The sequence below is a fragment of the Solea senegalensis genome, linkage group LG21, assembly GCF_019176455.1.
Source record: "Solea senegalensis isolate Sse05_10M linkage group LG21, IFAPA_SoseM_1, whole genome shotgun sequence".
NCBI lineage: Eukaryota > Metazoa > Chordata > Actinopteri > Pleuronectiformes > Soleidae > Solea > Solea senegalensis.
In genome coordinates, this window is record NC_058040.1 from 15,540,131 (window position 1) to 15,682,875 (window position 142,745).

Sequence of the window (142,745 nt, forward strand, 5' to 3'; positions counted from 1 at the left end):
CAAAAAAAAACAAAAAAAACAACAACTTATACATCGCACTTATGACTAGCACTTCATAGTTTGGCTTACTTGAAGCTCTTACTTACTTCTAGCTCTTATTTGTACCCAAATGTTTAAATGCACTTATTGTAAGTCGCTTTGGATAAAAGCGTCTGCTAAATGACATGTAATGTAATGTAATGTTTGCAGGAAAATGTACACGCCGCTTTCAAACTATTCACTGCTCACTTTAAATCTATGGAGATCAATCAAAATATCTCAGAAACTGAATGAATTAGTCTGACCCTTATACTGCCCCCTGGTGCTTTCTCACATGTATGGCAACAGCTGGAATGGACATAAAAGTCCCCTCATGACAAGGAATTTCCAGTTTCTATATCAAATACTTTTTCTGCATCAAGTGAACCCACTGCTGCTTTAAGTATATTAATTGTGCAGTAGTCTATTATATTTACTAATCTGCATGTATTATTAGTTTAACGTCTGTCCTTAATTACATTACATTACAACGACTTACAATAAGTGCATTTAAACATTTGGGTACAAACAAGAGCTCGAAGTAAATAAGAGCTTCAGGTAAGCCAAACTATAAAGTGCTAGTCATAAGTGCAATGTATAAGCAAGTGTTTTAAGCAATTTCTTTTTCTTTTTTTTTGGCCTTAGTCGAGGTAGAGTCAGAAGAAATGTGTTTTTAGTCGGCGGCGGAAGATGTGGAGGCTTTCTGCCGTTCGAATGTCGATGGGCAGCTCGTTCCACCATTTGGGAGCTAGGACAGTGAACAGTCTCGAGTTCTGTGAATGCCTCTGCGATCCTCTCAGTGAGGGGGCAGCAAGCGGGTTTGCCGATGCAGAGCGGAGTGGGCGGGCTGGGGTGTAGGTTTTGATCATGTTCTGGATGTAGGCTGGTCCAGATGCGTTTGTAGCATGTAACGCATGCACTAGAGTCTCGCGGATGCGAGTAGCTACAGGAAGCCAGTGAAGGGAGCGGTGTAGTGTGGGAGAAGTTTGGTACGTTGAAGACCAGTCGAGCTGCTGCATTCTGGATGAATCCTGTCTGGTCTGGGTGGATTATGAAGAGGGTGATTGTTTCCAATCTCCTTGCTGGGGCTTTGCAGATGAGTGAGATTGGACAGGGGTGGACACAGAAAGAAAGAAAGAATTTCTGTTACCATTTCATAGACTGTTGGTGTAGACCATATTTTTTGGTCCTAGGCTTTTCCTGTTTGGTATATGAAGTAGGGCTTCATTCACTTTAGCTATTGTGATATGGAACTTGACCTGTTCATGATTAGGTTTTGGTAGATCTATGGAGTTTAAAAATGTGTTTATGTCTGTACTAGATTAGCTATTGTTTGATGAATATACGTTGTTATAGAAATCTCTCTTTATTTCATCTGGTGCATGGGTTAAATTACCGTCTGAGTCTTTTATGGAGTAATAGTTGTTTTTTCTTTATTCAATGTAAACTGGTTAAACATTTGGATGTATTAAATCTCCAGTTTCTGGTTGGTGGTGTGATGGCCTTATTAGTTATCTTTAGTGAGACTGGTGCATGGTTACTAATGGTGATAGGGTGAATCTGAGTGTCTGTGATGTCTGATAGAATTGAGCTGATGGTGAGAAAGAAGTCAATTCTGGAATAGGAGTTGTGTACAGGTGAGAAAGAGGCTGGATGACAGGAGCGCCAAGCATCACAAAGACCATCATCACTCATGTATTGTTTAAGTGTTTCTATCGATTGCCAGTCCCGTGTTGTTCCTGCCTTACTGAGCCTATCAAGTTGTGGGTGTTGTGAGTGCCATGTTGAAGTCCCCTCCCCCTTTGAGTGTGGGATTACCTCTCGGGTGTAATTCAATTCAATTCAATTCAATTCAATTCAATTTTATTTGTATAGCGCCAAATCATAACATACATTATCTCAAGTCTGTACATAGACAACATCAAGGAGAGCAGAGAAACACAACAGTTCACACAATGAGCAAACACTAGGCATCAGTGGAGAGAAAAAACTCCCTCTTAACAGAAGAAATCTCTGACAGAACCAGACTCAGAGATGTGCGGTCATCTGCCTCGACCGGTTGGGGTGAAAGGAAAATGGTGGACAGCAGAGAGGTGGGGGACAGAAAGGGGGGAGAGAAAGGACAAGAGGGAGATGAGGTAGAGACAGAAGAGAGAGAGAGACCAGGAGCAGATGCACAACAACTGTATCAGGTTACAAGTTTATACAGTTAATGATATCGACTTTTAATTATAGCACAATAATAATGGTGATGATATGTATGATATGGATAGCCTCGAAAACTGGATCTGGATCCTGCAACCTGCAAGATAAGAATACAGAGAGAGAGAGAGGGAAGGAAGGAAAGACACAAACTAGGGAGAGAAAGAGACAAGGTTAATGACATATAAAAAGTCATATTCATACCCTGAGTGTGAGAGAGTGAATGTGTGTGTACCACAGGAAAATCCCCCAGCAGTCTAAGTCTATAGCAGCATAACTAAGAGCTGGTCCAGGTTTCCCTGAACCAACTCTAACTATAAGCTTTATCAAAAAGTTTTAAGTTTAACTTTAAATACAGAGAGAGGCTCCGCCTCCCGAACTGTCAGTAGGAGCTGGTTCCACAGGAGAGGAGGAGCCTGGCAACTGAAGGCTCTGCCTCCCATTCTGCTCTTACAGACTCTGGGAACCACAAGTAAACCTGTATTTTGTGACCTAAGTGGTCTATTAGGGTGATAGGGTAAGACTAGGTCTTTCAGGTATGAAGGGGCCTGACCATTAAGTGCTTTGTATGTGAGGAGGAGGATTTTAAATTGAATTCTAAACTGTGGGTGGAGCCATTGTAGAGAAGCTAACACTGGAGTTATATGGTCTCTCTTTCTAGTTCCTGTCAGAACTCGTGCTGCAGCATTTTGAATGAACTGAAGGGTTCTAACAGACTTGTTGGAACATCCTGCTAATAAGGAGTTACAGTAATCTAATCTAGATGTAACAAGGTGGAAGAAGGCTGATGACATGATGAAATTAACATGATCATCATGAATTATCAAGTCTCATTTTTTTAAGTCCATGTGATCAGATTGTGTAATAAAACTTATTTATCCACAGTGGACAAAGTGTTTGTTCATAAAAGAATGTTTTGTTTTGTGTCATTTAGTAAAAATGTGGTGGAAAAAAAACATCACAAACAGAACAGCTTGTGCCGTTTATTCTAGAAAAGACAACATAGCATTGTTGATAATGTATTTTTATTATTATTATAATTTTTATTATTCTAATAGCTAAACTTAGTGGACAGCTGTCCTGCAGGGTCAGCCTCACGACATGAACGCTCGCACGCTGCCTCTGATGATGGCTCTGCAGATGGGGCAGTGACGCAGGCTGGCAGCACAGTCGCCACACACCACCAGATGACCACAGGGGATGAAGACGATGGACACCAGCTGATCCATGCACACCTTACAGGTCCTCTCCTCCTGCAGCTGCCGCAGCAGCTCCTCTGGGCCTGGCTCCTTCACTTTCACACACAAGGAAAAAATCGAATCAAAAAACAAGCAACACATACATACAACTCATTTCTGCGTGTGAGGTCTGAGTGCTGAATGACCCCTGACCTTTGCCTCTGACAGGAGTTTGCATCCTCACATTTCCAGAACTGGAGCTCTGCCTCTCCTCTGCCTCTGAAGTAAACATGTTAATCACATAATGAAACAAATAAACATGGTAACACAGAGTTACATCAATGTAAACATCTAGTATTCATTTAATTGAATTTTACCACAAAATGAACTTACCCAACTTTATATTTTAAAGTGAAATGATTTTAACATTTAACATTTTCAGGTTTTACAGTGCACAACAAATCAAGTATCCAGTGTAGGGGAAGCATCTATATGGAGGATCGAAACTGAGACTTTCATTTAAATATTAATACAATAATAACTTAACAATAATTCAATACATTGTATTCATTCATTAAATGAAAAAATATAGGAGGAAACGGCAAAAAAAAAAAAAAAAAGGTTGTGGGTTTGATTCCCAGCTCTGCTAGTCTACATGTCGACCCTGAAACCCGCTTTGCGCCTAACGACTTTGAATGTGTTCAGAGTCGTATTGCAAGAGCATGTGAATGTGTATGAAAAATGTGAGAGTGAATGTATGAATGTGTGGTGTAAAGCTGCTTTGACTGGTAATCTAGAAAAGCACGATAAAAAAACCATTTTACATAATATAATAATAATAATGATGAAAATCATCATTGCAGTAATTGTGAGAGTAAAATCCTAATCTTCAACCCTCTTTAAATGTAATCACTCACATATTCTTATAATCAGACCTGGTTGAATATAAACAGCCTAGATACCGAGGTGCCGGCTGTTTGACCTCATACTCTCTCTGATGGTGCCTCAGTGTTTACATGTCAGCTGTTGTCTCAGTTCTCCTCGGAGCTGAGCTGTCGTCAACTTCACGCATCACTGACTCCAGAGGTTCCATCATAGATCAACTCAACTGTGAGATCAACTGTGTGTGTGTGGGGGGGGTGCTGCTACCTGTGCTCTGTGGAGCCGTGTGTCTGTCCTCCTCCTCTGCCTGCAGTACATCAGACACCAGGTCAGACACTGAGGTGTAGTGCTGGCCTGACAGCAGATACTTGGTCTGGACCAGACTCTCCACCAGACTGGACTCAAAGCCCATTTGAAGCACAGTCTGCACCACAGGAGAGAGAATGGCTGAGGATCCTCCGTGACCTCCGACCCCATCTGTGACATGAGAGGAAGAGTGAAGTGGTGACTGCCTAACAAATGTAAATATTATTAACTATTTCCTACAGGTTAGCGCAGCTCAAAGTGAGTGACCGATGAAAAGGCCGATGAAAATTATACACAGATATGATCCAGGAAATGCTGTTATTTACATTTAATTTGATCTGTTCCTGACAAATGTATGCTAGCAGCTCAGGAGCACTTTTTCACTGTCTATAACTTTATGAATACATGAACTTTATATCTGCATTAATAAGTAAACCCCTGTGAGTGATTGAGATGGAGCCGCTCTCTTATCTAGAAGTTTAGTAAAGTTTATTAGAAGAGCAGGAGGCTCCATAGAGACTGTGTCTGTCCCCGACCTACTAAAGTAATAAATAAATCAATAACAAACAAAAGAGGAGTGAGACATTCTAATTTAATAAAAATCAATATCCACAATAAAATAGTCCAAGAATACCACTTGAACGTGGACTATTAAATATAAAATCTCTTTTAATTACTGACAATCGTGTTGATTTATTGTGTGTAACTGAAACTCAGTAAATATAATTAATGACTTTTTAAACATAGTCTACAACCCTCTCTTCTTTGAACTAACAATAGCGTGATAGCAATTGTTCTGTCTTTCTTTTTTCTCCTTTTTTACAGATATCACAAACTCACCTAAGCCCTTTTCAAGTATGTGGAACCGATTATATAAGAGATTCCACTTGTGCCTTCTTTCAGTGGCAGTTGATGAATGCTCAGTGCACGTTAGAAACGCTGCCAGTTAATGAGAGGTGCGTTCAAGGTGATCATTATTACATACAATCATTATTGTGTACGTATGTCAATATTCCCTCTTGTATGATTATAAAACATACTGTGGTTATTGACGATGTAAATGTGCAAGCTATAAGTGAGTCGTGGCATTTGTAAGTGCTGGAATGTTAATTTAATGGTGTAAACACAGTTTCTCAGTTAACTAGTTAGCCTCTGTGCTAACGTTACCTTGCTGTGTTGTTGTAGTGAGCTGCATGTGAGCCGCCTATCGAGCCTGTATGTGACCAGTAACATATTCTGTTCCTGTCCAGAATAAACAGTGTTATGAACTGCAACGCAAGCCTCCTGGCCATCATTTAACACAACGCAGAGTCGAGGGGTTGAACCAGCCAGCTACAACAAAGTGTAGTTGAGCTTGGTTACATAACAACACATTTGTACATTTTAAGCCAGGGGTCTCAAACTCAAATGACCTGTGGGCCACTGACGGTCTCGTCTGGTCAGTCGGGGGCCAGTCAAGTAACAAAAAACCTTTTTGGGAAAAGCAGCAGTTGCAGTGGGCGTTATGAGCTCCTTATCATCAATATATGCAGTATTTAGCCCCCTATTATTTATACTGCACACAAATGTGAGAGACTGGCCAACATCGTTGCCTCACTGGTTCATAACGGAGGATAAAGTGAGAGAGAAATGACTGAATGAAGTTAAGTCTGTCATTTTAATCCGACGACTTCCTCTCTCATAATTCAGTGACTCAAACCCTGAGGTGTGTTTCATATTTTCACGTCATCCGTGATCAATTATGCGTTTGTTTCACAGTTTAATTCAGTAATCTGACAGCTCTCTCTCCTTTTTAATCCCGCCGTGTTCTCGTCACTGTCACGTTCTCTGGACGTTTCATTTTTCCCTCTTCTCTCGTGGACGTGGCTCCATCACGACGCGTTTCTTCATAAAGAAGGGATTAGTTTTTATTAAAGGCTCCGCGGCTCAGACTCTGTGACGCGATTCGATTTCTGCTCCGACAAATGAAACGAGAGAAAAGAAAATGGTCTTTCCATCACAGAGAGAGAGAAAGAACAAAAATCCTGATGAATAATTAAAACGTTACAAGTTAATTTCTTCATTATATTCTTAGGTGTTGGATTAATGATAAAAGCTGCAGAATGTAAAATATAAAGACATCTATTTCATTGAAATCATTGTCAAACGTGTTTCTCAGTGGGTTTTTTTACTAATTAAATTCACTTTCTCTGATTTCTGGTTTCTTTTTTCCTTTTTTGGGTTGTGGACAAAAACAAGACGCTGAGCAACAATATTTTTATATTTTTTAGGACATTTTATGGACCAAACAACAATAAATAATCCAAATCAGGTGAAAATGAAACAATGATGTCATAGGCTGCTGGAATGGATTTCCATCTCTCTTAATTCAAGGATGGTATTTTTCCGTCATAATTATTATGAATAAAAAGACATAAATAGCTTCATTTATGATGAAAGGTAGGTACAGAGATAATCCCGTTATTCTTCTCAAACCTCAGCCTCAGAGACAGAGAGATATTATTATAATATACTGATCCTCCACTGTCTCCGCATACAGCTGCTTAAATACTTTTTAAAATGTAATATTTATGGTTTTTCATGTATTCAGATTCAGCCCAGACACTAAAACTACAGTGAAAAGTGTCAGGTCTGTGTTTTATTGCTGGTAAAATGTTAATATCAACAATAACACACACGTCACGCGTGTAAAACATAGGTGAGACCAGACCTGATGATAATAACAATAATAATAATAATAATAACAATAATAATAATAACAGTATGAATCAGCAGCAGGATGATACTGAGGAGAGAGAGAGAGGCTGCAGACGCACAAACACACTGTTGATTTGTCTGCAGACAGAATTCCCCGCGTCTCCCGTCTCTGTCCCCATTATCTCATTTCCATTTAAGCCGATTACACAAGTGTGTGTATTCTGTTTTTACGATTTTACGACTGTGTGTGTGTGTGTGTGTGTGTGTGTGTGTGGCGAGTGGAGGATCCACGTCTCTGAGGTGAAAACCGAGCTCGGCCCTGATCAATGTGACCAAGTATTAACATCTGAATCTGCCCACAGGCCTAAACATCCCTCACTCACCCACTCACCCGCCGTCTGCCTGCCTGATTATCTGCTGGATATGAATTTGAGACTTTCACAGGTTGTTTATTATTCATAGTACAAAAACAGTCACTGTCTCTACATGAGAGGACAAGGACGAGGACTTTTTAAACGACAACAATCTCAGAATCTGCGTAGATTGTTGTGTAAAAACTGACGGAACTCACACTGAAACTTCCACAGATTTCCTGGAATGTGCAGCAGAAGGAATTCAATGTCACTTCACGACCACTAGTGGGCCTACGTGATCACATGACCTCTGACTGGCATCCTCCCTGTCACACAGGTTAGCCGAGCGTGGTTGTGCAAATTGAGAGAAAACATCTTTGTCTTTGCGTCTATAAGCAATAATTAATATCACATTTTTAAAGGAGATTGATTTAACGAGCGTTATCGTTTTGTTTTTTTTTTGCCCATATCGCCCACCGTGTAAAATATTGACATTTTTCTGCGATCACAATTATTCCACACAAAAAAATAGATATTCAATTTTGTATTTTGGACTAATTGTTCACAACTTGAACTATATTTTTGTACGTGAGTGAAGTACCGATAAATAGTTCTACAATTTTGTACCAAACCCTATTTTAAAGGTAGAGCTTCTAGTACTGGTTTCAGTTTAAACTAGATCGTTTGATTCTGTACCGATATCAGTCCAACATAACTTATTCATGCTAATGTGCCGCTAACACATTAGCACAAATATGCTAACATGCTCCAATCGTGCGACAAATATTGCGCTTCCATAAAGAAGACATTCAAATTGTAATTTTTAACAGTCTGTGCTGAGTGAAGTATCAAAGCGATATTTAGCATTTTGGGAATCGTATCAGATTTCACCTTTTTTATTTTTTTACCCCCGATATCCGACCAGTAACTAACCGATATTGAGTACTGATATCATAATCAATACACAACCATATGCAGTAGAGTACTGTTGAGGAATTGGCGATATGATACACATCGCGATTAAAGGAGTGAGATTGCGATATTTGCAATGTATGAGGATAATATAAATATGGTGACATATTACAACATATTTATATATACAGTATATTACAAAAACAACTTGTATGAACTCTGTACAGTTTTGTCTAGTGAGCGAGTGGAAGGAGGAGAGATTCAAAAACATTACAGCTACAAAAAAGAACAACTTATTAAATAAAAACATTAAAATATAACGGCATAAAATATTGCGATGTTTCCCTACAACACATCTTCTGTACTGAACCGCAGACTCCAATAAAGACACGATAAAAACCATTCCTGCACATTTATAACATTCATACAATAACATCACTGCCTCACAGTGTGTGTGTGTGTGTAATAAAATAATATAAGCACACACCAGCTGGGACACACACACACACACACACACACACACACACACACACACACACACAATGACCAGAAAACAATGGCAGAATCCGCTGTGATCATTCATCTCTCCATAAGTTCAATCTGTTGTGAGCAGAAACGCGATCCTGACCCAAACGACCTCCACGCTCCGCCATTAGATTAACGGGGGAGGCTAGCGTTTCAGCTAACCAAATCACAGCGGGGCTAATGACACAAGAGAGGTGAGGGTCAGCGTGACCTTTCACCTCTGACCTTTATCTGTGCCGCTGTGGACCCCCCTCGCAACTGATGGACGAGGTGAGGCGAGGGGAGGGGAGGGGGAGTTTGTTCGTTTGCTGCCGATGAGGCGACTCTTCTTCATTCAGAACAACACAAAACAATAGAGAACCTTATCCGACGTTAAACCCAAATTATAATCCGAGTCTGGATTATGTTAGTTTATCTGTTACACAGAGATCAGCTTTATTTATGAGTTCCATCACAACCACAGCAACGTTAACACAACTTCCAATATTGGGAGGCGGGGCCTGTGTCCAGCAGTGACCTTTGACCAGAGGCAGATGAGACCCCGCCCCCCCCCCTCAGTTATTGAGCTCAGTCTTCCCTCTAGTGTAGAAACACGTTACTGACGCTCACTCTGTCATTTTCATGTGAGAAACTGGAAACAGATTATTTACCTGAATCACTGATCGATTAGAAAATATGTTATCACAGATTTTACATCTGATTAAGTCTTCAAACACACACATCATTTTTAAACTCATACTATCAAAATGAACACACTGCAATTCATTTCAAATATTTAACATTGTCAAGGGTTTACTGGCAGAAACTGAATAAACTTTTGATAAATCTGCTTTTATAAGTGTTTTATCGCTTTAAAGGAAAACTAATTTCGTTTTTCAAAAGCCGCCATCTTGTGTCCCCGTGTTTCTACAGAAGCCCGAGTGGACAAAACAAGCCAGAGCACGCGTTTCACGCTTTGAGGCAAAAACTAACAAAGAAGAGATGACATTCTTTTTGGTACGCGAAGGCCACCGCAGCTCCCGTAGTAGATAAAAAAGGGGGAGAAGTGGGCGGAGCAATGTGCAGTGTCACCACTAGATGTCACTAATTCTTACACACGAGACCTTTAAGGCAACTAACGCAGCTGCTTTTGGATTTACTAGGAGGAGGGAGCAAAAAGATGGAAAACATTGTCTGATCGACTCAGTTCGAAATAAAAAAAAAAAAACGTAGCGTAATGTTCGTTCATTTCTAAATTCTCCTTATTCTACATGAAGTCATTTTATGTTTAAATGCGGGATATCACGAGCTTTTGAAATAAAACATGCGATTAATCACAGCTAATTCTTTAATTTTTGGGGGGGGTTTTAATCAATTGACAGCTGTAATATTTATATTCATGGGCATCAGTAAATATTGCCAAACTTTTTTAACCACTGCAGAAGTTGGAGGTTGTGTTATCCTCCCGTCTGTCACACTTAAAGGTAAATGGACCAGAAAGGTGTTTTTCTCTGCGCGCGTGTGTGTGTGTGTGTGTGTGTGTGTGTGTGTTTCTACCTGTACTGCAGGTGAGGAGAATAACTTCTCACTTCATGAGCATGTGTGACACACTAAACACCAAACTGCTTTTAACACCATGCGGGTCAAAGTACACACACACACACACACACTTAACGTTTAGAGTCACTGGAGCAACACCCTTAAAGCCAGCAGCACATGAAAGATAAATGACTTCTGAATGTTTCTTAAAAACAAAAACCAGACCAGATAAAGGCTCATACTCTCCTGCACCAAACCCCATAGAGAAAACCATTGATTTTAGGTCACAGGGACACAGGAGCCGCTGGTCTACTGCTGCCTCTTACGTTTTTGTCACTCGGTTAAATCTGAAAAAAGGTTTTCAAACACCAAAGTCACACAATAATAACATTTGAACTCAGTAACGTAGGCGGCAGTGGATCAACACCTCCTGTGTGCTGCGATGCTAAAATCGCTGATTTTCTCTATGGAGAACACTTTGGTGTGGGAAACACCAACCTGTGTTTCCTACTGATAAAAACACCTCAACTATCCCTTTAACAGTAAATGTATAGAACGTACTCAAACCACAGTCTTTCTCTCTCCTACCTGCTGTGATGTCATCATCAGTGACGTCCATTTCCTCCTCAGGAGCCTTGGTTTCCACTGGTTGGGCATCAGGAGGGGGCGGAGCTTGAGGAGAGGACTCTGTGGTTGTCCCAGCTGTGGAGAAAGAGAGAGATTTGAGTTAATGTTATATATTATATATATGTGTGTGTGTGTGTGGTCACAGGAGACAGAGTGAGCAGGAGGCTAATGATTATAGCGCCTTATAATCAGGCTAACTGTCCTGGTTAAGCAGCTAATAAGGGTTTATTGGCGCCTGCTCGTTATCTAAGGGATTAATTGAAACACACACACTATATTTAGTGTTTTCATTTAGCCTTTATCTCCCCTTTGCCAATTAAGTGTGGCTTTTCATTAGCGGGCCTGCGCTAATGAATGAAGCGACGGAGGGAAACGGAGCTGATGCTGCGCTAATCTCCGAGAAAACAGCCTCATTAATGAAACGCACGCACGCACACACACACACACACACACACACACACACAGACACACACACACACAGACACACACGCACACACAGAAACACACAGACACACACACACAAGTTTCCATAACTTCAGAGGACATTGCGTTGACTTTCATTCATTTTCTGGAGACTTACTCTAACCTTAACCATAACCATAACTTGTACTGACCTTAACCCTGAACCCTGACCTCAGTCTAACTGTAAAACACGTCTTAACCTTAAAATGTAGTCATTTACGTTATGGGTGAGTTTTGATTTTTGTCCCCATAATGTGACAACATAAGGAATATCAGGTGTACACACACACACACGAGTTAATGACAAGCTATTATAACAGTTAGTTTAATTACATTGATTAATCCTCGTTACCACTGAGCTCCATGTTCCAATTAACCTGCTCTCTCTCTCTCTCTCTCTCACACACACACACACACACCTGATAGTATAATGACTTTATATTACACACACACACACACCTGATAGTATAATGACTTTATATTACACACACACACACACACACACACACACACACACACACACACACACACACACACACACACACACACACACACACACACACACACACACACACACACACACACACACACACACACACACACGAACAGCAGAGCATCCGTCTCGCATGTTTACGTGATAAAAACTTAATTGGACTTGAATGAGTGATGCTTCTGTGTGTGTGTGTGTGTGTGTGTGTGTGTGTGTGAGTCTCAGTTCAGCCGCAGTTCATGAACCACGGAACATCAGCCATCAGGGAGCCAATCAGCACGCAGCAAGCTCTAACAGAGGCTGTGATTGGCTGTCAAGAAGATGTAAACAAAAAAAACTGGAATATGCAGGAGACTAATGACGCTTTTCCACTATTCAGTTCCAGCACGGCACGGCTCGACTATACTCGGTCACGTTGTTTTTCCATGACTTCATAGCTCCTCCTCAGCGTGGGCGGAGTCGTCATAGCAACGGCAGTTTTAAACGCGACACAAACATACAAACGATTGACTTGTAAAACGGTTGTTTTGGATGTAACTGAATCATTAGAATCAGATGATTTAAAAAGAATCGTTCAGTACTTCCTGTGTGAACTGAAATACCGCTGAACGTTGAGACGTGATTCGGCTCACAATCGATCGCTTCTGTTCAATATTGACGTATTATACATTTCCTTTTACTAAATGTTGTAGATTAACGCATGTTTTTTAAAGTCTTTATAACTGATCGACAGATCGACATCGTTCGCTTTGATTCTCATGTCGGACGTCGCGCTCATGACTCTTCCAGTGACGACGCTCTCAGTCTGTCGACGTCACAGTTTATAGAAACTTTTCCACTTCTGAGCAAAAATGTTAGTGTGTCCATGAGGCGACATCGGGATTCTGCTGCATTGCATCGGAAGTCGGCAAGTTGAAAAGTCTGGGAAAAAAACATGGAAACTAACGTATCTCAGGCTAGACATTGTTAGCAACACCAGTCGATCACAACCAAGGTTGATGAGGTTGATCCCAGTTTCCGAGTTCCGACTACAAATGGAACACACCATTATGTACATGTAACTTTAAAAGTACCAGGTACGAAATCTAAATGAAATGAATCGGAATGTGTTATAGAGTTTTGGTTAAAACCGGACTCAATAAAACCGATATCAAACAAGAATCGGTCATCGGAAACGCTGTCGAAAACCAGATATTGATCCAGATATTGATCCAGATATTGATCCTCCAAGTGATTCTACAGAAAATCCTGCTTATAGCAGCTTTAAAAGACGAGACTGTGAGGAAGTTATTATGATGTTGTGCAGGTTTATATCACACACGCACGCACAGGCCTATAACTCAGCTGTCCTGGCCAAGGGGAGGAGAAGGAGAGAGAGGAGATACAGGAGATGGGGAAGAAAAAGAAGAGGGGGAGGATGACAGGGAGGCAGAGACGAGAGAGGAGGGAGGGGAGGAGACACTCTGCCCTGCTCCAAGGTCAAGCTTGTCATGTCAGCCATGACACATAGCTCCCAGCATGCCTTGTTAACCTCCAGGACCTCCTCCTCTCCTCAGTCTGTTGCTGGATCTCCTCTTCCCTCTTTAATTCCTCATTTCCACTGGTCAAAATGACACGGTCTTAATCCCGAGTCTGAACAGGTTTTTAATCAGCGTTCAGTCACATGACACAAGATTTTACCATTTTATTATTGTTTTGTTACATTTTTACTGATTTAATGTTTTAGACCTTTTATAACTCAGCCAATCAAAGTTTTATATTTACATTTAAGACGTGTACCCAGTATTTCAGGGGCAAAAAGGACAAGGTCTCATTTATGAATTTTCTCTCTTTACTCAATTTCTACGGCATAAATAAACAGTATCTTCATTTATGTAGTTTTTAACTTTAACTTTCATCCACACAGACAAGGGAAAACTAGAAGGAAGTCAGGAAGGAGGAAAGGATGAAAATGAAGGCAGGATAGAGCACAAGGGAAGGTGACGAGGGAAATAAGATCATTACACCTGAAATGATTTGCTTTAAAGAATCATTGAATGTAACTCTATATATATATATATATATATATATATATATATATAGTATATATATCAAAAGGAAGGCAGGGCAAAAAGGGAAGGAGAGAAAGAAGGAAAAAAGAGAAGAGAAGAGGAAAAGATGGTAAAGGAGAGGTGATGAGGGACTGATGCAACAATGACAAAGGTAACGAGGAGAAAAGAGGAGGAAAGGTCACATCTCCTACAACAGCAGCTTGACGTGGGGAAGGTAAGCGCAGGATTGGGCGATGGAGGGAAACAATAAAGTTTAAAAAAAAAAGGAGAAGAGGAAGTGATCACTGCCGCTGAGTGATCAAAGAAACAGCTGCTTCTCTCACACTGTTTGACCCTGAGAGCGTGTGTGTGTGTGTTCATGCGAGCGCACGCCGCACAATACTGGAGACTTTGTTTAATCGAGTGTGTGTGAACACGAGTGTGTTAAGTGTGTGTGTGTGTGTGTGTGTGTGTGTGTCCCTGGGTGGACTCTCCTCGTCGCTGCCTCGTCGTCTCCCTGCTGCTCAGAGATTAAAGCCTCTGGTTGTATCGTGCGTGTGCATGGGCGTGTGCGTGGCTGGTAGTTTTGTCACACCTGCTGTGAACTTCCTCAAGTGTTCAGCTTGTGTGAATCCAAAGTGTCACGTCACCCGTGTGTCGTTTAGTGAACCGCTCACTCGCCCGCACCAAAGCCCATAGAGAAAAATCAGCGTTTTTAAGCTCACGGGGGACACAGGGGCTGCTTGTCTGCTGCTGCCTCCTGTGGTCACTTTGTGTCACTGTGGCGAATCAACAACAAATTGTTGAAACACAGAAGTCGTAAAATAACACTTTTTCTCTATGGAGTTTGGTGCGGGAGAGTGAACGGTTTATAAACTCCAGCTTCCAGGTGGAAAAGTTTGTCACACACTGAGATAACAGGGCAGAATGTTGCAGACTTAAGTTGACATGGATTTTATAACCTTTGACCTTTTTTTAAATGAGATAAAATCAGTTTTTCCTTGAGTAAACAATGTTTAAATGTATCTGGTTTATTATGTGGCTACGATAATGACAGTTCTTCTGTGCAGGTTTCCCTCATTCCGGGGATAAGCGCCATCACCAGGTGTCATGAAGTAGTGACACTAGTGAGTCACACGAGCGGGAATCCTATTCAAATCACTGGATTGGTCTTCTTTTATTTAAAAATGGGATCATTTGTCCTGCAGGGTGACCTGCAGGGTTTATGTGACGTTAAGATGAGGCGTTCAGGAGAATTTGTGAACAAACACAACAAAAGGTCAACAGGATAAAAGTAGAGTTCGAAAGAAACATGTGGCTGAGGTTCAGGATCAAGAGGGAGACTTCCCTCGGGGACCCACACACATTCCCTGACTCTCCCCATGATGTTCCAGGATTTCCAGGACTAGCAGGAGTCATCTTACTGTCTGTTTCAGTCCTGCTGTGCAGCACGCAGATCAAATTCAATGACCCTTTAACCTCTCTCTCGCTCTCTCTCTCTGTGTTCCCTCCCCTCCCTCCCCCCAGCTCTCCATCCTTCCTCATCCCCCGAGGTCACCGCTCCATCACTCCCACCATCTCCCCTGCCTGCGGTACTGCTGTGGTAACACAACACGGACTGGTGCCCGTTTCTATGGTAACAGTTCCCCTGAGAAACCCCCTCAGCATCCTCAGCAACCATGACTCCTCCACACACACACACACACAGCATTTTAGAGGGCTGTTTCTAGTAAAAGAAGGTGGAGATTCACCTTTCTTCCCATCAGCAGGTCTAACTATAGAGAGAGAGACACAGAGGGAGAGAGAGAGGGACTAGGAAATACATAGAGCTACAGACAGATAGATGAACAGAATAAGAGACAGAACACACACACACAAACACACACACACACACACACACACATTTTTTCAAATTGGGTTTGTTCGATAGACATTCGGGGGAAAAAAAGACGATTTTAGCTGCTTAACAAAAGGCTGGCTTAATAAAATGTACACCAACAACACATTCACCATTTCATTTCACTATTACACAATCATTTCTGAGTGGAAAATCAAGTTAGTGTGACTTCCAAAGTTGTTCACACTCCCTGCACCAAAGTCCATTGAGAAAACGAGCGCTTTAAGGCTCACATGGACACAGGGACACGGGGAACCAACAATTTCCAAACACCAAGGTTACCCAGTGGCACATTTGAAGTGACTGATGGAGGCTGCAGTGGATCAACATCCACCCCGTGTGCTGTAATGAAAAATCATTCATTTTCTCTATGGGGTTTGGTGCAGGGCAGCAAGCGCTGCTTTACAAAGTGACCCGAACCTCATTAAGCTGGAGAGAAAAGGCTGTTTAACAGCAGCGAACACAGTCTGAAGACAGCGTGGAATTAAAAATGACTCACGTGAGCTGACCATGTCCACATACTGAGGCAGGTACAGAGCCCACGCGTCGATGGTGTCCTTGCGTCCTGATTGGCCGATTCGTCTCAACTCGGCCAACAGGAGAGCTTGTGCTGCCTCTCGTACCTGAGAGAGAGAGGGAGGGAGGGAGGGAGGGAGAGGGAGAGAGAGAGGAGAAGAGGTCTTTAGAAACATTTTTATCATTAATAAGACGTAAACAGCAGGTGAGGTTTGAGTGACAGGGTTGGAACCAGGTTTATGTTAGGGTTAGAGATTTAGTTGTGTACAAGAACATTCTTGTATTTGTTGCCTCTTTAGGACCTTTTTTCTGGCATAAACAGTGACCCTTTTATCCAAGACCCGTTGTCCTCTTGAGGGCCAATCTGGTTCTAATGAGGTACAACTTAAATTTCTGAAGCTTGGTTCAGATTAAGTTTAGCACTAGGGATTAACAGTGAGAGGTAGGTATTTGTTGCCTCTTTAGGACCTTTATCAGGACCAGTAGTCCTCATGGAGGGCAAAACGTGGTTCCAATGAGCAAGAACTTCATTTCTGAGGAACTGGATAAGTTTAAGACCAAGATTGTGGTTGGGTTAAGGTTAGGGTTAGGGTTAGTCATTCACTGGTTATGGTTAAAGTTAAGGGTAATGCTTACTTTAGGTTGTCCGAACGGATGAAAGTCAAAGCAGAAGCCTAAGAAGAATAGCTGTGCAGAGGAAGTGAGGACTCTGGTTGGTCCTCAGAGCTTTAATGAGACTTTTTCGGGCTTAAGACCTGGTTTTATGGTGAAGGTTGGACATTGAATTGTGATGGATGAGGTTAAGGGGCATGTCTATGTGTGAGAGAATGTTACCTCCAGACAGCGGTCCTGCCATCTCCTCGCCAACATCTCCAGCAGAGGAGGTCTGTACTTGTCCAGGCCGAGGAGGTCGGGGAGCATCACACAGTGCATGGCTGCCAGCTGGCTCCAACCTGAACACACACACACACACACAGACTCAGAGTTAGAGGAGACTGTAGTGAAGGTCATGCTCATACACAAACCTCACCGCTGTCACATTCAACTCTAAATTCAACCGATTTTTTGTACAAATGTGCAGAGAAACGTTGACAGACGACGAGCACCAGGGATTAGCCGTGTGTTCCAGTTGCCCCTGAATGAGTTCACAATCTGGAATTGCAACTTCAGGGGGCGCTCCGTTTAAAACTGTCTACTGAGAAAATGACGACCTGCAAACACAACTGGAAAGTTCTCCAAGTGATATGACAGCAACTTGTCAACAGACATTCCTATCAACCATCTTAGGAAGGTTGAGATGATGCTAAAAGCTAACTGACGACAGTTTGCATTGTTAAATGTTTCAATATAGTTAAATTCATTATGATTTCATGATTTGGGGGTGCAGTGGCTCATTGGTTAAGACCGGTACCCTGTGTGCGAAAGACATCATGGTCACAATGGTCACAAGTTCGACTCCACCCCTGGCTGATTGTGCTCAATTCCATTGTAAGTCGCTTTAGATAAAAGCGTCTGCTAAATAACATGTAATGTAACGTAATTTCCGTCCGTTTTGCTTAAATAAGCTGTTAAAAAAAAACATGTTTCTATATGACAGCAGTGGGTTTTTCGGTCACATTCACAGTAACTTCATACTTACACAATCCTCATGAACACACACACACTAACAACAGTTCAACAACATGATGGGAAAAGTACTGACATGGTTACTTCCAGTCTTGGTTAGAGTTCCGTTGTTATTTCTGCTAACCAGAGCTGAGGGGCAGATGTACCAACGTGTTGTAGACGGCATTCTGTCGCAACGAGGCCTGGTTTGAACGTAGAAGAAAACCACAGACAAATCTGGTTTTCCTTCTCGTAAAGACGCAATCCTGGGAGAATCGAGGGGAAAGTTTCACACAGAAATGTGGAGGGAATCTATAAAATGTGACCAGCCGAAAACTGTGGGTTAAGGTTGCAACTGTTTCACGATGAAAAGTCTGCCGGCTTCTGATTGGTCAGAGAATGTCGTCACTGAAAAAGTCATGAGCTCGATCAAAGCGAACAATGCCGAAATGTAGATCAGTTAAAAAGACTTAAAAATTCTTAAAAAACATGATGTTTATCACCAACATTTAGCAAAGGAAATGTCTAAAATCTCAATAATATATAGTATTTGGTGTATTTAGCAACAGCACTGCTGAAAGCCGGCGATCAAATACCACGTTCAGTGGTATTTCAGTTCAGTGACTGTGTCAGAACTCGTGTCAGGAAGTACTGAACGATTCTGTGAATAAAACTTTTTAAATCAACAGATTCTAATGATTCAGTTACAACCAAAACAACTGCTTTACAAGTCACTGGTTTGTGTGTTTGTCATGACAGCAGTTTCACTCAGTCTTCCTATAATAACCCCGCCCATGTTGAGGAGGAACCATGAACCCAAATTGAGTAGAGTTGAGCCGAGTAGAGCTAGAACTGTATAATGGAAAAGCGCCACCATTTAAGATGGCTTCTCGTTTTCAAAAACTGGTAGCCCGATGAAGGTCTAGAAATGAAACTTTGCCGCAGTAAAAGAACACTTTTACTAACCCTAACGCACAAGAGTCTTGTTGCTGATTAATGGTCAACTTTTCTGTCGTATGCACAAGTTTTTACCTGCTGTCAAGTACGAGCAAATGAAACCACGTTAGACAATCAAATCATGTTTGTCCATTTAAGATCAAACAGTACAGACTGGATTTGCCCTGGAATCCAGGTAACGTGTTTGATTTAAGATGGAAACATGTTGAGTGAACGGCTTGAAGGACTTTGACCGCCAAGGCTTGGAGCTCCACTCAAGTGCGATTTCTAGCATTAGCTCCGATTGCGCAATTAGCCGCAGGCTTGGTACGTCCCAGGTAAAACAAAGGCGGCACGACACAAGCATGGGTACATCTGCCCCTGGTGGTGCTTCACATCAAAATGAGAGCAGGACTGACAACAACCTTGTCTTGTCAGGATGAATTTAATATTTTTTTATTCCACGCAGCTTCACAACAACAACAGCAACAACAACAACAACAACAACACCACGGCACCGTCTGAAGGATTCGACCTCAAACACATGAGAAAACCTTGAGGGTTTTCAGGACTAAACAATAAACACCAGGTGATGCGACAAAGTACGAATCTCTTCCCTTGATTTCGTCTGATGGAGAAAAATAACATTTAATAATGTCTTTTACATCCAGTCGGAGCTGAAATCGCTGCTCATTTTTAAAGAGAAAAAAAAACCACACACACTAGCTTTTACACGGGGGACAAGAAAACTCATCGTCAACATAAATCAAGCACCTTAGTCACATATATTGGCTCAATATATGGTTCCCGGAGAGGATGCAGGAACGTGAAATGTACGTTTTGGTCACGGACGCTGACCAGCTTTTTTTTATGCGGGGAAAGAAATTTCAGAGCAAATTTCTTTACCAAACGCAGCGTGTGAGACTTACCTTTGCAGAACAGGCAAAAGTCAAACTGTTAGCTTTGTTACAGAGTGAAATTAGAAATATATACTGTACATATGTGTATGTAGAGGTTGACCGAGTTACTGTGAAGAAAAAAAGTCAACATTTCATATTCACACTGACAGACAATAATCAGTCAACCTCTATTTGTAAAAGCTGCATCACTGTCTTGCAGAAACCTCGAGTGGTAAAAAGGTTAATCAACCAATTTATTATTATAAAGTCATAATTGCTCCTAGTAAAGCTAGTTAGCAAAATGGTAGGTGTTGAACCAGATGCTGCTTTAGATGTTTGACGGCTGAGATAAGGCTGATTTTACGCAGATGAAAGATACCTGGAGAAGTTTTGGAAATGTTGCTGGATCCATTTTTTTGTTTGCAGGGCCCAAATTCGCAAAACACAAAATGTGCGATATCAGCTTTTTATCCACGCGAAACATGCTTTTGGGAGCCTTAAAACACATTTTGAAAAGCTGCCCATGCTCTTTTGTGTATTTACCCAATTCGCAACTCACAAGCCACGTCTTCTTCTACATTTTTGGTGTATTTCTGTTGCAGTGTTACAGCACCCCATACAGGCCTGGCATATATGTGCCCAGCCATGGAAAAACCAGGAACAAGTCTCCCGAGGGACATTTTGAGTTCTTTACAGATTCTGAAAGTGTGATGTCTAAGCTTTCCAACCATGTCTAACACATGGAAATATCTGAAGATGATGTGGCACTCCTGCTTTAGGGAAAATCTTAGCCTCAAAGATTTACACCTTCTGGGAGCCAAGAGACAGAATAATCACATTTACATAGTCCAGCCCCCTCCTAGCTGTCAGTGACATCTGATATATGTTAGCCCGCAGGACAGAAACTATTGTAGTTGTTTGTTTAGACAACAGTTATCAATAGCAAGTGTAGGGAACCCAAGGGTCCTATGAAGAGGTCCCAGTGGGTTCCCTGTGAAAAATAAAAGGATGTATGAATATAAATTTCATAAAAATGAAAAACATAAAAGGTAATATACTTGAGAGTTAGAAGGATTAAAGATAAATACGTATTTCTTCAAGAACTTTGAAGTTCTTGAAACTATGCGGTGTTGCTTTATGGAGAACAAAAAAGAACAAGATTGTACAGAGAAAGTTCCGTTTTCCGTGTGGATAAGGCCTTACAAATTACGCCAATATTTCAATTTGCATCCCGATTCGTTCTCATCAGTTGCGACTCGGCCATCATTTGTTAAAACTTCCTTTCAGTTTCACTTTCACCTCGTTGTAAGTCTTGTTTCTTATGAAACAAATGCATTCTCACACTTTAGGTACAGGAAAAGGGAAACGTAGTGGACACCGTTTGGTTGTATTATTAGCACTGGATGCATTTCTTTCCAACCATTATTTGCTAACAGGAACAATTTTTGAGTGTAATAGTTTTAATAACACTAACAGTGATAGTGTGGTTTCTGCAGGGCAGTGTTTTAAAATCATAAACGTTGCAGTTTTACTACAATATGACTACAGGTACTAATAAGGAATGAACATCTGAGTGCATGCTTGCAGTTTTCTGTCATAAAACTTCACTAAAATGGTAAGAATCTGTTTACTAAATCAAAGTTATTCACACTTTGAAAAGGCACTTGTATTTCCCTACAAACCACAGACATTCATCGTACAAGAAAATGAGGCAGGACGCTTCCAACACCCTGTGAGAAAAATGATAATTAGTTTCTCATTTGATCTCATGAGGACGAAAATGTACTTTAATTTAAGTTACTAAGAGAATTTAACGTTCTGTCATTCAGTCATTTTCTAAATTTATTTAATGTCTATTTATTCTATTTATTGCTGGGCACCAACTTTATGTTTTGATTATTTAATCGATGTTTTGTTTGACTTTGTGGCGACACCCTCCCTCCTCCCCGTTACATCAGGTGGAAAAACAGCAAGCATGCAAACAGTGAGCACACAGAGACACCGGAACATCAGGACACACAGACAGACAGGGCATAAAAGGACATGTTGACCAGGACAAAAAGGACTGTTATCAGTTCATGCTCAGATGCATCAGGTCTACTTCTTTGCAGACGACACAACCCTGTTTGTGTCTTTGTACAGAAGATTGAACGGAGACATTTTTGATCATTTGTTAAATTTAAATGTAACATTAGATAGAAAAGTGAATTAAAAAACAGCTGATAATCCGATAAAGTGTAGATTTAAAACCCTCGGCTGCTTCTCGGGCTGATTATTCTCCACTGGCGACTTGAACCGAGCGGATCTGAGAGTGAACTGAACTCGACAAGGACAGGACAGACAGATAAACAGATACACAACGCCGCAGACCAAAAAACGAGGACAAGACTGGAGCGAGACACCTGAGATGAAAACCTAACATTTGCTGCAGGGGGAGGAAAAGAGAAAAAAACAAGACTGATGCAAGACAAGAGAGATGAGGTGACGAGACCCGAGGAGAGAAACGGTGGGAAGATGAATAACTGATGGAGAGAAGAGAGGGAAGGTGAAGAATCGTGATGACATGAAGAGGAGAGTGAAGTGGAGAGAACAATGAAAAATAGAGAAAGAAGTGGACGGTGGGAGTATAAAATATATATATAGATAGATATATATATATCTATCTATATATGTGTGTGGAAAGGAGAAAAGAAAGGATGCTACAGGAAAGAAGATTTTCAAAGAAAAAGAGTATGGCTACGAGATGTTTCCCTAACAGGTACCCGTCACTTCATTCTGTACCTTCGTTTACTGAGGGGATGTTATGTGAAGCAGGGCCGGGGCTGGGAAAACCAGGAGCCCCCTGGGGAAGGCCCCCGGGGGGCCCCCGAGCCCCAGCCACAGTGGCAGCACCAGCGTTGGCTGCGGTGGCTACAGCAGCTTGTAAAGAGGAAGAGAAGGAGAGAGAAATAGTCAAGAAGGAAAGGAAACAGGTTAGGAAAAATATATATGTAAACATACAGAGAAAGGACACGCGGAGTCAGAAGAAGAAGAAAACAAAGCACTGACAAAGAACATGAACGGAAAAACTAAAACATAAAGTTAATCATGTTGCGTTTTCAAAGCATCTGATATTTTCGACTTGAAAATAAGTAGTAAAAACATTAAAACATTAAACATTATTATGCCAAAGTTTTCTTTTAGCATCTTCACATGACAGCGAGTATTATTTAATTAAAATAATTAAAAATACTTAGCTGCAAAACTTGAACATTACCAACAGCCCAAACCCAGAGATTAAAGCTAACAGATACATGCTAACTCATGTCATACATTATCATTAGCAATTTGATATGTCATATGTCACTTATGCTAGCAACTTACAGATTTCACAGAAAATTTCATTGTGGCCATGAATAAAAAAAATATTTTTCAAAATACTTCGCATGCAGAACTTGGCTAAACAGATGTAATAACACATCTGTTACATAGCAATTAGCTATGTAATTTTTCACTTGTGCTAGCATGTTACCGATGGTAATCTTCCAGATTTACACGTTAAAAATGAAATGTCTGGATTAAAACCACGTGCTACAGCCCGAGCCCTTTTCCTGATTTGAGAAAGATGTAGCAGTTAGCAGTCTCCAACAACATTACCAACAATGCTAACGTGATTGATTTTAGGGACTGAGGATTTATCGCAATGTAGATCAATTTAGTGAGTAAAACTGAGATGAAAATCTAAACAAATACAAAATAAAAAACTGAAAAATAGAGATTTCTAATGCAGAAAAAACACAAAATTAAAGTTACTACTAAAGGTTCACACAAGGCAAATTTCCCTGCACAGCTGTTAGTGAGTACACAAAAATACTGAAAATACTGGAAAGATTCAATTATCGTCTGACGACTTGTCTGGGCCAAGAATTCTGTTTGATTCTGATTCACAGTCTGACCAGAAACATGAGACTCAAGAATGGGATAGAGACTATATTAACGCCCAGTTTCTCTCCAAAATTAGTAAAAAAATTTGGCTCATCTAGTTTTGTCTAACAGTATATGACGGTATTATAAATGAAAAAGACAATAATTGATCCATTTCAGTCCATTCTTGAGCAACTGAATGTCAAACAACAACAAACAGAAATTAGAAGCCTGAAGATCATTCCCCCTCAAGTGCAAACGCTGCATATTCATATAGAATCAGTTAGTAGAGATTTCCTGGTTCATGAGACAAAGGTTTCAGACTGTGGCGGGACCACAAAGACCAAATGCATTCATAAATAGCTTCATTTAATTTCTATTAAAATAACAAAACTACACAGATATCATTGAATTTCATGGTTTTTTGTTAGCGCCGTAAACCTGAAACCTTCGTACAGTGGAGATCAAACTTTTAATCATAGGTATTTTATCAGTAAAAAGACAGAAAGCACAACTTTTCATACACATGAAGAACATCATGTTGTGTTTCTTCTGCAACAGGCGTCATTTAAAACATAAGAACCAGAGAAAAGACACAGACAGGAAAACAGTTACGTATAACATCATAAACAGGTGGAGGTGAATTCGGAGAGAAAGAAAGTGTAGTGAATGACAGATGTGAACATTTACACAGAGAGAGAGGGAGAGAGAGAGAGAGAGAGAGAAAGAGAGCGGTGTTTGTGGCAGCGAGCTGAAGCCATGCAGAGAACGACCGAGTGAACGACAGAGAACACAACGAAGAGAAAGAACAAAGAAAAAGAACGAGGAGAAGGAACAAAGAAAAAGAACGAGGAGAGAGAACCAAGAGAAAGGCTGACGGAGGAGATAAAAGTGGTCCACGGCAGTTTTCCAACATCCACGTGGGAAAAAAGTTCATTTCAAATTAGACTTTACTGAATAAACTTCATCTTATATTATAAATTATCCTTCTTTTTAATCTAGAGATGGAACCTTTTGCAAAAAAAGCTTTAGGCGTTAATATAACATTACACTCTATGCAGATGACAGTTTGATGTTTATGTCTAACCACAGAATTCAGTGCTAAAATGACATTTGTTTAATAGTAGTTTAACGAAGTCTTTGACCTCAATTTAATGATGAATTTAAATTGATGAAGTTCTCCTTAATCCAAAAACGTCCAGTTTTTATTTTCAATACACCTGAGCATTAGTATATAAACTCTTTTATAATAAGAGAATATTGATATTTTTCAACACGATCTGGTTAAAAGAATCACACCTGTTATTAAAAGGACATAAAAGTGACATAATCATCATCACGCCCTCATCAAATCCATTCTAACAGTCATCAAAAACACAGAATCAGTGAGGTTTCACATCAATACGACACTCCAGTGTGCAGATGACACTCAGTTATTGTTAGATGAAATGTTTGCAGTCATTTTAAGGATAGAAAAAGATAACAAGAATCACCAGAATGATCCCTTTGAAGAAGGTGGGGAAGTACAAAATGAGACCTATACTTATTTTGACAGATATTTTGGTATGATACATAATAATTAGCAGCATTGTTGCATGTCAAATGTCATTTTCATTACAAAATATGTACTAAAATCATAAATGTCAATAAATATTTTGCACTTGTTTTTCCCTTTTCCTGATGGAACTGTATACAACGAGATGATAAAAAACGACTGGAAAAACAAGGATGTTTTCATTTAAATCTTCCTGCATTAACGTCCTGAAGTAACAAGTGCGAGATAATTGTAGGTGTTTTTAAATGAAGTGCAGGCAGACAGACAGACAGACAGACCCTGCTTGCGCTCTCTATCTCCCTCCGAGTGCTGCAGTATATTAGAGGGGCCTCCTCATTTATTTCCATGTGAAAGGAGACAGTGAGCCGGGGTCTCCTGCACGCACACACACAGACACACACAGACACACACAGACACACGCCGGGCTGAAGTAGCCGGCGAGGCAGAGGTCACGGCCAAGCGTTCCCTCTGAATGGGCGTGAATAGGCGTGTGGCATGAATAAGTCCATGCGCTTATCACGCTTGGCCTCCATTAGGGCATGACAATAGCAGGGAACCCCACGCCCCTCCCCCCACACCTGAGGGTGCCACCCATGGCACACGAGGGGGTGTGTTCTTGTATTTGTTACCTCTTTAGGACACTTTTTTTCTGTGGTAAAAAACAATGACCTTGTCGGGTCCAGTAGGTCCGCATGGAGACCCAAACCTGGTCCCTAATGAGACACGAAGCTCATTTCTGAGGGACTTCTAAGGTTTAAGTTTAAAGCTGAGCTTTGTTTAGGCTGTGCTAATGAACGGAAGTCAATGCAGTGTCCTCACAAGAAACGCTGTGTGTGTGTGTGTGTGTGTGTGTGTGTGCGGCGTGTGCGTGTGTGTGTGTGTGTGTGTGGTATGGGCAGATGGTGACGGCTGGTTAAAAATGTCGCCGACAGTGACCTGGAGCAAGTTTCTGTCTGCTGTCAAAGACTGAACTTCTTTTTCAGAACCTTTACTTTATTTCTCGGAGTATGTATCGCCCACTTCACTTGTCTTCATCCCTTCACTTGTCTTCATCCCTTCATCAGCACCACTTACGACTCGGTAAACCAGTTGAATAGAATGTGGCAAACTTTGGCCAAATAAATATTTTCTTCATTCTGTGGCTACTAAACGACTAACATTCCTAATTCTAATTAAATTTTTCATAACGCTCAGCGTTTCTCAAACCCGGAAACAATGATGTTCTCAAATGTCTTATTTTTTTGTCCACAAACTAAAACTGATTGCTTGAATGATTTCTATGTTAAATGGAGCAAAGAAACCAGAAAATACTTCATGTAAGAAGCTGAAAAACTACAGAGACTGCTTTTAATTCTTTAAAAAAGACAAAACAGTTGATCAATAATCGATGAATGGTTGCCGCTCCAGGTCGGACACGAGTCGTCGTGTAAAGAGCCGCTGACCGAGGAAACAGCAGCAGCGTCATGCTGTGAGGGGTTTTCTATAACTCTGTGGGTTTTATTGCCGGTGGGCTCCATTATCAAACCCCCACCCAACCACCACCACCACTAACCTTCCCACCCGCCCGCCTGCCTGCAGGCCCTGGGGAAGAGTGAAGTGAGCGCCCCTCCTTTTGTAGTTACCTTGTTTGATCTGGGCCTGTAGCGCCGGGCAGGAGGGCTGGGGCGGGACAGCCGGCGTCCTGCGAGGAGACTCCGGGGTTCCTCCTGGTCTGGGAGGCCTGGAGGAGGATCACAGAGAGAGGAGGCATGAAATATTAAAGGCGGGAGGGAGGAGAGATGGAGGGCCAGGACACACACTCACACACTCACACTCACACACACACACACACAAAATCCAAAGACACACACTCTTCAGTCTTCACCCAAACATTTTTTATTCCAGGAGATAGAATTTCTGTGTGTGTGTGTGTGTGTGTGTGTGTGTGTGTGTGCGTGTATGCGCGTGTGCGTGCATGCGCGTGTGTACATGTGTCTCTCAGGCTCCAGCGTATTGAATTTTGGGCTGAGGACACAAAGCAGAGACTGAAACAGACTGGAGGCGTCTCCGACTTCCAGAGACACACACAAACATTTCCAATACAACAATCGATGGCATGATCGATCACGGTTGCCGCGGAAACGCATCTCTTGCCAGGCCACGCTGCTGTACTACAGTAAGTACTCGTAAAACGGATAAAAAAATTCAAAAAAACGAGGTCAGGGAGTGAAGATGAAGAAGAACTTTCAAACTTTCACATTAAAAGACGTTTGATAAAAGGAATCATTTTGCAAAATAAGCTGGAAAAAAATGTGATAAAGTCCTGGAATGTAGAGGACATTTCACACACACACACACACACATACAATGTATTGGTGTAAAAGACACACACACAAACACCTTTTATGTGACACAGATGAGGCAGTGAGATCCATTCAGGAAAGAGAACACAAGAACATGTGCACCTGCATGTACCCTCCCTCCCCCCCCCCACCCCACACACACACACACACACACACACACACACACCTGCTCTCACAGCCTTTCACTGTAACACACACAAAGAAACACAGCGACAACCACACACACACACACTGAGTCTTTGTGGTTGAAAAACACAAAGAAACACACACAGTATCACAGAGAATGACATGAAAAAGCTTCACTTTTAACAACAAACACTTTGGATTTCCGACGATATCTCTCCTGTGTGTGTGTGTGTGTGTGTGTGTGTCCTCAGTGAGTCCACGGGAGACTGTTGATATGCCAGATGTGTGAGTGACAGACAGACAGACGCTTGTACTAATGTACAAAGTTTAAACTGTAAAATGTGATAGAAAATGTCTATTTCCGGAGTTCATATTTTGTGTTGGTGTCACAATCGTGTCATCGGACGATCTCTTGAGAAACTCCGTGTCGCACTGCGCCGTAGCTCTTTCAGTTGAGATCAAATTGTCGCAGTTTTTATGTCGGTACGATAAACGAGGCGTGCGAAGCGTAATGGCCAAGATGGACGCCAAATTCAAAATGGCCGACATCCTATTGAGTTGAGGCCGTCTGTAACACGTTCCCACCAAGTTTTGTGAAATTTGGGGTAACCTATTTTTGAGTTGCTCCATCCACGTTTCCCCTTAGGGGAGGCGCTATAGAGCCCTTGAGCAATACACAGGTTCGGGCATTATTCCAACATGGCTCTTTTCACCACTTTCAAGTGTTTTGATGCTCCTCAAAAATGACCGCAATCACACGAATAATAACAATAATCTGAAGGAAAACAACACGGGCATTCGTGCTCGGGACCCTGGTCAGATTAATGCAGGGCTCACTGTGCGTTGAGCAGTTAACAAGATGGTAAATGTCACCATTTTTGCAGAGAAGCTTCAAGATGCATTCAAGAAGCCTCCTAAAAAGGTCGTCACTTCTACAAAGTCTACAAACTGAAATGGCTGCTGCTGCTGCCATCTTGTGGTAATACATACACTGCAAATTAGGTCGTCGTTGGGGTGGAAAGAAGTGATTTCATAAATGCAATCATTGATAAAATATTTGGTTTTATATTTCGTCACAGTAACCGAGTGATTAATTGATTACAATATTTTCTGAATCCAATCTTAATCCTCAGAATCCAGAACACCATTATGTGAATTATATTAGATATAAGACTTTATCAGGCTAAATAAATCCAGTGTGTGTGATTGGTCGATGCAGCTCGTGATCGTATCTGACTGCTGCTGCTCTCTCTGTATCTACATGTGTAAAATGTGTTTTTTTATCTAAAATAAAATCTAAATCCATCCATTTCAGTCAAACTCAAACTTTTTCAGTAAAAAAAAGAGACTATTTATAAAGATAAATTAGTTGAATTAATATGTAATGTGTGTTTATTTAGGACGTGCGCAGATTATTATACGTGACCTTCAGGCTTCTTCTGTATTTAATCTGAAACTCACGGCTGAGTTTATTAATGTTGGTTGGTTTAGACTCAGATTACAGCAAAACTGAGCTAGAAAATGAATGAAATTGGTGTTTAAATGAGACAAATGTGTTCAAGTTATATCATTTTGTTGGGGATTAACCTCAAACTGCAAAACTGACACATAATGATCCAGATTAATCGATAAAAGCCAGGTTGTTTTATTTTGGAAAGTTCTACATGTTTTCAGGAGTGAGAATGAGTTCTCAGTCTGGAGTTTTGTTGTTGTTGCCGAGGGATGGAGATTTTTTTTTAACTTTTTCCAACACTGTCATAAATGTAAGAGTGGGTGCGTGAAAAAGAAAGAAAGAAAGAAAGAAAGAAAGAAAGAAAGCCCAAACACCTTCAAATATTCACAGTGGCTGGTTCTCAGAGCTGAGGTTTGGAGAGAAGATCAGTGTTTGGGTTTAATAAAAGCAGCTCAGACGTGAACACACAGAGGAGGAGAAAGTAAGAAAAGAGAGAACTTCCTCTGTTTGCTTACTTTCACGCTGCTGCCACGTCAGCTCGAGACTCTGCCGTGTTTTATTGTTTTCTTAACAAACACATTCACCCAAATCCTGAAAGTGAAGCTAACGTGGAAGTGTCTAAGCCTGTATTCTCCTGAATGGCCTTTAGGGGGCGACTCCACCGGTTTTAGTTATAACGTCAGTTAACATTTTCCTGAGCAGTTAATGGTCTCAATCGCAGGTTTCAGATCTTGCATGTCGTCCATTTTCTAAAATATGGTTCCATTGGTCCCACCAGTTGTACACACATTTCCTTTGGTGGTACTTAAGTTTGAGAACCACTGAAGTAGGCCATAGATAAGGAGACATGCACCAATAGATGGCCTTTTCTACCTGTAAAAATGCAGCTTTTGTGACTGTGTAACCCTCTCGCGCTCCCCTGCACCAAAGCCCATGGAGAAAATCATCATTTTTAGCTCACAGCGACACAGGAGCTTTATTTGGCAACTTTGTGTCACCGAGGTAAATTCAAACACTGACGTGACAAAGTAAGACATTTGTACTTGGTGCTGGAGGCAGCAGTGGATCAACAACTGCTGTGTGCCTGCAAACTAAAAACAATGGCGTTTGGTGTGGAAGTGGAGCAAGTTAGCACAAACGTCAGTTTCCTGCAGGAACCATGCAATGACAGTCCTTCTCTCTCTCTCTCTCTTTCTCTCACAGAGACTCTGTCTCTCTCTCTCTCACACACAGAGACTCCGTCTCTGTCTCTCTGCTGGGTGGTTGTGTGCATGGTTGACGAAATGTTGAAATGATGTGTTGGTGTTACAGGAGCAGGACCTCGACCTCCGTGTTAAATCTTTCACAATGAGAGCTCAGACAGACTAAACAATCAGTTCCACACACACACACACACACACACACACACACACAGTTGACATGTGTTGAACTGGAGCTGCTGCTGAAATCACTGTGTATATGAACATCGGCCATGTTTCTCTGCTCTGAATTCAGCCCCTGGTTTTTGTGTTTTCTGTAGCTTGTTAGTTTGTTTTTCTGGTGAATCACTGATGATGGATCAGTTTCTGTGGTTTCTCCGCTCGCGGAATCCAGATTTCACCGTTAAAGATTCAGCACGAAATCTAATCCTAGAGCTGGATTATCGTTTTTTTTCTTTGTTATCCATCATCTGGTCTTTGTTTGCAGACTTTATGACTTTGTCATCTCTTTTTTAGTTCTTATTCGGGCACGATTCTGAAAACACAAGTCCACTGATCTCGAGGTGGATGCCAAACCTTGTCACGCCAATCCTGGTAAATGCTAAATGTTGTTTAATTTAGGGCTGCAACTAACGATTACTTTCATAATCGATGAGTCTGTCAGTTATTTTCTCCATTAATTAGTCCATCAAAAGTCTTGTTTTTTCCACAAACCAAAAATGATTCAGTTTTAATCGCTTCTTCGTCTTACGGAGCAGAGAAACCAGTAAATATTCACATTTACGAAGCCCTAGTTTAATTACAGTTCATCCCATGTCCACGAGATGTCACAAAAAACAAAAAGTGCCACTCCTGAATAAAGTTTTTGGATTCAAAAGCCAATTTAAATTTGATAAAAGTACATTTCTAATATTCTTTCACACACAGCACCCTCTACTGTTCAAGTATGGACTAACTACAGAGAAAATACTTTTGTGTACAGTTTGTTTGTTTGTTTGTTTGTTTGTTTGTTTGTTTGTTACCTGGCCGGTGCTTTCTTCATGTGCTCCCCGACGAACGTGGCGTTGGTCATGCCCATCAGCGTGTTGGCCAGCGAGATGACGGACAGCAGGTGTTGCGTGGTGACGGCCCTGGACACGCCGTACGTCCCCTTCCCCACGATGTCCGACAGAGTCAGCTTACGGCCCGTCGCCAGGGACAACTGGTACAGCAAGGACTCCTGGGAAAAATAATGTGTGTGTTACTCTGTGTGGGTTTTCCTGACTTACAGAGACGGCCATTTTGTGTCGCCATGTTTCTACAGTAGCCTGTGTACGAGTGTTCATTTAGTACGCAAATAAAAGTGAAATACGTCCTTTTCTGGTCTGTGAGGGCCACCATAGTTCCCCGGGAAAGTGAGGGTGGAACAAATGAGAGGTCTGTTGGTCACAATTTTCAGTCTCGCCACTAGATGTCACTAATTCTTACATGCTGGACCTTGACATAGATTTTTATTGTCATTGTACAAGTAGAGTGGAATCTGGTGGCTGTCGGAGCAAAAACAATAAGAATAATAAATATATACCAGTAGATTTAAAGTGTGTAACCTTATAATCATTTCAAATTTAAAAAATTGCTTTGCTATAAGCAAGGGCCTTGCTTTACTGAGGCCGCCATCTTGTGCCGTCATGTTTCTACAGAAGCCCGCGCAGACAAACCAGAAGTTTCGCATTCAGAAATTAAACGTTTATGACGCAAATAAAAGTCAAAGACATCCTTTAGTGGTCTGTGAAGGCCACCGTATGTCCTCCACACAAATGCAAAATTGTGACTTTGTTTGACACAATTTGCGGTCTTACCACTAGATGTCACTCATTTTAACAAGCCAGGCCGTTACATCGATAAACCTTTAAATGGCATTGTACATGAACGACAAAAAAACGGTATAAATAGAGTCAATAACATAAAATTAAATACCATATAAAAAGAAACATTCACTCATTCTGAACATATTAATGGATTAAAGCTGCTTTTAAGCCCCTTGGTCTGTGTTTTCACAGCTCTCAAACGTTCTCATGACATTATGTTTTTCTTTATTGCGATTAAAACAAAAGTTCAGGTACCTTGAAGGTGGGCAGCATGAGGGACATGTGACCTCCTCTGGAGATCAGGCCAAAAGAGATGGGACAGTGTGGTCGGAGCATGCCCAGTCGCTCCAGGCAGATGCCGTCCAGCTGCTGGTTGAGGCCCCAGGCGTGCAGGCAGGACATGAAGAGCTTGGCCGTGTCCATGGTCAGGTTGTACTCCAGCAGACTCAGAGACTTGGACTTCTCCTCGCGCCGCCTCATCTCCTCCTCCTCCTCCTCGTCCTCGTCCAGCAGGTGCTCCTTTATGGTCTCCTTCATGGTCTCCTTCACCTGAACGATTTTAAAATATGGAAATTAGACGCAGACGTTCACCCATCTTTGTCAGCCATTTTGTCTTCATGGTTGTGACCTGTTTGAAGATCTTGTTGGCGAGGAACGAGCCGCCCTTGTCGGCCCCGGCCTGACTCTTCTGCAGCGACTCTGGAGACACCAGCATGGGGTTGGGTCTCTGGGCTTCCTCCGTCAGCAGCTGGATGATCACGGCTTCCACGTCGAAGAACAGCACGTGCATGTCCGGGTCCGTCAGGTTGGTCTTCATCGACTGCACCACCAGGGCATTGTGGGAGTATTTTGGCAGGTTGCCCTGGACGTGACGAGAGAGAGAGAGAAAGATATAAAATGATACAATATTATCACGATATTTAAGTCACATATGACACAATATCATTACGATATTTAAGTCAGATATGATACGATATCATTACGACATTTAAGTCATGATACGAAATTATCACGATATTTAAGTCACATATGACACAATATCATTATGATATTTAAGTCATGATATGATATTATCACGATATTTAAGTCACGATACGATATATTTAAGTCACATATGATACGATATCGTTACGATATTTAAGTCATGATACGATATTATCAGTCACGATATATTATGATATTTAAGTCACATATGATACATATCGTATTTACGATATTTAAGTCATGATACGATATTATCACGATATTTAAGTCACGATACGATATTATGATATTTACGTCACGATACGATATTATGATATTTAAGTCACATATAATACGATATAATTACGATATTTAAGTCATGATACGAAATGATCGCGATATTTAAGTCACATGCGATATTATCATGATATTGTGAAATCATATTGCGATATACTCACAGCACACAGCTCTAGTGAACACTTGGCGCCATCTAGTGTCCATCTATTGTTTTTTTTTTTCTACAGATATAATTTTTGCACATATTTTGCACATCTGCAAGCGACACTAGTATGAAGAATATGATGTTGATTTCACTACGGAAAACGTTACCGTCTCGACCTGGAAACACTTAACGATCATTGACATGTTGTTTTGTTGAGTTGCACTTTCATGATTCTGGAAACTGTTTTTAACGTTTCGGCCGGTAAAGATCAACAAGATAAACCCTGAGAGAGAGAGAGAGGGACAGAGAGATAGAGAGCGCGAGAGAGAGAGCTATGATCCATGGAGACTCCTGACTGACTAAGAGACACAATACACCTGCAGCTGGAGCAGAGAGAGAGGAACAGCATCCCAGCTTTGACAGGAAAGTCTTCCCTGGGGGGGGGCGCGTGCGTGTGTGTGGGTGTGTTCTACTTTTTGTCACACCTCTTTAGGACCTTTCCTGGCATACCATGCACACTGATTTTTATCCAAGACCAGTGGTCCTATTGAGGGGCCAAAACCTGGTCCTAATGAGGTAGAACCTCAGTTTCTGAGGCTTTGGTTCAGATTAAGAGTACAATTTGAATTGTGGTTAAAGATTAAGATTATCACTGGGCATGAACTGTCACAGATAGGGTTCTTATATTTGTTGCCTCTTTAGGACCTTTTTTTTTTCCAGTCATAAACACTGACCATGTCAGGACCAGCCCTCATAGAGACTAAAACCTGGTCCTGATGAATTGTGGTTATGGTTAAAGTTAACTGGTGATGGTTAAGGTTAGTGGTAAGGCTTTGTTTAGTCTGTTTAAATGAATGGAAGTCAACGCTGTGTCCTTAATAGAAAAGATGAAGCGGTTTTGCTGGATCAACACTGCCATCTAAAGGCACACAGCCATATTACACACATACACACACACACACTGACACACACTGACACACACAGACACACAGACACACAGACACACACACACACACACACACACACACACACACACACACACACACACACACACACACACACACTATTTGATCTATTAAATGTCATAAAATGATGTAAATGTGTTAAACAAACCAAATATATTCAGTTCACTGTCACAGAGGAGCAAAGAAATCACAACATGTTCACATATAAGAGGCTGAAATCACACAAACGCTATAGTTGACAATAAATCAAGTAACCGATCGATCAATTAATCAGCAAAGTGAAGCTGAAACTGATAATTGACTAATCTCTGAAAGCGTTTTGTTCAATTATTATATAAAAGAAACTAATGAAACGGTAAAATATTAGATTTATGGCCCAAATCATGTTTTATTTTCCATCAGGACACAAATATGTAGCATAACAAGCAGAGGACGGAGTCAAAGTCACAGAGAGACAAACAAACACGCACACCAGGTGTAAACACACAGGGATGGAGACCTGCAGCTGGCTGCGTGTAATGCTCGGGTTGATGGTCTGACATTTTATGGTCATTATCTGCCATTACACCCCGCAGGGGAGAATACACACACACACACACACACACACACACACGCACACACACACACACACACACACGCACACACACACGCACACACACACGCAGTCATCAGGGCTAGTGGGTGGTTTTGACCCATAATTTGAGCAGATATGAGAAACGACAGAGGAGAGGAGAACAGCGCTGATGTGTTTCTGAAAAGAGCGGTGATTACGGACACTGATGGCAGGAAGAGCCCGAGAGACGCCTACGATAAATCTGAAAACACAGAGGACGGACGGACGGAAGGGAAGACAACACACACACACACACAGGTTACGCGGTGGTGGAGGAGAACGACGAGCTAAATGGATCACTGTAAAACTGTAAAAGTCAAAGTGTAGCAGCTGAACTAAACGACGCTAAATTATTCATGGTATTTGTTTTCTGTGCTGGGACGCCCCCGGGTGGGCGGGGATTACTCAATACAGAGATGCTACTCTACAAATATAACCCAAAAAAAACCCCCACAATAATCTGGTTTCCAGAGTTCACTGCGAGACCGCACTTTTTCAAGAAATATCACAAACTGAACACAGTAATAGACACAGTTGCCCTAATCTGGACAAAAAAGGGGGCCAAGGGACAAGTGGGAGGGACTATAAGTCATCCAACTCATACAGCACAATTTAACCTATAGTGGGCCGGACCAGTAAAAATAGTAAAATAATATACCTATTAACCTATGAACAACAAGAACTCCTTTGTTTTACATTTAATGAAGGATATTTTTTACAAAACATGACATTTCTTGAGAAATATAAGTGCAATTTCAACAATATCACGCCTAAATGTACTATTTACACAGCACACTGGATCTATAAAAGGCACAAACATTAAGTAACAGGTATCTGGAAGTGAAAAATATTGCATTTGACATTACGTTTAGATTGTAATCGTAGTGTGAAATTTTAACAAATTCATTTTGTTAAAGATTCCCGGGCCGTATGTTTGACACCCCCCTGATCTAAGGAAAGAAGACAATGTGGAAGTGTCTGAAAAGTGTATTTTGAGTGTCCACCAGGGGGCACCTCCACTGGTTTGTAAGCAAGCTTCTACTTCTCACTTGATTTAAAACACTAAGGAAACATTTTCCCTGAGGAGTGAACGGCACGATCACTAGTTTCAGCTCTTCTTCAACAAAATATGACGTTTATTTTGTAAATGTTACGTTTCTATTTTAAGTCAAATGGACCAGAGCTTCTCAGAGAGGGGTCCCATGACACGCACACACACACACACACGCTTGCTGCCTTGCGCACACACACACGCACACACACACCTGCAGCACACACACACACACACACACACACACACACACACACGGCACTGTGAAAACTTTCCACACTTATACCTGAGCTGCTCTGGACAGTCGAGCTCAGAGGAGGAGGAGGAAAAAAACACACACTGCACCTTTTTGACATTTAAGATAGTTCATGCTTCCCTCTGAGACACCAGTGGACTCTGTCTCACTCACACACACACACAGTAGTGTTGACCTTTCGTTTGTCTCCAGCAGTATTTTAATTGGACTGTGACTTTGGCGGCAATCTGACCAACAGAACTCGTGTGTGTGTGTGTGTGTGTGTGTGTGTGTGCGTGTGTGTGGGAGAGACAGATAAACAAAACTAGGGAAGATCAGGAGACATCTGAACTTCACTAGTGATGGGAAGTTCGACTCTTCTTACTGACTCGGATCTTTTACTCTCGGACAGGAAATTGAACTAATCTTTTTTTGAGTCATTTCGTTCATTTCGTTCATTTTTACAGCGGTTGGCGCTGTATCCCTCTTTGCAGCTGACAAAGTATAATAAACAAAAGCAATTCAAACCATATGAAACCCTAGGAAAGCAAATACACACCTCAATAAAGTGACTTGTGTCCTGTATCCTCTCTGCCCTCTGACAGTGACTCGGTAGCTGTCACGTGACCTAAGGACGGACGCTCGCTCAGTTGAGTGAATCCTGAACTAATCATTTCCTGCTGAGCTTATGCAGCTGCCTGCCATCATGTGGCGAATGACGGTACTGCATGAAAATGAACGAATCACTCACTGAGATGACTCACTACTCCCGAGTCATATAAAAGATTAGTTCATTTTGAACGAAACGTTCACTAACGACACATCACTAAACTTCACAGACGTCAGGAAACGGGAATTTCGGGAAATCTACGCTCTGTGAAGCGCTCACTCTCCCCTGCACCAAACCCTATAGAGAAAATCAGTCATTTTAACGTCACGGCACACAGGAGTTGTTGATCCACTGTTGCCTCCATCTTTAAGTTCAAATGTGTTATTTTATGTGTTCTGTGCTTGAAACCCATGCACTTTGGCGAGGAAGGTGTTTACAAAGTTACAAAGTGACACAAACGTAAAGTAAACGTTGTGCGTACCTTGTCGGCGTTGTCGGCAGCGAGCAGGTTGGTGGCGAGCGTCTGCAGCTTGTGCTGGGCCATGTTCTTCAGCGCCGCCAGGCTGCGGCGAGTCATCGCCTGCTTCAGGTTCACAGCCGAGTGACTCAGAGCATCCACGGTGGCCGGCGCCAGCTCGTCACAGGCGTTCAGGATCTCCACCGCCGTTATACCCATCACGCAGCGGTCCAGCGCGCCTGCAAACGCAAAGAAAAGGTTTTTCTCATTGTCCATTTCTCTGCCGATTGTTTCTCTTCAATTAGTTCATTATTCAGAATCAGAAAATGGTGAAAATGTAAATCCAACTATTAAAATGTCACATTTATGTCTTAAGTATTAAGTATTATTGCGATACAATGGCCTGAAATCGAACGTAATCTTACATTTTGATCAATTTTGGTCATCTTTTATGACGTGAAAACAAGAATTTTAAATAAGATTAAAGGGCTACAACTCATACAGGATTAATGCGGGGATTATTTTCTACGTTTATTGATTAGGTGTGAAGATGCTTTTATAATTATCATATTTATAAATGTATTACACTCAAAGTTAAGTTACATGTTGTTCGTTTTATTATTGACTTAATATTTGATTTAATTTAACTTTTGTCTGTTTTGACGTGAACTGAGTGAACTATACATCATTCTACCAGAACAAAGACTTTTACTTTGAAATTCTGCAAAAATATCATCATAAATATCAATATTGTGATGGAATATTGTGTTTATTATTATCATTATTAATTTCAGTTTCATCACTACTTCTTTCTTCTAAACGACTCAATATCATACAAAAATGGCAAATTTAAGGGATGTGTTGGTTAAAATAACTCAGCAGTCAATAAGACTCTTAATTCTGTACGACTTTGCCGTTTTTGTGAAGAAAAGCAAACAATTTAAATAACATTATACAGATTTGAGTGTTTTAAACCTCTAATTTAAAACACAAACTACAGCTTTAAACGCTCTTTTTTGGAACAAAACTATAGATGCAACGATTATATTATTTGTTTAATAACTAACTATTTTGAGTGTTTTTCAGATTTTTCAGCTTCTTAAATGTGAATATTTGGTGGTTTCTTTGCTCCACATGCACAAAGAAATCATTAAAGCTAAAAGACGACATCATTATGAACACAGATCAACGTTCTCTGACATTTTATGGACCAAAGGAGAACTCACTGGACTTAATTGAGAAAATAATGGTTCGCTGCAGCGTGGGATGAAAAATGTGAAACGTTCCATCATAACTCAGAGCTTCTGCAGATTCTTAAACGTGACAAACACCAACGCCGTGATTATATTCCACAGTGTGAGCAGACACACACCAGCTTCAGCTCTCTGTGTGTGTGTCTATCAATCTTCTCTCATCATGTCCCTGCACTCTCCACTTTATATACATCTGGTAAACTCTCTCCCACTCTCTCTCCCTCTCTCCCACTCTCTCTCCCACTCTTTCCCTCTCCCTCCTCTGACACAATCCCCGGCTCACAGTGTCTGGACGCTGGGCTTCATCATCTATTATCTGTGGAATATGATTCAGGTCACAGACGGAGCGACGGCTCTCTGACTGCAGACGTTCTTCACAGAGAGAGAGAGAGAGAGAGAGAGAGCGAGAGAGAGGAGAGAGAGAGAGAGAGAGAGAGAGAGAGAGAGAGAGAGAGAGAAGCCGTGCGGCGGCATTTCTTACACAGACATCATTAGGAGCACATCAGTGCAGAGAGGAGAAGTGGCACCATTATACCTGTGTGTGTGTGTGTGTGTGTGTGTGTGAGTGAATAAGCTGTAGTGCTGTGAGATTGCAGGGTGGCTAAGTGTGAAATTAAGGAAGGTGTGTGTGAAGTCAGGCGTTTGACATGTAATAGACCACGGCTCTCTTTCTCCTCTGTCTCCACACACACACACACACACACACACACACGTTTGTGCTTCAGTCATAGTGAGGACCCTCATGTTTCCCCACTACACAGATCCAGTACAGCTTTTTTGACCTGGTTCCTGTTTTTTTGGCTCAAAGTGAACTGAGGCGATACTAAAGCGTGACGTGGACAGACGGTCTGTCTCCGATTGGTCAGAGAACGTCGTCACTGGCTTTAAAAACATGATGTTAAACTCCAACATTTAGCACAGGAAACATTCTAAAATGTCAATATTGGTGTATTCAGCGACAGCACTGCTGAAAGCCGGCGAATAATCGTTTTCTTATTTTAACTGTGTTGTTTGTGTGACTCTGTCCTGATTTTATGTTGGTGGACAATAAAGTTCTTTTCTACTCATTTACATCTGTGATTTTCCTGCTGTGACCTTTCAAACTAGAGTTCAGAGTTCGTAACGGCACCAACCAAAGAAAGAGAGGAGGCTTTTGTCTCACCTGTGTCCATCTGCCACACGTACACGGAGCCGTCAGAACATCCCACCACCAGGTAGTCGTCGGCCGGACGCCACTTGATGACCTGGATGGGGAAGAGGTGGCGCGACGCCAGCATGATGCACTTCCTCTCTCTGAGGCTCAGCAGCCCGACCGAGTGATCGCTGGCCACCGAGCAGACGCAGTGCTGCACGCGAGTCTGAGGAGGACACGGCGGGACGTTTACGAGACACTCTGACGTCAGCTGTGACACTGAAGACAAACCGGGTGAAACTCACGCTGCAGTTTTCCGGCGGGATGATGAGCTGAGTGATCTCCCCTCCGTGCACACAGAAGATGTGCTTCATCTCGCCGGTGAAGATGTCCCAGACGATGACGGAGAAGTCCACACCGCCGGACACCAGCGAGCGCTGGTCGTAGCGCGGGGAGATCTGGTACGGATACAAGACGCACGTCACCTTGTTCCTGTGACCGCGCAGCGTACGGTGAGGCGGCCAGCCTGCAGGGGACAGAGGGACACACCGCGCTCAGAGAGGACAGAGGGACACACCAGGCTCAGAGAGGACAGAGACGCACGACAAGAGGACAAGCTCAGGAGGACAGAGAGGCACGACAGGAGGACACACATCGCTCAGAGAGGACAGAGGGACACAATAGAGGGACACAAGACGCTCAGAGAGGCAGAGGACACAGGAGGACACTGGCAGCTCAGAGAGGACAGAGAGGCACGACAGGAGGACACACATGCTCAGAGAGGACAGAGAGAGGGCCTCAGAGAGGGGCAGAGGGAGGAGGGACACACGACACAGCTCAGGAGTGGGGGACACAAGGCCAGAGAGGGCAGAGGGACACGACAGGAGGACACCTGGCACAGAGAGGCACGACAGGAAGACACACAATGTTCGGAGAGGACAGAGGGACACGACAGGAGGACACACAACGCTCAGCACACCACCACACCATGGTCTTGTACAGAAGACAAGTCTTTGGCATTTTGTCCACAAAGCTGGACTTTAGTGGGACTCAAACCCACGACCTTTAAATCTCTTCATATTTACTCTGGAAGTGCACAACACCCCAGAGCCCCAGGAAAAATTATTTTTTGCTAAAATTCTGTTGCACTATACAGCAGTGGTTCTCAAAAACTGGGTCAGGGCCCACAAATGGGTCGTGGGAGACATTTTACCTGAGCTTCACGTATGTGTTTTAATTAACACAAATAAAACCAGACAACTCTTGGAAATTCTTCATTTAGCAATAAAAATACATCATGTGCTGCAGATGTGGCTACAACACTCACACAGTGTCACTACTGCTCACCATTGTTAAAAAGTAAAACACTATTATACAGTACAGTACAGTACAGCACCCCCTAGTGGCATAATCTACAATCACACGGCACCGTCACTATAAAAAGTAATAATTTGAGTTTCCTTGAGTTTAAGTGAGTGGACTGTGTGTGTGTGTGTGTGTGTGTGTACCAGGTAAAAAAGTGCCGAGTCATGGTGTAGGAGTGAGGTAACGTCTCTCACCTCTGCGGAGCATGTGCTCTCCCTGCAGCAGCTGAACGATGGCGGTCTGCGTGGCAGGAACCAGGATGATGCTGCCGTCTTCTCTGCCGCACACCAGACGACCTTGAGAGGGGATGTAGACGCTGGCCGTCACCTGTGGGGACACACACACGGACAGACACACACACACACACAGAGTGTTTGTTTATGTGGAACAGAGAGAGAGAGAGAAACGTGATAAATAAATGGTTAAATACGTAAAAATGACCTTGACTGGTTCTTCTTTGCCGGGCAGAACACTGAGCTGGTCGATGATTCCAGCAGACACTGGGGTGAGTTTATCAAACGCCTCCTGGAGGCTGACGGTGGTCGACGCCGGCAGCTCTGCACGCACACACACACACACACACACACACACACACACTCACAGTCAACACAACTGAAATCACAACTTTAATGATAGAAAACAATGAGGTTTTTGTGCATGAATTGCAGAATTAGAGTCAATATTTGGAGTTTTTTAAACAATCGATATTGGCTGACAATAAAATTAAGCATTTCTTTTTCTTAGAAACTTTATAATATGTTTTACATCTGTGGGCAAATGGAAATATTATATATAATAAGTTTAGAAAATGTGTATCAACATCATTTTTTACATTTTCTTTTAATCAAACAACTACTTGACTAATCAGAAATATAGTTTAACCGATGAATTAATCATGAAAATTACTTGATTGCAGTTTGGTTTTTGAAACACGTGAAACTTTGTGGTTGTCAAAAAGAAATTAAATTTGACTCTTTTAAATAGATTTGAAGCTAAAAACGTGATATTGTTATTTTTCACAACATTAAAATCATTAAGAAAAACTAAGATTTGTTTGTCATGACATATATTGGCCACTAGGTGTCACAATTTCATCAACAATGTCTTAATATCTCTTATTACCCACACATATTTTTCTTTGTATACATGTTTTTTAGATCGTTGTACAGGTTTGAATTTGTTTTAACTTCATTTTAAAGAATTTCCTCAAGAAAACGAGGTTATTATGTTCAGATTATGAGGGTGAAAAGAAATAATCCCATGACCACAGACAGCGGCGACCTCACCAGCAGCAGCAGGAGCAGCAGGGATGGACGGCGGCTGCAGAGGTGAAGATTCTGGGATGCTCCACAGCGACAGTCGACCTGACGAGTCTCCCTGAATCAGCAGTTTGTGAAACGGCTCCCGACGGCCGAAGAAGAACCGAGTCACTGGAGGACAGATTAAGAGCTGGAGGCACAAAAATAACAATAATAATTATGTCCACAACTGGGAGAAAGAAGACAGTTTTCTACTTTAGTTCATGGTTTGACAAACTTTACTAACAGAAAAGTTTATAAACCGCTCAGTCTCCTGCACCAAACCCCATAGAGATAATCAGTGGTTTTACATCACAGCCACACAGCAGTTGTTGATCCACTTCTGCCTCCATCAGTGAGTTCAAATGTGTTATTTTGTGACGTCTGTGTTTAAAGAAAAACATTCAGGTTTACCTCAGTGACACAAAATGGCCACACGAGGCAGCAGTGGACCAGCAGCTGCTGTGGCTCTGTGAGCTTAAAACGCTGATTTTCTCTATGGAATTATGTGTGGCAGAGACTTCAGTTTCTATTAAGAAAAATAACATATTGTTTTTTTAGGTGAACTTGTTTGTCAGGTGAGTCTGCTGTCATGTGATATCACGTGTTTCTGTCATGTGATATCACGTGTTTCACTTCTTCTGTTCCAGTCTCAGCTCAAAGCGCCACAGACGAGACTGACCTGTTTGTCTGAGCGGCTGGCGATGCTGTACACCAGAGGAGGGATCGAACCCTCTTTGGTTTTCCCAACATCGCTGCGGAAATGTTCACTAGCAGGAAGACAACTGGGGAATAAACACACACAGAGTAAATCACTCATGTCAGGACATGACGATTCACACATCACCAGTGAAACACAGAATATCGACCGATCGTGTAGCTCAGTGTTTACCTGGCGGGCAGCTTGTAGATGTAGCTGCAGCCGTCCTCGGTCCAGATGATGACTTTGTCTGCGGCGATGAACTCTCCGCCGGTCCAGACCTGGTCAGTGTCACTGGGCACCGAGCAGAGCAGCGAGTAGTCGCCCGCGTCAAACACCTGATTTAATGAATTAAAGAAAACAAACAGAGCAGATGAAACAGAGATGTGCATGTAGTCGTGAAGACGCGAGGTGAGATCTCCGGAGCTCTGCGTCGCTTACCCTCCAGTACTTGGAGCAGACGACCAGCAGGCTGCTCTGAGTGAAGGTGCAGAAGGAAATGCTCTGGCAGCCCTGACAGTAGATGGGTTTGGACTCTTCTTCAAACACGGGGTCCATGTCCTACACAGAGTAACATTACATCCACATTTATAATTCATTTAATTTAAAGTGTAATGAAACTCAGGTGTATATAGTTCACGTTCTTTGCTGATCCAGGTGCAAATCTTCAGTTTAGTGTAAAGTATTATTGAATCTACTGCCCCTTCTGGTCAAACATCAGCTACTGCAGTCACAATGAGTCCACTCCTCCGTCACCCTCTTGTCCAACCAGCGCGAGGCTCATTGTCTCAGACTCCTCCCCCCCTTTTTAAATGCCAGAGCTGTCGCTATCAGATTTCACTACCAGACCACGCCCCCCTGCACTGCGCTCTACCTCCGCTCTCAGCCCACTACCTGGCATTTCTTCCAAAATAAGACAATAGATCAGGTTTAATCACCTTTCAAATGTACTTTTAAGAAGAAGAATATGAGACAAGGAGTTCCTGACGTAGCACTGCACCATTAATTAATGATTTCACTTTTTAATTTGAGTCAATATGATTTGTTTTCAATAAAAATTGATTCATCACACACACACACACACACACACAATTAGTTGCAATTAGGTCAAGGTGGTTAAGTAAAGATGAGATCGTTCAAAATCAGAAATGAGAAAAAAGAAATGGGTTAACTGTGTGAGAAAGGCCGTCTTTCGTAAGCTTTTATTTTGACGTCCGACGTTGATTCTCAAACACACGGCGGTGTACCTGCATCTTGCTGACCTCAGCTGTGATGATCCACACCTTCAGAATCCCGGTCACTGACACCGCCACCACCGTGTCCTCTGCTCCGACACACACACACACAGCAAATTAACAGTCAGTTACCATGACAACACGTGAACAGCGTATCGGCCCCTGCGTCTCTCACCTTGCGTGCGGTGGGAGCGGATGATGCTCATGGAGCTGATCCAGTCGGGCAGGATCTTGGACACCAGCGAGTACAGGACCTCCAGGCTGGTCGCGTCCACCACTAGGATTTCTGGGTAATGGCCGTTACAGAGCAGTCGTCCCTCCCTTTGTGTGCCGATGGTGAACTGATAGAACTGAGGAACCACGGAGGACAAAGAGGACAAAGAGGACATGCTGAATCCCTGCTTTTATTATCTTATAAACGCTCACAGGACACTGGTGTGAGTCTCACCTGTATGCCAGTGTGAGCACAGGCCAGCTTTGTGAACTCAATGCAGCGTCCGTCGTTAACATCCCATAAACACATCTCCCTGAAACATGAGAAGACATGAGAAGACATGAGTTGGACATAAATGACAGACCTCAGAGTCAGCAGCGTGTGTGGACTCACCCGCTCTCTGACGCGCTGACCATGTACTGCTTATCACCGCACGCGCTGGCTTTAGAGAGACACGTGATGGACGCCGTGTGTCCAAACAACATGGCTCTGGGACAAATCTGAAAGAAAACCGAGATGAGACAAGACAATTCAAGACAAGACAAGTCATGATAATTAAAGACGTGACAATTCAAAAACAAGACAAGAAGACAATCCAAGACAAAGAGACAATTCAAGACAAGAAGACAATCCAAGAGAAGAAGACAGTTCAAGACAAGACAAGTCATGATAATTCAAACTAATTCTCAAGAGCAAAACAATTCTCAAAATTTATAGCATTTCAAAATACATAACTAAATAGTTTAAATAAATAGAATAAATATTAATGAATGAATGAATGAATGAATTAAACCACAAAACATAAAGAAGAAAAAAAAAATTAAGTTAAAGAAGAAATATAAGCAAAGGAAAATGGGAAAGCGATGGTTGGCGATATGCTGACTCAGCATTTACCAACTAGAGAGAAAGCCAGTAAGAGACCGAAGAAAACACCATGGTCTTCATCAGTACCTCCAGCTCTGGCGTCATGTCCCACAGACAGATCTGTCCATCGTGGCAGCCGGTGATGATGGTGCTGAAGTCGTCCATCACCAGCAGACTGCTGATGCAGTGGGTGGGAGCTGTGCGGCCCCACAGCACTATGGGTAAAACCAGGTTGTTCCCCGACATTATTGAGACGTGTCTGTAAAGAAAGAGAGAGAGGAAGAATTCCGATGACGTGGGAGTGATTGAGTGTGTTAGAAATGGTACGATATAAACATTTCCACCCAAGATTATTCTGCCTTTCACGATATTATTGTGACAATTCAAAACATTTAGAAATGTAATTTATTTCAAATGTCTAAAACGAATACATGATCTTGGGAAAACGGCGATTTCATAGCCTCACTTCTCTAATTTATGACCCTTACTCCTGCTCGACATCACAGACACAGCGTCCTGAAACAACCATTGCCATGCTTAAGGAAAACTGGTGTGAATAAAGAATAAAACATTGCTGGGACAGTTCTGTTTCTGTGTAGAAAAGGCCAATAAACTTTACTAAATTGTAGAAGGGATGAGCCAATACGATACAGATTAAGTGGTCAAAATCACATGTAAAAATACAATCCCATAACATCCTGAATATCACATGTTTCACTCTGCACAGACTGTTATAAAGGTAAATAAAAATTAACAACAACATTTTAGCTGAGTCATGTTGTTCTTCATTATGGCAGAATAATATTTGTAACACAGTTGGAGAATTGTGTATTTGAAAATAGCTTGAACAGCCACAACAGGTTTTTTCTTCATATTCCCCTTATATCACTTTGTGTACCCCTGGGAGTACAAGAACCCCAGTTTGGGAAACACTGGCTTAAATGGTCTAAACTGACTGTATCAGACTAATATCAGTAGATCGGTAGATAATCAAGTCTGTGATATCAGTGATCATGATGAGTGTCATCGCGCCATCCCTAAAATTGTATTGTATGCACTGGGACCTTTAATTCTGACTGGTCATAATTCCAGTTCAATCGTATAGTAGTTAGAAGTGAATGGTAGTTAAAAAAGGAAATTCAGACATTTATTATGACAAACCCCATTAACAACGACAGGAAAAAGTGACGTAATTTGGCCCAGAAATCGTGAATTTTAGACCATGAATGTCATTTGGATTAGAAAAATGTCAGTGTGGATATTTTTGTTATTTTTTGATGAATGAAAGCTGGATATGAATACATGAATACCATTAAATACACACACAGCATCAGTGAGTCGGCACAACAGAAAATAATCGCTCATGTGATGAAAACATCAACAGCTCGTCCGTCACCTTGACGTTTAATGTTAAAAACGTGACAAATGAACACGAGACACAGTTCATTTTGACACTGCGCTGCTACAGAAGTCACCTGAGCGAACAGATGTGGATAAAATGTGGGATTATGTGGATGTTACAGGACGTTATTATCGTGATCTGTGCGGCGCTAACGCTAAACGACATCTGCAATGTCGCGACTTCCGGTTGTTAGCAGCGCGGCTAACGGAACCCAAACAGAAACATGCAAATGTGTTGACACGTACCAGAAAATAAACGTGTCCTACTGAAACATTTCCTCCGGGACAAACGCGCGACGATGAAGGTTTCCCTCCGCGATAAAAACCCACACGGACTCTCTCTTGAGTCGGTTTATTTTAGCTGCTGCTCGGGAGACAAACCGATCACATCCGTGAGCTAATCACATGACAATCGGTGGTCGTATCCGGTCTCAGGTTTTCAAAATAAACTCGATAAGGACGCGGAGACGACACCATATTGGTCAGGTCAAGAGTCGGATGTCGGAAAGTCTCAAAAGCCATTTCTACCTTATTTATTTTCTCAGTAAATAATTCTTACAGAATATTTTACGGTACCATTTTATCAGTGGACGTGTTTCTACGCTGTATGATGTACAGCGTTGCTAGCCCAAGATACGTTAGCATTCGTTTATTTTTAAATGATTAAACTCAACCAAACTTACATCAATCATTTATTTACATAAATCATTATTTTGTCATAAACACAATAAAAAAAAGTAAAATAAATAAATGTTATGTGTACTGTATGTACTATTTTTCACTCCCAGTTCCGACTTCCATTAAATGGAATGCACCATGTATTCAGCAGTCACCATGAAAGTACCTGCCGTAAAAACGCCACCAACAAACCACAAAAAAAAACATTTTACACTGTTTGTTTTCTGTTCTTTTTTTATTACTCTATACCTTTTTCTGTCCATATTCTTACCACAGGTGACACTCCATGTCTTTCCTTTCCTTATCTACAGTCTTTGCCCATGACCTGCAGAGACTGTATTTTCTCTGGAAACAAGAATATTTTTAATGTGGACAAGACACTGACGGGTGCTTTTATTTTTATAGACCTTTTAGTGGTATGGGAACCTCACGGAGCAAGACAAAAATGTACTGTTCAACATATTCAAGGAAGCCAGCAAGATCACTGGAACGCACGCCGTAGCTGTGGGTTTTTCTGGCATGAAAGACAAGTTTCCCAGAAGGCACCACCCCCCACGCCATCTGTGCCACGCCCCCTAATCCTCCCAAAGATAAGCTAATATAAACACAGAAGGTTGCATTTTGGTCAATCCAGACAAAGGATTTTTAGCAAAGACAAATTCCCACTAAAATAAAAACATCTGATTCATATTCACATTGGGGTTTTTTTTTTGTCCACTGATGAGACTCAGATATGTGGTCAAGCAACCAGAGTGAGGACAGCATTATCGTTGTTGACACCTAAGAGTGTGCAAATACACCGACTTTCCCTGGGGACTTTGGTGCAGGAGAGTGTGTTTAGAAGAATCCACAAACATTGGCCTTTTGTCCTCCCAGAAACACCCCTTAACAGCCCTTAAACGCCATTTTTGCAAAAACTGGTCCCAGAAGGACAAAAACTCATAAAGAGACCCTAACCCTTTTACTTTGTAAACAACCGTCATACGACTTTGGTAAAAGCGATAACGTCGTAACCAGTTGTCGTCGTCTTCTTCTTCTTCTTGTGTTTGGAGTTTGTACGACAGACTGCAAGCTCCACATCTCCTCATCAATTTTGATGTATTTCTGTAGCTGTGTTACAGCGCCACATACAGGCCTGGCATATGAACTACAGTGTTTACAGTTGTTTGGGGTGGACTTCATGTGTATGAAGACATTTCTTGAAACAATGCCATGATCTCGTGGACTTAAGCCGAAGTAGTTCTGTTTGTTAAGTGGTTCAATCCTGTTTTTAAAGACGGCAAACTTCTATGTTTCAGGCTGGTTCTGGTTCTGGGTCGATAACTCATGCATCCACACATCAAAAACAAAACAAAACTGTACCTTTAAAAGGAAGAAAAGAAGAGACAGAAAAATAACTCAGGCTCACGGCTTCAAACAAAACAGTGTCCACAAGAGGGCAGACTAGGACAGCAGATTAACAGTCTATAACCGAGTGGACACAAGAGATAAAAGAATATATAAAAAATATTGAATGTACGAACAATGTGATTTATTTACCACCAAACCAGAGCATGTCAGTGTACGTGGTCTTCTTTAAATTTAAGTTTTTACATTGTATCAACATCTGGTACAGAAAAAAAAACAACTTATTTTCAACATAAACCAATATGTAAATATTGGAAGTGGTTAATTTGGGTCAATAAAACAATTTTAAATCTTTTTTTTTCTTTTGGTTGCACAGTCATTTTTATATATTTATAAATAAGAAAACATTCCTCATTAACGCCTTTCTGTGATGGATTTAAAAAGTACAATGGTTGGAACTGTTAAGATGGTCACTAAAAGATACACAAAGGGCTTTAAATTAGTTTTATGGGGCCTGGTCCATCCTGACAGGTCTAATTAGTGCTGCTTTATCTCACCGTTAGTCTTTTCTAACAGGAAACGGAAAATTGTAAAGCGTGTACTCTCCCGCACCAAAGCCCAACAAAAACAAGCATTTTTATCTCACAGGGGGAAACGGGAGCTGCTGCTGTACTGCTGCCTCGTTTGGTATGTTTGTGTCACTGGGGTAAATCTGAAATAAGGATTTCAAACACCCAAGTCACAAAATAACACATTTGAACTCAGTGATCAACAACTAATGTGAGCTGTGACATTAATTTGCTGATTTTCTCAATGGGCTTTGGTGTGGGAGAGAGAGGGGTTTACAAAGTGACAAAAACGTACATTTATTTGTTAAAAAAAGGCCGTCTAACAGCGAGATAAAACAGTGAACATATTGTTTAGTCAAAGCTAAGCCCAGGCTGGGTCTCTGTCAAAACCTCATTCAAACACCCTTCAGAAAACATGAACTATCCCATTAAGTGAAGACGATTGTGTCCTGCTGATGAAGAGGACACACACACACACACACACACAGCAGTAGGACTTTGGGTGTCTTCAGACTTCCGACTGAAGACATTTTCTAAGCATCACAGATGCAACAATTATTTTAAAAAAAGAAGAAACATTTTCCCCCGCCCCAAGAAGGACACACGTCCGTCCATCCTCCGTGTCAATCCAAAAGATGTCTCTTAGGCACAGTGATGATCACCCAGTATGTCTGTCACGATCCTGAAATTAAAATTCTTATATTTAATATAAGATAAGGTCCATTTTTTCTAAAACAGTACAGGACAAGGAGGACAACGGGACTAAATCTTTGGGGTGTTGGGGCTTCCGTCCACCGCCTTTCACCCCAGACAGGTGCGAGTGGGCTTCACCAGCTGTCTACTGTCCGTTGTTGAAGCTGGAGTTGGCATTACTGCAGCTTTCCTCGTAAGTGGGCGGCGGCTCTGGAACGCAAAGGAGAGCAACGGTTAGAAAAGTCGTCATTTAAAGGTTAGTTCAGGTTTTATGAAACAAAATGGCTGATTTTAAAACAGATTTTAGCTTCTTAAGAAAAGACTCACCTAAAGATATGCATGCTAACCCTCAGGCTTCAATTTACTGCCCTCTTAAGTCATTAAGGACAAAATTGCCCAATTCTAAAAAAAATCTGCAAGAAAATCTTTGCAGATTAATACTTTTTGTTCTCCTTTTTTCTGCATAAATCTCTTAGACAACTTCAGCCCTGCTCAAAACTACCAAAAATATTGAGGATTTTAACCCTTTAAATGCCAGTTTGATTACTTGATGTCACTGTTTCTATTTATAGAAAAAATACAAAAAACAACATCAGTATTAAACATGTCAAAGATTACTCAAAATAATGACTTTAATGGCAATTATTAGTTTTTGTATAGCATCAGATTTAAAAATATACTACTCTGTTAAGTCACTAAGGACAAAAATGTCCAATAATAATAATAAAAAATGCTATAAATGAAACATTTTTAATATGTTTATGAAACAATACACAAAAATGATTTACTTTCCATTTAACTAATGAGGTTCAGATTTAAAATGTACTACCCTCACACACCAAACTCTCTTCTCATATACTGCTGCCTCGTTTGGTAAAACTGTGTCTCCTAAATTAATCCAAACAAAGGATGAATACAGATTTTGAGTCACAAAATGAACACATTTGAATTTACAGATGGAAGCAGCAGTGGCTCCACAACCCTTTGTGTGCTGTGACGTAAAATTGATGATTTCCCCTATGGACCCTGGTATGGGAGAGTGAGCGTTTTACACAGATGACACAGATGTACTAACCATGAGGGTAGTCACAGCTGCTGTACTCTGGAGGGAGAATGAGGGAACAGGAAGTAGGTATGGGAGTCACATCTCCCTCTGTGAAGAATGGAATGGTTGCCCCGGTGGAAACACAGAACAGAGGTGCGGACGCGTCGGGCCGCCTGTGGCTGGGAGGCAGCGCTGCACCCGGCGCATAGCTATAGGCGCTGGGCGACATGGTGACCGGCTGACCTGAGGGATCCTGCTGAGAGTGACTCTTTGTCGGGATCTCCTCACTGACCATGCCACCTGCGCCCTCCACTGGCTCCTCCTCCACCGGCGGGGCACTGGGTGTCACCCCCGCGGCACCGCAGTGGTCTGGAGTGGAGGGGATAGTCCTCGACGGAGACAAGTTCACAGCGATGTTGCCGATGTAAATGGGCAGAGTGACGACTGCGTCTGGAGATTTTAGCGACACCTGTGACAAAAACATGAGCCTGAATTAAGTTCACAACAATGAGCCTGAACCCAAAAGGCATAAAATTAGCTGCAAACCACAGAGTTCTAGACTAAAACTCAAGATTTACATTCATCACTGAATGTAAATGGATGTTGTTTTTCTTTTAGCTGCTGATAGTGATGTTTGTTCATCAATTCAATTCTCAGTAGCTGTGTTGTGTCTACTTAATTAAATGGTTTTATAAATATTTAGCAAAGCTGTTTTACATGCTAATACAATATAACATAAGTGCTAATGGAGTATAACTTACATGGTAATGTTCTATAATTTAAGCGCTAATGTGATGTAACTTAAGTGCTAATGCAATATAACTTAAGTGCTAATGAGTATAGCATAAGTGCTAATGGAGTATAACTTACATGCTAATGTACTATATCTTAAGTGCTAATGGAGTATAACTTAACTGCTAATGTAATATAACATAAGTGGTAATGTTATATAACTTAAGTGCTAATGTGGTATAACCTAAGAGCAAATGGAGTATAGCTTAAGTGCTAATGGAGTATTACTTAAGCCGTAATAAACAGATGACATTATAATAGACGTAGCTACTGAGCTAGCATTACAACCATCAACAGTGATGTTTGTTATATTATCTTAAACTGTGATTTTTTGATTTTTTTTAAGCGGCTACTTTTACACTTGGTTTAGTTTAGTTTAATGGTTAATGGTTGATGGGTTGATTTTAATCACCGGTAACACGCTCACACACTGACCTGGATGAAATAGTCGATGTCTATGAGGCTACAGCCGGCTAACGCTGACTGAGGAAGAGGAGGGACGATGATCTGCTCCCTCCACTCTGCGTGTTTTCCTCCTTTCACTCCGGCTCCTTCCACCTCAGCGATGGTCCGCAGGTCAAACAAGGGTCGCTTGGTCTTGTAGGTCACTTTCTGATGAGAAACCATGAACACATGAAAATACATAAGAGAGTGACTTTAAACCGTGTCAATGTCCTTTCCCAGTTTAATACATTTCCAGTGTCTACCTGTATGAGACTGGCCAGTACACATCCCGTGTCCTTCCCAGACTTGTTGTGGATCTCAGTCGCTAACTTGATGACCTGACCAGGAACGTAGCCCCTCAGGTCACTGCGAGCTCTCAGCATCAGCGTCCCCGTCTTCACCAGGAGGTAGCTGAACTTCTTTGTCGTCACCGCACAGTTCGGTTGCTGCAGAGACGGAGAGAGAAAGAGAGAGAGAGAGAGAGAGAGAGAAAGAGAGAGAGAGAGGAGAGAGAGAGAGAGAGAGATTAACGAGGAACAAAGAGGAGAAACCGATTTTAGCCACTTAACAAAAAGCCACCTCATAAAATCTACATCAGCTTAAGTGGAAAAATATCACAAGAAGACATTTGCTGTATTATATCAACCTTTGACAACAGCTTTGTAAACATGTCACTCTCCCACACCAAAGCCCATAGAGAAACTCAGTCATTGTACATCACAGCAAACAGGAGTTTTTGATCCACCTCTGCCTCCATCGGTAAGTTCAAATATGTTATGTTATGAATTTGGCAGATGAAAAGTTTTGTTAAGGTTTACCGAAGTGGCACAAACTCTCCACACAAGGCGGCAGACGACCGGCAGCTTCTGTGTCGCTGTGAGCTACAAACGCTGGTTTTCTGTATGGACTTTGGTGTGGCAGAGTGACCAGTTTAAATGTTTCTTTTCATGTTAGAAATGGTTAGAAACATATTCTGAAGATATTGCAGACTTTCCGGATTTTATCTGGATTTTTTTCAGGCATGTAGATTTGGAGGATCTGGAGATTGAACCCCCAACCTTCTGGTTGGAAGACAAACCCGCTGTCCCTGGGTCGTCATGAGTCAGCAGTGACTCAAAACATTAACCTGTCCCTGCACAGTGGACACTTACTTCAACGTCCGGCACCTCGTTGAGGTTGAGCAGGTTGAGTAGATAGAAGGGTTTCTTGATTTTGTAGTCCTTAGAGAAGCGCCGCGTGTCGATGGTTGCCACCACGCGGTAAGAAATCTTCCCAAACGGTCCCTCGAAGGAAGTCGGGACAGCAGCTGTGGAGTCGGAGGACGGTGCGGATGTTAGTGTGACATAGTGGACAGTTACTGAGGAAGGTAAAGACTATATGTCAAAGAGAGTGCCGCCATTTTCACACAGGAATTCTGCAAAATGTCCCTCCTGAGTTTCTCCTGGTGTGTTCTCACTGGGACATTATCAGCTGATTTCATGTCAGGAGACATTCTGAGTGACTTTGAACCATCTTAAGAACATGTCTCTCACATTTAGAGCATGTCTGAAAGCAGCTTAAATGGGAGAGGTTATAGTTTCCTCAGCAGGAAAGTGAAGTTTGTGGAACCCTCCTGCACCAAAGTTCATGAAGAACATCAGCGTTTTAAGCTCACGTGCACCCAGCACTCCCTGATCAATTACTGCCTCATTTGGTAAATCTGTGCTACTTAAGTAAATCCAAACAAAGGATTTCAAACACGAAAGTCACAAAATAACACATTTTAACTTTCTAACAGAGGCAGCAGTGGATCAACAACTCCTGTGTGCCTTCAGGTAAAATCACTGATTTTCTCTATGGACTTTGGTGTGGAAGAGAGCAAGAGAGAGAGTGAGTTTCCTGTAGGAACAGGGCAGTTTAACAGTGTTCCACCAGCAGGGGGCAGTAGCACACATCTCTCAGGTCTGACAGGAGGGGAGGGAGAAGTTTGGGAACATGAAGACTAATTAAACAGTGACTACACACCAGCAGAGCGAGAACGAGGACTATAAATAACCCGATCCAGCCCTGTGCTACTGCCCACGCCTGACAGAGTGCAAGATAACAAGACAAACCATGCTCTGTGTCAGCGCCCCCAGGTGGCAACCATGTTCACCTCACCCTTATCGTTTCATGCAGGGAAAATCCCAACTTTGCCATGACAGAAGAAGAAGTCAGGTGTTGTTTTTTGAAGGTATAGACACATAGTCTGCACCGTGAGCGCCCCCTGTGCAGAGAACCAGCCTGAGACACAGAGGCATTTTAAAACATGGCCACCAGGGGGACAATGGGAATACATCAGACTAGTGTACAATGTCTTTAGAAATGTTCACTCACTGTTAGACACACTTTTCTCACAGGAAACTCAGGCTTATGTCACTTTGTAACTCCCACACCAAAGTCCATGGAGAAAATCTCAAATATTGCATTAATGCACACATTCACGCACACAGGAGTCGCTGATCCACTGCTGCCTCCGTCAGTAAGTTCAACTGTGTTATTGAGTGATTTCAGTGTGTAAAAGCCCTCATTCAGATTTACCCCACTTCCATAAACTTAGCAAACAAAGCAGCCGTATTCCAGCATCTCCTGTGTCCGTGTGACCTTAAAACGCTGATTTTCTCTATGGGGTTTGGTGTAGGAGAGTGGGCGGCATACAAAGTGACACAAAATTGAATTTCCTTGAGGAAAAGCTTGTCTAATGTGAGATTAAAATATTGTTTAGATATCAGAGACTTCATAAGATTTTGATTTTATGTAGGTGAGCCTTTTGTTAAGTGGTCACTGGCTGCCATGTTTTCACTGAGGGTGAACACCTGAACTGTCCCTGTAAGAACGTTTTTGTGGTTTATGAACCCAGAGAACTTCCTCATTATTACAAGCGTATGTTAATGAGGTGACTTTTCACACACTTCCACTATCACTGCGTGTGTGTGCGTGTGCGCGTGTGTGTGCGTGTGTGCGTGTGTATGCGTGTGTATGCGTGTGTGTGCGTGTGTGTGTGGGCCCGGACAGTGGAAAAGTTTCTGTGTTATCACAGACGCTGATGTCACTCCTGATAAATAGAAGCAAACAACAAAAGAAAAGAAAAGAAAAAAAATTATAAAACAATTTTTTTTTAAAAAGAGGAACAGGAGGGCGTGGCCAGGTCACAGAGGAACAAGCAGGTACACTCACCTGGAATGAGAAACTGGAACGGGAAACTGTGTTCGCCTGCCGTCAGCGTTCCTGTAAGAGAGGGCGGTCCATCAGTGACACAGCGGAAAATAAACAGCATGAAAACATGGACAGTTATTGATTTATTTGATCATAAATGACATAGAAACGTTAAGATATTCAGAGTATGTTTGTTAAAAGCAGGCAGCAAACATCACGTGCACGTACAGCGTCTCATTTGTCTTATTGAAGTGTTGGAAACTCGAGAGTAAACAGGAGTGGCCCGTGTGTGTGTGTGTGTGTGTGTGTGTGTGTGTGCCTCACCTACTTTCCCACTGGGATGGAGTTTCAGGCACAAACAGGCTTTTGTCGCCGCGCTGACATTCCTTTTTATTATTTTTTTTTCATTGGCGGTGAAATGAAAAGAGGGCGAGTGAAACCCGGGTCAGACACGGGCTGATGCGAGCGTCGGGGGCGTGAGGCGAGCGACACATGTTCGCTGGCAGAGCTGCAGCTCTTCCCAGGGAAGTTAATGAGTGATTTATCGGCAGTTAATGAGTGATTTTACCGGCAGAGCAAGAAACGACCGAGCGGAGAGTGAGAGGCAGACGTCAGCTCACTTTTCTTAGTGTCAACAAAACTTGTGTCGACTCCTCTCTGTGACAATTGGTCAATATAATAAAGTCATAACTCACTGGAGCTTTTAAAGAAAGCCTCATGTGTATGTAATTAGACTCTGAAAAGCATTGATAGCTCATGTGTTGACATCATGTAGAACGTGCGATATGACAGAGCGACTGGTTGAGGGCTGCAGCTGATGACTAGAGACCGGCGGATGCTCATATATAGTAATTCTTGGTCTGGTTACGTCTTAGTTAAGTTTGGGAATCACATGACTGCATGCATTTTGAAAGGTGTTTCTGGGTTTTTTGGGTCTAAAAACCTCGGCTCAAAAGTTAGAAATCTTTATGTATATCAGTAGATTTGTGCACATGGACAGAGGAGAAACTGAAACAGGATTTACTGACCAAACGGTGTTAAAAATGTGACAAAAACATGTGATTAATGTTACTCTGACAGCTTTTCTACACTCAGATTCAATGTCAATAGTTTTTCCATATTTACCGACCGGAATTCAAAGTCACTCCTTTCACTGAAGTTTCTGGAAAAGTTTAAATGCTGACACTGCCTCACAGGGTCCATTAAACTGATAACAAGAGCCTTTTTAGAGACGTTTCCTCCCCCCTCTCTCTCCGTCACACGTCAGTAAACCAGGTTATTGATTCACCAGATGATCTGACTGTGCGATAAAAGTTCTTCCAGAGAGAAACTCGTCTCAACTCATTAGGGACGGAGAAAACGGCACTTCTTCCGTTAGTTTCTGTTTCCTGAGAACGTATGTGTGCGTGTGTGTGTGCGTGTGTGTGTGCGTGTGTTGGTTCATTTGCATCACAGAGGAAGATGCAGTCATGCTCTAAACCAGTGCAGGTGCAGCAGCACTGCAGATGAACTGCCATTAAAGGGCCAACGTGGGGACTTTTGAAGAGCACTTGTACAGAGTCAGTGTGTCACACACAGGTGCTGAGAAGCAGCCAGAGTTCAGTGAAACCTGACCCCAACTTTGGGGACAACAATAAAAAACAATATATATGTGTGTATGTGTGTGTGTGTATATATATATACATATATATATATATGTATATATATGTACACATACATATATATATACACACACATTAGGAAACTTGCAAATGAATTTCTAATACCTGCAGTTTGTGCAGAGATGTGTGAAATGGTATTCATGAATAAAACTACAGATGCTTCAGTGGAGTTAGTAGAAGCAGCAGCAGCAGCAGCAGCAGCAGCAGCGCGGCAGTGGGAGGGGCGTTCCTCATTTCCTGAAGGTCATTAACCAACAACATTGACAGGATGAAGAGTGGACTATGACATCATCGTCACTGCTGTGCATGCTGCCAACTGCCAAGCATCTGTGGCATACCACATTATCAGTGAGCCACGCTTGCTTTGTGTGTGTGTGTGTGTGTGCGCGTGTGTGTGTGGTGGTGCTCTATCACACTTCCTGTCTGGTTCTCTGAGTGTTCCTCAGCCCATTTTTGGAAGACAATGACATTTGGGAGAATGAAAGGAGATAAAGACACAAAAGTTTCCAGACTCATGTGTGTGTGTGTGTGTGTGTGTGTGTGTGTGTTGAATTTAAAGCTCCGCTCAGTAATTTCTTTGTGATCCTCTTCACATCCTTAATAAATAAAATAGACTGCGACAGAGGAAAGACAAATCTGCCGTCTGCCGTCGTCACAACATGACTAATCACTTCAGTCAGATCACACATGGAACTGATTGGCTACCGTACCTGTCAGTCACTAACTGACCCCGCCTACTTGCGCGTCCGTGCTCTCACGATGTGTCGTCAGGACACTGCAGCAGATATGGAAGAAGGCGCATGTGTGAGTTGTAGCTTTTCCAACAGTTACTGACCCGACCTTTACGGCTCATTTATGCTCAATGTTAGATTTTTTTATTACTTTTTTTTAAACAGAACTGGGCGGAGCCTTCTGTCCTTGCTCAGTCCACATGTGTAAGCTTTTAGACGATGTCCACAAAAACAGACAAATGTGAGAGAAAACATTACTTAGGAAAAGCTGTAATAATACAACACATGTTACTAATGTCATAAAAACAATACTTACTAACAATTCTAAAACCCAAAAATGCAACAAAATGTTGTATAGTAACAAAAAATAACTCAAGTTACTAAAAGGTGTCATAAAATGTTCAAATATTTTCAAGAAAAACTGAAGTTAAATCATCAAAAAATGTTTAAAAAATGTTGCAATGGAGAAAACCATGGTAGCTACATCACAAAAAACACTACTTATATGACCAAATTGTTACAAAATGTTGTCTTGTAACCAAATTGCTTCACAAAAACATTCCTTAAGACAAAATTATCAAAAACATCATAAAATGTTGTAATGTTAGCAAATTAGCCAACATTACATTTCACACACAAAACTTTACTTTAGTTGCAAATATTGCAACATTACAAAAAACATAACTTCCTAAGGACTTAGGTGGGCGGAGCTTTGACTAGAGTACACACAGCTGTGGTTGGGATGTTTTGTTTGGTAGGCGTAGCCTGCTTATGTTAGTTTTTCTACACATTTCCACACTCCGGCTTTAATGTAAACATGTCAATGTTATGTCTACAGCTTGAATCTGCTGCCCAGTGATGTCCATCCATCCATCTATCGTCAAACACTTATCCAAGATCATGTCGCAGGGTCAAAAGCTCTATTAGGGGCCTTCAAACTTCCCTTTCGTCCACATCAACACATCGTCCAACTCTGACTAAGGCACCCACAGGCCAACAAGGAGATATAATCTTTTCACCTTGTTCTTGGTTTGCCCGAAGATCTGCTCCCAGTTGGACGTTCTAGGAACACCTCTATAGGGAGGTGCCCTGGTGGCATTCTTATCAGGTGCCCAGACCACCTCAACTGGCTCCTTTCCACACAAAGGGTCCACACAAAGAGTCCCTACCGGACAACTGAGCTTCTCACCTCATCTCTAAGGGAGAGCCCCCTGCTGAGAGAACTCATTTTGGCTGCTTATACCTGAGATCATGACCAGAGGTGAAAATAGGAACAAAGATTAACTGATTGAGAGCTTTGCCTTTTGGCTCGGCTCTCTTTTCGTCACAAAAGTGCGGCAGAACGAACGCAATACCGCTCAGACTCTTCTGATTTTCTGGCCTCCTTTCTATCTCACGCTCCATTTTTGACTCACCCATGAACAATACCCTGAGATACTTAAACTCCATCAGTTGGGGTAAAGACCCCACCTGGGGTAGGCAATCCATCGGTTCCCTACTGAGAACCATGGCCTCTGATTTAGAGGTGCCGATCCACGACCACATCATCTGCAAAAAGGCCACCAAAATTGGAACCCCTCCTCACCACGGCTGCACCTGGAGATCCTGTCCATGAATTTCACAAACGGGATTGGGGAGCCCTAGCAGAGGCCAACATCCACCGGACATACCACCAAGTATCCGGATACGGATTGGGCATACAGGGATTGGATGACCCTGAGTGTCAGCCCTTACCTTAAACGCCCGCCACACCTTCTACAGAACATCCCAGGGGAGCAGGTCATACACCTTCTCCAAATCCACAAAACAGAAAAAACACGGTAGGCTGGAAAATGTGTACTCCAGGATCTCTGCCAGAGTAAAGAGCCGGTCCATTGTTTCACGGCCAGGACGGAATCACACATGTTCCTCTTCAGTCTGAATCTGCTGCCCAGTGATAGCGATCTTTAAATAAAGAAGGTCAATGCCACTGAAGCAATAACACCAAGTATGAAGGAGCTTATGTATGAATATGTTGTCATTCTGCAGTCTTTAAGTGCAGTAAATGAAGATAAATTACTCTCCAGTAGTACATTGTTTATAATGTAGAATATAGACAGAAGTGATGTGTATACAGTAGCTGTATATGATGAAGAACACAGTTCATTTCATGCTCTAAAGAGCAACAAGTTCCTCAGTAGACATTAACATTAACAATAGATTGAATGCACACTTGGCTGGGCAATATGGAATAAAATACCTTTTTTATCATTGGTTTATCAAGCTTATAGGTAAGGCTGAATGTCTTAACAATGATATCTGGATATTTTTAGTTTATATAGTGATCAATATCTGTGATATTTAATTCATAATATTTAGTGTATTTCACAAATGTATGATGATTCTCAATGCAACAGCCTTTAAACATTCATCACAGATACTTTATCACAATATATAGATATAATCCTCATTCATATATTGCACACACATCATTTGCTGTGGGATTTAACAAAAGATGGAAGATCACGCGCAGCAATAAACGTCCTGTGAGCTCTGACTTCCACAGACGAGCGGCGAGGCCTCGAGGGGGCGTAAACAAAAGAAAAGAAAAGACCCGTCCTCTGTGGAGCAGGTCCAGTCTTCTCATGAGTCACCGCTGGAAACCACGTGTGACCTCAGGGAGACAGCGAGGCTGGACACTGTTACTCTGCCTGATTGAGGCTTTTATCTCCTCACTGCTGCTGCTGCTGCTGCTGCTGCGGCTGAGAGATTAATCCCCTCGCAGCATATTTCCCATAAGCCAAATGAGCTGGGGGGGCGGAGCCTTCACTCGCGTTACACAGTGATGATTTGTTTTGATAAGGGGCTCCGACATGTCAGCGCTCTCAGATGAGAAAGATATGTCGCTTTGTGACATTCAGGGAATCTGCAGCGTCACAGTGAAAAAAATGAAGCCAATGTGGAAGTGTCTGAAACCTGTATTCTCTCACATGTCCACCGGGGCAAACTTATGTTGTCGTCATGTAAACTTTGTAAACATGACGACAACATTTGACGGCTCCATTATTTCAGTACAGTCCAATAGGTGCATAGTTGCAGGTACTGTATATATATATATGGACAGGCTCCACCCCCTCTCTTCCAAACATGGTTACTTCTGGTTTCAAACAAAATATAAAAACTATGATGTCACAGTGATTTAAAACTAGGTGTTAACTTCCAGATAAGGCTCCAACTACTACATTGATCATCAACTATATTGATCATCAAATCAGTTGGAGTGTTTCTGTGATTTCAGCTTCTTGAACATGTTTGGTGTCTTTAGAGACATTGTCAGTTGATTGACATTTTCCACCATTTTCTCCATCAATGAACCAAGATGAATGAAAATAATCAGTAGAAAACTCATGAGGCATCTTTTTCCTCTAACTGTCGTCACCTCTGTCAGCCACAGACAGCGTTCTGTTGAAGTACTGCTCCTCCACGCTCCACGACGTCTCGTTCACTTTGTTGGAGATTCCACACGAGCCTTGACAGCTCACCTTGATCGCTGCCAAGAAGAGAGGAGAGATAAAATGGTTTCCATTAGTGACGAATCAGCAGGGAAAAAACCTTCTTGACGGACGAGTTAATGATAGAGTCTTTTTTCTATATTTGGTGAAACGTTTGCACAGACCCGTCAAATCACGGTCCGGTCAGTAAAAAAGGGGAAAAACAGATTAGTAGCCACTTAACAGAAGCCTTATCTAATACAATGCACATTAGAGTAAGTCTATGATCTCTTAAGAAATATGTCTGCCGCTCCATCTTGCTCTTAGACGACCTTTTTCTGAGGAAACTGAGGTTTGCGTCGCCTCCTTCAGTGAGTTCAAATGTGTTATCTTGTGACTTCTGTGTTTGAAATCCTTTATTCGGATTTACCTCAGTGACACAAGCTTACATAACGAGGCAGCAGTAGACCAGCAGCTCCTGTGTCGCTCCCGAGCTTAAATGGCTGATTTTCTCTATGGAGTTTGGTGCGGAAGAGCGAGTGGTTTACAAATCGACATGAATTTCAGTTTCCTCTCAGGAAAGGCGGTCGAAACAGCGAGAGAACACGTTGTTAGAGAGAGAGAGAGAGCGAGAGCGAGCACTAAAAACACTCAGTGCTCACGTTTATCAACACGACATAAGCATTAACAGACAAATACAGTATCAAGCTGCAGATTGTGTTTGACCTGTCACAGCTCATACCAACGCTGAATCCTGTTATCCTGGCATCAGACAACACACACACACACACACACACACACACACAGATGGCAGATGGCTGCTCTCCCCACACCAGCAGGTCTGTTGGCACAGTTCTGTGGAAGAGGGAGGGACCTTTGGTTTCAGTAAAAAAATAAATAAAAAAAGTCCACGGCTCAGTGTCTATTTATTTGGTCATTAATTTAAACATGCAATCTGCTGCTCAGGCCATCTGCCTCGTTCATGCAGGAGAACAACACCTTCACACGTCACATCCACACCGTCGTCACGGACAAAAACACAGAAGTGACGGGATATAAATGACAGCATGATTCTAGACGTTGCAAAAACACAAATATGCTGAGAGTCCGACTAAAACATGTTAGTCTCACTGACATTGTCTTCTACAGTGTACGTCATTTTGACCAGATTCAAACTGCACATGCTAATGTGTGGAAATAACATAAGAAGCTAGTACACAGAAAAATCTGAAAACACGGACAAAAACACGGTGAAAATGAGCCTAATTCATCTTTTGTTCTGATTTAAAGCTGTGTCATCTTAAAGAATTTCACTTTTTTAAGTTAATGAACAGTAGAAAAAGTCAGAATCGACATGCTAACAATTAGCAGCATGCCTTACTGAAAACCAGCTTGTATTAAAGGAGCTGAAAGTGGAATAAAATGACACAAAATGTGTATTTTAAATTTGTTTACGTCTTCTACAGACACTCACTGTTATCTCAGTCCATGCTTAAGCCTTTTTTTTGTACAAATTACTGATTTCAGTTTCCACAGAAGTTCACAAGTTGCATTACAGCTAGGTTTGCTAACTAGCTAGCTAACCGAACACACCGAGTGGTATTTCATTCATAGAAACACCAGAGTAACACGTCCACAGACACAAGTTGGATTTACAGTACTAATAATCTGTAAAAACACAGATTATTTCTTTAAAGAAAAACTGAAAACAACAGCTTTCATGACGTCGACGCCAGGAGCAGCCATGTTGAAGAGTGAACTCAGAGCATGAGTACTTTTAACAAGTAAATCATTTGGAACTACATTTTTAGGAGGCCTTACATTTATGTTTTCTAATATTAACTGTGTTAATTATGACTTTCGGTATAATTAAAGCACTGGACTGCACCAGAAAGGAATACAAACAGGAAAACTTAATAAAATGAACCTTAACCTCATAAAATCTACTTCAACCTAGGTCTGCTAAGTCTTACAAATCCATGAAGAAACTGAAGTTTGTAAACCACGAAAGAAAATCATCAATTTACGGTCACAGAGACACAGGAGCTGCTGCCACATTTGGTCGGTTTGTGTCACTGAGAAAAACTAAAACACAGGATCTCAAACACAGAAGTCACAAAATAATATATTTGAACATGCAAATGGAGGCAGCAGTGGATCAATAACTCCTGTGAGGTTTTTTCTGTTTATAGGGACTGGTGCCAGTAAGAGTATATGTAACGCCAGAGAATGGAGCAAAAACATTCAATTTAAAGCTATTTAGAGACTAAAATCCTGCAGCACAAACTCAGCCCTTAAAAGTAGTGTTCGGTTTTTCTGACACGGACGATTCCTAACTTGCCCTCACAGTGGATTACGCTGCCAGCAGAGGAATTTACAGCAGAACAAAGCGTAGCCTCAGGCGGACAGGAGGAAGAGGCAGCAGCAGCAGCAGCAGCAGCAGCAGCAGCAGCAGCAGCAGCAGCAGCAGCAGCAGCAGCAGCAGCAGCAGCAGCAGCAGAAGAGCGTGCTCTGACTCAGCAGCTGACTGGCTTTGTTACCAACACACTGAGTGGCTCCAGGATCCTCTCCGTCTGGAGGCGATCCCGGTGCTACTACTACTCGTGAATGTTCTGTGTGAGTGTGTGTGTGTGTGTGTGTGTGTGTGTGGGCAGACGGATACAAGAGAGACGCTCCGTCATTGATATAATGTTTCTGGACCTGCAGAGTAAACACGACTGCAGCTGGTTCATTAAACCAAAGACAGAGTCTCTGATGAGGAAGTGAAGGCGTCGGCTCATCACATACATGACAGAAGAAGAGCTACACCTCACTGTTCTTCTTTTTAACGTCAGCCCACCGACTTCGACTTCCGGGGCTGCAATGATTAATCGATTATTACTCAGTTTCTGGATCAATCCTCACTATACTATTTTTGATAGTTTTTGAGAAGTTTTCAGCTTCGTAAATGTGAATATTTGCTCCATGTAACAAAGAAATCATTCAAACTGAATATGTTCTGACATTTTAGGGACCAAACTATGAAAATAGTGTTTCCCTATCCTGTATTTTGTCATCTGAAGCAAAGACACATTTAAGGAACTTAAAAAAAAACTTTAAAAAACTTTAAAAACACACTTAATCCAGTCAAAGTGATTCAAAACTGTTATTTATTCATTATCCCTGAGGGGCAGTTTGTTGCACAGTCAGCAGAAATCTCGCACACACACACACACACACACCCAACAGACTGTGGTTGACTGCATCACCAGAACAATCAGTGCACAGTAAGAAGTCTGAGATCCACGTCTCACAGCGCAGCCACATGGCAAAACAAACCAAAGCAAACTGACAAAAAAAAAAAAATCAACATTTCTGCTTCACGCAGCTGATGATGAGGCAAAACTGTCCATGGTGAGGACAAATAATCTCACTCAGACGACCGTGGAGTGACGTCGTGTCCACGCACCCTCACAGAAAATGTACATGTGGATGATTATGGAATCAAAAAACACTTCTGACAAATCTGACAGGATTCCCTCAAGAAGTTCTCACGATATCATTGTTACAGACTGAAACTTTACCGGGATGAAACCATGAAGTCAGACGTTGCAGCCTCTTGCATCAGCATCATCATCATCATCATCATCCTCATGAGTGAAGGTCTGGACCTCACAAGAACAAAGACCCTCTCAAACACAACAGAGCACATTCCTCACATGCACCGAAACTTTGTCTTCAGACGTCATTTAAACATTCCTGCATAATCAGAACTCCCAAAAAGATTGTGTGTGTGTGTGTGTGTGTGTGTGTGTGATAAGACACAACTGTCATCTAGATAAAACAGAGAGTTTTAAAAAGGGTTTAAAGGGTTAGTTTGGGGGGGTTGAAGTGGGTTAACCACAGCCACAAAGGCTCACCAGGAAAAATCTGAATCACATTAAGTGCGTGTTAACTTAATCTCACTGTTTGACAAGCTGTTCCAGGAGGAAACCTACGTTTTTAAAACCGCTTTCTCTCCCACACCAAACCCCATAGAGAAAATGAGCAATTTTAGATCCCGGCACGCAGCAGTTGCTGATGCTCTGCTGCTTCTGTCGGTCGGTTCAAACGTGGTATTTTGTGACTTCGATGTTTGAACAGCGTCACTTGGATTCACCTCAGTGACACAATCGTCCTCAGAGCTTAAATCGCTGGTTTTCTCAATGGAATTCAGTGCAGAGGGTAAGCGACTTTCAAAACTTCTGTTTCCTGTTGGAAAATGCTAATAAGCAACAAGTTAAAGCAGTGAATATATTGTGAGGTTGTTGTGGACTTAATCTGGTGATGATTTTATTAAATTTGTGTTTTGTTAAGTGTTTTTTTTTTCCTCAATCATACTTTAAAACTACTGAACTGTTTGCCAGGCATTTAAAAAAGGAATAAACAGGAATTTCCGACAGAGTAAAACAGCACAAAAGGTCCGAGCTGAGACATAAGAGCACAGAGGTCGCGGCGTTCGCTCGGCGCCACAGAGCGGCAGCGAAATCCGACGCTTCACTTAACCACCTTCATTAAATCTTTAAGTGCTGAAAACAATTAGTCCCTCTCACTTTCCCAGCGCTGATTTCCTGATGCCTCCTGTCAGTGACAGACGTGTCAAACACTGATCCATCACTCCTGACTGTAAGACAAAAAAAGGACGGAGCCAAGGACTGTTTGTCCAGACGTGTCCTGAATGACCTCTGTAAGACGAAGACGCTCAGAGGACGAATCAATTCATGTTCAACACGACGACACAGCAACAGAGGGGACGGTTTTGACATAAACCAGCATGAGACAGACACAGGGACACGGGGAAAGACAGAATTTAGCCACTAACTAGAGTATCATGTCCACTGCTTTATCTCACGGTTAGGACAGACGTCGTCCAACAGGAAACTGAAGTTTGACTCACTTTGTAAACATCTCACTCCTGCACCAGATTCCATAGAAAAAAGCTTCGATTTTAGCTCAGAGAGACACAGGAGCAGCAGGTCCACGCTGCCTCATCTAGGACGTTTTTGTCTCCGAGGTGAATCCAAACAAATGATTTCAAACACAGAAGTCATAAAATAAGACGTTTGAACTTCACTGATGGAGGTGGTAAAATTGTTGGATTTTTCTATGGGCTTTGGTGTGGAGGAGTGAACAGTTTATAAAAATGAAACCAACTTTAGTTTCCTGTCTAACTGTGAGTTAAAGTCACAGACATAATCTCCAGCTATCATAGATTTTATTTTTGTTAAGTGGCTTAAATCTGTTTTTTTCCTTGCGTTTGTGCCGGCAGCCATGCCACAAAGATCGTTTTTCAGCTATTTTTGTGTGCATTTGTGTTAACCAGGGAGTTTCAGTACCTCATACAAACATAGAGTATATATAAAAACTGAACTATCCCTTTAAAGCTCCTCTCGTCCAGCTTTAATCTACTTTACAACTTTGCTTTCAAAGTAAACTATGATCACTGACGTTGACTATGTCTACAGGTGAGTAGGTTTTTTAAAAAAAAGGTGTTTAGTTTGTCCATCATGTGCCACTGTAATAGGATTATTCTGGAGTATTGGATTAACAACGAATTATAAAAATATTACGACAACTGGAAATAAATTGTATGCACTGGACCTTTAAGTGCACACACATATGGGAGAACAGTAACCTGTGCGTGTGTGTGTGTGTAAGAGGCTTATCCCTGCAGAGGTTACGTCACACCACATCAATCAGAAGACATGTAATCTGTAATCTGCAAACTCAAACACAAAGTGTAACGTGAAGAGAAACCATTCATTGTTCTTCTGTTTCCCTGTGTGTGTGTGTGTGTGTGTGTGGTCAGAACTCATCTCCTTCACTTCCTCAGATCAATTTCGATGGTTTCCATGTCAACAGTGACCTACATTTAAACGTCGTCCTTGTTCTCCTCACATGACCCCGCACTATTTTTTTTTTTTTAACTGGCCCTCATTTTCGATTTTAATCAGATTATATTGTGAGTGAAGTAATAATGAAGTCATGTGACTGCGGTGAATCACAGACCAAAGTTCAGAGACGGACGGAACTTTTCTAATCTGTGATTTCATATGGAAAGTGCCACGCCTTCATGTGCTCTGACTGAAGTTGGTTTTTCCCCTCAGATTAAAGTAAATGTGGAACCTTTTAAAACTGCTGCCGCTGCTTCAACTGTGTCTCAACTGATACTTCAACAACATTAACCCTTACAACACTGAGCATCTAGGCTGCACGGGATTAGGAGCACATGTAAAAAAAACGCTTTCTTGAAGAAAGTAAAAAAAAAAAACAGCATGAATTCTGAGATTAGAAAGTCGGAATTCTGAGATTATAGTCAGGATTATGGAATTACAGCCAGAAAATTAGAATTCTGAGATTAGAGTCAGAATTTTGGGATTACAGTCAGAAAGTCAGAATTGTGAGATTAAAGTCAGGAAATTAGAATTCTGAGATTACAGTCAGAATTCTCAGATTAGAAAATCGGAATTCTGAGATTGTAGTCAGCAAGTCAGAATTCAGAGATTATAGTCAGAAAGTCAGAATTTTGAGATTAAAGTTAGAAAATTGGAATTCTGAGATTATAGTCAAAATTCAGAGATTACAGTCAGAAAGTTGGAATTCTGAGAAAGAAAGCCACACAAAGTCCATATAAATTGTGTATTGTTGCCATGGCAATTTACCATGGGTGCACCTGCGGCACTGATCTGTGCCTCGTGAACAACTTCTTTCTAAGACAAATATGAACAAAGAATTTGAACGATAACACTGTTAAGTTATTTGCACAGCGTGTGCAGGACTGTGTGAATGTCAACAACAGCTTTGTTGTTTTTAATGTCGGTCAAACTCTGTCACCGTTGGCATTTGGACTGGGATTATGTGACTGAAAGTAGGCGTTAATACATATTAATTTACACATCTTGTGTACTCTGATGCTCAAACATGTTGAATAAACATGAAATAATAGAAGAAACACAGGTTTTTACCAGTAACTTCACTTCTACTCGTTCAATTCCAGGTTTAAGGTGTTTTTTTCTGGAAAAGCAACAAATCTAATGGCTTTTCTAATTTGACTTTAGCACAGTACTGTAACGTGACCAGAACATTCCATTTCATTTAAGGCACTTAAATTATTTAAGAGAGAGAGAGGGATTTGGATGTAACTTGAGTCCAGGAACTGCTGCTTCCCAGAATTTTCAATAAACACTGATTATATTAGAGTGCCGGAGTGTTTTTTTCAATAATTAAAAAAAAAGCTTCTCTGACTTCTCATCTTCTTAAACGTGAATATTTTCCTGGTTTCTTTTGCTCTGTGTAAACAAAGAAATCAATAAAAACTGAATCACTTTGGTTTGTTGGACAAAAACAAGACATTGGAGAACGTCATCATTTCCAGGTCTGAGAAACACGGATCAATAGTTTCTACATTTTCGGACTCATTAATAGACCAAACACATTAAACACATCAATTAACAGAGACAATAGTCGTTAGTTACAGTTCTGTACCCCGACAGACGCCTCGCTTTGTTGTGTTTCATGTTCTCCCTGATGGTTTCTTTGGTTCTTAGTCTCTGGTTTCCTCTGGTTCTTGGTTTCCTGTTTTATTTTGTAGTTCTTCCTTGTGTGTGTACTTTTAGTTTTTCCCTGTGTCGAGTTTATACACAGTGCGTTCAATTGACATCGGAAGTTGGAACGGAGTGGCGTCACCTCCGGGTTGAGCGTGTACCAAAAAACATAGATAATCTCTGCCTAGCCACTGTTAGCTGCCACTGTTAGCCATTGTTAGCCACTGTTCGCCATTGTTAGCCTCTATTAGCCATTGTTAGCCATCGTTAGCTACTGTTAGCACAAACACTACCCCGTCTTTTGTTCACACAAGCGGCGTAACATGCCCGTGTATAAAAATGGATCGGTACTCTGTGTACGACTGACTGACTTAAAGAATTAGAATCCTGTGTTGGGCTTTGTGAGGTCGCCCCTAGTGGTGGTTCAAAATATTGATTTGGCGATATATGAATGAATGAATGAATGAATGAATGAATGAGGGGGAAACTTGGTGTGGAACCTGACTGAAGAAGAAGAGGGAGTTTACAGCGGGATAATGATGGGGAAAGCTATGTTAGGAGATTCTGTATCCACGTCCAATACATATAGGCTTTTTGACCTTTGACCTTTGTTCTCTGTATTGAGAATAAACAGAGAAATCCTGCACTTTGAACTTTGATTATCACAGAATCATCGTATGATGATATTATTGGTATCATGGACCGTGTATCGCGTATCGTGAGGTACCATTATGCTCCCACTCTCTGAGCTGAGGGGGCGTTCCAGTTTAAACTTCTGACAAGGAACTGGGAAATTCCAACATCTTCTTTACACTCTGTGTCCTGCGTCTGTGTCCTACTTCCTGCCGCTTGTTTTTATTTAGTCATTAAGTCTCCGCTGACAACATCAGTGTGAACTCTGTCACCGACTCACAGCGGGGAACACGCACGCGCACGCGCACGCGCACACACACACACACACACACACACCATGTGATGAGCACTGACTCATCAGCACCTGCCAAAACACTGATGTGAAGCATGTGCCAAAGAAATAATGGCAGTGCACAAACGTAGCATTTACCATGTGAACCTTATCAGAACCTCCACACTGGGGCAGAAACGTGGAGATAAAAGGGAGAGGATGAAGTCACTGTGAGTCACAGATTCACTTCCTGATCCACCGTGTGTCACAGTCCTCATTTCAGACAAAAGACACAACGAAGAGTCTGAGAAAATAGAACACGAGAACAAGGGAAAGTGAATAAAGTTGCATTAGCAGCTGTGACAGTAGCAGTTTAATCTGCAGGGATTAGATTTTTACTCATTTACCGTCTAACACAAGCCTGACTGAATTCATCCCGACGAGCTGCTGATGCTGAAACTAAGCGTCAGAATGAGGAAGAAAAAGGTGATTGATTGGTGATCTTTAAGCAGTTCAGTGGGAGAAAATGTCAGAGGTCAGAGGTCAATGACCAGACTGGATCAAGGAAACAATAACTCAAACAGTTTCATGTTATAACTAAATTATGAAGACCACAACACGTTAGAAAACCACACCAGGTGTCACTGTGTACCTAATAAAGTGGACGATGAGTTATTCTTATAAATGTGACACCATCCAAACCACGGGAGCCCAAACTGAAACTCGATGTGAGCCAAAAGAAAAACACCCACTGTTATTGTAATAAGACGCAAGCATTTCCAGGAATCCCTGAATCCTGTAATGAAATATTCTGTTAGCTTTTAACGTAACTAAATATGTTTTTGTTATTTTGTTGTTTTGTAAAAAGTCTCCATGACATTAAATATCAGCGTTTAAAGTGTCAGAGTAATATAATATACTACTGTGTTAACAAATGCAGATTTATGCGACATGTGAACACAAACCATATTTAAAACAAGAAAATAATTCCTTTTCACCCACGTTTCTTATTTTTACATCCTAATTTTATTCTTCTTAGAGAAGTCAGATTCTTTGTATGTGTGAATATTACTTGGCAATAAACTCTGATTCTAAAATACACAAAGTGTATTTTACACAATGTGCTTTATATAAAACATTAAAAATTTGAAATTAAGTACAGAATAGAAATGAGAGAGAAAAAACAAAGGTTTTACTAAAACGGAGCATGAGACAATAATTTTGTCTGAAATTAATTTTAAAAAGTGCTGAAGATTCAAATTCAAAAAGAAGCTCAATCATGAAAAGGAGAAAAAAAATACACCTTTTTTTTCTAAAACAATTCATTTTCAAGCTGAAGTACACATGTTAAAATTAAACTACAACTCGTGTGACAACTTTGGAATTTTGCCATCCATTTGCACCCTGCATAAATGCATTTGTCGTACCGACTTAATGAAAACATTAAACATAAAGAAAAAACATTTGGCGAGCCAATTTTGGCCCACAGGCCCCACATTGAGCAACCCTAATCTAAATTTAGCTTTTGGGCACCGCTGTCGTCTTCGCTGTTGGACTTTCTGTCAAACAGAGTGAGTGCAGCCTCACTGTGTGATCAACAAAGTTTAAATAAAAGATTAAGAAAAGAAACATCCAGGACAAATATGTGTGTGCGTGTGTGTGTGTGTGTGTGCGTCTCAGGGGACACAGCTCGTCTTGTTTACATACAGTCCGGCCGCTGGCCTGTGTTGCCACAGATTATGCTCAGGTTACAGTGAACGTTTGAACGCAGCGTCTCATTTACGCCTCTGATGACTGACACAGTTTTCATAAACGGGTCAAACGGAGAGTAAAAGGAGGGGCATCACACACACACACACACACACACACACACACACACACACACACACACACACACACACACACACACACACACACACGGTGGACCCCGGTGGACAGTGAGTCTCACTCGTGAGATAAAATGTCCTCACCGCCGGTCAATGTGGCTACATCTCCAGTATCAATACACACTGAGGCTGAGAGGAGGTTAAAGAGAAGAGACAGGTGGACGACGCCCTTTAACCTCCAATCTATAAAAGTCCTCAGAGACAATTATTGATACGCTGGTGCCAAATATTGATGTTCATTTAAAGAATATGACACTGCAAACAGATTCATAATGTGAATACAACTTTCCAGTGTCACTGCTTCGTGTCCCCTGGGGGTGGCGCTAATCAGAGAAATGAGGAGGGAGAATGGAAAAAACAGCTAAAAGTAGAGTAATTAAGCTATAATCTACGTCAGCTAAATATTAGTTTGATAGTTTAAGAGTATGTTTAATGTTTATCTCAACATTACACAGCCAATTCCAACAGGAAACTGCATCAAAGTCCATAGAGAAAATCATCGTTTTAAGATCGCGGGGGACACAGGAGCGGCTGGTCCACTGCTGCCTCGTGTGGTCAGTTCGTGTCACTGAGGTGAATCTGAACATAGGATTTCAAACACAGACATTTCACAATGACACACATAAACATGCTGACGGAGGCAGCGGGAGACAGCATCTCCTGCGTCCCTGTGATCTAAAAACGATGATTTTCTTAATGGGGTTTGGTACAGGAGCGCGGGCGGTTTCCCCCAAAGCTACACAAACTTGGTCTTATTGTAAATGTGTGTCCGACAGTGAGATAAAGCAGAAAACACACTCTGAAGATGCTCTAGACTTAAAGTGACGTAGACTTTTAATGAAGCTAATATCGAGGGACGGTGATAAGTGGTCGGACAAAGTCATGGTTCATGTTCAATGATGCTTTCATGCCTCTGCTCATGTGAAGGAAGCTAATCAATACAGATGTCGTCTAATGGCTCCATCATCAATAATACAGCGAGGCTGGAAGCATGTATCACTTTTATTATTATCATCTCTGTGTCTCACACACACACACACACACACACAGAGTGTCCACTTTGATAAAAACACACACCGTCGCACCCTGAGGACCAACACAAACACTCTGTGGAGTCACTTCTCGTGAACATGGTGCACAGTTGTCCAGGGATCGCGAATCATCCGCTTCATTACACAACCGGGAGCTAACGACGCGCGGTTCAGTCTGACGGAAACAAACCAGCGACCGCTGGAGAAGAAACACACACACACACAAAAAGAAACAGGAAGTTCTCACTGTTAGTAGAGGCACGCACACACGCACACGCACACACACACACACTTTCCCTGCTGCACCGTGATTCAAGACTGATGGAACCATCATGGGCAGTTAATGCAGTCTCAGCATTTACAGTACATTAACAGAAGCACTGAAAGCCGGAGATGGAGTTAGCGAAGGTTCTCACTTAAAGGGACAGTGCACAGAAGCAGCCCGAGACACCGAGGCTCACTCGCAGTGAAGACAAGATTTTAGCCACTTGACAAAAGCCTCAACAGATAAAGTCAATGTTCATTTAAGTCTGTAGTATCTGAGGAATGTGTTCACTGCTTCCTCTCACCGTTTGACACACTGTCAACAACAGGAACCTGGCGTTTTTGTTGCTTGCTAACCCGCACGTTCTCCCACACCAAAGCCCATAGAGAAAATCAGCGATTTCAGCTCACGCAGACACAGGAGCTGCTGCTCTGCGATGATTTTCTCTATGGACTCTGGTGCTGAAAGAGAGCGAACGACACGCTTGTTTCCAGGCATAAAACACGCCATGCTGCATTCACACTGAGCGCGACGACGTCCTTACTCGCATTGCTAATGCTTATGACTGTGAGTCAGTGTCTCACACACCTACCACACCTGAGCTGTATGTGGGTGAAGCAGGTCAGTGAGGTGCAGGGGAGCAGCTGTTTGCCACAGATGGAACACAGAGACTCCATTGTGTGGTACCTTGTTGTGGGATTCTTCACTGATACCAAGGCCCTGGTATGTTAATTGTCAGGGTGTGTAAATAAAGAAGGCTGCAGGAGAGCGACGGGTCGTCGGGTTGATTTATGTGGCAGTCAAAAACAAGGTCCAAAAGTTGTTTATTTCCATATAACTTGTGTTTGTGTGTTTTTCCCATAAAACATATTAGCATCATGTAATCAAGCTGCCATATAGAGGGTTAAAATCCTGATCATTATTCAATATTTGATAGTTTTGATCAGGACTGAAGTTGATCAAAAGATTTAACCCAAAAAAGCAGTACTATTTTATAGCGTTTTTAGGAAGTGGACATTTTTGTCCTTAATGACTTGAGAGTGTAGTACATTTTTAAATCCAATGCTTCTCAAAAACTGATAATGCATCCAAGTCAATATTTTGGCTAATCTTTGTCAAAAATAACATGTAAAATTTAGCAACATTAAACCTATAACTTCACCCTTCTTTTCCAAAAGTGTTGCAAAAACAATGTAGCTTCCAGTTAGCATTAACGTGTTGATACGATTAAACATATAAACCTCTTTAAATTGGTATGAATCAGTAAATCAGCAGCCTGATCTTTAAAAGTTACAAACTACAGCTTTATCTTTGGGGAAAGTACACTGTCTTTCAGAAATGACTCAGAGGTGTCAAACCTATGGCCCACATTTTATTTCATGTCACTTCATCCTGACACAATCACAGTTTAGGAAACCCTGAACTGTCCCTTTAACCGATTCCTGTAGATATTTTAAAGAATGTAAAGTCTGACATAAGTTGGACAGAAAAGTGTCTTGACACCTGTTGTCCTGCCTCAAACATTACGAGGAGACACAGGAGGAGGACAAAGATCAGGATGTGGTTTAATATCACTCTACTGCCACTGCTGCTGAAAACGCTACTGCTGCTGAAAACGCTGCTTCTTCTACAACAAACCCCCAAACATGCGACATTTCCAGGCGGAAAAAAGGAGCCACAAACACGTCAGCAGCTCCTCTCTGCCCCCTGAACCAAAGCAAAGCACCGAGGGAAAAGTTTGATTTCCACACAGTGTGTCTCCGGTGAGCGGCTCTTACCTTTGTACGGCACAGAAGTGCAGGTCCGGATCTTCACGGTTCCGCTCACGGACTCTCCGGAACCGTAAACCACCTTGTTGTTGGCGAAAGTGATGTCGAATTCCTGAAGCTTCCCCATGACTGTGCTCCTCCTGCTCCTCCTGGGTCACTGTTACTGTTACTGTTACTGCTCCTCTGCTCCTCTGCTCCTCCTGCGCTGAGTTCCGCTCAGCAGCTCCGCCGCTCTGCGTCTGAGGAGAGCGCGAGGAAGCGACGCTGCTCCTCTCACCTGCTGCACGAGACCATGGAGACCAGTGACGTCACTTTGACTGAAAACCTCTGACTGTGAGAGCCCGACTATAATCCAGATTATCTACAATAATAATATAAAATATATCTATGTATATAATACAACAACTTGGAAAATATGATTAAAAATTTATATATTTTAAAATGTTAATTTAACTTTTTTATTACATTTTTATTTAAATGTTTTATTAAAATGTATGTTATATACATTTATATATATATATATTATTGTAGATCACAACAATTTAATATATATATATATATTTATATATTTTAGATATATATATTTTAAAAATACTCTTTTCTTCCGAATATAATTTTATCATTATAATAATAATAATGAATATTATTATTAAATAGTCTATAGTGCACATGTAAATAAAATATAATATCATTCTTGATGGAATATTTTCATCTATATCACATTACAAATTTGAAATGTAATTTAATTGTAATTTTCAATAAATGATGATCTACATTAAAGAACAGAAACACACACCTACACACACATATATACGTATGTGTGTGTGTGTGTGTGCATATATACATATTAATGTCTGACAGTGGTTTCCATGGAAACCCTGGTGTTGAATCTCAGTGAGTGACATGTTCCTCGGTGATAAATAAAGTGTGTAAATGTTCACATCCACACGAACATGAATCAGCAGCAAACTGTCTCACATCACTGCACACACACACACACTTCCTGTCAGGCTGAAACTACTTCCTGTCAATTGTTGTTGTTTCACAGCAGCTTCTCGTGTTTTTAAAGCCTTGTTTTTTACACTCTCAGGCATTAACGTCAGGTTTTCTTCACCTTTTCAGTGATAATATTCATTTTCATTGTTTATTTTATGTGAATTTTACATATGTTCTGTCCTGTTGTGACTTTGTCTTCAACTGTTTTTGTCCAAAAATATAAAATAAAAACCTCTATGTAGAAAATGAAGCAGTTAACACTTTACATAAATAGATGGTAATCATTTTGTATTCGGAAGGAATTATTACGTTAATCACATCTTATTTCTTATACACTTTCAAGCTTGTTGATAAAAAACTCATCGCCCTTTATATCTACACTGATTTGTATTGTTATTAATAAGCTATTACTTGTTTATTACATAAAAATAAGAACATAACCTTCTTATTACATAGTAATTACTATACTATTACCATAATGTCATGTAAATGTCAGATCTCTTCTTTGATTTGAAAACTCGCAGTTTGTCGGTTTTTTGTTTTTATTTTGTAGAAAACACAGAGAGAAAGATGCTGACTCTCTGCCTCATTTGTCCTCATCTCATCAGGCTTAGACCGACGTTTCCATGGCGACAGACAAACGCTGCGGTTGCCAAGTTACTGCCTGACTGTATCCATGGCGACGCAGCACACTGTGGCATCACATCTGCTCTGCACTGGAGAATGTGAACGACGATACGCAGTGTTTATGATTTTATTGAGCCCCGCCCACTTCCCTCAGTGTGCATGACACATGTCGGGTCACATGTCAGGAAGTGAGGCGGTGGACGACATATGTCTAGTGGACGCCTCATTGTTTATTTAACAGCACAAGAAACAAAGAATTTTACAAACTGAAGTGAAACTGAAGAATATTAAATAACATTTTTAAACATACCCATGGCTCGTGGGCCACATGTGGACCACCAAACGACTTCCTGTGGCCCCTGACACCTTGTTATTTCTACCTGTTATTGTTGTTTATGGATTTATTTTCTCTGGGGTTTTTTTTATCATGAACTTTGTTTCGTTCAATGTCAAACACATTTTTTTTTACAAATTTTATAATTCTGTGAAATATATATTTGTTTTATAATTGTTTCTTTTTTGTCTAAAGTTGTTTTGAACGTTTCTCTGAAGGTTTGGTTTACTATTTTCTTGTTTCTGAATTACAGAAGAGGATCAGGGCCACATGTGAAATTTTGTTTTTACATATATATATGTATATATATACAAATTTATATATATATATATATATATATATATATATATATATATATATATATATACATATATGTGTATAAAAAGAAGTTGAAATAAAAATTTTGTTAGCATCATTCTTTGTACATGTGGCACTAATCGTCTTCCGTATTTTTTGGGGGAAAAGGTGAAAAATCATTTTTCCCATGTTTTTTCTGTGTTAAAAATATATATACAGTACATATATTATTATATTATATATATATTTATAAATGAAGAAATTGTAGGGTGATAGTTTTAATATAAAAGTCTGCCCAGAACAACAATGAATTAATTTAGTTTTTCAAACTGAACAATTTATTATCAAATTAAATTAAATTGTCAAAAAATAAAAATAAATAAAAAACTCTGTTGTATAGAATTTTCTCACATTTTCTAACATATTTTCCTCTTATTTTTATTTTATTATTTAACACCTAAAAACTAATAAATAAATAAATCAGATTCTGTAGATGATTCAGGTGAAGTGCTCAGCTTCTACTTTGGCGTCACCTAGTGACCAACTGTGAGAAGACATTTACAATTGAAACAGTTGTTGCTGGTTATTATTTATGGGTGAATAGATGAATGAATCCTAATGACTGCAACAACAACCGACAATCATTTCTAATGTAAATTTTAAGATCATATAACTTCAATTATTTGCTAAAAGAACAATAATTTACTGTAAAAAAAGCTTTTTTAAATAAAACCACAACATCTGACCAGACTAGAAGCTCATGTGACCCCCAGGTCATGTTGAGGTTTTATTTGTGTTTACAGCAGCAGGAGAATCTTCAGAATAAGACGCAGGATGACGTACTGTAAGCGAAAAAAACGCAGTAAATATAAGCTGATTATAAAGATTTTCACCTATTGAGAAAAATCTTGAGTGACATACTGTCCTCATGCCATAAGGGGGCGCCACCATCTTTCCAATCATTCCAGGGCCTCATGATTTATAATGAAGTTTTGACTCTTTTTCTCTTTTTCCACGACAAATGTGTAGATTATGTTGTTTTTTCCATAGTTATGGTGTAAAATTGTACTTGTTTTAAGTGAAATTTATGTTAAAGAGATTTCAGTTTGTTTTTGAGACACTTTAAAGCTGATTTCAGATCACAAATCATTAATATTTTGGATAAGATAATCAGGAAGCAGGAAGCGAGCAGGAAAAGATCTGGAAAATGTCTGGAGTGACTTTATTTGCGAGTTTTCTCGTACAGCCGTTCACTCCGGATCATTTCAGGAACGTTCAGTGCAGGTCAGAGATCAGCGTTACTTTTGATTAATGACTATTTCCCTCTGGTTACAGCTACAGTAGCACACATACATCTATCTATACAAACACACGTTTATTCATGATCGTAATGGACAAGAGTCCAGGTCAGGTGATCACACACATGGAAGCTGCACCTTTTATACACCGTCCTCCTCCTCCTCCTCCTCCTCCTCTGAACTCAGCAGGCAGGTGCGTGCGATGGCTTTAGTCACGAGGTATGGGTCACAGTTGGACGCGGGGCGCCGGTCCTCGAAGTAGCCGCGGTTGTCCTCGCCCACCTGGCGCGGGATGCGGATGCTGCAGCCTCGGTTGGCCACCGCCGAGGAGAAGTCGTGGATGCTGGCCGTCTCGTGGAGGCCGGTGAGGCGCCGCTCGTTGTCCCGGCCCGCGCTGGCGTCGTACACGCGGATGTGCATGCTGTGCTTCTTCCTCAGCTCCTCGATGGCGCGGTCGATTTCACTGTCGGGGAGGGAAGAGGTTTTTTATGCTAAGTTTAATTCTACATTATTACAATAGTAGACAGCCTTTTGTGTCACTATGAAAACAGTTTGTTCTCCCACACCAAACCCCATAGAGAAAATCTGCGATTTTTACATCACAGCACACAGAAGGTGTTGATCCACTGCTGCCTCCTTCAGTGACTTCAAATAAGTTATTTTGTGAATTCTGTGTTTAAAATACTCAGTTCAGATTTTCCTCAGTGACAGAATCTTACCAAATGAGGCAGCATTGCCAAGAAACTCTTATGTCTCTGGAGGCTAAAAATGCACATTTTTCTCAATGGTCTTTGGTGTGGGAGGGAGCGCGGTTCACAAAGTTCATTGTAGAGTTCAGTTGAGGTAAATTTAATTGGTTGAGCCGTTTGTTAAGTGGCTAAAACCAGTTTTTCTGGGAGTACCGGCTGGCAGCCATGTTTTCACGCAGAGTAATTCTTGGGAAACATTTGAAACATTTACCCAAATATAAAAACATCATCGACCAAATGACATTTCCCTGAAACAAAACGTCCACTCACTGCCGTCCCCCTTCTTCCCTCATCTGCTTGGTGCTGACGTTCGTGTGGCACCCGGCACCGTTCCAGTCCTTCAGCGGTTTGGGGTCCATCGACGCGATGACGCCAAAGTCCTCGCAAATGCGGTGCAGCAGGTAGCGCGCGATCCACAGGTGGTCGCCTATGTCGATGCCCTCGCAGGGACCCACCTGGAATTCCCACTGAAGTCCGAGGAGTCATAAGAGAAGGGGGAGAACGGGGACAATATGTTAAACAAAATACATATTTTTGATGTTGAACCAAAACCAAGTCTACAGTCGCAACAATTTTAGGGCCCCCACAATCTTTTTGCCCAGGGCCTCCAAAGTCTCTTTAACACCCTGGGATCATCTGCACATGCACATATATGGACTGTCTCCACAACAATCTACAGCAAATCCTCCAAATCTTTAAAAAAAAAAGTCTTCAACACACTAACATCCCAAAAACAAACACTGCTATTTTTACATAAATATAACATAAAATAGTGTTTTTAATGACCTTAATATTCGTTACAAGGGCCTGTCGTCTGTTAATGTAATCGTTTATAAGGGTGTACCTCAAGGCTCTGTGTTAAGTCCACTCTTATTTACTATTAACTTAAATAATCTTGAATAAAAGATGCTAAAAAAAAGAAGATTTTTCGTTTATATGCTGACGACTCATTTTTATACTGGTGTGTAGCAATTCTTCTTAAGGGTGACATGGAATGCTTGTATCGCACATATACGTTAGTTATGGAGGTCTACTTACATATATTAACTTGTTTTCATGGTCAAAAACCTCCGAGTCGCTGCAAACGAGCCGATCGAAATATCTCCTCACTGACGCTCTCGTCAGCCGCGCTGTTTCAGACCAAAATCACAGAACGTGGACTGTGTTGTGACCGGATGTGCCCGCACCAGGAGGAGCCACAGTGGTGAGAGGAGAGGTGAGGTTTCCTGATGACATCATCAGCAAACAGAAGTGCCTTTCCGCTTTGCAGAGCCCAGGAAAGCAATAAAACCCTATTTTCTCAGCAGAACTGTTTGTCCTGAAACTTTAGGGTTTCATAAACGAGGTGACGACGCAGATACACACACAAAAGCAGCGTTAATTGGAGCTTCCGGTCTGTGTCGCCTTTAAAGCAACGGAATGTTTTTTATGCAAATGTCGAACAAAATTGTTCGAATTGCATTCGTCACCGTTGGTTAGACGCCAAGAACAGTTGAGAATGCGGTTCATATTTTGTGGGGAAACGCAACTATCTCAGTCAAACGGTTGAGCTGACACTCACCTGAGACGGCATAACTTCAGCATTGGTGCCGTAGATTTTGACACCCGCATAGAGGCAAGCCTTGTAGTGACACTCCACAACGTCCCGTCCATAAGCGCAGTTGGCCCCCACCCCACAGTAGTAAGGGCCTTACAGTAAAGGGGACATGAGGGGAAGTTGTTTTAAGACAAAAATACATACAGATGTTGGGCAGAAACAAACAAAGAAATACAAAGACAATGATGACGGGACATTCTCTGGACATTGTCCCGACTACATCTGAGACAGTGAATGCCGACAAATGATGCTCCAGACAATTCTGCAAATTCTCCTGCCACCTCCTGAGTTATAACTTTCTTCTGCTGCAAGCCAAACTCCAGAGAATGGCCACACCCAGTTCTTTGGAAAATGTCCGGTTTTAGAGAGCGAGCCATGCTACAAAGACATAAAGCTAACTCACCCTGGGGCGCAGGGTATCCATTTGCTGGCCAACCAAAGGGTCGTTCGTCGACTCCATAGAGCGTGTACTCCTGCTCCATACCGAACCATATGCAGTGCTCTTTCACCTTCTCCATCACCCGATTGCAGCTGTTTCGGTGGTTGGTCTCTACAGAAACGAGGACAGTGTTTTGTGTCTCCTGAGGTAAACCGACCAAATGCAAAAACTTGCAGGAAAAACTGGAAATACAGTACGTACGGGCGGGAGAGTGGTCGAAGTTGAAGACCTCACAGAGCACCAGTTTGTTTGGGTCGAGGGAGAAAGGGTCTCTGAACATGCAGACGGGGACGATGTTCATGTCGCTGTTGGAGCCGTCGGACTGGTACGTGCTCGAGCCGTCAAAGTTCCATACGGGAATATCTGACAACGGAAGCATCTCTTCTTAACATGGAGCATTCTAATTTGCTGCTTAAACATAAACGTCTTGACACGTTGCAACAGCCTAGGTTTAGTGAAACCAGTGCTAATTGCTGGAAAAACTCATTTTAGCCTCTTCACAAAAGACTCATCTAAAGATGTGTTGCTTAAGCTCGCTGTTAAACAGCTTTTTCCAACAAAGAAACTGAAGTTTGTGTTGCTCTATAAAACATTTACCCTTCAACACCACATCCCAGAGAGAAAATCACTGATTTTACATCACAGCACACGGGAGTTATGGATCCAAATCATTGATTTTCTCTATGGGCTTTGGTGTGTGCGAGAATGAGCGGTTAAAAATGTCACTTTTCTGTTGAAAAAGGTTTGTCTAACAGTGAAATAAAACAGTAAATATATTCATTTAGTTAAGATGACATAGATTTTTGAAGTGGAACATTTGTTAAGCGGCTAAAAGTTGTCTTTCCCCGCTGGCGGCCATGTTTTCACTGAGGGCTTTCATCAATCTCTCATGCTGTTGCTTCTTCTTCTTCTTCTTCTTAACATTATAACTCCTAATAACCACACATTAAACTGTGTGTGTGATTTTACACAGCAATATGTTCACAAGTGAGCTGTGGACAGAGCCAGGCTATTTGTTTTTCCTGTCTTTCCAGTCTTTACGCTAAGCTAAGATAAGCTAAGCTATGTGGGTGCTAGCAGTAGATGTAGATATGATTTTTTAATAAAAGCAGCCTGACATGAATCATCCTCCACCCTTGTCTTCCTTTGTTTTGTTTTCTTATGCCAGATGACCTCCTCACACTGGTATGTTTATTAGATTAGATTAAAAACAGTCCTGAAGGTTAAGGCTCACTGCAGCACTAAACATTATCTTCTGAATGTGTGCAGGAGCCAGGCTCCAGGACCATTTAAAAACACACATCAAATAGAAAATGCTGCTGGTTCCATTTTAGTTTAGAACCAGGGCTCCAGGGCTGCGTTTTAGTCTGGACCGACATTTACAGTAGGTACTGACACACAGTTGTCCCGTGAGCGTCTTCATATATGTAAATAATTAAATAAAAGAATAAATAAATACATGAATAAAGGTATTTATCAGTGTTTTCTTAAGGATTGCAAAACCACACGGCATCCTGCACCAAAGTCCATTGAGAAGATCAGCGTATTAAACCCACAGCGACACAAGAGCTGCTGTTCTGCTGCTGCCTCGTTTGGCCAGTTTATGTCACTCAGGTTAATCTGAACGAAGGGTTTCAAACACTGAATTCACTGAATACGATGTAATATATCGTGTCAGTCACAATATATATGTATATATATATATATACACGTATATATATATATATATATATATATATATATATATATATATATATATATATATATATATATATATATATATATATACATATACATGTTCAGTCATTCACCTTGTATGTCTTTTGGTTCACTGTCCAGGGTTCGGGTTTTGCTGCGAAGTTCTCTCCCGGTGCCGTCGATCCAGACGTACGTGACCATGCACTTCTCTCCTTGTGGCAGACTCAGGTACTGCTGACGCATGCTCTTGTTGAGGCGCGAGCTGATGGACACGGTTTCCATGTTTGCCTTTAATCAGAAGAGATGGATAGATAGATGGATAGATAGATAGATAGATAGATAGATAGATAGATAGATAGATAGATAGTTTTTCTTATTCTGAAATTTCAACAGTTAAACAAATAAAAAGTATATATATATTTATATACGGAATAACGTGTTTACATGACATTAAGAAAACCAAATTATTGTCTTAGTCCGACTAAAATTGGACTAAGACATGTTGTATATACATACAGTACATATATATACACATTCACATATATATTTACATGCACACATATATATGTAAACATAAATAAATAATTTAACTTACTGTTTTGCCGGTTTCTTCAGGTTCACCTGGTGTGAGTGTCTCACTGAGACAGCACCGCGTGTGTGTGTGTGTGTGTGTGTGTCTGAGTGTATGGTCACCAAACCTGCTTGTGGTATTTATTTAAGTATGGTGCTCATTAGCATAGCGTGACGTGTCACTGGGTGTTCTTCGGCTGTTCACACAGAATTAATGTTTTCATTGGAACAAATCGGATCCTTTCTCTGAGAAGATTCTGCTTAACGTGTTCTAAGTTTGAAGGATTGTCAAACACATGGAAATATTAAAGACTCTCTCAGGGGGATCTTTTAACCATAATTAGTCTATGAGAAAATTCACCTTCCATTTATTGTAAATCTGGACTCACCACACAAACAATCAAATAATAATCTGTCACAAGTGAATAATTACAGGTGATTATAAAATCCTTAATTATTTTGAATAGAAAATACTTAACAGTAACACACGGCCGTTATTTCACATCATTTTCAATCGCCATGTGGTCACTCTGTTTGTCTTGTTGCCATGGAAACAACTTTTACCCAGATTGCTCTTTAGAGCACCTGTACCTGCGAAGCCTGATGATTTTTTTGTGATGTCATCCTCATCTCCACGTTAAACATAATTACTGTCAGTCGTATCAGAGCACTGGAGGCTGCTGAGGCTGCGCCACACTCCCGTGAGAGGCGGTGATTAACACCCACCTGTGCCCGCCGTTGCCATCTTGCTGACAGTTTGCTGAGCGGAGACTCTTTCTGCTCACTGACCTCAACAACAACAAAGTCCACAAACTGCTCACGGTGCTCGGTTTCCAGCGGCTCAGCTCTGTCCTGAAATGACCCCCAAGAGGACTGTAGTGACACGTGTGCCCGGGAGCGTCCACGCGGATGCAGCTAAAGATCAGCTGAGTCTAAGGAACCGAGAGCTGCCACACACAGAAGAACGTTCTGCTGAATCCTGAAATAACAGCATTTTTAAGCGTACTTGTATTACCAGTGACCTCCTCTTAGGACCGACTGAACCCATGTTCAACTGCTGTTCACACTGAACCCTTCTCCACTTCGCCTTCAAAGTTCTCCTTTGAATAGTTGCTACTACCACCAAGATCTGCACCCACAGACATTCTATCGCAGATAAAATGTGGGAGCCAGTGAGGACACAAACTTAAAACAGATATTAGCCACTTAACAAAAGGCTAATCCATCCTCTCCCGCTTTCTCAACTGACATAGGGCGATAGGCGATAGTCCATCACAGGACCACTCACACCTTCAGTCAATTTTGTGTCCAATTGACCTAATCCTCAAATCTGCATGTATTTGGACTGTGGGAGGAAACCAGAGAACACAGAGAAAACCCACGCACACACAGGGAGAATATGATAACTCCATGAAGAAAGACTTTAGTTCCAACCAGGTCGTGAACCCTGGTCTTCTTCCTGCAAAGGTAAGAGTTTCAACCACTACACCAACCGTGTGGCCCAGCACTAATGTAATCCAATCCATCTTCTACCACTTTCTCCTCCACTTGAGGGTCATGGGTGGTTGGAGCCCATCCCAGTTGACAGGGCGTGGTCATACCCTGGACCATATTCAAACCCAAGGGCAATTGAGAGTGTCTTTGGATGTTTTTGGACTGTAGGAGGAAACCGAAGAAGAGCTAGAACTGTATAACTCTTGTTTTGGTCTAAAGAGACAATGAAGAACATGGAACCAGGGTAACCTCCTTGAGGTTATACGAGGATGTCAGATCATACCAACACGTGTACAAAACAGGACTGAAAAGGTAAATATAGAGGCCAATAACGACCCAAACCTCTAAATGTTACCCACTGGACCTGGTAAATCCAGAATATCGGAGGTAACTCTCATGTACCAAAGTCCATTGAGAAAGTCCAAGTTGAGTTGGTTGGGTTAGCTTAACGGAGGCTAATCAAACACACACAGCCACGTATAAAATCCCACGTTTTTAAAATCAAGCCTCTAGTGTGTCACAGACTTTAGCTACACTCCAATGGGAAGATGCTCTGGAAACGACCAATGCCCAAATCCTCGAGAAGGGAATGAGTATAAATTCTTTGTGTACAATTCGGGACAAAATTCCCAACAAAAATGCCACCCACAAGTGTTCCGAAATGATCGGTGTTATTTTAGACAATTAGCTTAGCTTCAATGAGGCTTCACAGGGAGGAAGTGTCCTCTCTTGCCTTCCTAGGTTCATTATACATTCTTTCCGAACTCGATGCGTCACTCCTTTGTCGACTTTTTGTTTTGCTTGCTGTGCAACATTCCAGCTGTGATTGAATTGACAATTATGACTGTAAAGATGCTACAGTCGGACGTGAACAAAAGCAGAATAAAGACATTTTGTTCTTGTACACGTCGTTCCAGAGGCGCTGTCGGCAGAGCTGGAGGAAAGAATTTGAGGTGTGGAGGTGGGAATTCTTCTCACTCACTATCCCAGGAACTAAAGGTTCTGTTAACACCTGAGTCAGTCAACAAAATGTTTTAATTAAAACTTCATTTAATGCATGTTACATGTTCACAGAAATCTTAATTAAAAGGTTGGGAAAATTCTGCAAATTTGTTTGGGGGACCTCGAACAAATCACACAACCCATGTTTGGACCACGACCCAGACTTTGGGAATCACCGCTGTAGACGGTGTGTTACCCACAAACAAAACATCATTTATTTGTTTATATTTGTTTATGATTTCTTTCCTTTTTTCTTGCATTTATTGGTGAGTTGTGTTTGGTTGGGTCTGATTCATTAATGACAATCTACAGTATCTCTCAGTGCGATCTATCTCTAAAAGACGAAGACAATAATTCGGTTTTCTCGAGGTCATGTCAACAAGTTAGTCCAACTAAAATCAAGCGATTCATAGTCTGATTACTCCTGCATGTATATGCTTAGTCGGACTGTAGTCGGACTTGGCATTCTGTACACGCAACAAAATGTCCTCCCCAGTCTTTGACCCGGAAGTAGAGGGAGACGACGTATAAACTGCCGCGGCGGTAGCAGCATCTCTCTTCAGACAACACGACAATGATGTACAGCAAGTATGAAAAACAGAACCACAGCATGATCCATCTCGACGTTCACGGTTTGTTTTTCTGTGGCGTAAATGTCAACAGGAAACAGATTCAATAGCCTATAGAGAGATATAGTGCCACCTACAGAGGAGTGGAGTCAGACGTACAAGGCCAAAGAATCCACATGTATACTCGGCAAGTTGTCCAGTTGCCCGCCTTAGTCGGACTACGGCCTCAGCTTGGTTAAACTGTGCGTTTCTCGGCATCACAATGTTTAGCTCTCGCACAGGAAGTGATTTGTTTTCGTGGCAAGTGATGCGAAAACACTACGAACAGATCAGACACCTCAACCTCAAGTGCATGAGATTCCACTGAGTCTCAGGTAAGACCGACCATGACCATGAGAGATTATGTCTTCCATTATGAGTCTTTAAGTTGTTAGGGTCACATCATCAATCATCAGCGAGCGACACATCCATCATGTCAACCAGTTCACTGTATACACGATTGCCTGAGGGTGAAGTGACACAATAAATATGTTCTTGAGATATCGAACCATTGTGTCCTGAATCTGTTTTGGTAACAGCCGTGTTATCACGGGACCGGATTATGGAACTTAAGGTGGAACTGTCTCACAAACAAACAACCCCAGTGATCTATGTGACGGAAATTGGCAGCAGCAGCAGAGTCAGAGTTATTTTCATCAGGCTTTCCTCACGATGCGGCCGCTCTTCCTCATGTCGGTCCTGAGTGACTGGCTGCTCGTCCTCCAGACTCCCTGACACGCCCGAGAACTGCGGAGAAAACAAAACCTCCTTAAAAGGGGACATATTATGCAAAATCAACTTTTTAACCATTTTCAATACTTATATACCAGTCGCCAAATATGGAAAAAGAATACTCAGTCATGTTTTCGTGGTCCCCCTTAGTGTAAGTATAGGCGATAAAACACTCGATGTTGAATTCCCTGTACATTATGACGGCAGCATGTGCATTTCACCGCGAATGTTACCGCCCACCAGTAAGTTTACCTTGTGTGCAGGCGAGGGAGGAAGAGCGGTATTATGTCACACATTTTTAAGAAAAGGTCACATAGAGCTCATAACTGACCATTCTGACACGTCCTAATTAAAAATCTTTGTTCAGTACGTCCTCCATGACCGGAGCACAGACTCAGTCTGATACAGTCACATACAGCAGCAGTTTATGCAGCAATCAGCGATGGCGATCAGCGGCGCTGTCCCTAAGTGTTTTTAACTGATTTACAGTTGGACAGTGTTCGGCTCGACCCTTATGTAGGACGTCTCTTCCTGCGACGGCACTGTTTTCACGCTGCCATGTTGATATTATCAGAGAACTAGTGGAGGGAGGGGGAGAGGAATGGAGCTGAGGGAACAGGAGCTGAGCAAGTGAGCGCTGTAAGGAGGACAAATCAGAAACCCCCTGGAAGAAGTGGGTATGTGTTTGCATGTGTCTCATTTGCATATAAAAGGACCATGCACAAAACCGAGCGTTCTGAAAGGGGCGGGTTTAGCAGGGTTATTGAACTGCTATGGTGCTTCATCCTTATGGTATTTTGAACAAAGCATGTCACAGACATGTTCATTAGGACACCAGGGAACTATTTTAACTTGGGGAAATAGGGTATAATATGTGCCCTTTAAAAATGTTCCCAGTGAGAGAGGCGTGTTCTATACCCTGTGACATGTGCTTTTAGAGTCACTTTTTTTTAAATAAAATTAGTAAAATTAAGTAAAAGTCTTAGAGGTTATGAAGTTTACTGTATCAAAAGTCATTTTGATGCTAGTCTAATATGTGTCCTTGAGCAAAGACACTTAAGCCCATGTTGCAGCGTGTCAGTGGGTGAGAACTGCAGTGTGAAGCAGCTCATCAAGACTAGAAAAGCTCTTCTTCTGATTTTATTTGGTAGTAACGAGTAACAAAGAAAGTTAGAGGAAATGTAGTGGAAGAAAAGCTGCTAATATATATATATATATAAATAAAGTAAAGATACATGTATTTTGTATTTAAGTACAGCTCATGTACACGCTCACAGTAAACATATATTCTGTGTGATCGTGTTCACGTCGGCGTCTCCTTTTTGATCTGATGCTAAACACGCGCTTCACTTACACAAGCACAGACTATCTGTGGTATGTTTGATACTTTTTCTACTTCAATGTGGAAGAACCTGTCGAGCCTGACGTCCAACACTGATCCACAGGACAACAAATATCAAAAATACTTCAGTAATGCAGTACAAACAATGTACTGAGTAATTTTGTTCATGTACTTAAGTGCAAAATACTTTCAGTAACAAAGTATTTGTACACCGACTCCAACTGCCCGAGTGGGAAATACTGACATCCTTCTACAACTGGAACATCAAAAATCTTAGTTTTAACCAGTTCCTCATTAGGACCAGGTTTTGGTCTCCATGAGGACCACACACACACACACACACACAGATACAGACCTGGAGTGCAGCAGAGGTGAGTCAGCTTGTCTGCGGGGTTTCACGCTCTGTCTGCGGTACTGCATTAACCCGCAGATCAGCTCGTGCGCGATCATCACGTAGAGCAGGAAGATGAGCACGGCGGGATCCATGCGCGTGCACGCGCCGCTGAGGGACGAGCAGCAGGTGGAAAACGGGTCCAGAAGAGGAAGATGAGGAAGAGGAGAGGGTCCTCGTGCACCAACTTTTAGTGTAAAATCATGCCGCTGCTGCTGCTGCTGCTGATGATGATGATACTGATGATGATGATGCTGCTGATGATGATGATGACACATGTGAATGAAAGGGTGAATTCGTCTCCTTCTCACTGGAAACAGATGAGAGCCGCCGCGGTGACAGCAGCACAGGGGGACACCGCGGGATGTTGCCGTAGCAACGAACGTAGCGGTTGCTAAGGGCAGGATGTCGTCATCACCTCTTGAGAAAGATGAAGGAATTGTCTCACTGCCTTCACGTGTCTGAATAATGATAGTGATTACTGATCTAGTGATTATTGATGACATCATTTACATCTATTCATTATGTCATTCATATTTAGTTACATATGTGTCTATATATGTACGGGACTATATACATCTATGTATATACACGTACATACACACGTGTGTATATATATATATACACGTGTAGACATATATACACACATATGTACACCTATATAGACACACACACACACACCTACATACATACGTAGACACATACATACATACATACGTAGACACATACATACATACATAGACACATACATACGTAGACACAAGTAAGCCAAACTATAAAGTGCTAGTCATAAGTGCGATGTATAAGCAAGTTTTTTTTTTTTTTTGGTCGTCGTTGTCTTAGTCGAGATAGAGTCGGAATAAATGCGTTTTAGTCGGCGGCGGAAGATGTGGAGGCTTTCTGCTGTCCGGATGTTGATGGGGAGCTTGTTCCACCATTTGGGAGCGAGGACAGTGAACAGTCTAGAGTTCTGTGAATGCCTCTGCGATAAACTCAGTGAGGGGGCAGCAAGCCGATTTGCCGGTGGAGCGGAGTGGGCGGGCTGGGGTGTAGGTTGGACCCGATGTGTTTGTAGCATGGAACGCAAGCACTAGAGTCTTGAAGCGGATGCGAGCAGCTACAGGAAGCCAGTGAAGGGAGCGGAGGAGCAGTGTAGTGTGGGAGAATTTTGGTAAGTTGAAGACCAGTCGAGCTGCTGCATTCTGGATGAGTTGCAGAGGTCGTATGGCACACGCAGGGAGACCAGCCTGGACCAGAACCTGTGCCGCCTTCTGGGTTAGAAGAGGCCGTATCCTTCTGATGTTGTGCAACATGTATCTGCAAGATCGAGCTGTTGCAGCAATGTTGGCAGTGAGGGAGAGATGGTCATCAAGTGTCACACCCAGGTTCCTTGCGGTATGAGAAGGAGCTACCACAGAGTTGTCGAGGGTGATGGTTAGGTCTATGGTGGGAGAGCCCTTTCCTGGGAGAAAAAGAAACCCGGTCTTGTTGAGATTGAGTTTCAGGTGATGGTCAGACATCCACTGAGAGATGTCGGTCAGACAAGCGGAGATCCGTTCTGCTACCTGTGTGTCAGAGCTGGGAAAAGAGAGAATGAGTTGGGTGTCATTGGCGTCGCTGTGATAGGAAAAACCATGAGAGAGAATAACAGAACCAAGCGAGTTGGTGTATAGAGAGAAGAGGAGAGGGCCCAAGACAGATCCCTGAGGGACCCCAGTAGCTAGAGGACAGGGTTCCAACACAGATTCTCTCCAGGTTACTCTGTATGTTCAGTATTGTCCTATATTCAGAAGATAGGACAAGAGTAGGGTAAGTGCAGAGCCTGAGACACCTAGTTCTTGAAGGGAGGAAATAAGGATCTGGTGGTTAACTGTGTCAAACGCTGCAGAAAGGTCCAAGAGGATGAGCACAGAGGAGAGAGGTTATTAGGGAAAGAACTTGATCGTGAGATAGAGGGGTGAAAGGATAGAGAAGGAGCTGAATGTGTGAGAGTGGTGAGATCAGGAGGTGGCGTTGAGAGACACACATATGTAGACACATGTAGATACATATAAACACACACATAGACATATATACATACATATATAGACACATATATACACACACATGTAGACACATATATACACACATGTAGACACATATATACACACACATAGACACATATATACACATATATACACACACGTAGACACATATATACATACATATATAGACACATATATACACACACGTAGACACACACATGTAGACACATATATACACACACGTAGACACATATATACACACACATAGACACATACTGTATATACATACATATATACACACACGTAGACACATATATACATACATATATAGACACATATATACACACACATAGACATATATACATACATATATAGACACATATATACACACACGTAGACATATATACATACATATATAGACACATATATACACACACATGTAGACACATATATACACACACGTAGACACATATATACACACACATAGACACATACTGTATATACATACATATATACACACGTAGACACATATATACATACATATATAGACACACACATATATGCACACACGTTACATTTAGGTTTAACCGCAGACCTGTTTTAATCCATGTGATTCAGTTTCCAGACAGATAAAGGTCCACAGTGTAGGAGTTAGTGACATCTAGTGGTGAGACTGCAGATATGCTCTGGTATGTCAGGACGTCGTTGTCGTTCTTCTTCACACACTGTAATCTGGATTGTATACAGTACAACAGTGTTAATGATTTTACCACCAGAGGACAATCACATACCACTGGTGGTACACGTACCACAGTTTGAGAACCACGGGGTCTATATGATGAAAACAAATACTGACACCAGTCTTTCAATGCTCAACTTTAATTTCTTCAATCATAATACAATCATACAGCAGCAGCACATGTGGTCGCCTTTCCTCTTCAGTACACTGCTTTATTCTTCGGTCCTTCATGAAAGACGTGCATGACCACGTCTTCTCCCATCATGCAACAGGACAGTGTCCATCTCTTGACTCACCCGCACCCTGGGTGAGAACCTCCTGTCTTTCAAACTTCATGCTTCTCAGTCTCTGGATACCTCGCGCGACACAAAATTTCGGTTAAAAATGTGCGAGTGGCTCACGAGCCTGACCCGAGAGGTTCTTCTGAAACCAGGCGGACGCGATTCAGCCCGTGTTTTCCTGGCAGAACCTCGGGGGCGACGACAATCATTTTGATTTTAAAGAAAGTTTCACTTTAAAGACGTTCTCCTTTCTGTGTCCGTCCACAGACGACGAGCCTTGTGGGCTCAGCAGCTCTCATTATCACTGATGTCTGAGTGTGTGTGTGTGTGTGTGTGCGCGTGTGTGTGTGTGTGTGTGTGTGTGTGTGTGTGTGTAAAATGGCGACACAAGCAGTTCTTCTGCTGTGATGTCGCTGTGCTTTCACAAAGCCACTGTCGGGTGGCGGGACCCTCGGCTCCCTCTCCCCCTCCTCCGCCTTACGCCACCTCCACCTCTCTGATATCATCAGAGAACTGCGTGAACACAAGAAGAACACAACATTAAAGGGGCAGTGTTCGGTCTTATGAGATACAGAACGAGGTCCAGACGCAGATCAAACTAATCGGTATCTCAAGGACATGTTCGCCTCTTTATCTCACTGTTAAACCACCTTTTTTAACAAGAAAGTGAAGTTTATGTTGCTTTGCTTTCTTACACCAAACTCCACTGAAAAAAGTAGTCATTTTACATCACAGCACACACTGCTGCCTCCATCACTTATCTATAAATGTGTTCATCTGCGGCGTCGGTGTTGGAAATCCCTCATTCAGATTCACCTCGGTAAGAAAAACTTACAAAACGAGGCAGCAGAAGAGCAGCAGCTCCTGTGATCTCGCGAGCTAAAAACTAAAAAGGTTTTGTGACTGGGGTTTGGTGCAGGAGAGCGAGCGGTTAACTTCCAGTCTAACAGCAAGATGAAGCAGCAATCGCAGTCTTAACTTATCTTAGACATAAACTAGAACAGCTTTTATTACATCATCACTTTGGCTAAGTGACCTAAAATCAGCGACGTAAAAACAGGTGGTTTACTCACAGTGATGTTATTGAACCCAGCAGCCATCGGGTGGTTTTGTGCCGGTGGAACCATCATACGGTCCTGCTACGACAAATACATTGCTTTATTTACGTATTTATTCATATTTTTATGAGGATTTTTACATTAAAGTGAACATGTGTTCATTTTTTCTCACTTCCACACTCTATATAACTCTCAGTGTGTGACATTTTCGAGGGTTTACTGGCAGAAATTGAATATGAAGTATATCACACCTTCAAAAATCAGTAGGGTTTTCCCAGCCTTAACTTAGCATGTTATACTGTATGTACTTTAGGTAAGGGCCTTGTTTTATTGGTTTCAATTGAAACACCATTAGCTCATAGTGTTTGTTGAGGATGACTTTCTGGTACGTGAGGGCCACCGTAGTTCCCTGATGAGCTTGCAAAAGGGAGCGGTGAGTGGAGGACTCCTCCTTTTCTGTCTCACCATTAGATGTCACTATTTCTTACACACTGGACCTTTTAAAGGAAGTCCATGTTCCTCTGACCTCTGACGAGCCTGTGGGAAGAACTCACCACGGGTTCTGGTTCGTAAGTAGTGTTGGCGAAACCGACGTCGGCAGAGGACGGCGACGAGAGCGAAGAAGTCTTTGGCTCCATCATCTGTCGAGTTCGCAGGTAATAAAAGAGCAGTGCGACCAACGTGGCGATCAGCAGCACGACCACGATGGCGGACGCCACGATTCCTCCCACATTGTCTCGTTTCGCTGAGGCTGAAGAGGAGAGATGGCAACCGTTAGCGATACAACGTCTGTTAATCCACAATTTAACTGTAAGACACTAAGTGACCACTGGTGAGACCTTTAAAGAGTTCAGACTTACTCTGTGGGTCTGTGACTTGGTTGGCACAGTTGATCCCGACGGTGTACTCGATGTCGTCCAGAGCGACGAGTCCCGACGTGCCTTTGATTCCTTCCAAAACAATCTGTCAACGACCAAAACAGAGGGAGAGAGACGTTCATTTGTATTTGTAACAGCTATGTGATTAAAATGACGATGAAAATATTTTCTCATGTCACCTATCCATGTCCATAACAAACCTGTACCACTTTATCTCGCTGTTAGAAAGCCTTTCCTGTGAGGAAACTCAAGTTTGTGTCACTTTGTAAACTCCAAACTCTCCCGCACCAAAGTCCATAGAGAAAATCAGCGTTTTTAGCTCACGGTGACACAGGAGTTACTGGTCTAGCGCTTGTTTGCTAAGTTTGTGTCACTTTGGTAAAGTGTAACCGAGGTTTTCAAACACTGATGTCACAAAAAAACACATCTGAAGTCACTGGTGGAGGCAGAAGTGGATCAACAACTCCTGTGCGCTGTGACGCAGAATCGCTGATTTTCTCTATGGGCTTTGGTGTGGAGGTTACTGGTTTACAAAGCAAGAGAAAAATCACTTTCCTGTTGATACAGTTGATACACGGGGTATCTAATGGTGAGATGAAGTGGTGAGACAGATATTGTAGACTTAGCTTCAGAGTGTGCGTCTGACCTGGTATTCCTCAGCGGACGTGATGTCAACTTGGAAGCGTCTCCAGAGTCCCATCACCTCTCTCACCTCCATCAGCTGATGGAAACCTTTGGAGAGCCTCCACACCCTCAGCAGACTGTCAGCTACAACAGATCGCACAACATCATATGAGAAAGGAAACACGTAGCACACATCTCCACCAGAGACGAAGACGTTTGACCCTTACACGAGGACGGTATGTGGGCCCAGAATTTCATGCAGGTGCCCTTGGTTGAGGGCAGGTGGGGGCTCAGCAGCTGAGCGTTCTGGTTGTCTGTTGTCCGATTGGTGCTGGGAAAGAAGAGGAAGTGACCTGGCAGAGAGAGAGAGAGAGAAGAGGAGAGGCGAGAGGAATGAGAGAGAGGAAACAAAGAATCCAGATGAAGCAGAGTGAAGCTTCACCTTTCTCTGTGCCCAGACTGTGGTCCTCTGCTGGAACAGAGTAGTGTTTCTCCGTCTCCCAACTCGTCAGCTCCCAGTCCAGCTTGTCCAGTTCCGTGTTCTGGGTGTTGCTCCAGCTGCACATCCCTCTCTCCAGGTTACACCTTGACCCTGAAGTTCACACCAGCCACGGTTAGTGTGGTTAAATCAAACACTGGTGAGATTTCCTTCTTCATACGGTTTGTTTGGGTCAGTGTGGACCAGACTACTGAACTCTGGTGAACTCTATCCACATGTTTCATGGGGAGCATTAGCAGTATTTACAGCTACAGCTGACGGACGGATAGACTAAGGCACATCCGTCCTCTGTGTGTGGCAGGTCTCATCTTTTCCTCCTCTGCAGGCAAACTAACACCTTTTGTCGAGCGTTATCAAAACCCCAACCTAAGCTGTTCCTTATTGCCACAGACTGTAGGATGAGGTCAATATCTGCGGCGAAAGACCCTTTTACCCAATGCTAACTTAGCTAATTCTGCTATCTTACCTCCAGAGGAGGAAGAGTTGAGGAACTAGATCACATGACTTTTCTTTACAACGTATAGTGCATTTGAGATTTGTCTTTGTGAGCGTGAACCGAAACAGCTGTAAAATGATCCAATTTTCATCACTGTGAACGCAGCCTTCTAAAACACTCATTTAAATCACTGTGGACTGTTTTGTTTAAGAACCTAAACCGACCCTGACCTTGGTGTTGACACGCGTGCGCCGAGAAGCTGACGTCGTCCACTGCAACGTGAGTGTCTCCGCCTCCGGCGCCGACGACCTCAAACTCCAACTGCAGAACAGAATCAGCGCACTTTGAAATGACTTTTAATTGGGAAATCATGTCATGATAAATGAGGTCATTATAAATCATGCTCCCCATAAATACCCTGCATGTTATACAACTGTCCCCGCCTCCACACTGTACCGTACCTGCCAGTCCACGAGGTTACTTGTGATGTTGCCGTTGCCATGGCGCCAGACATCTCCCTGATCCAGAGTGTCGGAGAAGATCTTCACCCTGTGACCGGTCACCGGCTTCATGTACACAGTCAGAGAACCTGCGGGGACCACGCGGGTTAACGTGTGTGTGTGTGTATGTGTGAGTGTGTGTGTAGGCTCCGCCTCACCAGGATTCTCTCCTCCCATGTGATACCAGAAGTGCACACACTCCGTCTTGGTGGTTCCTTGACGCACAGGCGAGGTGAGGACTGTGGTGCTGCCAGAGGGAAGGACGTCCGCGCCGGTGTTTGCCATCATGTAGAAACCTTTCGTTTTAGCAACATAACAAAAAGGTTTGTCGCACCATCTCTATCTCGTCCACAATATCTTAGCAACAGGTTCATTGTGTTTTCGAGTCATTAGACGGACGTCTGTGAACCTCCTCACTCTCCCACACCAACCTCCATAGAGAAAATCACTGATTTTACCTCACAGCACACAGAGGTTGTCGAGCCGCTGCTGCCTCATCAGGAAGTTTAAACGTGTCATTTTTATCGACGTCCGTGTTTGAAATCCTTTGTTCAGTTTCACTTTGGTGACTCAAACCTACAAGACGAGGCAGAAGTGGACCAACACCGACAGTGTCCACATGGGATAAAAAGGTTGATTTTCTCTATGGAGTTTGGTGTGGGAGAGTGAGCTGTTGTCTAAAGTGGCTAAACCGTCACTCACCCAGCTGTGTCTCCAGAGTGTGGTCCGTTTTGGGTCCTGGCCTCGTGGTGTTGCCGCCACTGCGGTGGAGCCACTGAATTCTACCCGAGCTGGTGTATCCACAGCGGTGACCTTCAAACGAACACGCCCTGGGCGCGGAGCAGGAGCGCTCCACGAACGTCACATCGTCGATGGCCACCTGTCCGTCAAAGCCGGAGCGAACCGCCTCAAACATCAGCTGTTAGTGGACAACGGGAGATTTTAAAAAATGGAGTCAAGAGACAATTTCAGACTGACTGAACCTGTGAATTCGTACCTGAAAGCTGGTGAGCTGATGCGGGACTGGGCAGTGACCTTCATGCCACATGTTTCCGTGAGCTCCACTGCGTGTCCAGAGGATGATCTCATAACCTGTTCCATCCGACAGCTTCACGTTTAGAGTTCCTGAGAGGAGGAGGAAACTGCATTAAAATGCTTTATCGATCAGTTTCTCTTTGTTTTTAATTCAAAATGGTGCGACTTTAGCCACTTGACAGAAGGTGCGTCTAATAAAGTCTACGTCGGCCTAAGTCTACGACATTTTGAGAACATATCAACTGCTTTATTTTGTTGTAAACTGTCTTTTTCAACAGTTGTAAACCTCTAACTCTCCCACACCAAAGACCATAGAGAAAACCTGTGATTACTTCAGTGACACAAAGTGACCACACGAGGCACCAGTGGACCAGCAGCTCCTGTGTCCCAGAAGAGCTAAAAATGCTGATTTTCTCTGTGGACTTTGGTGTGGGGAGCAACAAAGCAACACAGACTCAGATTTTACAAACAGAGTTTTATGTTAAGAGGCTGAAATGTTGTCCTTGGCTGCAAATCCTGAACTATCCTGACAATCCATAGTCAAAACAAAACATCAGGCACATCCTCACCTGTGTTTGGTCCGTAAAGTTTGTAGAAGAAAGTCAGACAGTAACCTGAAGGACCTGGAGACTGCGGGAACGAAACTAAGCGTCCGAACATACCGCGGAGGGACGGATTCCACATGTCCACGACGAGGCTTTTACCTGGACGTCAAACACAGCGACAGGAGGGGACATCACATGTCATCATTTCTCTTTTTCGCTTTTCGATGCATATTTTCTCTTTATATTCATACTCTACTACTTTTATTTTGCAACATGTTTAATTGTTTATGTGTGTTTGGGACACCCTGATGTGAACATTATAAGCTAATGTACGTTTATTTCATTTCTGTATTCCGCTTACCGCCCCCGATGGTGTGGTCTGTCCCACTCGCCACCCTCCAGTCAAAGTTGTCGCTCTGGTCCTGATACCACCCACACAGCCCGTCTTCAAAGTTACATGACAGACCTGGGCGAAACATTTAATAACAGAAATTTAAAGTCACGTCACGTCTAGAAGACGTATAAAAGGAGGAGAATTACCTGTTGGAGCAGAGGGAAGATATTCAGCGTAGCAGTTGACGAAGCCAACGTTTTGGACTTTGATCTTGGCGCACGGACACAGTTTCCGAGCACGAGCCTCGAACGCCAGCTGCACACAGTCAAAGAAGGTGAGAATCACTGGCCGCTGGTCTCAGACTCAAATAACACGTGTTTGTTGACTTTAAAGGAATTTTATGTTCAAGTGGCCAAATGTGAACGTTTGTACCAGATTCCAAGAAATTCCCTCAGATTTTGGTTGCATTAGTCGTGATTTTTGTCGTTACGTCTCACAACTATTTACAGTTCTTCATAGAGTCCAAATGAACGTTGGTGCCAAATTTTATTAGACTCCCTCTTGACATTCCTTAGATATCTCACAAACAACAAATTCAAATCATCTTTGAGTCTACGTGAAGGTCTGTAGACTAAGACCAACCCCTTGTTCTGTAAGGTTGCATTGATCTTTAACACTGAGCTTCAACCACAAAAACCCTTTTCAGTTCATCTTTGAGTCCAAGTTTGTTCCAAAATTAGAAATTTCACGTTTCACAAGAACTGGAAACTTGGGAACAAGGACGCCCCAGAAACACAACGCCTCCTCCGGCCACAGCTCCAGAAAAAAAAAGCAAGAAAAACAAACCTGAAAGCGATGTTTCCTGGCTCCAATGGTCAGGTTGACGCTTCGCCACGCCCCCTCCTCCGCTCCCGTCTTCCCGCTGAACTCCCACAGTTTAGGCTGCAAGCCCAGCACGCTGTCAATCACCCTGACAGACAGCTCTCCTGTAAACAGAGACACGGTGAAAGATCTGAGAGGAGAGTGAGGAGAGTGGCAGCAGGGAGAAGAAGAACGTGTTGAATAACAGTGGTACCAATGTGATCTGGGTTCCCTGTGAGTGCGAAATCAAAGCTGAGGGAGCAGACCGGGCCTGAGGGTCCCAGGAGGGGGGTCCGGGTCTGGGCTTCAGTCAGCTGCTGGCCTGGAGCCTGAACCACGTACAGGTACTCTTCTAATAACACAGGGACAAATGGTAATATTTTTTCCCTTAAATTTGAAAATACTGGCTTCTTAATGTGTGACTGTGTGAGGTTATGACACAGATTTTGCTGTCCATGCCCTCTGCACCTAAAACAAGCAGGAGACTCGGGTCTTAGTTACATACGAGCCCCAACTATCAGTCCCTCATCCATTTTCAAACAACCTGAACTATATATCAGAAGATCTAAGACAACACATCACTGGCAGCAGCTTTAAAGGAGACGGAGGTTAAATGGGTTTTACCTTTGGATGTCGAGTTTTCATGAAGCTTCCAACCTTGACTCCCAATACTGGAGTCAGTCCAGCCTGAGCTGCCGTCAGTGTAGGAGAAATCCCCTGCACACGTCACACACACACACACACACACACAACACAAAACACACAAATCACATGATCACACACACAAAAGACATGACGATCAGGACCAAAGAAAGACATCATTAAAATGGTTAAGGTGGCTTTAACCAATGGTCAAACTGTATGGGCTAACGAGTGGTTCCCAAAGTGTGGGTTGGGACCCACAGATAGGTCACCACTTTTTTTGAGTGGGTCACCACATACTGCGGTACACAATGCATGTAATAACACATTAATAACATGGTAATAGCGCGTTAATAACATGTAATAACATCTAATAACACGTTAATAACATGGTAATAACACAATAATATGTAATAACATCTTGTAATACTGCATTTCAGGCAATCATATATCAACAATACATTGCAATATCCGTCTGTCCTGTGACAAGCACCACCACCAGGAATTAGGAAGTAGTGACACTGAAGAGTAAAATTGGGAGAGGGGTCTGTCTGCAGAGTGCAAGACAGTGGGTGGTGTATCAGTGATTTGGACAACTTATAGTGCCACCATCTTGTGTTTGAAGCCCCGCCCCTTGTTTATAGTCCCCCCCTTGCAGTTTGTGGGTGGATACTATTGAAAATTGGTGGGAAATATCAATACTTGGGGCCAGAGTATGATGACTGTATCTCAAGAGTGTGGACGATGATGATGATTCATATTCTGTTCATACACTGAGCAGCAGGTCACAGGTTGGAAACAAACTTGGTTGGATAACTATTTATTGCAGGTCATCGCTAACAAAGATGTTTAGTAAGTGACTCACAAACTCACCACATTTTGCCTCGTCCTCTGCTTTGGGACAGTCCTGTTTAAAGTCGCACATCTTGTCCGGTTCCGTACATGGGTCTTTAGGAGATTTGGGGAAATTCGCGAGGGTATAATTCTCTGTTCAAGAGAGAGAAAGTGAGAAAGACGATCAGAGGGTCGAATCTTTGCTGAGTTGAGGAATAATACTCTGGTTTTGTAAGTTAAATGGCTTCTTCAGGATTATTTGGGAAGCATTTGGGCATATGGTCAGTGAAAACCTGTTTTTACACCATTAACAAAAAGGCCAAGTGGTAAACTCTACGATATGTGAGGAACATGTTCCCTGCTTTATCTCCCTGTACCTTTTCCAACCGGGAACTAAAGTTTGTGTCACTTTGTGAAGCACTCCCTGTCCCACACCAAAGTCCATTAACAAAAACAGTGATTAAAGCACAGGAGCTGCTAGTTAACGGCTGCCTTTTTTTTTAGAAACTGGTAAAGTTGTGCAACTCAGGAAAATCCAAACTGAGGATTTTGAACACCAGAGATTACATTTGAACACATTAAAACCTACTGATGGAGACAGCAGGGGATCAACAGCTACTGAGTGCTGTGATGTAAAATTGCAGGTTTTTTCAATGGGGTTTGGTGTGGGGAAGTGAGCGATTTAGAAAGAGATAGATACGTCGGTTTCCTGTTGGAAAATACTGTCTGGTGACAAGATAAAGTGACACACATGTTCTTAAGATGCCATAGATTGACTGACTTCGTACAACTGCACTTCAAAAGTCCTTAACTGTCCTTTTAATAGAGTTGTTACAGGTTTACCAGATGATACGCGGCATCCGGGGGACAACATGATGCTGTCGATGGCGATTCCTCCATATGTAAAGTTTCGGATCGCAGCCATTAGTACAATCTATGAGAGAGAAAACACGATGATAAGTAACAATTCTGTTTCATCCAAACACAAAAATAAAATTCATGGGATGCAAGCACCTGAAAAGGGGAGCTGGTGACGATCTCCACCTCTGCCTTCACCCACACGTCGCCCAGAGCTCCGCCCCTCTCCCACACCGGGTAGATGTTTTTATCAGCGACCAGCACGGTGAGACCGCCGGACCTCGGCCCGAACTGGTGAGTGTACATCACCATCTACAGCAGACACACACACAGAGGAGGTGAGGGTTCTAATATCGCCATGAATGCATCAATAAGGAAATGTCTCACCTTGCACGGATGTGAAGTGTTGGTGGGATCGAGGAGACGACTTTGGAACGAGGCCCAGTCATTTGTGAGGCCACCATCGGGGACAGTGACGTACAGGAAGTGACCTACAAGAGAAGTTATGATAAGAAATACTAAATAATTCTACCTCATGTATCTGTATCCATCCTTCTATACCTGCTGCACTGTTGCTGGAGTGATCTCGGCCTGGTCCTTTCAGAGGATCACTGGTGGAGATGTTCTCCTGACTTGTCCGAACCCACTTCAGTCTGGAGACGGACCTCAGGTCCCAGGCACAGGTGCCGTTATCAAAGTCACACAGCTGGTATCCCTCTGGAGACACACGTATAATTCATGTTTTATGTGGCGTTCTGCTTTACTTTTTCACACAGGAAACTGACGCTTGTAAAGTTCCCACTCGCTCCTCCGCCAAAGTCCATAGAAAAAATTGGCAAATTTAGCTCCTGGAGACACAGGAGCTGCTGGTCAGCTGCTGCCTCTTGTGGTGAGTTTGTGTCACGCCACTGGATACAGACACAAGATTTCAGTCCCTCACGTCACAGAAGAACACGTTTGAACTCACAGACGGAGGCGGCAGTGGATCGGCAGCTCCTGTTTGCTGTGATTTAAAATTGCTGAATTTCTCTATGGGCTTTGGTGTGGGAGAATAAGCGACACTAACTTCAGTTTTTAGTTGGAAAAGGCTGCAAACACAATCTTAAAACAGCACACACTCAAGATGGCATACATTTTATGAAGTGAAGTCGATAAAAATCTGTTTTACGGCCTTTGTAAACAGCTCACTCTCCCACACCAAAGTCCATGGAGAAAATCAGCGATTTTACATCACAGCACATACACGTTGTTAATCCACTGCTGCCTCGCACGTATAAATTCAAACGTGTTCTTTGTGACTTAAAAGTATTAAATATTCCGTTTGTATCCACTTCAGTGACACAAAGTCACCACAAGAGGCAGCAGTAGACCAGCAGCTCCTGTGTTTCTGCTGCCTAAATTTGCAGATTTTCTCTATGGGCTTTGGTGTGGGGGAGTGAGAGGTTTACCTACTGTGTAACAGAGACAATACTCTTAAAATAGCATGCACTTAATCTGACATAGATTGTGTCAGTCACTAAGGATTTTTTTCAAATATTTCAGGGATTTTTTGTTTCGGTTGTTCAGTATCATGTGATGTCACGTGATCTCTCACCGCTCTCACAGTTCTCCTCATCAGTCCCATCACCGCAGTCATCGCTGCCGTCACACACCTGCTGCTGCGTCACACAGCCCTCGTTCTTACACGGCAGCATCGTCGCCGGACACTCCTGTGGCACTGGTGACAAAGACAAACAAACAACATCAGGAGGATTTAAAATAAACGATCATGTTTATTATCAGTGGACCGGACACCGAGGACTCACAGGGCAGGGCGCAGTCTAAAAACTCCAGCTGGTCCACGGCGACGTCTCCTCTCTGCCCCGCGGAGCGCTGCGAGTTGAGGCGAATCCGGAACGCCGTGGGAATGCGTCCCAGGAAGACAGTTTCCTCCCTCCAGCCTCGTACACTCGTGGCCTCGGGACGCCACACGACGGCCTCGCCAGAATCCTGGTGGAGCACGGACGCCCACAGGGGCGCGGGGCCCAGGTTTGTGTGACCTTCACAGAAACAGTATAAGAGTATATCAAACTGTGTGTTCTTAAAAATATAAGACCTCTGACTGTTGTTGTTACCTGAATCCCACAGGAAGTATCTGAGGCGAAGACGGCAGGTCGGCGACGACTGTCTCATCTCTGGAGAGTCTAAAACGGCCGTCCTGGACGAGTCTGCTTTCACTGCACTGACGCCCATGAACCAGCCTGTGTGACGGGAGAACGCTGTCATAGCACCAGTGTGGACGGCCATTTTGTGCTCGTCCTGATTATTTAATCAGCAGATACGAACGAAAAAGAATGAACTCGCATTCTGATAACTCCAAACTCTCCAAACTCAAACCAGCTGTCAATCACACTGGCGTCCACTCACATGTTTTCAATCGTCTATTTTCCCTCTAAACGAGAGCATAACCTCTTTATTGAAGATCCTACTTATAGGACACAAAACGAAACACAGGAACTTCCATTAAAATTGATCTATTTTTGGAACTAGCAACAGTCGCCCCCTGGTGGCTATGTACAATATTATCACTTCCTGATTAGCTTCACCGATCAACTGGAGGATCACATCCATTTGTGTAGCCGTCTACGATGTGGAATCAGCCGCTAATGCAGATATTAATGCAGAGAAACCAGATTTTGCTTCTGGGTAAACCAGAGGCATCAAACATGCGGCCCGTGGGCCACATCTGGCCCTCAAACTGATTTCATGTTGACCGCCAGTTAATATTATAATAAGAATGAGGTATTTCTGTTTGTTTTTTTTTTATTGTTTTTAGAATAGTAGACTCATTTTGCACCATATTGTTCCATATCAATACAGACACGCTTTTATTTTAAAATGCAGTGAAATATCATGAAAAATATTGTTATTGCAATATCACGATGGAATATTGTGATATCACTTAAAAGTCACATCGTCCTAATCAACTCTTCTGACCAGACTAGATGCTCAGAGGCTCCCAGGTCATTGGACCCCTGAGGTAAAAACAAATACACACAAACTAATATATGGGTACGGAACAGTCTGCATTACTTCCAAAAGTCATGACATTTTTGTTCTTTCAACGATTCCAAACGTGTTACAGCAGCAAACCTGTGCCGGTGCCGGTGGTGTAGTCAGAGGACGGTCCACTGTGGGACAGCGTGTCTCCTCTCTGTTGTCTCTGCCAGCTGTACTCTGCTGCACTGAGGGACTGATCCTTCCACCCGCACAGACCCGCGTCCTCAAAGTCACACACAAACAGTCTTTGGGCGTAACCTTTAAAAAAGAAAGTAAAGTCATATGTGTATATATACATATATATATATATATACATATACATATATATGTATATATATATATATATATATATATATATATATATATATATATACATATATATAGCAGACTTATTACATCTCTCTGTGCTTCTAGCATCATTTACATCCTGCATCCTGTGAAAACTACGATACGAAACCCAATACGGTCATTCTAGACCATTTATGAACGTATGAAGCTGTTAGAGAATCCATGAATTCAATAAAATGACCATTACCTAAGATATTGCACATCATATCATAATCGCAATCACAGTCAAAATAATCACAATTACATAGTTAATCAAACTAGTCAAAGACTTCTTGTCTCCGCCCCCCTGCCCCCTGCTCTGCTGCTGTATACACACAAGCACTCCCTCAGGTCAGGTCTGGCCGTTTTCACACGAAGGGCGCGACAAACAAATAATGTTACATTGTTATGTTACAGAATAAAGTAAATCATCAAAAAGTTGCATTTTGCAGTTTCACGCCAGGTTAGAGAAGCTAAAAAAGAAAAGATTAAATTGGATGTGATAAAATAGCAACAGAAAACGATGACCTTTGTCTTTTTTTTAAACAGGAAACAGTGAATAACAGTGACCTTAGTGACCTCAGAGCAAAAACCTGGGTTAAGGGTTTTCAAGTCAATTTTACTTCTATAATGTGAAATTATACAAGAAGAACTCTTATAATAGAAGAAATTCAATGTTTTAAGCACTGTATTATTCCGTTTTTGATTATATGTATATATATCAAATTTTTAAATGTAAATAATGTACTTGTTGAGGACTGGTGTGGTGGGTGTAAAGATGAGAATAAGAGAAATAAATTCAGAGGGCGGATTTCATGCTCACCACAGTTTTGCTCGTCGCTGCAGTCGGAACAGTCGCACACAAAGTCACATTTGTTCCCGGGAGACTCACAACACAGAGAGTCAGCAGCTGCGACGCAAAGAGGAGAGAAACCATCAGAGGACAAATTCACTAACACAGTCCACATTCTATCTGAAACTGAGGAGTGAAGCTTTCATTTCAGCTGTCTGTCATGTCCTTATACTTCCATTAAAACCTTTATTTCCCTCTTAAATGATCAAGAATACATCGACATCGCATGCATTTAAAGCTGCGGTATGCAATACAATCTCTGTGGTTATTATTGCTCTATAATTCCATAATAAGTCACATTTATGCTTGGTATAAACTCTTATCAGGATTCATTACTGTCAAAGATTTACGAGCAGAGACTCAGTAATGGAAACAGGCTCAAAGGCCACACACACACACAGGTAATGGGATTAACACCAGCAGCAGAAGAGCTCAGTGATGCTGCGTCCAAAGGTCTCGGTGGAAATCTCCGGAAATTAAACTGGACAATGGTGAGACATTCGAGGAAAAGTGAATTATATATGATTATAGGGTTATTTAGATAACACTTTACGTGTGAACCGTTACATGTTCTTGTTACATGTACATGAAGAAAGTTCAAAGTGGGAATCTAACATGAAAAACACTTCAGTGAACACTCTCTGAATAAAAGAAGAAGTTTGCTGCTTTATCTGCACGTTCAGCTGCCTTTCATCTCAGGAAAGTTTTTTAAAAGCACTCGTTCTCGCACACCAAAGTCCATAAGGAAAATAAATCATTTTGATATCACAGCACACACGAGTTGTTGATGCACAGCTGCCTCACCCAAACCTGTCAGTAACTTCAAATGTGTTATATTTGTGATTTTGGGGTTTTCAGTTCTTAGTTTTGGGTTTACTGCAATGACACAAACATACCAGCAGAGGCAGCAGAAGACCAGCAGCTTCTGTGTCCCTGTGAGCTTAAATTGCTGCTTTTCTCTATGGGATTTGGTGTTTTCTTGTCGGAAAAGGCTGTAAAACGGTGTCGTAAAGCAGTGAAGACACAATATTTAGACTTCTCTGATGCAGAGTTTATGTTTCTTAGGCTGGTTCCTTGAATATGTGATTATTAAATCCACACTTTAAAACCCCTCAACTATCCCTTTAAGCTGTGCCGTCACTCAGACGTGACCTCAGTGACATCAGTTGTTTTGTGAGAGCCTGAGTGAGTGTGTGTGTGTGTGTGTGTGTGTGTGTGATCTTACCCCAGCTCAGAACCAGCAGCAGAACCAGCACCGAGTTTCTCCGGCGCTTCATCTTCTCTCTTCCGTCTTCCACCTGCTGTGGCTTGGTGTCGGGGTTTGAACACGGTCTTTACGAGCCAACTATGAACTCTTCTCCATGTCAGGGAGATAGTGGCTGGACTTTAAATTTACCCAGCATGCAACTGCAACAAACCGCCATAAAATAATTTCCTCCAGACGACCGCACACGTCCATTTATTGCACAATAAGTGACACACATCACTCAAGTTACAGTATTATTTGTATGTTGTGTACACATAATTACATTTTAATTGCATATTTTGAGTTCATTACTCACTCCTTGATGATCTTACAGCTGATTATCTTCATTATTTCACCTTTTTCAACAGTAAACTTGAGTTTTTATCACTTTCTGATGCACTCAAATCTCACCAAATCCCAGCCTCCATCAGTAAATAAAGCTGTGCTCTATTGTGACTTCTGTGTGTGAAATCTTCATTCACATTTACTTGAGTGACACAGACTTACCACACGAGGCAGCAGTAGACCAGCAGCTCCTGTGTCCCAGTGTGCAAAAAAAAACGATGATTTTCTCGATGGGCTTTGGCTTTAGGAAAAGCTCGCCTACAAAAACAATTAATATGTAATTATTGCTCTGATTTATCATTACTGGGGCTGTTTTCTGTCACAGTTGATGTGAGTAAAGACATATCAAGATAAACTGAGCTGAACAGCTGCAAACACAACAGACTATAGTTACAGACACACAATTTTGATGACATTTAATTATTTCTTTTTTGTTTCGTTCTCTCATTGTATTAGACTTGGTGGTGATGTTAATATACCATTAGTTAAAATCACGGATTGTTGTCATTAAAGGGGACATATTATGCAAAATCAACTTTTTAACCATTTCAGTACTTATATTTGGGACTCTGGAGGCCCTACCTGTCGCCAAAGTGTGGAAAAAGAATACTCAGTCATGTTTTCGTGGTCCCCCTAAGTGTAAGTATAGGCGATAAAACACTCGATGTTGAATTCCCTGCGCTTATGACAGCAGCATGTGCATTTCACCGCGAATGTTACCGCCCACCAGTAAGTTTACTTGGAGAGCTCCACCTTAGCTCCACCTTGTCCCTGCGAGAGTGCAGGCGAGGGAGGAAGAGCGGTATTATGTCAACGCGGATTGTAACACGTCCTAATTAAACATATTTGTTCAGTACGTCCTCCATGACCGGAGCACCGACTCAGTCTGATACAGTCACATATACAGCAGCAGTTTATTCAGCGATCAGTGGTGCTGTCCCTAAGTGTTTTTAACAGATTTACAGTTGGACAGTGTTCGGCTCGATCCTTATGTCGGACGTCTCTTCCTGTGACGGCACTCTCGCTGTTTTCCGCGCACGCTGCCATGTTGATATTGTCAGAGAACTAGTGGAGGGAGGGGGAGAGGAATGGAGCGGAGGGAACAGGAGCTGAGCGAGTGAGCGCTGTAAGGAGGACAAATCAGAAACCCCCTGGAAGAAGTGGGTGTGTATTTGCCTGTGTCTCATTTGAATATAAAGGGACCATGCACAAAACCGAGCATTCTGAAAGGGGCGGGTTTAGCAGGGTTATTGAACTGCTATGGTGCTTCATCCTTATGGTATTTTGACCAAGGCATGTCACTGAGATGTTCATTAGGACACCAGGGAACTATTTTAATGGGGGAAATAGGGTATAAAATGTCTCCTATAATAATATGTCAGGCCTGTTTCCTGTGGGTGTTGGCCTTCGCCAGGGCTGCGCTTTATCACCAATCCAGTTTGTGATTTTCATGGACAGGATAACGAGGCGTAGTCGTGGGGGAGAGGGGTTGTGGTTTGGCGGGCTTGAGATCTCGTTGCTGCGTTTTGCAGATGATGTGGTCCTCATGGCTTCGTCGGCCTGTGACCTTCAGCGCTCACTGGATTGCTTCATGGCCGAGTGTGAAGCGGTCGGGATGAAGATCGAACCTCTAAGTCTGAGGCCATGGCTCTTAGCAGGAAACCGGTGGATTGCCTTCTCCGGGTAGGGAATGACTCCTTGCCCCAGGTGAAGGAGTTCAAGTATCTCGGGGTCTTGTTCACGAGTGAGGGACGAGGATCGGAGATGGGCCAGAGAATCGGAGTAAGTGCGGTACAGCATTTGCTTTACCGCGGTTGTGAAAAGGAGCTGAGCTGGAAGGCAAAGCTATCGATCTCAATCTTCTTCCTATCCTCACCTGGTCAGAAAGAACGAGAAAATGGATTCCTCAGGAGAGGCTGGCTTTTCCTTAGAGATAGGGTGAGAGCTCGGTCATCCGGGGGCTGGAGAACCGCTGCTCCTTCACATTGAAAGGAGCCAGCTGAGGTGGTTGGGCATCTGGTGAGGATGTCTCCTGGCCTCCCAAGGGAGGTGTATCAGGCATGTCCAGCTGGGAGGAGGCCTCGGGGTAGACCTAGGACAAGGTGGAGAGATTACATCATCACTCTGGCCTGGGAACGCCTCGGGATCCCTCAGTCGGAGCTGGTCAATGTGGCTCGGGAAAGGGAAGTTTGCGGTCCCTTGCTGAAACTGCTGCCCCTGCGACCCGGCCCTGGATAAGCGGATGATGATGATGTCTCCTTAAAATTTACTTGTGGATTAAACTCCTGCCAGGCCAGTGCTGTGATGCCCCCGAGTGTCCAAAAACCAATAGTACAGACAGGATCTCTTCTGTCAGAGTCAAACCCAGATCATATCTGTGCTTTAATTACGGCATCATGATTGACAGAACTTCAGCACTACAGTTAAATTATCAGATTGTTGAAGTTGCTTTTATGATTTGACAGCTGCAGAATTGACGATGATCATTATGGGCCGTTGGGAGGGTGAAAACAAACAAGGAAGAGAGCGACAGGTTTTGGTTTTTCTTGTTTATCAACAATGGCAGTCATGAAATGAACATTATAATTACTCATTAATTAATCTTTGAATGTTTCAAACGCCACACGGTCGTGTAGTGGTTAGCACAGGGGCCTTTCTGCATTTCTCCCCGTGTGTGCGTGGGTTCTCTCCGGGTTCTCCGGCTTCCTCCCACAGTCGAAAAAACATGCAATGTGGGGATTAGGTAAATTGGACACTCTAAATTGACCATAGGAGTGAGTGTGAAAGTGAATGGTTGTTTGTCTCTATCCATGTGTGTGTGCGTGGCCCTGCGATGGACTGGCGAACTGTGTACCCCGCCTATCCCCCGATGTAGCTGAGATTGGCACAGCGACCCTCTGGTGGAGGATAAAGCGGTAGATGATGACTTACTGACGTTTCAAACGTATTACAATGAGATGAGATTCAGTCAGCGTGTTGTTTATTTTACATGACGCGCAGAGCTTCACTTACAACTTCCTCTAGTGTGTAAACCAGCTCCTTTACTTCCCGTTAGTTGTCGTTCAGGGGAACTTTTTTTTAACGAAAGGTTAGTGATTAAAAGTTCCAATAAAGACCATACATGTTTACGCTGCCTTTTTAGTAGTCGTTTTAGTGGTAATGAAATGAAAAGGTGTTCAAATTCCAGCCTAATGAGGGGACAACAGCAGAGCAAATAGTCAGGCTGGTTTAATAAAAACCAGGCAGAGACTGTGCATACGTCGTCAATTCAGGTGTGAAAAAGAGCCTTAAAAGAATCTGAATAAGCTTTGTATCAAGTGCTCTAAGGTTTTATACTGAGATGTTGTGACGTGTTACAGTTCACTACGATGCTGTGAGTCCAGGAGAAAGGGCGCCAGCGTCAGCTCAGTATCCTTCGTTGCTCCACGTCACCTCGTAGCCTGGATACTTGGCCTTTAGTTTCTCTGTGGTGACCGCATGATTTGCTCTTCCATATCCCTGGAAGGCAACAAAACAAATGATCAAATAATAATTTATTTCAGATAAATCATAGCATTCTTGCCTTTGCAGCAAGAAGACCCGGTCGGAACAAGAGCCGTTCTTTCTCTGGGTTTTCTGGTTTCCTCCCATAGTCCAAAGACATGCAGATTTGGAGAGACTCTCGTGTACAGTTACTGTCATTTTCCTGCAGATTCCTCTCACCATGGAGTATCCGTACACGTGGATCTTCTTGTCCTGAGCATCGTGTCTGATCCTCCCTCCTCCGACACACTCACAGTCCAGGACTCCGTCCTTTTCCAGCTCCTCAGAAACCTTCTCATAGATGTCGGCTACAAGCAAAGAAATAATGGGCAAATTGGAAACAAAGCTTTGTTATAAAGACAATGAAGTATCATAAAGGTGTGGTAAATGCCTTTTTTTTAAAAATGATCTCTAGATATCTTGCAACAGACTGTGAAAAACAGTAAAAAGAGAAAAGTTCCTGTGGTGGAAAATATCATAATAATTGTAGATTTTGAAAATGTTTTACGATCCTAATATGATACACACATATTAGGGCTGCAAGTAACAGTTATTTTTATAAACAGTTCAAAATATGTCACTGAATGTTTCTCAGCTTTTTCCCAAATATTTTATTTTTCCTAATATTAATGATGGTAAACTTGTAGGAATTTAATTAAAACCTATATTAATAAGTTAGTATTTTTGACACATCATTTGGTGAGGAAGTGTGTTTCAGTTTTATCCAGCAGAGGGCAGCAAAGACCTACTAATTCTTACTCTAATTAAACGCAAACACACATGTTATTACATTTGTACTCATGAGTACAATCACATTGCATGTCAGTGTACTTAATAATAAATTAAGCGTCGGTGAGGTAAGTGTATTTTAAGTGTATTACAGAGGGTTAGAGCCTGGTCGCGGCTCCTCCTCACCGTGATACTCGGCCCAGCCGTATCCTCGGACGATGTCCACCTCAGAGTCGTCTCCTTCCTCCCGGCTGTGAACTCGGATGAGGACGTATTTGAAAACACCGGCCGGGTCGATGTCTGCCTGCTGTATGTTCGCCATGATGGCCGCAGCTCTGGTCTGTGTGCACATCTGTGAACCTGCTGTCAGTGTCAGCGGCTGCGAACACACGCACAAAACAACGACGACGACCCGACACAGAGCGCGATATTTCTGCGTAAACTCCGTATCTGAACAACAGCGTTTTATAATTTAAACAGAAGGAACACGTTTAGAAATATTTAAAACACTAAGGAAAAGTTGCCTTACAATCATGCTAGGTCCGCCATGTCTGTGACAACAACAACAGCACTTCCGTTCAATGATTTGATTGGCGGTTGGAAACCAGCATATAAATGCATTACCGCCACCCACCGGACTGGAAGAGTAACAGACAAAAACAAACTTTGATCCTCCACATTAATCCAGTGTGTCTGAGATAATCCATTTAATGTTTATACATTTCTTTCGCCGTCCAAAGGTCAACGTTCACAGTGTTTTCTGATAATTATGACTTAGTATCTCATTATTGACCTAGTCTATCAATATTATGACTCAGTATCTGATCATTTTGACTTAGTATCTCATTATTATGACTAAATATATCATTATTTTGACTTACTACCTGATAATTATGACTTAGTATCTCATTATTGACCTAGTATATCAATATAACTTAGACTTAGACTTCCTTTTATTGTCATTGCACAGAAAACACAGCAGTGAAAACTGGCAACGAGATTTTGTTGCTTGACAAGCAGATAAGAAACCAACACATAGCATTGAATTTTGTCACTTCTGAGTTTTGATGGGAAATGTCTTTTATCTTACTGTAAATGTCTATACATGTATCCAACTCTTCAGCCTAACTATGATTAATAAAAAATAAATAAGTAAGTGTTTGTGTATATAAATATGTATAAAAGTAATGCAAAAAGAAAAACAGGAATAAAATCTGTAAGCAGCAATATGAAAAAAGAAAAAACAGTTAAATATTGCACAGATAGTGTCGGGGGGGTTGTTATTTGGAATTTAGCAGTCTGATGGCCAGCGGAAAGTAACTATTCTTGAGTTTGTTTGTTCTGCAGTGGATGCTGCGGAACCTTCTGCCAGACACCAGCAGGGAGAACAGTCCATGGTGGGGGTGGGTGTGGTTAGGCAGCGCCTGTGTGCAGGACATGTGTGCAATGTCCTGGATGGGTGGGAGAGGAGTCCCAATGATCTTCTCCGCTGTTCTCACCACACTCTGCAGAGACTTCCAATCTGAGGTCTTGCAGCTCCCAGACCAGACGGAGATGCCACTTGTCAGCAGGCTCTCCATGGTCCCTCTGTAGAAGGTGGAGAGGATGGGAGGGGGGAGAGACACCCTTCTCATCCGTCGCAGGAAGTGTAGACGCTGCTTGGCTTTCTTCACCAGGGAGGTGGTGTGAAGTGTCCAGCTGAGGTTGTCTGTGATGTGAACCCCCAGGAACTTGGTACTGCTGACGGGATCTTCTGAAGTCGACGATGATCTCTTTTGTCTTGTCAACATTCAGGAGCAGGTTGTTCACCCTGCACCAGTCCACCAGGTGTCGCACTTCCTCTCTGTAGGCCAGTTCTTTGTTGTACTGAATGAGGCCCACAACTGTTGTGTCGTCCGCATATTTTAGGATGTGGTTGGTGTTGTACCTGGGACGACAGCCGTGGGTCATCAGGGTGAACAGCAGGGGACTCAGGACGCAGTCCTGTGGGGAACCGGTGCTCAGGGAGATGACACTTGAGGTGTTGTTACCCACACGGACAGACTGGGTTCTGTCAGTGAGGAAGTCCAGCAGCCAGTTGCACAGGGGGGTGTTGAGGCCCAGGGGGCCAAGTTTGTGTACCAGGTCCTGGGGGATGATCGTGTTGAATGCTGAGCTGAAGTCCAGAAACAGCATCTGCACGTGGGTGTTCTTGTCCTCCAGGTGCTCCAGGCTCAGATGGAGAGCAGTGGAGATGGTGTCCTCAGTGGAGCGGTTAGGTTGGTACACAAACTGGAGCGGGTCGTATGATGGAGGCAGTATGGAAATGATGTGGTCCTTAACCACCCGCTCGAAGCACTTCATGATGGTCGTTGTTAGTGCAACAGGGCGAAAGTCATTAAGGCATGTGATGGTTGGTTTCTTGGACACTGGGATGATCATGGCAGACTTAAAGCACGGTGGGACGGCAGCCTGGATCAGTGACGTGTTGAAGATGTCTGTGAGCACGCGGGCCAGCTTATCTGCGCACTACTTGATCAGCCGTCCTGGGATGTTATCAGGGCCAGATGCTTTCCGTGCGTTAAATTTTCTCAGGGCTCTCCGTACAGCAGTGGTGCCTATTCAGCGAGGTGGGGGGTTGCTTTCCTCGCTGGGGTGTTGTTCAGAGCTTCAAATCTCCCAAAGAAGTTGTTGAGCTCATTGAGGAAGCTGACGTCGTCTCGGCAGGGTGAGGGTGTGGCTTTATAGTCTGTGACAGTCTTGATGCTCTGCCACAGTTGTCTGGAGTTGCTGGGGTCATGGAAGAAACCTTGGACCTTCTGGCTGTGGGCGAGACTTAGTATCTCATCATTTTGACTTAGTATCTGATACTTATGACTTAGTATGTCATTATTATGACTTAGTATAGCAATATCCTGACTTAGTATCTGATAATTATGACTTAGTATCTGATACGTATGACTTAGTATGTCATTATTATGACTTAGTATAGCAATATCATGACTTAGTATCTGATAATTATGACTTAGTATCTCATTATTGAACTAGTATCTCAACATTATGACTTAGTATAGCAATATCATGACTTAGTATCTGATAATTATGACTTAGTATCTCATTATTGAACTAGTATCTCAACATTATGACTTAGTATCTCAACATCATGACTTAATATCTGATAATAATGACTTAGTATCTCAACATCATGACTTAGTATCTCAACATCATGACTTAATATCTGATAATTATGACTTAGTATCTCATTATTGACCTAGTATCTCAATATTATGACTTTGTATCTCATTATCATGACCTAGTATCTTAATAATATGATTCAGTATCTGATAATTATTACTTAGTATCTCATTATTATTATTATTTGTGTTATGACTATGACATTATTTTTTATTATTTATTTATTTATTTATTGCCATGTGGCAGAAACGGGCTTCCATAGTAAAGATTCCTGTCGTCGGCCGAAGAAAGAAAAAAAAAGAAAAAAACGCCGGACCGGAAGTGTTGTTTCCTCCGCTGTTGACGGAACAGCTCACGGTGAACAGAGGGAGCGGAGGCTGGAGAACAGACACCGACGACAGGTTCATCACCGGAGCATCACACGGTTAAACAGGTCTGTGCTTCAGTCCAGTTCTATTCGGTTAAAACACGGGTTCTTTATTTTTGTTTTTTTAAATCCTTTTTTAAATCTTCGCAGTCACGTAAACGCGTCCTTTTCTCCAGCTGTCAATCAAACGCGAACCGAACGATCGGTGAGTCGCGGTAAAGCTCGCGCGCCTCTCATGGTAACATGTCGGGTTCAGGTGTGTTCAAGTACCGGTGTGTGTTCCTGCAGCAGCACAGGCCAGGGATAAACCGCGATAAACCGGGATAAAGCGGAATGAAGCGGGATGAAGCGGGCCTGTGGGTGGTCGCTCAGCCATTTTCACTGTGTCATCTCACCTAACATTAACATTTAACAACCCGTGTGTGTGTGTGTGTGTGTGTGTGAATGAATGAATGAGTGAGGCCTGTTGCAGCGGTGATGTTTCTGGGTTATTTTGTTTTCTCTCGGCTCGGTTTGGGTCCGCCGCGTCGTCATGGCAGCAGCAGCAACTAAATAAATAAATAAATAAAATAGTTATTTTCCTAAAGTCTCAGTCTCCGAACCATCATACCATTTAAAGGGATAGTTTTTAAATGCCGTTGTATGAGACACCAACATTTGATACGTTCCATTTGTAGTCGGAACTCGGATTTCCAACTTGGGAATCAGTTATATATTTATAATTATTTGATTAATTGGTCATTAATCGATTGTGGCCCTGCCAGAGAGGGAAAAATCACAAATTTTAACCCCAATGTATATCAGTTTAAGTCCACATTATCATAATAACGATAATAATAATAATATATATACATATATATACTCTTTGCTTTATTTTGTTGTAAAATGGTCTTTTTTCAACAGTAAACCTCTTCTGCACCAGATCGCATAGAGAAGGGGGAGTGAGTCCTGTCTGGGAAAGGGACTGAAACCTGTTTTTATTATTTGCTAATAGCATGTTTTTAGCGACAGCATGCCTGTGTGTAATTACACTGCAACTATCTACCACTGTATCTTTTACATCTTGTTTGTGTTTGTTATATATTGTCTCATTATTATATTACTTAATGACTTAATTTGTCATTATTATTACTTAATATCTCAAAATTATGACCTGGTATCTCATTATTATGACTTAGTATCTGATAATTAGGACTAAGTATCTCATTATTATGACTTAGTATCTGAATGTTAGGACTAAGTATCTCATTGTTATGACTTAGTGAGTTACAAAACTTCAGTTTCCTGTCTGTGGAAGGGACTGAGACCTGTTGTTATTGGTGTATTTGCTAATAGCCATGTTTTTAGCGATAGCATGCAATTATCTACGACTGTATCTTGTATGTCTTGTGTTTTTTTATACATCGTCTTGACGCGTTCAGACAGTTTTTTCTCTCTCTAATCTCAGGACATGTCTGTCAGGATGGAAATGGATCTCAGTGGCGTTTCCCGGACACACGTCTCCATTTGTCCTGCGGCTGAGATCAAAGCCACGCTGAAACCAGAAGCAGAGAGACCTCGCTGCTCCAGCACGCCGTGTTCCCCCATCAAAGCTGGGTACCAGATCCTGCACATGGACTCCAACTATCTGGTGGGCTTCACCACCGGCGAGGAGTTGCTCAAACTCGCCCACAAGTGGTCCGAAGGTCCCCCGGAGAAGAGTCCAGTATCAGAGGCGGTGCCCGGCCCCGTCCAGAGCGCTGTCCCCAAGTCTGCGGACCTGGGCGTCCACCGCTCATCGAGAATCTTCAAAGCCAAAAATCGCTACTATCAACCGTACGACATCCCCGCCGCTAACGGGCGGAGGCGGCGGCGTATGCCAAGCTCGAGTGAACCTGCCAGGAGCCTGCACAGCCCACTGCCACTCTGTCTGCTCAAAGGAAAAGGCGCCCAGTCCAAGTCTCTGGATTACCTTAATCTGGACAAAATCAGCATCAAAGAGTCGTCGGACACTGAGGTGTTACAGTACCAGCTGCAGCACCTGACCCTGCGAGGAGAGCGCGTGTTTCCCAGAAACAAGACATGAAACGCACTGGACGGCCTCTTTTTTTGTGTTTTTTTTGTTGATTTCTTGGTTGTTGTTTTTTCAGGCGTCCCTCGCCCTGTGAGGTTTTAGGTGCTATTTCCAGCTCGGTTTCTTTGTACTCAGATTATAAAGCAGTTCTTAACGAAGACAGTCTCATAATCCAGTTAAATGATTAACTGCCGGGGTTTTTAACCTCGTGCCGTACAGGTGACGTCGTGAGGGAAATCACTTAAATCAGTCCTCACAATGAAACGAGGCCCTGAACGCCTCGTTTCCACGCAGGTCTGCGTCTGTTCAGATGTTTATTTATAGTTCTTCAGGAGGAGCCAGTGACTGTACATTCATATCACATAGTTCATAAAAGCATTAAAGTCATGTTTTATGGCTGACTTCTTGCCATTGGGCTGTTGCTGCTGTTAGCATTCCCCTCTTTTTCCTTTTTTTAGTTGGGGGTGTTCCAGTTGTAGTCAGAAGTTGGAATTTCCGAGTTGAGGGGGCGTTCCAGTTGAAGGGAAGTCAGATTGCAGACATTTTGGACACAAACTCACAAACCCTGACATAGGAATGATTCCAAGATAGCTGTCGCTTTGGTCTTATTTGTTTTACGTTAAGTCAGATTTGTTTTACGATAAGTCAGTCAGACACATATAAAATGTTTTTTTAGTCGTGGACATGTTGCTCCACTATTTCTATTTGCAAAATACCATGTAGAGTGTTGTTACGACTACTAACAGTGACTAGCCTGAGATACGTTAGTATTTGCGACTAACCAACTTTGGACGTGTTGCTAAACCACTTGCATGTACAAATTAACGTGTACAGCGCTTGTTATCTTCTTTTATTGCTAAAAAAGGCTAACCTGAGTTTTTTTTTTTCAACTGGAACGCAATGAAGTCAGCGGTGACATCTCTTACAGTTCCGACTTTCAGGTGTAAACCAGATACAAGTAGGAACTTTCCATTAGAGCGCCCCCTGAAGTTGTATTTTCAGCTCTTTATGCGACAAATTTAAGATGGCTGCTACGATGAACTGTCCCACCGGTGTCTGTGGACATGTTGCTAAGGTGTCTTCATTTTTAAAATGGACTAGATTAGCTTGAAAGTTAGCAAACCTAGCTATAATGATAACATTAACACACTCTTTGTCACAGGAAGTTAGCTGAAAAACAAGCTAGCTAAGAGGTAATTTGTTAGAATTCCTGTTTTGAAGTTGTCTGTTAACTTTAAAGACATTTTCATTCAAAAATTTAAAAATTATAGTTCATACATTTGCACAAGTTAACAAAATTGTGTTTATATAACTTGTTATCTTTAGTTTAAATAGCTTTTCTGTGAGTTGAACACTCTGAGGCAGAGTCCATCAAACTCCTCTCCTCCGTGGCTTTGGCGTCGTTGGCGCAATCAATCTGTACACAACTGCTTTTCCATGTGTTGATCACTAGGGGGCAGCGATTGTGACTGAATTAACAGACGTGAAAAAGAAGGAAAAACTGTGGTGGAAACGAGGCGTGTGGTAAAAAAAAAAAAATCTAAACAATGTGAATCATATAAACTTAGCAATAACTAGTGAACCTATTTATTGGCGGTGTGTTTGTGTGTTTGTGTGTGGAGACGCTGAGGAAAAGCACATATCACAGATCAGAGCTTTAACCCGCTACAGGCCTGTACGTGTGTGAGGAGCCACGCTCGTGGACCATTTATTTAACAATTAACGCTCTGCATTAACTATAGTATGATTAAAGTTTCACTATGTTGCTACATTTATTTATAACTGTCAACTATTACCGGTGTTTTAAACCTCTTTTTTTATCATTAAATGGAGAAAAAAAAAAATGTGATTTTGATTGTGATGGCAGTTGTAAAGGGATAGTTCAGTTTTATTCCCAGTGTGGTTGTATGAGATTTTGACAAGTGCTAACATATTTGAATGACTTAAAAGGCGAAGTTAAATGACTTCAGCAAGAAAAATGTGTCTACTGATTTATCTCACTGGAGGAAAGCCGGGAGGGGAAGTTTGTGTCAACCACTCTCTCTCCCACACCAAAGCCCATAGAGAAAATCAGCGTTTTAAGCTCACAGGGACACAGTGAGCTGCTGCTCTGCTGCTGCGTCGTTCGGCAAGTTTGGGCCACTTTGGTAATTCCGAACAAATTATTTCCAACACAGAAGTCGCAAAATAACACGTTTAAACACACTGACGGGAGCAGCAGTGGATCGACAACGTCTCTATGCAGTGGTTCAGAAACGCTGGTTTTCTCTATGGGATTTGGTTTGGGGGAAGTGGAGCTGTTTACAAAGTGACATAAACTGCAGTTTTTCTGAGATAAAGCAGTCAAACATGTTCTTAAGATGTCACAGACTTAATTTTGCTCTAAAATAACAACCACACTTCAGATAAAATCCCCTACTATCCCTTTGAGTTAAGTTGGTGAATCTCGTGATCACATGGCATCACATCCTCTACATATAGAGAGTGAAATGTATAAATTAACATGGGTGGAGTCTAATTTTCAGTCTCTTCTGATTGGTTGATATTGTTTAGGAACCATTTTGGTGCATCTCTTGGTTTTGTTTTGTACTGAGTGTGTGTGTGCGTGTGTGTGTGTGCGTGTGTGTGTTCCCCTCTTACAGCTGGATTATCGGATGCCTCGCCTGCAGAAAACTCCCTCTTTTTTTTCTTCTTTTTTTTTAAATCTGCACCTGATTGCACTGTTGGATATGAACCACAGAGACGCCAGTGCACCGTGATACATGTCGCCACGGCAACCGCCAGGTGTTGACAGTAAAGCGCTGCAATATTGTACATAAAAAAAAAACATAAAAGAAAAAGCAAGCCATGTGAACACTTACAGCTCTGCGAGGAGTCGGCACGCCCCCCTGAGTTTTGGCACGGTTGTTTAAATCGAGCGGAACATTTATGTTCATCGTTGTCAGTGTGTCGCGTGACGTACGACACTTCCTGTGCCGAGGCTAGCCTCAGACACCGAGGCTAGCACACACATAAAGAAACAAATTTGAGCCAAAACCGAACAGTTAACTGTAAATTTGAAACTTGTTTTGATGTCAAACTCGGGAGGGGCCGTACAAACTTGTCTCACTGTAAATTCACTCTTATGCACTTCTGTTAAATCAAACAGAAACTGTATGCTTCGTGTTACCTGATGACTGTTAGACGATTAAAGCTTATTTCCAACAGTTTTAAATCTGTGTCTCGTGTGGGTTTTTTTCCCCAGTAACAGGGTGAGATGCTGAATCTGATAAAAGCCACACGTGCTTAAGTCAACATAGTAATAACCAGAAGGTCGCCGGTTCAAATCCCCACCCGGCCAAAAAGGGCTGGGGTACCCCTGAGCAAGGTACCATGCTCCCCGGGCGCCACTCAGTGTGGCAGCCCACTGCTCCTAATTCTAGGATGGGTCAAAATGCAGAGGAATACTTTCCCTAAGGGGATTAATAAAAACTAACTAAAGTCCATAGAGAAAATCAGCATTTTTAGCTCACGTGGACACACGAGCGCCGCTCTGCTGCCGCTCTGCTGCCGCTCTGCTGCTGCGTTTGCTTAGTTTGTGTCGCTTGGTTCGAGCCGAATGAAAAGTCACATTTGAAGGAGGCAGCAGTGGGTTTATAACTCCTGTGTTGCTGGGATGTAAAATTGCTGATTTTCTCTATGTGGGAGAGGGAGCGGTTTAGAAAAGTTTCAGTAAACGTGTTCTGAAGATGTCACAGACCTAAGCTGACATTGACGATGTTATTTTACTTGTTTGAGCTTTTTGTGAATTTGGTTAAAATCTGTTGTTTCAATGTTGGAATAAATAGATTTAGATTTCCTTGAGACCCACAGTGTGATTCTAGGATTTATTTGTCTTATCCATTGCATCCATGATTATGTTTTACAGTGGAAAGAACAGAGAGTAGTAAAAAAAGAAAAGTACAGAGTTTACAGAAAAACAAGTTCAAAACCAAACAAAGAAAAAAGGAAGAAGTAAAAAAAAAAGAATGAGGGTTTAATTATTTACATGAAAGGAAAACAGGACAAAGAGATGTGTGATGACAGTAAAAATAACAACGAATAAATGAAACAGGATGAACGTGTGAAGTGTGAGGGTGAGGTTTTTGTTTTTCCCATGCGTGTGTGTGCGTGCATCACATCCTCGTCTCCTCCGCCGGTCGGTTCATGTAGTCCTGCAGAACCTGATGGAGAGGAAGCCACTTCTTTATGGAAGCTTTGATGGCCACGATCCACCTGTGAAGGACACGAGGACACAAGGACGCGAGGACACTGACCTTTAGGACGAACATCCACACAAAAACAAGGCCACATCTTTATGATATAATAAATAATGACGTCTCCTCACCGTTTATTCTCGTTAGGATTCTCAGCACACAGGTGGAAAGTCTTGAACTCATCGGACAGAGGTTTCAGCTCGATGGTGGATTTCTTGAACGCGTACGGCTGCTCTTTCACGGTGTAGCCCTGCAGGTAGATCCCACCTGAACACACACACACACACACACACACAGCAGGAAGTGACACACACCAATTCAAAAACACTAAAAGAACCAGCCTGAGACACGGACACTCAAGAAAAAGCTGACTTTTAGAACAAAATCTGTGTTATCGTAAGTCTTTAACCTCCTAAGAATATATTAAACACTGTTTGAAAGCGTTTATCAACAAGAAACTAAAGTGTGTACTGGTTTTGTAAACCGCTCACTCTCCTACACCAAAGCCCATTGAGAAAATCAGCAATTTTACATCACAGCAACACAGGAGATACTGATCCACTGTTGCCCCCATTTATAAATTCAAATATGATTTTTTTGTGACTTCGGCATTTGAAATCTGTCATTCCCATCGACCTAAGTGAGGCGAAATTAGCGAGCGAGGCAGCAGCAGAGCAGCAGCAGAGCAGCAGCTCCTGTGTAACAGTGAGCTAAAAACGCTGGTTTTCTCAATGGGGTTTGGTGTAAAAGAGAAAAGGATGTCAAACTGGAAAATGAAGTAGGGAAAATGTTTCTTTCCACTTCAAAGACGATGCACAACTGTGAGACGTGTACGTCCGTACCATGTGCGTGAGTTGCACGGATGCCGCTGTACAGGTAGAGACATCCGTCCTTCAGGATGCAGTAGTGCTGCACCCATGTGTCCTTGTTCTTGTCCATTTTGTGGAGCAGACCGAGACACTCGGGGTTCTTCACAGCCAGCGGCGGCAGGTTGGAGTTGTGCTGGGTGACGTCGACCCACACGTGGTTCTGAAACAGTCAAGCAGATTAGAGCGAAATGAATAAATCAAACGTCACATTATTGTCATGTAATGTAGGTTACTTGTATTTCTACATCACACAGGTGACCGAAGTGCTTTGAAACCGAAACCAAAGCATGAAAATGCCATAATACACACAAGAATAAAACATTTATGGTTGTTAGTTAGAAATATCACAGTATCATCAGCGTGTTGAAGTTCCCTAAAATAAAAAATATGAAAGTCTTGTTTGTTTTTCAGCAGATTTGAAAAGTTACCTGTGTGATGGGATGAATCGCTCGCTCCATCGCCTCCAACCATCTAAAATCACAAATAAAAGACATTGAAATCAAATAAGACTCGATGTCGGAAACTCAATGAAAGCTTTAGAAACGTTTGTGTATGTTTTAAGAATAAGGTTCCCTCACAACTTCACTGTTTTTAAAAAACAATGACAATGTTATTGTTATTTTTCACAAAAAACACAAAGGTTTATTCCATCATTAGTAAACGTAAAATGGGAAAAACGTAAATGTAACTAAAAAATGTGATTTAGTTGTGCAAGAGAGAGATTTTATGAATTTCTATTAAAATGTCTAATTTTGTTTAACTTCTCTGTGTTAAGTTTACGATCATGTACGAGATAAATAATATAATCCTCACATATGAGATGGTGGAACAGGTAAATGATGGAAATTCATGGATTAAACCATTTCTTTGTATCTATTAAATCAGTTGGGGTGAACAACATTATAATATCATGATATATGTGTCAGTGATGATAGATAGTTCACAGAACTTCAAAATAAAAGCGTCTGCATTGATATGGGACGATTCATAGTTCACAACAAATATAAATATATGTATTTATGATGCAAAATGAATCTATGAATCAAGAAAGTCAGGTGTGTTGAAGCAGGGAAACTTCTAAAACATCCAGGACAGTGGCTCCTAACCCTGAGGACCCTGTGTGTGTGTGTGTGTGTTGTACCTCTTCATCTCCTGGTTGGACGTGGCACAGAAGAAGAAAACCCGGTTGAGAGCCTGAGGACGACACTTGAAGACAAAGGGTTTCCCCAGAGACGAGTCCTGTCCCACCTCAGCTCCCTCCAGCTTCACCGCAGACAGAGCTCCTCTTTTCCCTTCGTCCTGTGATCAAACGCACACACACATGGTGAGGATGATGATGATGATGATGATGGTGGTGGTGGTGATGATGATGATGTGGTGTCCGCTCAGCTCTGCTCACCCGCTTGTGTCTGTAGTAGCAGAGACAGCAGTCGTGTGTGAGGACGAACCACCTCTTCCTCCAGCCTTTAATCAGACCAGACTGGGTGCGTTTGTGGAGGTAACCCCGACACGCGGGGCGGGGGGTGTTAGGACGGCGGCCGATGTCCGAGCCGATGGTTAGTGTCAGAACATCTGGACCTGAAACAACAACAACAACAACAATCAACATAACCTCAATGACATGGTTTAATATGAAACGTTTTCTTTATTTAAGTGTCTAAAAACAACCACAGCTCCAGTATGTAAATAGCTTTATACACATTATTATACGTGCAGTTATATAGTATGTAAACGTGAATAAAGAATACATATATATATATATATATATATATGTTCCCATATTGTACATGTGAATAAATATAAATGTATATACATATACAGTATAAAGTATTTATGTATGTGTACTGTTATACATGAAATTACATATATTCTTACATACGTATAATACTATGTACTGTATATATATTGAGTTATACATGTGTTACACAGTGCAATGCTGTATATTTGGTTATATATTCTTTATAGTGTATATGTTATTATACACTGTATGTAGACTTATACATACTTATGTTAAGATGTAGATATTCAGTATAGTGTATATTGCCGTATATGTAGCTATACATGTATTACTATGCTGTACACATTGTTATACATGTTATTACATATGTGGTTATATATTGTTATATTCATGTGGCTATACACATAGTACCTACACATGTTTACATGTATATCATTATACTGCGTATACACATTTGTACACGTAGTTCTATATTAGTAATGTGTATATATATATGTATATATATATACACACGTATATGTGTGTAACATAGTAACTTTGTGTATATAAATATAGAAATATATACTGTAATTGCACATGTATAACTACATATATAACAACATAGACTTATAGGGTATTATATACTGAATATCTACATTTTATATATAGAGAGAAAGCTGAATATGAAGTTATATATTATTGAAGCTTATATACAGTTGTACATGTACTTATTATTACACACACACACACATGTAAATATACATATACATATATATATATATATATATATACATGTATATATATATATATATATATATATATATATATATATATATATATATATATACATATACATACATATATACATAGTAGTTGTACATGCAGTACCTTGTCTGGCCAGATCCGCAGCCTCAGAGTGTGGAATACTGGTGACATCGATGCCGTTCACAGCCAGAACGTAGTCTCCGACCGTCAGTCCTGCTTCTTCAGCCGCTCCGTCTGAAACCACGGCAACACAGAATCACACACGGCTACACAAACCATCGCACAAAAAAGAGCTGTAGGAGCTCGTAGGATTTACAAAATGGACGTCACGCTGAATCGCAGAAGACCAGAAGCTACAGAAATGATTGAGACAATTAACACAGGTGAGGAGAAGAAGCTAAGGGACCGTCCACATGGAAACGGAAACTTTAGGGGACCTGAAATGGTATTTTTTCCCAGAGTAGGAAACGCCAGCCTTGTGTTTCCGTGTAGAAAGTGAAAAACGCAAAGAGCGGCAAAGAAAAAGACAACGTTTTTGTTTTGTGCCATTTCCGTGTGGACGTTCAAGAGAATACAGCTTTCAGACACTTCCACACTGGCTTCACTTTACACCTATTTTTATATACAGAATGTTACTTACTCGTGTCGACTTCCGTGACCGTGATAGGTTTAGAGAACTGAATGCGAAAACCCCAGGGATACTCTCCACTGCCTTTGTTGATCTTCACCGTCCTCTCTCGAACTGTCAGTGGAACATACACACATGTTTACTTCTGCACTTTTCTAATCTTATGCTGGAGTGGATTATTTTTATTTATTTATTTATTTATTTATTTATTTATTCAATTAAAAAAACCTAAATGCTCACTTGCGACAGCTCGAGTTCTGGCGTTGAGGCTCGGCGAAATCACCCCCGAGTCCACGCTGTCTCCTTGGTAGATCCACGCTGAAGAGTGGAACGTCTCCATGTAAAATCCCCCGTCTTCACTGTCCCGGGTGGTCATGTCCATCGAGGGCGTGTCCTCAGACACTAGAAGAAAAAAACAAAACAAGGCATGATACGTCTAGAAAATCTGGTCAGTGACAGGAGACACTGACCAATCATAGGTCAGTTCAGAGCAAGAGGGCGCCTCCTACTGGCCGCTCTACTAAGCACTTAACACATGTTCCTTTGGTAGAAAGGAGTCTAATAGTTGGCTTCTCTTCCTCTCTAGGGGTCGCCACCAAGTATGACCACATATTAGATTTCTGAACTGACCCTCATGGCTAAGGTCTAGAATGTCCGATGAACATTGAACAACGGGGATTGAGTACCTTGTTCAAGGGTAACCCAGCCCCTGACCTGGCAAACTCTCTGGTTATGTCGGTGAAGGTTCAATAGTTAGCTGTGGGCGACTGGAACTCAAGCAAGTCCAGCTCACTACTGAAGAAAAACTCTCCGGTTACAAGCCAAGCTCTCTTTCAACAAAGCGACAGCGAGTTGGCCAAAAACTAGCCGAAAGATAACAGCACCGTTGTCGCGGTTCCTTACAAACGCACAGACAAAGCGGTCATAGCTGGGGACTCACCTGATTCCTCTGTGATGTCACTGGTGATGGAGCTTCCTCCAGCCGAGCTCCACTGCTTACTGTCCTTGAAGAGCTTGCGTCTCTTGGCCCAGTGGTCAGAGCTGCCGCCCTCCGCTTCTACATGCATCACAGGCTTCAGATGCTCTCTGACCTCGCTGGGACCTGGAAAAGATGGGGACACAAGAAAAACCTGGTTGTAGCCTCTTAACAAAGGGCTTACTGGATCAAATGTGTCCAACTAAATCTCCAATATCTCTCCCACACCAAAGTCCATAGAGAAAATAACATCAGCAGTAGACCAGCAACTCCTGTGTCTGTGAGTTTAAATGGCTGATTTTCTCTATGGACTCTCTATGGCGCAGGAAAAAGAGCAGTTTACAAACTTCTGATTCCAGTTGGAAATGTCTGTCTAACAGCAAGAAAAACCCCAAAAATGATCCTAAAATGACTTAAACTGGTGTAAAATGTATTTGGTGAGCCCTTTTTTGCGTCTAAGGCTGGTTCCTGGCATAGGTGGCGCTCACAGCGCCGTGTGCTTAATACCTCAGACAATCACACTTAACGGAGAACCTTAACTATGCCTTCCATGTGACTTACATCTGGATACAGTTGGTTTATTTGATTTGTTGGTTTTACCGAGCTGCTCCTTCGCGTGGATTTCTGTTGGCGTTGATCTTCTGGCGCCTCGTCGCCAATCTTTTGTCTCCTCTGTCGTTAGTGGCTGAGAAGTGCTGGTGTCTCCTGGTTCCTCACCTGCTGCTTTGGATTCACTCTCTCCTTCCTCTCTTGTGTTTACTGCCGTAACATCTCTGTCCTGAAAAGGGGACACACCGATGTCCTCCGATGAGCTTCCAAGAGAAATTTCCTTCTGACCGCTCTGGGAAGACCTTAAGTCCATCTGCAGGAACCTCTGCTCCAGTGTACCAACAGATAGAGTCATGACTGAGGACTTGTGTTTGGGTGGAGTTGAGTCTGAATCCTCCTTGTTCTGGAACAGTGGGACCTGATGGCCCTGTGGCATCTGCTCCTCTGAGCCACTGCAGGACGGAGGAATGACTTGAATCGCACAGGTTCTTCGAACAGGCTCCTCCATGACGCCATCACCGCTGCGAAACTCGACTTCCCCGATTTCTTGTTCAAACCCACTGTCTGCTACCTCAGTGTCCAGACTGTCCATGTATTTACAAGAGCTCTGTTTGAATCCTTGGTGACTGCATCGAACGGTACTTTGTCTTCGTGATTGTCCACAGATGGCGAACCCAGCGTCAGGACTGTCCCCAGAACAGATCGTACAGAATGAACTGAGTAGCGTTTGCCTCCCGTCGTATCCGTTTGTGGGTTCTGTTGAACTCACCTCGGTTTGCGAAGAGTCATCGGGGAAGTTGTCGTTGTTGGTCTGTTGAATCATCTCCAGCGTCTCCGTCTGCTCGGGACATGAGCACATCATTAACGAGGAAAAAGACTCGGTACAGGGCAGCAGTAGGTCCTCCTGCATCAATCCCAGACCTTCTGACATCCCGGGAAACGTCTGCCGCCGCCTCTGTGGATACGGACACGCTCTGTGTTCCACCGCAGCAATGCTGTTGTTCCTAATCCAGGACTTTCTCTTCTGCAGGCTGATGAACTCGTTGGTGAAGCTGGATCTGTTGGTGGACATGGACGGTCTTGCGAATGTGGGATCGTAGTTTTCAGATTCTGACAGTTGATCAAAAGACGGAGGCAGATCTTCTTGCTCCTCTTCGTTGTGGGTTAAATTGGACGATGTGTGGAATTCTTGCCATTGTTTGAGAGTGGGCGAAGTTCCGGTCCTGGAGGAGGCCAGGTCAAACCTCAGCTCCTCCAAAGTGTTGTATTTGATGTCCGCATACTCTTGCGGTGGAGGAATGTCCCAGAACTGATCGATGCTGAAGCTTTTCTGAAAATACTTCCTCTTCTCCTGAGGTTTGATGTTCAGCTGAAGTGCGGAGCCTGGCGGTGGATTCGCAGACAAGCAGTCGGTTGGTATTTGTTGTTTTTGACCAGTGTAGCACTGACAGTTTGGATTGTACCAGGTCTTTGCCGGATTGTCTGCTCGGTCAGTGACGCCGCCAAAAGAAAATCTGTAGTTCTGATCTGCGCTGCAATGGGTCACATTTAGCAGCGGACGCTCAGACGACTCGTTATCTGGCATCGTTGTCCCTTCACTCTTGAAGGTCGTCCGGGCACCGCCCACATTTTCATTCATGAAAACAAACGTGGTCTTGACCCCAGAACTGTTGAGCATTTCCTGAATCTCCAGCTTCACTCTGGACCCTGAGCAGTCGATTTTCATGATGTTGGTCACCGGTGTCGAGGAGTGAGTCTGTTTTTCGGACGAACGCTCGTGTCGCTGCTGAAACGTGATCTTTGGCGCCAAATCCTCCGAGTCACTGACGGACACGGACGTCACGATCTTCGCCCCCGTCTCCTTGTCCTCTGTCGTCTTGGTGTAGATGCTCCTTTGGCTCAGATTTGAAGTCAGGTTATAATCCTGCTTATATCGCTTCTCCTGCGGTGGAGAATTGTCGTACTTTTCCTCGTCGTCGGATCCCGTCCCGACATTTTCCCTGCGCAGTGAGTCGGTTTCGCCCTTTTCAACCACGTCATCTTTGTAGCAGGGGCTGTTGTTCTTGTTCTGCTTCAGGAAAATGTACGGCGACGCGCTCTCTGCAAGACGAAACATAAACAACCTTTGTGTTACATATTCTGACATGAATTGCCACAGATATAAATGAATGAATGAAGTGACCTCTGTTGGTATTAAGCACTTGTCTGTTGGTGTGGGAAAAACGTGACTCATCTAAGCTGCAGATTAACCTCGTCACACCCCGCTCACCGGGCCAAAGCTGCGACTCACGTTTGCTGCTGCTGGAGCTCTTCCTCCGGCTGTTCCTCCTCCTCCCCCTCTTACTCATTCTTAAATCGAGCTCTGCCTCACATACACTGAAAGAAGAAGAAAAATTATAGCAAACACATGTCTTATTTTGTTTTTAGTCTGGAAACTAAAAAGTTTGTTGCACACGCTCCCATACAGAAGTCCATAGAGAAAACTGGCGTTTTTAGCTCAGGGTGACACAGGACCTGCTGGTCCACTGCTTGAGTTTAGTAGGATTTTGTGTTTTTTACTTTGCAAATGTTTGGTTAAAAGTGACTCAGATGATTTATTTTGTCCTTTTTTGGAGTTAAATAAATTATTATTTTAATTATTATTATTATTATAATTAAATGAGAATTAAAAGAAAGAGGACTGGTGTTGGCACGTCTGCAGGTAAACAGGATCATTCTCTTTGAATGAGCGCCGTCTATATGTAGAAACAACACAGAAATGTCATAAAAATATACGCGAGACAACAAAGACAACTGATGAAATCACAGTCAACAAAGAAATCAGAAAAAGGAAAGTTTCAGAGCTGGTAAAGAAGCTTGAATCTGTGTTTTCAACACATGAACAGAATTTGGTGCATCATTTCAAGCGTACCTTTTGGTGTCAGGTCCTGGTTTGTTTCCTCTCAGAGCTGCAGACAGCGTCCACACTGTCCACACTTGTCCACACACGTCTCAGACTGATGCTCCACTTCTTACCGCTTCTATTCTCAACGCAAAGCAGCTTATTACGTTTAATCCCGCGGGGCCACCGTGATGTCCGTGTGCGGCTCGTGCACGTTCGTCCTGTTGTTGTCGTGATGTGGGATCTAAGAGATCTAACAGATCTAAGAGATCTAACAGATCTAAGAGACACTGAGTAAACAGGCAGGCACATGTTACTAAAGGGATAGTTTGGGGTTTTTTAAGTTAGTGTATGTAACAAGGGACAAGAGAATAACATCTGTTTTTAAGCCTCTTCCAACAGGAAACTCAAGTTTTCTGTTACTTTTGTAAATCACTCACTTTCTCACACTAAACCTCATAGAGAAAACCATCATTTTTTAGCTCCCGATCACAACATAAGACATTTAGATGGAGTCATGAAGGCGGCAGTGGATCAACAACTCCTGTGTGCTGTGGTGTAAAATCACTCATTTTCTCAATGGGGTTTGGTGCAGGAGAGTGAGCGACTTTTACAAACTTGTTTCTTGGTGGAAAAGGTTGTTAAATTGTGAGATTAAGTGACAAACATATGCTTAAGATACACAAGACAAAGTATTTATGAGGTGTAAATCATAAATTAGATTTAAACATTTAGATTTAATATTAAGAAGTAAAAAAAAAAGTGGTTAGTGTAATGCTGTAAACACATCCTTGAGCTGACCCAGATTTCATAAGGTGAATCTTTGGTTTAAGTGATTTAAAAACACACATCAGGGCGGGGCACATGACGGGAAAAATAGACCAAGATACAAAACAGAGAAGGCAACGAAACACCAAAATAAAACAGGAAACAGAGCATTTAAATCAGGATGCGACGTCACACGAAGTTCAAGACGTGAAAAGTTGATTTTGTCTGAGTTTCGGTGAAAGAAGAGTTTCCACGGTGATGCTTTGCAGACACTTTATTACACAAATAACATAGTTACTGAAAATAGTACTTTTTTTTTCTTGCAGCAAAACCAGTTACAGTGAAGATCAGGGAGCAACATCAGGAATGCAACGACACGTCGTCATGCTGTTCAGAGAGGAATCTAAATAATAAGAAAACATTCATCCTAAAATCAGCAACGTGAGCAAAAAGACATGAAACCTGAGAATATGGACTGCACTGTAATCCAGATTATATCTGATTCATGAGCTGTTTTTTTTGTGGGTAAAAATCTGATCATAAAACGGAGCATGAAATAGACCAAAACCAGATTATAAACCAGCCTGAAACCAAACCCTGGCCAAACCAACCAGATTACGCACCAGTATCAAACCACATTATAAAGCAGATTGAGGGCAGATTTTAAAGCAATATGAGACCAGATTACAAATCAGATTGATACAAAACCAGATTATTAACCAGTTTGAAACCAGATTAAAAACAACATTTATAAACTAGATGGAATGTGACCACATGATAAACCAGTATCACACCAGATTATGAACCAGATCAAAACAGTACTTTAAACCAGAGTAAAACCAATTTTAAACCAGATATTATCTGGTTTAAAATTTCACTTGTGAGTAAAACCAGATTATAAAAGCAGTCTGAAACCACATGATTATGAGACAGACCCATACCAGATTAGGCACCAGTATAAAACCACATTATAGAACAAACTGAGGCCAGTTTATAAACTAGTCTGAAACCAGCAAGATTTAAAAAAAAAATGGTTTAGACCAGATTATAAACCAGGTTGAAACTGGATTATAAACCAGATAGAGACCAGATTATAACCAGGTTTAAACCATACTGAAACAAGATTGAATCTATTTTATAAACCAAATTGAAACCAGATTATAATCCAGATTATGAACCAGTCTGAAACAAGATTATAAACAAGATTAAAACCAACCACAAAAAATCAGCACATTTAACCCAGATCGATACCATAAACCCGTAATTAACCAAACTTTATATTATATATTAGATTAGATTATAATCTGCAGAACAAATGTACGCCCAGCTATATTCTCAGATTTCATTTAAAGTGATAAATGCAGATTAACTCGAGCTACACTGTCAGGAAATAAGAGCAGGAAGTGAGAAATGTGAGAGTTCATCGATGACTCATCGACTTGATTGAGATTATTGGACCAGCTGGACATGAGACTCAACAATCCGCCGTTTCCACGACAACTGCAGGTTTCAAGACGAGGACAATTATTTATTTAGAGAGATTAAAAATTGAAATGTACAGTTGATTTGTCGGAGCTACATCGTACAGACACACGTACGGTCCCTTTAAATTACAGCATGTGATCAGTGCCCCACACAGAAGACAGAGGGCGCTGCTTGGGTTTGTCTCTGTGGTTTGGACCAATAGGAGCTGAGCTCTGCAGTCATGTGACCACGATGAAGAGGTCAGAATGTTGTGGAACAGTTTCCCTCGAGTGTTTCCTTCACAGTGACACATTAAACTGGGAACTTAAATATCGTCGATCAATAATATACTGTGGCATAATCTCTGCTAAAACAAACACATTTGATGCAAATATGGCTAAATATCAATGCTATTCCACGGCTACTCAGGCCACGCCCCCAAATTTTCCAGTTAATCCCCATTCCAAAAATTGGCAAACTGTGATTGGTCGACGTGTAATCTGTCAAATCTAATCTGTCATGCGACCTGCAGTAAAGGAGTCTGTCACACACACACACACACACACGTAATCTCTTTTGTCTGTTCACTTAAATGGAAGAGGAATCCGCGAGTACGAGCTCTAACTAGCAGCAGCAGCAGTTGTCGTTTTTCTTGTCGTGATGAAATGATGAAAAAACCCAAAAATAATGAAAAGGCACAAAAACGACGGCGACGACGACGGCGACGACGACGACAACGTGACCAAACACAACCAAACGAACGAACCTGCAGCTTCACGACATGGAAGAGATTAACGGAAGGATCCGGAGAAACGAGGCACAAACCAAACACTGTTCACGCTGCGCTCACGTGTGAATAATGCAGCAGTAGATTGTCTGCGTCAGACGCGTCCACATCAGCGGGAGAACGTCTGGAGCGTCCGGACAGGGGGGCGGAGCTTAGATCGAACGCTCGCATTCTGTCCTCACGCGAGGTCACTCTGACTAAATCTAGGTATCTGACTAGGCAGCTGGCAAGAGACGTTCTGGAACATTCTGAGCTCTGACACAATCTCCAGAAAACGTCCAGTCTCTCAAGACAATTTCTAGATAATGTCCAGTGCGACTTCTGCGTCTGTCTCTCTGGACAATCTCCAAGAAACAATGTCCACAACAACTTGTGTGGACATGTGCGCTCTCACATCAGGTCTCTCTGGACTATCTTCAAGAGAATGTCCAAAACAACTTTTGCGGACATTTACACTCTCACGTAAAGCATCTCTGGACAATCTTCAAGAAAAGGTCCAGTGCGACTTGAGTGGACATTTGCGTCTCTCTCTCTCTCTCTGGACAATCTCCAGCAAACGTCCGGAGCTACATTTACAGACATTGACATTCTCACATATAAAAAACTTGTCTGGACCCAGACCCCAACCTTTGCGCACATTTGGATTCTCACGTTAAAAAACTCTTCTGGACCATTTTCTAGAAAAATGACTGGAGCTACTTTAGTGGACATGTGCGCTCTCTCTCACAGTCTCCAGAAAATGTCCAGAGCTACGTTTGCGCTCTCACGTGAAGTCTCGCTGGACAATCTCCAGAAAACGATGAATGCTACGTTTGTGGACATTGTGTCTCCCTCTCTGGAGCGTCTTAAGAAAATGTGTGGACTCCAGTACAAGTAGAAACAAACTAAAAATAAACAAAAACATTAAATCTCTTTTTCCAAAATAAAACTAAATTCCAGGACTTTCACAGGATTAAAAAGGCAAAAATAATCTTTTCTCTCGATTTTAAGGCTGAATCTGATGTTTGTCCCTGGTCTCAGCTTTGATTTTCAGGAGGGAGGGGACGGGGGGGACGTTCTCTCGCGACGCGACTGTGAATCACATCCAGATTACACAGATAAATTAAATTAAGATTAAATAAAACTGTCAAAATATTTGTATATACAGCATATATTTAAATATATATATATATAAACGATAAGATTGGCAGCGAACACAACAGTTACACACGTGATGAAGAACAAACATCTTGGCAAATGTAAGCAGAAGGTCGTGGGGGTCGTGACCCCCCCGGGTTGGCGTCTAAGAGGACGACTGTGGCTGTGGCGGCGGCGGCGGCGGCAGAGCGGAGTACTCCTCGTTCTCGGAGTCGCTGCTGTCGTCGTCGTTGCGCTCCTGGTCGCTGCCCTCGGTGCTCAGTTGGTCGAAGCCCTGGCGCGTGTAACCTTTGTGGGTCGCGAAGAAGTTCCCCAGGTTGAGGCTGCCCACGGCTTTGCCTGAACCAGAGACGAGACAGGAGCACGTGTCACGCAGACGAAAGCAGCCGCGTCAAAAAAAACACTCACACTCACCTCTTATTTTTCCTAAGATCCCTCCCACAGAGCTGGGTTCACTCTTCACCTCACATCGATCTGCAAACATCCAAACACAGATTAAATCTTTAAGTCACAGCTTAATCTCACAGTGACACAGGAAACTTCAGTGTGTTTCACCAGCTGCCTCCTCTGATGACGCTGTGTCTGACAAGTCCTGAATGCTGTGACGTAACATCACAGGTTTTCTCTATGGACTTTGGTGTAGGGGAGTGAGCGATTTACTCAGTGACACAAACTTCAGGTCTTAGTTGTCCAACAGTTGAAATGTGTTTCTGCTACTGAACGTTTGCCGTCACTTTCTTCTTTGTTAAAGAAATAACTGACGTCGTCACACGTACTGTTTCTCCTCCAGCAGACGAAGAGGCCGACGGAGATGACGAGCACCAGAGGGACGAGGAGCAGTGTGGTGATGATGGCGGTGAACGTTCCCTCCCCTCTGTCTGGCTTCACTGCACTCTTCTTCTTCTCCTCCACTTCCTCCTCCTCCTCCTCCTTCTGTGTCTCCTCCTGTGGCTGTGGCTGAGGCTGAGGCTGAGGCTGGACCGCGGCTTGCTTCTGCTGGAGAACAGGGGCGGACTTCGACGCGTTGTGTTCCGGCCTCAGCTTAGTTTGGATGAACGCCGCCACTTCTACACAGAGGAGAGAAGTTGAGCGATGAAAGGACGGCGAGGGCGAACATGAGCAGGTTAAGAGTCAGACTCACCTTCGACCTCCTGAACCTTGATTCCAGCTTTCTTGACAGAGCGATGAAGTTCTGGAACAAGAGGAAAAACAAACACTCAGGATGAATGTATTTTAAAACAGTGGCGGACGCTGAAACCACATCAGACCTCAGTGACAGAGTGAGTATTTTGAGCTGACAGGGACACAGAAGCTGCTGCTCTACTGCTGCCTCGTTGGATGCGTTGAGGACACTTCATTAAAGCTGAATAAAGGACTGCAAGCACAGAAGCGACACAATAACACGGTAGAACTTACTGATGGAGGCAGCAGTGGATCGACAACTCCCCTGCGCTGTGCTGTAACAATCGCTGATTTTCTCTATGGGATTTGGTGGTGGTGTGTGGGTGGGTGGGGGACAGTGAGTGTCTAACAGTGAGATACATGTGACTAAATGTGATGAAAACATGTGTCACATGCGTCATTCCGTGTTCAGAGTTTGATTCTTACTCTCGCTGGTGAACTTGAAGACCGCCTTACTCGCCGCGTCGCCGACAAACACGCTGCCGTCGCTGCTCTCCACGATGTCATGAGGCATTTGAAACTCCTGAGAAAGACGAAGGCAAAAAAGCACCGACGGCTGAGAATACGCACAGGAAGGAAGTGACACGTCATCCTGCCGTCTTGTGTTGCGTGTGTTTCTACCTGTGTCTTTGGGCTGAAGGTATCCAAAATATCCTTGGTTGAATAATTTATGACGAAGCCTCTGAGCGGAGCGTCGCGGTATGGAGACTCTCCGTTAACTGCAAAGATCACGCCGTCTTCACACACACACGCACACACACACACACACACACAAAGTTATGTTATTACTATGGAATAATAATGAGCTAAAATAAGGACCTTTCAGAACACTTAAGGAGACTTTACACCAAATAATAGAGATAATAAAAAAACAGTAAAAACAGCAGGTCAAAGTTTAGAGAAAAGATTAAATAAGACAAAGTGAAATAGAACAATATAAATACGGTTGAGTTTTAGGTTTCGGTTTAAACAGAGGGAGAGAAACGATGTTTCTGCAGGGAGACACAGCGTCATGGTGCCGAGGCGGACGAAGGATGAACTGGTGGGGGGAGATCACGAATGGCCTTGAATGTGTTACAGGATGAGTTTAAAATTCTGTTCTGAAATTGACCGGGAGCAAGTGCAGCTGCTGTAGAACTGGGGTGATGCAGCATTATTTGGTTTATTTTCTCCGAATTTGTAGGGGAGAAGAGGCCCCGCCCCCCCCCGTCTGCCTCCCCTGCCTCAGTGAACCCTCTTATGACCATCATGATACTGTAATGGCTGTGGAATTATCAAAAAAGTGAGTGAGTTCTTTCTGAACCTTTTTTCCAAGATAACTTTCACCTTCGATATCTGACAGTTATTCACCCGTCGAGGAATCACAGTACCGAGAAGCTGACGTCACAGACATGTGACGCGCCAGTGAATCTCGTCTGTGATCGGACGCTCGTTCTGCGGGAGTCCTGAGGTTCTACCGTAATGACAAGTATATGTGTGCAAAGAATTTTCTAGACGTCACCAACGGTCGAGGAGTTGTGGTGATGAAGAAGTTAATGAGAAGTACGTCGGCGACAGACTCACCTCCGGCAGGGCTGTAGTTGATGGCGAACACCTCTCCTCCAAACTCGTCTTTCTTTATCTCCTTGACGAACTCCCCGGTTTCGGCGATGAAGCACTGGATGCGTCCGTTCTCCCGGTCGGCCACGCAGACCTCGCGTCTGTCGGGGAGGAACACCAGGCTGTGGGGGATGCGGAACGGCGTGCGCCTCCTCCTGTCGGACGAACCTGTGGCCAGAGACACACAAAAAAAAACCCAGTCACACAATCCAGCTGTAAAATGACACTATGACCTCGGCCACCACCAGGGGGCAGGACAGATAAAAACAGAGCGTTTTGATGGCTACCTGCGCCCCACTCCGTCAGGTATCTGCCGTCGGCGGAGAACTTGAGGATCCGGGCGTTGCAGTAGCCGTCGGACACAAAGACGTTGCCGGTGTCCGTGTCCACGGCGACGTCAGTGGGCTGACAGAAGTGTCTGCTGTCAGTTCCCGGCGTGAACGCTTCGCCGAGCGCCACCAAGGTGCTGTCTCTGCCGTCACCGCTCACCTTCAACACCTGACAGAGCATCTCAGTCTGTCAATACTAATGTATAACACTTACAATGATTTAATGGTATGTAGCAATTATGTATATGCTTATTTATGACTTCATTCTATGAATGAAATAAGATAAGAGCAGCTCATTCTAGATACGTCCAAATGAAATCTACAGGTGGCTTAAGTGTACACTATTGTTGAGTAACATTTTTAAATGGTGGATCATCAACTCCTGTATGCTGTTAATAAAATAAGATTTTCTCTATGTGGTTTTGCAGGTTCCTGTTGTAAAGGAGAGTCTCGCAGTGAGATCGAAGTAGTAAACACATTGACATGAAGTAAAATATCTGCGGTAAACCTTTGTTTAAGTGGCTTCAGTCAGTCTTTTGCAGGTTTGACACGACACGGCACGGTCGGCACTGATTCTGTGCAGCTCACCTGATGCAGAGCGACGTCCGTGACCCAGTAGTTATTGTCTTTGTCTGTGGTTATCCCGTGAGGCATGTGAAACCTGCGGAGCAACACCACAGCTCTTCACTCACTGCGCGTGATCCAGAACATCGTCACCTTCCTTCAAAAACAGAGGACTCTACGGGGACTTACATGTTTCTGCCGGACGCCTTCAGGATGTTGCCTTTGGCCGGGTCCACCACCAGAATGGTGGACTGCTGGATGGGACCCAGGGACCTCTGCTGGTACCGAGCCTGACTGTTGAAGGAGCTGTGAAGGACAACAGGAATCATGTAGCCGACGACCGCTGCGATTAGAAAACGATTTAATAGCCTTTAATTAACGGCGTACGTACCCGGGTCCCCACTGGTGATCCCCTCTGTGGAAAATGACCAAGTTAGAGTCTGAGTCCAGGGCGAGTCCTGACACCTGACCCAGCTGCAGAGAACCCTGCGGCCATGACGACACCTGCTCCAGGTGGTTGTCTGTGAAACACACACAAACGTGATGTTGCAGTGAGCTGACATACACAAGCCTGACCTCTCAAACCTCAAGGTCAAAGGTCAAGCTTGATAACACCAAAACTGTACAGCATTATTCTCCAAACCTCAGCACAAGGAGGAGGTTTCTTTTGTTTCTCATACAAAGACAAAACCAAGCGGATAAGATCTCAGTGTCGCAGAAATCATCATCTTAATGAATGAATGAATGAATGAATGAGTGAATTCTCTCCAGAAGCTGCGACAGAGCCACGATGTGACGTAAACGTGGGAAGAGCTGTGACAGAAGTTTAAACTCTTGTCTGTTTATAAAAAGTGAAGCCAATGTGGAAGTGTATGACAGCTGTAGTCTCTTGAGTGGCCATCAGGGGGCGACAGTGCTACTTTGAATGTAAGTCTATGGGGGAAATGAATTAACCTACGGCCTGACCTGTTGGGATACTCTTACTCTAACTTTCAAGTCTTAGACAACGCAGAGCATGAGCATAAAGCATGTGTACAAACTGTTTATGAAATAAAGCTTTATTTGTATACATTACATATAATGTATGTATATATATATATATAAATATATATACATTAAATATAATGTATATATATGTATATATATATATACATATATATACATATATATGTATATATATATATACATATATATATATGTATATATATATACATATATATATATATGTATATACATATATATATATATATGTATATATATATATAAACATATATACATATATACATATATACATATATATACACATATATATATACACACATATATATATATATACATATATACACACATATATATATATATATATATAAATGATCACAGACAAAGAGACAGAATGAGGGCGACTAAGAAAGTAAAATAAAAGTTATTATAAATCAAACAAACTCTGCACACAAGAGGGAAAAATAGAAAGGCAGCACTACGACATCGTCATTTTCCCAAAGCAGCTGCAACGTATTAGTGGTATACACAAAGATTTCTTTCCACTCTCACTCTCGTTTTAGGGGTTTCCAAAACGACAGTTCCATGCAGATAAAAAACTGAACTAGTTTTTGTTTGCACAACAAACTCAAAACCTAGGCTACTTTGTCTCCCAAGGGCAGCTTGACCACCAGTGGCGCTTTTCCACGACACAGTTCCAGTACGACTCGGCTCAGAGCAAACAATGCCAATGATGGAAACGTTTCAAATTGTCAACATTTAACAGAGGAGGAGTCTGGTGTGTTTAGAGACAGCACTGCGGAAAGCCGGCGATCGTGAGCCAAATCACAGCCATGTTCAGTGGTCATGAACCAATCAGCGAACAAATCTTTTTAAATCAACTGATTCTAATGATTCAGTTACACCCAAAACAACTGCTTTACAAGTCACTAGTTTGTGTTTGTGTTTGTGTCACGTATAAAAACCACGTCACAGCATTTTCATGACTCGCCCACACCTTGAGGAGGTTACTATAGAAACGGAAAACGATACCAAACCGAGCAGAGTCCTGCCGTGTCGGGTCGTACCGGAACTGTATAGTGGGAAAAGTGTCATAGGTGAATTAATCAGTGTCAACTTTCATGTACTTAACTATTTGCTCTTTGCAGAGTGAAGATGCAACGTCAACAAAGTCGAGCAGATGGAACTGAGATTTGTTGTGATTCAGTCAAACACGCGACGTTACATTAACGCTCTCAGGGAGGATTTCGACAAATAAAAGTCTCACAGACTCGAGCTTTAACGTGCACTAATGGTTTTGTTAACACAGTCCCGACTCAGCTGCTGCGCGAGTTCACCACAGAGCGAGGGAGTGCTTTCCCTGTGAGCGATGGACGGGCGACGGGCGCTTTGTCTTTGTGAAGCCAGAGCAAACACGAGCTTCACTCGTTTTCATGGGGAAGATAAAAGAGAAGTGAAAATAGCCCGCGCTGCTGCGAGGGTGAGAGACGACGTCAGAGCGACACGTCCATGAATGAATGAGAGCGAGGAGACAGAGGAGAGAACAGAACAGGTTCAAGAGCCGGGGACAATTAAATGTTAATTAATTAAATGTCTGTTTTAATAACATGCAGAAGCTGAAAGGACGTCCAAAAATAAAATGAAATATGGTGATGTGTTGTCGTCAAGACCAGACTTTTAGGAGCGAGACCAAGTCCTGATTTAAAACCAAGATCAAAGCAGGACATGACTAAAACACGCCAATATTTATATTGTTTTTAAATAATCAACATTGTTTTTTTATTATATATGATGCAATTTTGTTCTCAGAAAGTAGATTTTTCATTGAAAATTTAAAAATATAGATTTTTTTATTTAGACAGACCATTAGTGTTGTTCAATATATTAGAATATATATATAAAACAGTTATATTATCTAAAATGAAAGAAAGAATATATACTTTTTCACTTTTTATACTTTTTTTTGCATCGAAAAGTTTTTGTTTCATAGCTTTTTATTTTATATTTAAGTACTACATTATTTTAAGTTAAAACACTATATATATATATATACACATATATGTATATATAAAAAAAATTGCACTGCAATGCAGATGCATGGAGATTGGAGAGACAGACCATTAGTGTTCATTATAATATATATATATATATATATATATACACACATACATATATATATATATATATATATATATATATATATATATATATTATTTGTTCTAAAATGGGAGGAAAAAAACTAACATTTTGCTAAATATATGGGATGATGAATCTTGATGGTATGGCCTGTGTACTTTTGCACTTTACCTGTATTATGTCTCCTTTAACAACTTCCTTTGAGTTTTATATCTGAGATTGTTTTGTCAGTGTAACGACTCGTATTGTTTGTGCCGCTATCTTGACCAGGAACTCTCTGGAAGAAGAGATCTTGTATCTCAATGGGACGTCACTGGCTAAATAAAGGATACATAAATAATAATGTCTCTTGTTGGTGTTGACGTGGTCTCGGTACAAGTCTGGTTTTGGTCTTTTGGGATGTTTTTTCAAGCACCGGTGACGAGACGACACAAAGCAGCAGCCAGGACCCACCTTGTCCTTCAGCTACCATCTTGCTTGACGGCGGCTTGGACGTGGCCTCGAGCTGATGGAACCTGTGGACTCTGTCCCTCACCAACACAGGGTCCTTCCTGGTCTGGAAGGCCAGCGTGGCACTGGGAGAGCCCAGGTATTTCTTTTGCATTAAGCTATCGATCTGAGCCATGAGCTCGGCCTGGGCTCTCTGCGCCCGGCTGGGCTCGTACTTATGTACGCGAACTACGTCCTGACTCTGGCCTAGCAGATGGGACATGAGAGAATAGAGGTCACCTGCACAGACAGACAGACAGGCAGACAGACAGGAAGAGGAGGACAGAGAAGAGTGGAAATAAAGGACGAGGGAAGTAGGAATAATGCTGCAGCACAGAGCAAAATGCAGAGTTGTGTTACGGGAGGCAGGTGAAAGTGTTAGACTGGGACAGTGATGTTACAGCCGGGTCATGTCACTTCAAGCTCCGCCTCCTTCAGAGGCTAAATTTGAAGGTTGACCCGCGTCACTATGACGTGATCAGTCAGTGTTGAGTGTGATAACGGCGGTCCTACAGCATAGGTACGAGACTTCTGCTTGACTGATTAAATGGGCTACTATTTAATCTGATTTTCACTCTAATGAATGTGTTTTTTTTCCAGGCGGAGAGAAAAATGTAAGATTTCTACTGGTGTTCCAGATTAATTTACTCTGACATAGTAACACAAAGTTTTCTGTTTCTGTTCAGGGCTGAGTAAGCGACTGAAAATCCATTAAAAAATACATTGAATTGACAAAATGATGTTTAAAAAAAGTAACTTCTTTGCAGAATTTGATGACATTAACAGTCAATGTCATTGTTTCTAACACACGTAAATATCCTTCATTTAACATTAGAAAAGAAGAGGTATAATCTGATTATCTGAGCATGTAATACAGATTATATTATTAACAGTAGATTATATTTTATTTTAGAGTGTCACTCTCACTCTTTGAGAAGCCCAAACATTTCACAAGTCCAGAGAAACAGCCTGTGTGCAGCTTTTCTATCCACATGTATAATAACATAATAATAATTTATATCGTGATAAATATGGATATCAAATGATATAAAAAATGTAAACATTGATACATTTAGTTTGTGTGCATGTGTTATGTACTGTGTCTGGCTGTAGCTCTGTTGCTAAGTTACAGCATCAATAACTAGGAAATCCTTGGCTTCAGCCTCCAAACACAAACCCAAACACTCCCAAAAAGGTTTGTTTTGACAGGAGACAAACAGACCATCATGCACTGGGGCAAACTGGAGCCAGGTATTAAGCAGCAGTGAGTTAATAACAGCATAAATGTAAAGCCAGCTGAGTTTCTTTCTTTGCGATCTTGTAGAAATACACTTTATCACAACTATCGGCAGAAAACACAACACGTGTCTGGTGGAGCCAGACCTTTCAAATAAATG

The 142,745-nt window shown here is 42.3% G+C and overlaps 9 protein-coding genes across 13 annotated transcripts in view; 1 reads left to right on the forward strand and 8 right to left on the reverse strand.

The window, feature by feature from the left end:
• Positions 1-3,242: 3,242 nt before the first annotated feature.
• Positions 3,243-9,407, reverse strand: LOC122758652 (baculoviral IAP repeat-containing protein 7-A-like). The gene is made up of 4 exons (XM_044012921.1): positions 9,299-9,407; positions 4,548-4,757; positions 3,612-3,677; positions 3,243-3,514 (listed from the first exon to the last, which is right to left on the reverse strand). The coding sequence occupies exons 1-4, from the start codon at positions 9,405-9,407 to the stop codon at positions 3,315-3,317; spliced, it is 585 nt and encodes a 194-aa protein (XP_043868856.1). The 3' UTR covers positions 3,243-3,314.
• Positions 9,408-10,924: 1,517 nt separating this feature from the next.
• LOC122758653 (WD repeat-containing protein 7) lies at positions 10,925-47,686 on the reverse strand. The gene is made up of 24 exons (XM_044012922.1): positions 47,523-47,686; positions 45,963-46,134; positions 45,405-45,511; positions 45,246-45,324; positions 44,973-45,147; positions 44,810-44,886; positions 44,004-44,123; positions 43,755-43,900; positions 43,545-43,647; positions 42,851-43,013; positions 42,006-42,121; positions 41,759-41,891; positions 40,505-40,725; positions 40,230-40,425; positions 37,839-38,053; positions 33,107-33,340; positions 32,734-33,027; positions 31,654-31,850; positions 27,134-27,231; positions 22,835-22,972; positions 17,448-17,566; positions 16,597-16,720; positions 11,180-11,293; positions 10,925-10,938 (listed from the first exon to the last, which is right to left on the reverse strand). Exons 2-24 carry the CDS (start codon positions 46,119-46,121, stop codon positions 10,925-10,927), a joined length of 3,342 nt encoding a protein of 1,113 aa, XP_043868857.1. The 5' UTR covers positions 46,122-46,134; positions 47,523-47,686.
• Positions 47,687-49,463: 1,777 nt separating this feature from the next.
• On the reverse strand, positions 49,464-75,495 carry arrdc1b (arrestin domain containing 1b). The gene is made up of 8 exons (XM_044012272.1): positions 75,307-75,495; positions 61,829-61,939; positions 56,040-56,090; positions 53,996-54,150; positions 53,108-53,290; positions 52,836-53,012; positions 51,639-52,077; positions 49,464-50,773 (listed from the first exon to the last, which is right to left on the reverse strand). Exons 1-8 carry the CDS (start codon positions 75,422-75,424, stop codon positions 50,709-50,711), a joined length of 1,299 nt encoding a protein of 432 aa, XP_043868207.1. The 5' UTR covers positions 75,425-75,495; the 3' UTR covers positions 49,464-50,708.
• Positions 75,496-78,750: 3,255 nt separating this feature from the next.
• On the reverse strand, positions 78,751-84,223 carry LOC122758248 (glutamine synthetase-like). Its single transcript, XM_044012273.1, has 7 exons — positions 83,928-84,223; positions 83,446-83,620; positions 81,836-81,997; positions 81,599-81,745; positions 81,160-81,287; positions 79,869-80,065; positions 78,751-79,312 (listed from the first exon to the last, which is right to left on the reverse strand). The coding sequence occupies exons 2-7, from the start codon at positions 83,612-83,614 to the stop codon at positions 78,991-78,993; spliced, it is 1,125 nt and encodes a 374-aa protein (XP_043868208.1). The 5' UTR covers positions 83,615-83,620; positions 83,928-84,223; the 3' UTR covers positions 78,751-78,990.
• Positions 84,224-92,358: 8,135 nt separating this feature from the next.
• mamdc4 (MAM domain containing 4) lies at positions 92,359-107,218 on the reverse strand. The gene is made up of 29 exons (XM_044012817.1): positions 107,064-107,218; positions 105,809-105,895; positions 104,752-104,916; positions 103,734-103,859; positions 103,425-103,658; positions 103,214-103,336; positions 102,181-102,336; positions 102,007-102,110; positions 101,776-101,931; positions 101,605-101,695; positions 100,801-100,914; positions 99,910-100,002; positions 99,500-99,637; positions 99,271-99,410; positions 98,631-98,739; positions 98,452-98,556; positions 98,115-98,249; positions 97,508-97,635; positions 97,213-97,429; positions 96,669-96,806; positions 96,472-96,599; positions 96,241-96,331; positions 95,518-95,667; positions 95,303-95,428; positions 95,098-95,219; positions 94,434-94,536; positions 94,128-94,324; positions 93,589-93,654; positions 92,359-93,028 (listed from the first exon to the last, which is right to left on the reverse strand). The coding sequence occupies exons 1-29, from the start codon at positions 107,113-107,115 to the stop codon at positions 92,993-92,995; spliced, it is 3,630 nt and encodes a 1,209-aa protein (XP_043868752.1). The 5' UTR covers positions 107,116-107,218; the 3' UTR covers positions 92,359-92,992.
• Positions 107,219-109,963: 2,745 nt separating this feature from the next.
• Positions 109,964-112,253, reverse strand: phpt1 (phosphohistidine phosphatase 1). The gene is made up of 3 exons (XM_044053672.1): positions 111,867-112,253; positions 111,132-111,259; positions 109,964-110,927 (listed from the first exon to the last, which is right to left on the reverse strand). Exons 1-3 carry the CDS (start codon positions 112,030-112,032, stop codon positions 110,835-110,837), a joined length of 387 nt encoding a protein of 128 aa, XP_043909607.1. The 5' UTR covers positions 112,033-112,253; the 3' UTR covers positions 109,964-110,834.
• Positions 112,254-115,112: 2,859 nt separating this feature from the next.
• macir (macrophage immunometabolism regulator) lies at positions 115,113-118,456 on the forward strand. Of its 2 annotated transcripts, none has more exons than XM_044013068.1 (2): positions 115,113-115,287; positions 116,647-118,456. In XM_044013068.1, exon 2 carries the CDS (start codon positions 116,672-116,674, stop codon positions 117,284-117,286), a length of 615 nt encoding a protein of 204 aa, XP_043869003.1. In that variant the 5' UTR covers positions 115,113-115,287; positions 116,647-116,671; the 3' UTR covers positions 117,287-118,456. The 2 variants fall into 2 exon arrangements, with proteins under 2 accessions (XP_043869003.1, XP_043869002.1); XM_044013067.1 differs by having other exon boundaries at positions 116,669-118,456.
• A 2,670-nt stretch (positions 118,457-121,126) lies between these two features.
• pdzph1 (PDZ and pleckstrin homology domains 1) lies at positions 121,127-130,257 on the reverse strand. Of its 3 annotated transcripts, none has more exons than XM_044053610.1 (13): positions 129,925-130,257; positions 129,304-129,389; positions 127,026-129,113; positions 126,429-126,590; positions 125,729-125,890; positions 125,501-125,602; positions 124,984-125,094; positions 123,778-123,956; positions 123,520-123,677; positions 122,807-122,849; positions 122,352-122,538; positions 121,641-121,776; positions 121,127-121,528 (listed from the first exon to the last, which is right to left on the reverse strand). In XM_044053610.1, exons 2-13 carry the CDS (start codon positions 129,359-129,361, stop codon positions 121,429-121,431), a joined length of 3,486 nt encoding a protein of 1,161 aa, XP_043909545.1. In that variant the 5' UTR covers positions 129,362-129,389; positions 129,925-130,257; the 3' UTR covers positions 121,127-121,428. The 3 variants fall into 3 exon arrangements, with proteins under 3 accessions (XP_043909545.1, XP_043909546.1, XP_043909544.1); XM_044053611.1 differs by having other exon boundaries at positions 127,065-129,113; positions 129,283-129,389; XM_044053609.1 differs by having other exon boundaries at positions 129,283-129,389.
• A 664-nt stretch (positions 130,258-130,921) lies between these two features.
• pam (peptidylglycine alpha-amidating monooxygenase) overlaps positions 130,922-142,745 on the reverse strand; it is a 25,241-nt gene continuing 13,417 nt past the window's right edge. Inside the window, exons 16-27 of one of the 2 annotated variants that reach the window (XM_044012820.1) lie at positions 141,313-141,588; positions 138,116-138,245; positions 137,914-138,030; positions 137,749-137,821; positions 137,119-137,329; positions 136,796-136,999; positions 135,854-135,969; positions 135,659-135,755; positions 135,192-135,242; positions 134,827-135,117; positions 134,465-134,524; positions 130,922-134,389 (exon numbers count right to left, since the gene is read on the reverse strand). In XM_044012820.1, the coding sequence (XP_043868755.1) occupies positions 134,196-134,389; positions 134,465-134,524; positions 134,827-135,117; positions 135,192-135,242; positions 135,659-135,755; positions 135,854-135,969; positions 136,796-136,999; positions 137,119-137,329; positions 137,749-137,821; positions 137,914-138,030; positions 138,116-138,245; positions 141,313-141,588 (1,820 nt within the window). In that variant the 3' untranslated portion in view covers positions 130,922-134,195. The remainder of the gene's footprint in view (positions 134,390-134,464; positions 134,525-134,826; positions 135,118-135,191; positions 135,243-135,658; positions 135,756-135,853; positions 135,970-136,795; positions 137,000-137,118; positions 137,330-137,748; positions 137,822-137,913; positions 138,031-138,115; positions 138,246-141,312; positions 141,589-142,745) is intronic. The other variant, XM_044012821.1, reaches the window with a different exon arrangement.

What these genes read in the sequence shown, in the direction of transcription:
- LOC122758652 (XM_044012921.1), bottom strand. Translation starts at nt 9,407, where the DNA reads ATGAAGAAGAGTCGCCTCATCGGCAGCAAACGAACAAACTCCCCCTCC. An exon ending in CCACAGCGGCACAGATAAAG is followed by an intron (nt 4,758 to 9,298) that starts GTCAGAGGTGAA and finishes CTCATGTCACAG; the next exon opens with ATGGGGTCGGAGGTCACGGA. An exon ending in AACTCCTGTCAGAGGCAAAG is followed by an intron (nt 3,515 to 3,611) that starts GTCAGGGGTCAT and finishes TGTGTGTGAAAG; the next exon opens with TGAAGGAGCCAGGCCCAGAG.
- LOC122758653 (XM_044012922.1), bottom strand. Translation starts at nt 46,121, where the DNA reads ATGTCGGGGAACAACCTGGTTTTACCCATAGTGCTGTGGGGCCGCACA. An exon ending in TCTGCTCCAAGTACTGGAGG is followed by an intron (nt 43,901 to 44,003) that starts GTAAGCGACGCA and finishes TCATTAAATCAG; the next exon opens with GTGTTTGACGCGGGCGACTA. An exon ending in TCATGCTGCCCACCTTCAAG is followed by an intron (nt 31,851 to 32,733) that starts GTACCTGAACTT and finishes TATTTTTCCCAG; the next exon opens with GAGTCCTTGCTGTACCAGTT.
- arrdc1b (XM_044012272.1), bottom strand. Translation starts at nt 75,424, where the DNA reads ATGGGGAAGCTTCAGGAATTCGACATCACTTTCGCCAACAACAAGGTG. An exon ending in GCTGTCTGTGGCTGACAGAG is followed by an intron (nt 56,091 to 61,828) that starts GTGACGACAGTT and finishes CCTCTCTTACAG; the next exon opens with GAACGCTGACGGCAGGCGAA. An exon ending in CAGCTGTGACTACCCTCATG is followed by an intron (nt 50,774 to 51,638) that starts GTTAGTACATCT and finishes TTTGCGTTCCAG; the next exon opens with AGCCGCCGCCCACTTACGAG.
- LOC122758248 (XM_044012273.1), bottom strand. Translation starts at nt 83,614, where the DNA reads ATGGAAACCGTGTCCATCAGCTCGCGCCTCAACAAGAGCATGCGTCAG. An exon ending in TGAACCAAAAGACATACAAG is followed by an intron (nt 81,998 to 83,445) that starts GTGAATGACTGA and finishes TTCCGTTGTCAG; the next exon opens with ATATTCCCGTATGGAACTTT. An exon ending in CTTCGACCACTCTCCCGCCC is followed by an intron (nt 81,746 to 81,835) that starts GTACGTACTGTA and finishes TCGTTTCTGTAG; the next exon opens with AGACCAACCACCGAAACAGC.
- mamdc4 (XM_044012817.1), bottom strand. Translation starts at nt 107,115, where the DNA reads ATGAAGCGCCGGAGAAACTCGGTGCTGGTTCTGCTGCTGGTTCTGAGC. An exon ending in ACACTTCACATCCGTGCAAG is followed by an intron (nt 101,932 to 102,006) that starts GTGAGACATTTC and finishes TGTCTGCTGTAG; the next exon opens with ATGGTGATGTACACTCACCA. An exon ending in CGTCCGCTGAGGAATACCAG is followed by an intron (nt 94,537 to 95,097) that starts GTCAGACGCACA and finishes GGTCGTTGACAG; the next exon opens with ATTGTTTTGGAAGGAATCAA.
- phpt1 (XM_044053672.1), bottom strand. Translation starts at nt 112,032, where the DNA reads ATGTGCACACAGACCAGAGCTGCGGCCATCATGGCGAACATACAGCAG. An exon ending in CGGCTGGGCCGAGTATCACG is followed by an intron (nt 111,260 to 111,866) that starts GTGAGGAGGAGC and finishes CTTTGCTTGTAG; the next exon opens with CCGACATCTATGAGAAGGTT. An exon ending in ACGTGTACGGATACTCCATG is followed by an intron (nt 110,928 to 111,131) that starts GTGAGAGGAATC and finishes GTTGCCTTCCAG; the next exon opens with GGATATGGAAGAGCAAATCA.
- macir (XM_044013068.1), top strand. Translation starts at nt 116,672, where the DNA reads ATGTCTGTCAGGATGGAAATGGATCTCAGTGGCGTTTCCCGGACACAC.
- pdzph1 (XM_044053609.1), bottom strand. Translation starts at nt 129,361, where the DNA reads ATGAGTAAGAGGGGGAGGAGGAGGAACAGCCGGAGGAAGAGCTCCAGC. An exon ending in CAGAACTCGAGCTGTCGCAA is followed by an intron (nt 125,603 to 125,728) that starts GTGAGCATTTAG and finishes TTCCACTGACAG; the next exon opens with TTCGAGAGAGGACGGTGAAG. An exon ending in CGATTCATCCCATCACACAG is followed by an intron (nt 122,539 to 122,806) that starts GTAACTTTTCAA and finishes TGACTGTTTCAG; the next exon opens with AACCACGTGTGGGTCGACGT.